General features: G+C 46.1%; 1 protein-coding gene across 4 annotated transcripts; it reads right to left on the bottom strand.

The window, feature by feature from the left end:
• Positions 1 to 13818: 13818 nt before the first annotated feature.
• Positions 13819 to 104895, bottom strand: SLC2A11 (solute carrier family 2 member 11). Of its 4 annotated transcripts, none has more exons than XM_075321547.1 (12): positions 104832 to 104895; positions 67228 to 67320; positions 56946 to 57106; positions 50164 to 50288; positions 49866 to 49995; positions 43101 to 43249; positions 42809 to 42996; positions 42594 to 42704; positions 39728 to 39829; positions 38160 to 38235; positions 37867 to 37994; positions 13819 to 15520 (listed from the first exon to the last, which is right to left on the bottom strand). In XM_075321547.1, exons 1-12 carry the CDS (start codon positions 104850 to 104852, stop codon positions 15320 to 15322), a joined length of 1485 nt encoding a protein of 494 aa, XP_075177662.1. In that variant the 5' UTR covers positions 104853 to 104895; the 3' UTR covers positions 13819 to 15319. The 4 variants fall into 4 exon arrangements, with proteins under 4 accessions (XP_075177662.1, XP_075177653.1, XP_075177671.1 ...); XM_075321538.1 differs by lacking the exon at positions 104832 to 104895 and adding an exon at positions 74234 to 74437; XM_075321556.1 differs by lacking the exon at positions 104832 to 104895 and adding an exon at positions 74036 to 74174.
• Between the last annotated feature and the right edge of the window lie 19944 nt (positions 104896 to 124839).

Raw genomic sequence — 124839 nt, 5'->3', positions numbered from 1 at the left:
CCGCATGTGCAGGTGATTGACTCAAGGCTACAACTTCTCACACTCAGGTTTTTACCAAATATTAATGTTGCATTTTGTAGTTATAGTGCCTTGCAAAAGTATTTGGCCCCCTTGAATTTTTCAACCTTTTCCCACATATCAGGCTTCAAACATAAAGATAAAATTTTAATGTTATGGTGAAGAACCAACAACAAGTGGGACACAATTGTGAAGTTGAATGAAATTTATTGCTTATTTTAAACTTTTTTAAAAAATAAATAACTGAAAAGTGGGGCGTGCAATATTATTCATCTTCTTTACTTTCAGTGCAGCAAACTCACTTCAGAAGTTCATTGAGGATCTCTGAATGATGCAATGTTGTCCTAAATGACTGATGATGATAAATATAAGCTACCTGTGTGTAATGAAGTCTCCGTATAAATGCACCTGCTCTGTGATAGTCTCAGTGTTCTGTTTAAAGAGCAGAGAGCATCATGAAGACCAAGGAACACAACATGTCTATGATACTGTTGTGGAGACGTTTAAAGCCGGATTTGGTTACAAAAAGATTTCCAAACCTTTAAACATCCCAAGGAGCACTGTGCAAGCGATCATATTGAAATGGAAGGGGTATCCTACCACTGCAAATCTACCAAGACCTGGCTGTCGATACAAACTTTCATCTCAAACAAGGAGAAGACTGATCAGAGATGCAGCCAAGAGGCCCATGATCACTCTGGATGAACAGCAGAGATCTACAGCTGAGGTGAGAGAGTCTGTCCAAAGGACAACAAATCAGTCGTGCACATATCTGGCCTTTATGGAAGAGTGGCAGGGAAAAAGGCATTTCTTAAAGATATCCATAAAAAGTGTTGTTTAAAGTTTGCCACAAGCCACCTGGGAGACACACCAAACATGTGGAAGAAGGTGCTCTGGTCAGATGAAACCAAAATCGAACTATTTGGGCGCAATGCCAAACGATATGTTTGGCGTAAAAGCAACACAGCTCATCACCCTGATGTTACGTCACCGCCGGAGTCTGCTCCAGCGACTTCTGCTCCGATCGCCAGGCGACGCCGTGTTCCTGCCGTGGATGGTGCTGGTGATGGGAGAGGAGTCGATGCCAGCGGTGGGCGCAGGCTCCGATCATCCACTGGGCTGGGTTAGCTTGGGATCTGCAGTACCGCTGGCTGACTGTGGGTGGCATGTGCCTTCCAGCTGAAGTTGCCAGCGTTCAGCTACAGAAAAAGGGAAGACACCACACCCTTCTTATTTCCCCTCCTGTCACATGACCACTGCCAGAGATAGTTCTGATTTTCCTGGCTCCTGTTACATCCTATTCTGTTTGGTTATTCCTGTGTGCTAACTTCTGCATGTTTTCTGAGTACTCTTCTGCCTGCTGTTTATGTACCTCGCTGCCCGATCCCGATTTGACCTCTGCTACGTTTGCGGACTAAGTCATTGCCTGCCGATTCTGTCCCTGTTCCGCAATTCCTGGTTTGACACTGCCTGACTACTACTCTCATCGGACTGTAGCCTTCCACAGGTAGTGATCTCCAGTTCCCTGTGTAATTCCAAATCCCTGTAGAGGTGTTAAAGGGTTTCAGGGTTCTGGGGATCCTGCTTGGTGAGTGGCTTCCCTCTAGCTTCCCCTTTACAGCCCATCTGAGTCTGTGGATCCAGGCAGGCGTTACACCTGAACACACCATCCCCACTGTCAATCATGATGGTGGCAGCATCATGGTTTGGGCCTGCTTTTTTTCAGAAGAGAAAGGGAAGATGGTTAAAATTCATGGGAAGATGTATGGAGCGAAATAGAGGACCATTCTTGGAAGAAAACCTGTTGGAATCTGCAAAAGACCTGAGATTGGCACGGTGATTTGTCTTCCAACAAAACAATGATCCCAAACATAAAGCAAAATCTACAATGGAATGGTTCACAAATAAACGTATCCAGGTGTTAGACTGACCAAGTCAAAGTCCAGACCTGAATCCAATCGAGAATCTGTGGAAAGAGCTGAAAACTGCTGTTCACAAACGCTCTCCATCCAACCTCACTCAGCTCGAGCTATTTGCAAATTTAGAATGGGCAAGAATTTCAGTCTCTCGATGTGCAAAACTGATAGACACATACCACAAGCAACTTGCAGCTGTAAATGCAGCAAAAGGTGGCGCTACAAAGTATCAACTTAAAAGAGAGGAATAATATTGCACAACCCACTTTTCAGTTATTTATTTTTTTTAAAAAGTTTAAAATAAGCAATAAATATTGTTCAACTTCACATTTGTGTCCCACTTGTTGTTGATTCTTCACATTACAATTTTTATCTTTATGTTTGAAACCTGAAATGTGTGAAAATGTTGAATAATTCAAGGGGGGCCGAATACTTTCGGAGGGCATGGTATATGGTGATTTTATATATATATATATATATATATATATATATATATATACATACATATACATATATATATATATACATACATACACACACACAAAGTACAGACCAAAAGTTTGAACACACCTCATTCAAAGAGTTTTCTTTATTTTCAGGACTCTGAAAATTGTAGATTCACATTGAAGGCATCAAGACTATGAATTAAAATATGTGGAATGAAATACTTAAAAAAGTGTGAAACATCTGAAAATATGTCTTATAGTCTAGGTTCTTCAAAGTAGCCACCTTTTGCTTTCATTACTACTTTGCACACTCTTGGCATTCTCTTGATGAGCTTCAAGAGGTAGTCACCGGAAATGGTTTTCCAACAGTCTTGAAGGAGTTCCCAGAGATGCTTAGCACTTGGTGGCCCTTTTGCCCTCACTCTGCGGTCCAGCTCACCCCAAATCATCTCGATTGGGTTCAGGTCTGGTGACTGTGGAGATCAGGTCATCTGGCGTAGCACCCCATCACTCTCCTTCTTAGTCAAATAGCCCTTACACAGCCTGGAGGTGTGTTTGGGGTCATTGTCCTGTTGAAAACTAAATTATGGTCCAACTAAACGCAAACCGGATGGAATAGCATGCCGCTGCAAGATGATGTGGTAGCCATGCTGGTTCAGTATGCCTTCAATTTTGAATAAATCCCCAACTTTGTCACCAGCAAACCACCCCCACACCGTCTCACCTTCTCCTCCATGCTTCACGGTGGGAACCAGCCATGTAGAGTCCATCCGTTCACCTTTTCTACAAAGACACGGTGGTTGGATCCAAAGATCTCAAATTTGGACTCATCAGACCAAAGCACAGATTTCCACTGGTCTAATGTCCATTCCTTGTGTTCTTTAGCCCAAACAAGTCTCTACTGCTTGTTGCCTGTCCTTAGCAGTGGTTTCCTAGCAGCTATTTTACCACGAAGGCCTGCTGCACAAAGTCTCCTCTGAACAGTTGTTCTAGAGATGAGTGAGAAGAGGTGTGTCCAAACTTTTGGTCTGTACTGTGATATATATATATATATATATATATATATATATAATCACCATATATCAATATTAGGTAGTGTTAGGACAATTTCTATGTTGTGTGAGACTGTGACCGGGGTTATCTATGACGGCCGGTATGTCTCGCCCCGGTTGTGCTCACTCCATGATAGGAAGTAAATCCACTACAGGGTTAATGCTGTTTCCCTACAGGCTTAAGGAAGGGTTAAATGGAAACAGGAATGAGGGCAGGTGTGCCGGGTGTGAGGGAGTGATCACATCTCCCTGAGTTCCCTGCCGGAAAGGCACATATGTACTATTGTGGACTTTTTCTTTGGATAATAAACCGTGTGCTGTGAACCTTGGTGCCTGGATCCCGTGTCTTCTGCAGTGCAGCCGACGACGCTACCTCACATATGGTGGAGAATGCGGGCATGACAGCCGGTGAGGGGTAGCTTCCATCCCTGGTGACCCAGTAGCACATGTCCTGGATTCGAGCGGCTATACTACAGCCCAAACCCGGTGACGCCATGGAGGACATACTAAAGCAGCTGGCTCAGGCTACTGCACAGCAACAACAGATGAATACACACCTGATCCGGACGTTGGATCATCAGCAGCAACAGCACCAGCAATCCTTGCAAATGCAGGAAAAAAAACCTCCAAGAACAGATGGATCAGGCCAATGCACGTCAGCAGCAATCCTTGCAATTGCAGGAAAAAAGGCACCAAGAACAGATGGTTCTCCTGGCCAAGTCGATCCGTGCCGGACCGGCAGCAACAACCCCGGGACCGGGTGACGACGGCAGCGTCCGGAAAGCGGTGAGACAAGCGTTGCAAAAGATGACCCCGGGTGATGATGTGGAAGCGTTCCTGGCGGTGTTTGAGCGGGTGGCCGAGCGGGAAAAGCTGCCGACCCCGCAGTGGGCTGAGGTATTGTCGCCCTATCTGACGGGGGAACCCCAAAAAGCGTACCTGGACCTCTGTACCGAGGACGCCATTGTCTATGTGACCCTGAAAGCCGAAATACTGGCTCGGTTGGGGGTGAATACCTATGTACGGGCTCAGCGGGTAAATCAGTGGTTCTATGAGGAAGCCAAACCCGTACGCTCCCAGGCCTATGACTTGTTGCATCTTGTAAAAAAGTGGTTGCAGCCTGACTCTCTGAGCCCGGCGCAAATGGTGGAAAGGGTAGTAGTGGATCGTTTTGTGCGCACTTTACCCGTCACCGTTCAACGGTGGGTCGGACAGGGTGACCCGAGTACCCTGGACCAATTAGTGTCCCTGGTAGAGCGGCATGTGGCTACGCAGGACTTGATACGGGACACTGAGACTTTGCGTACCGCCCGTCGGTCCGGCCCCTCCAAGCCTAGGGCCAAGGACCCACCGCTGACACCGGTGCGGGAGTCCGCTACCGTCCCGTCTGAGGCCGCAACCCCCGTCCCTGAGGTCCGGAAAACTATGTACCCTAAACGACAACTCGTCAAGGGGGTGTCCTTCCCTATTAGATGTTGGCGGTGCCAGCGGGTGGGACATATGGAAGCCCAGTGTCCACTCACCACGGAGCCCATGGATTGTGGGGTTACCCGGCGGGGTTCAATGTATGCTCAGGTGGTGTGTACCGCTGACTTGGTCTACCCAGAGACTGAGCCGCACTTGTGCCAAATACAGGTGAATGGATGTCCGGTTACAGGCTTGTTGGATTCCGGAAGCTTAGTGACCCTTGTGCGATCAACCCTAAGGGCTAAAGTAAAGGCCACAGGACGTACCGTGGGGGTGGTTTGCATACATGGGGACCGCCGAGACTATCCCACGGGGATGGTCACCATCACAGCACCTTGCGGTCAGGTGCAACATGAGGTGGGACTTATTAATACTCATCCCTATGATGTGATCCTAGGAAGGGATCTGCCCTATTTTTGGACTTTATGGAAGGGACCTCCTAAGTCCCCTCAGATATTGGTCAGTCCGGGACCTGAGCCCTACAATCCTGAATCCGGGACGCCTGCCGTAGGGGTCCCCATGATAGGGACAGGATGTGAACCTGATAGGACGCCCCTAGAGGTATTGGCAGGAGAGGCTGAGACGGTCGAGCCCATCCCGGAGTTGGAGGCGTCCCCGGATACGTTTGGGACAGCCCAAATCCAGGACCCTACATTAATACATGCCCGGAGTCGGGTGACAGTAGTTGACGGGGTGGCACAGCTGCCTGGTGCCCAGGTAAGATACCCCCATTTCGCTCTTAAGCAGGATTTACTCTACCGGGTAGATGAAATACGGGGCGTAGGGGTAGAGCAGTTGGTGGTGCCCCAGCCGTATCGCCGGCAGGTCCTCGACTTGGCTCATAAACACCTGATGAGTGGTCACCTAGGGGTCAAGAAAACGCAGGAGCGAATATTGCAAAGGTTCTATTGGCCCGGGGTCTTTGGGGAGGTAAAACGGTTCTGCGAAACCTGCCCGGAGTGTCAGCTTACCGCACCCCTGACCCACTTTCGCAGTCCGCTGGTACCGTTACCCATTATAGAAGTCCCTTTTGAACGAATAGGGATGGATCTGGTGGGGCCCCTCGTAAAGTCTGCTCGAGGGCACCAGCATATCCTAGTGATCGTTGACTATGCCACCCGGTATCCAGAGGCGATACCCCTCAGACATACTGCAGCAAAGCTTATAGCTCGGGAGTTGTTTGCTGTGTTCTGCCGGGTGGGGTTGCCCAAGGAGATCCTTACGGATCAGGGGACCCCATTCATGTCTAAAGTGACCAAAGAGCTATGCCGGCTACTCCAGATCAAGCAGTTGCGTACGTCTGTGTATCATCCTCAGACGGATGGTTTAGTGGAACGATTCAATAAAACCCTGAAAACCATGCTCAAAAGGGTGATTTCCAAAGACGGGAAAGACTGGGATATGATGCTTCCCTATTTGATGTTTGCCATACGAGAGGTGCCACAGGCATCCACGGGGTTTTCGCCTTTTGAATTGTTATACGGGCGACATCCCCGGGGATTGTTGGACCTGGCAAAAGAAACCTGGGAGCAGGAGCCCACCCCCCATAAAAGTGTGATGGAACACATTTTAGGAATGCAGAACCGCATAAGCGCGGTCATGCCAATTGTTAAGGAGCATTTACAGGAGGCTCAGGCCGCGCAAAGCGGCCGCTACAATAGACAAGCCACCGTGCGGACCTTTAAACCCGGGGATCGGGTGTTGGTATTGATCCCCACGGCGGAGAGTAAATTCCTGGCTCAGTGGCAAGGCCCCTACGAGATAAAGGAAAGAGTCGGGGTGGTCAACTATAAGGTATTGCAGCCCGGTAGGCGGAAACCTGAACAAATATACCATGTTAACCTATTAAAACCTTGGCAGGAACGGGAAAGCCTGATGGTTGATTTTCCCCCATCTCCCTCCTCTTCGGGTCGTTCAACCCCGGCTTCAGCGCCCTCCGGAGAGGACGAACCGGAAGTAAGGATTGGAGAAGCCCTCACCAAGCAACAGAGGCGAGAGGCCAGACGGCTGGTTTAGCAGAACCCCGATGTCTTCTCCGAATTGCCGGGTAGGACCAGTCTGATACGACATGACATTGTCACCGAGCCTCACCTGAAGGTACGCCTGAAGTCATACCGGGTGCCGGAGGCTCGAAGACAAGCCATAACAGAGGAAGTGAAGACAATGCTACGCCTGGGGGTCATCGAAAAATCCCGGAGTGAATGGGCTAGTCCTATTGTCCTAATACCAAAACCCGATGGTTCCTTAAGGTTCTGCAATGACTTTAGGAGATTGAACGAAATATCCAAGTTCGATCTCTACCCCATGCCCCGGGTGGATGAGCTGATTGATAGGCTGGGACAGGCGCGATATTTTACCACGCTCGACCTGACCAAGGGGTACTGGCAGGTGCCACTGACGGAGTCCGCCAAGGAGAAAACCGCTTTTGTTACGCCGGAGGGTCTCTTCCACTATGTTGTCTTGCCTTTTGGGTTACATGGCGCTCCGGCCACGTTCCAGAGGTTGATGGACTTAGTGCTGGAACCCCACCAGGCGTATGCATCAGCGTACCTTGATGACATCATTATTTACAGCTCCGATTGGCAGACCCACTTGGAACAGGTACAAGCGGTGGTGGACGCGCTTCGAACAGCCGGATTGACAGCCAATCCCAAGAAATGTGCGTTGGGACTCACGGAAGCCCGCTACTTGGGCTACGTAATAGGCCAAGGAGTGATTAAGCCCCAAGTTAACAAGGTTGAGGCGATCCAGAAGTGGCCTAGACCCCTGACCACGAAGCAGGTTAGGGCCTTCCTGGGTATCGTGGGGTACTACAGGAGGTTTGTAAAAGATTTTGCGGGACTATCAGCCCCCTTGACGGACCTTCTCAAAGGCAAGAAGTCCGTCATGGTGCGCTGGACTCCGCAGGCCGAGGACTCCTTCCGGGCCCTGAAGGGGGTCCTGTGCGGACAGCCCGTTCTTGTAAACCCTGATTTCCGGAAGGAGTTCATAGTACAGACTGACGCCTCGGAGGTCGGCCTGGGGGCAGTGCTGTCTCAGGTGGTTCAGGGGGAGGAACACCCCGTCACCTTCTTAAGTAGGAAGCTCACCCCTCCCGAGCGGAATTATAGCGTAGTGGAGAAGGAGTGCCTGGCGATTAAGTGGGCCTTGGAGTCCCTACGCTATTACCTGCTGGGACGGCAGTTTCGCTTGGTGACGGATCACTCTCCACTGGTCTGGATGAGGTCCGCCAAGGAACGGAATGCCCGGGTTACCCGGTGGTTCCTTTCTCTGCAGAACTTCCGGTTTACGGTTGAACACCGGGCCGGTAGGTTGCAGGGCAACGCCGATGCCTTGTCCCGCGGCCCGTGTTTGATGGCAGGAGTTCAACCCCGCTCGCTTGAACTGAGGGGGGGGTATGTGAGACTGTGACCGGGGTTATCTATGACGGCCGGTATGTCTCGCCCCGGTTGTGCTCACTCCATGATAGGAAGTAAATCCACTACAGGGTTAATGCTGCTTCCCTACAGGCTTAAGGAAGGGTTAAATGGAAACAGGAACGAGGGCAGGTGTGCCGGGTGTGAGGGAGTGATCACATCTCCCCGAGTTCCCTGCCGGAAAGGCACATATGTACTATTGTGGACTTTTTCTTTGGATAATAAACCGTGTGCTGTGAACCTTGGTGCCTGGATCCCGTGTCTTCTGCAGCGCAGCCGACGACGCTACCTCATAGTTGCTATGTTGTTCTATGGGCTGTTTTTTTCACTAATGTATTTTATATTAAGGATTGAATGACATTTGCAAGTAAACCCATATAAGACTCCATTTGATGCCTGCACAGTTATGCTCATTAAAGGCAATATGGTGGTAGACACTTAGAAATTATGAACTGTATCGAAAGAAAATCTCACCTATATTTGGCAGAACCTGGATGGATTTTGTCTTTTCAATTTTTCGATAAAGAAAGGGGCATTAGCACTTTCATATTTACAGTCGAATCCATGAGTTTACATACACTATATAAAACCAAACACATCTGCATGTTTTTCTCACTATCTTACATGAAATCAGAATAAACCATTCCAGCTTTAGGTCAATTAGGATTACCAAAATGATTAATATTTGCTAAATGCCAGAATAATGAGAGACAAAATTTTAAGGCATCTTTATTACTTTCTGCAGTCAAAAGTTTACATACACTAAGAGAACTATGCCTTTAAACAATATGGGACAGTCCATATCATGTCATGTCTTTTGAAGCTTCTGGTTTATTGGCAACATCTGAGTTAACTAGAGACACACCTATGGATGTATTTTAATGCAACACTTGAAACACACTGCTTCTTTGTGTAGCATCATGGGAAAGTCAAAAGAAATCAGCCAAGAAAGAGAATTGTGGATTTGCACAAGTCATTAATCCATGTGTGCAATTTTCAGATACCTGAAGGTGCTTCGTTCCTCTGTACAAACAATTATATGTAAGTACAAACGAGATGGAAATGTCCAGCCATCATACTGCTCATGAAGGTGATGGGTTCTATGTACCAGAGATGAATGTGCTTTAGTCAGACATGTGCATATCAACCCAAGAACAAAAGCAAGACCTTGTGAAGATGCTGGCGGAAGCTGGTAAGATTCTGACATTATCCACAGTGAAAGAAGTACTGTATCAACATGGGCTGAGAGGCCACTCTGCCAGGAAGAAGCCATTACTTCAAAAGTAACATAAAAAATCCAGATTAATGTTTGCAAATGCACACAAGAACAAAGACCTTAATTTTTGGAGACATGTCCTGTGGTCTGACGAAACTAAAATTTAACTGTTTGGCCATAATGACCATTGTTACGTTTGCAGGAAAAAGCGACAAGCTTTAAAGCCTAAGAACAGCATCACAACTGTGAAACACGGGGGCGGCAGCATCATGTTGAGGGGTTGTTTTGCTGCAGGAGGGACTGGTGCACTTCATAAAATAGATGGCATCATAAGGAAGGAAGGTTATGTGGTAATACTGAAGCAATATCTCCTGACATCAGCCAGGAACTTAAAGCTTGGGTGGAAATGGGTCTTCCAAATGGACAATGACCTGAAGCATACTGCCAAACTGGTTACAAAGTGGCTTAAGGATAACAAAGTCAATGTTTTGGAGTGGCCATCACAAAACCTTGATTTCAATCCTATTGATAATTTATGGGCAAAGCTAAAAAGTCTGGTGCGAGCAAGGCGACCTACAAACATGGTTCAGTTACACCAGTTCTGTCAGGAGGAATGGGCCCAAATTTCTACCAACTATTGTGAGAAGCTTGTGGAAGGAGATCCAAAACATTTGACCCAAGTCATACAGTTGAAGGGCCATGGTACCAAATACTAATGAAATGGATGGAAACTCTGAGTTTGCAGAAAGTAATAAAAATACCTTAAAATTCTCGCTCTCATTATTCTGGCATTTGGCAAATATAAATAACTTTGGTAATCATAATTGCTCAAAAACAGGAAAGATTTATTGTGACTTCATGTCAGATAGTGAGGAAAAACTTGCAGATGTGTCTTTATAAACAATGGTTGGAAACATCTGGTTTCAACTGTATTTGCTAACATTAACTGAAATACGTCTTTTCAGGCCTTGTTTGCATTATGGTGTGCACTTTTTGGGGGTTCTCCACTTTTCTCAACAGTGGTGTGGTTCTATCTGGTCCATTGTGACCAACAATATTATCACTGGTTTTTATGAATATTGATTTTGGTAATGCAACTTGAGTTTAAAATTTGTTTCTATAACATTGTCTTATTGATACTGCTGTTTTTTTTTTTTTAGGAATTTCCATTGGGTACAACACGGTTTGTTGAATTTACCTTTATCACCGCCATAACTCACCATTTATAGACATTAGTAGGTGACATTCTTTAAGGGTGCTTTACATGCTACCGATATATCGTCGGGGTCACGTCATTAGTGACGCACATCCGGCTCCAGTAGCGACATTGCAACGTGTGACACCAATGAGCGACGATCAACGATCGCAAAATCGTTCAAAAATAGTGATCGTTGACACGTCACTCATTTCCTTAATATTGCTGCTGCCACAGGTACGATGCTGTTCGTCGTTCCTGCGGCATCACACATCGCTATGTGTGACACCGCAGGAGCGACGAACATCTTCTTACCTGCCTCCACCGGCAATGCGGAAGGAAGGAGGTGGGCGGGATGTTACGTCCCGCTCATCTCCGCCCCTCCGCTTCTATTGGCCAGTCGCTTAGTGATGATGCAGTGACGTCGCTATGATGCCGAACGCACCTCCCCCTTGAGGGAGGGATTGTTCGGCAGTCACAGCAACGTCGCTGACCAGGTATGTGCGTGTGACGCTGCCGTAGCGATAATGTTCACTATGGCAGCGAGCACCAAATGTCGTACATACGACGGGGGCGGGTTCTATCGCGCTGGACATCGCTAGCAATCGCTAGGGATTAACAGATATTTAGGATAACAGGGTTTTAGATAGGATAAAACGACGTTGAGTGGGGGCATCACTTTTTGCGTTGCCTATTAGGGTACCAACCTTCGCGATCAGACAGTACCACTATTAGGGCTGTTGAGGGAATTTGTCTTTATCAGTGCATCTCTTCCCCCTGGAATAGTCACTTATTTGTAAGTGCACATTGGATTTCTGTGTGTATTATTAATTTTGCTCTAGTTTCTCATTTTAATACCAATACAACAATGATAATACCAATATTTGGGGGAATAATTGTCTCTAGCTAGCTTTTCTACTGACACATATGTATAGAAATAAACAAAAAGAAAGACTCACAATAAAATAAAAAATATTAAATGTATTTTTATTCGTAGGATTGTTTATAACCTTTAGGGGTCATGCAGCAGATTAAATAGATTTAAAGTGCAAAAATGGAATAGTGCTCTTTTTGGCATAGATTGCAAGTTATTCTCATACAGTACATTGATCTATCTAGAGACTAAGCCATAGTATAATTATCCATGCATAAGACCCAGGAGTGCATCATATATAATCCCGAAAGAGTTGTTTGCTATTTACTATATGTCTTGTCAATTTTTTTGTATTAATTATTTGACCCAAATATTTCCCAATGGCTTTAAGGTTGGAAATAAAAATAACTTTTGTCTAACCAAATGTTGAGCAGGCCATTACCATTCACAATTCCTCCATGTTCAGTAAAGTGCCAATAAGTTCAACATAGCAGGGTTAATACCCTAGACTCTTTATCTTTCCCAATTCTATATAACAATTTTTTTTTTACTTTAATAATATTAAATATAACCATAGAAAGGAGACATACGAATAATAACATATTTGACATAAAAATAACAGATGCAGAACAATTCATAAATACTTTACAATGACTGCATATATGTAATATACAGTGGGGAAAAATGTATTTAGTCAGCCACCAATTGTGCAAGATCTCCTACTTAAAAAGATGAGAGGCCTGTAATTGACATCATAGGTAGACCACAACTATAAGAGACAAAGCGAGAAAATAAATCCAGAAAATCATCTTCTCTGATTTGGCAAGATTGTTTTTGCAAATTATGGTGGAAAATAAGTATTTGGTCAATAACAAAAGTTTATCTCAATATTTTGTTATATATCATTTGTTGGCAATGACAGAGGTAAAACGTTTTCTGTAAGTATTCATAAGCTTGGCTCACACTGTTGGTGGTATGTTGGCCCATTCCTTCATTCAGATCTCCTCTAGAGCCGTGATGTTTTGGGCCTGTCGCTGGGCAACACGGACTTTCAACTCCGTCCAAAGGATTTCTATGGGGTTGAGATCTGGAGACTGGCTAGGCCACTCCAGGACCTTCATATGCTTCTTATGAAGCCACTCCTTCGTTGCAATGGCGGTGTGCTTGGGGTCATTATCATGCTGAAAGACCCAGCCACGTTTATTCTTCAATGCCCTTGCTGATGGAAGGAAGTTTACACTCAAAATCTCACGATACATGGCCCCATTCATTCTTTCATGTACACGGATCAGTCGTTCTGGTCACTTTGCAGAGAAGAAGCCCCAAAGCATGATGTTGCCACCCCCATTCTTCACAGTAGGTATGGTGTTCTTTGAATGCAACTCAGCATTCTGTCTCCTCCAAACACGACAAGTTTTGTTTCTAACAAACAGTTCTACTTTGGTTTCATCAGATCATATGACATTCTCCCAATGCTCTTCTCGATAATCTAAATGCTCTCTAGCAAACGTCAGACGGGCCCCGACATGTACTGACTTAAGCAGGGGAACAGTCTGGCACTGCAGAATCTGAGTCCCTGGTGGCGTAGTGTGTTACTGATGGTAGCCTTTGTTACAGTGGTCCCAGCTCTATGCAGGTCATTCACTAGGTCCCCTCGTGTAGTTCTGGGATTTTTGCTCATCGTTCTTGTGATCATTTTGACCCTAAGGGATAAGATCTTGCGTGGAGCCCCAGATCGAGGGAGATTATCAGTAGTCTTGTATATCTTTAATTTTCTTATTATTGCTCCCAGAGTTGATTTCATCACACCAAGCTGCTTGCCTATTGCAGATTCAGTCTTTCCAGCATGGCGCAGGGCTACAATTTTGTTTCTGGTGTCGTTCGACAGCTCTTTGGACTTCACTATAGTGGAGTTTGGAGTGTGACTGTTTGAGGTTGTGGACAGGTGTCTTTTATACTGATACCAAGTTCAAACAGGTGCCATTACTAGAGGTAATGAGTGGAGGACAGAAAGTCTTTTAAAGAAGAAGTTACAGATCTGTGAGAGCCAGACATCTTCCATGTTTTTAAGTGATTAAATACTTATTTTCCACCATAATTTGCAAAAAAATCTTGCCAAATCAGACAAGGTGATTTTCTCGATTTGTTTTCTCATATTGTCTCTCATAGTTGTGGTCTACTTATGATGTCAATTACAGGCCTCTCTCATCTTTTCAAGTTGGAGTACTTGTACAATTAGTGGCTGACTAAATACTTTTTTTCCCCACTGTAGCATCTCTACTTCTATCGCAAGGGACACTAATACCATGCTGCATTGGGAGAAAAAAAATGGTGTGATGTGTTCTCTACTCCATTAAAAGTGGTATAAAGCAATCATGGAACTAGTTTTAGTCTCCTTGGAATCAGCAGGAAGGCGTTGTTCACATTGTGTACACTCTATAGTATAGCCATACAGTGCATGTGACGCCAATAATTATCCCAATTACTACACTAGACAATGGCTTTTTGTATAAAGATCCGTTTACACAGACAAGCAGGCAGAACAAACTGATGGCCAATCGACAAATCTTTGTCGATTAGTGGTTGCTTAACAGCCTGTTTACACGGGCAGACCTCAGCAAACTCTGTGCACCAAGCGATCTGTAATAGATCGCTCAGTGCACACAGGCTGCCATAATTCTCAGCAGTGAGTCTGTTTACACAGGACAATGCAATGCCAAGAAAGATGATCTGCGCTGCGCAAAATATCATTTTACCTGATGAAGGAGTGTTTATTGGGTGATCCACAGCCTGCTTACAGAGAAAGACTATTGTAAAATGAGCATTCGTAAAGGGAATCTGTCACCAGGTTTTTGCCACTTAATCTGAGAGCAATATAACGTAGGGGCAGAGACCCTGATTCCAGTGATGTCATTTACTGGGTGTTTTGTGTAGTTTTGATAAAATCACTGTTTAATCGTCAGTAGATTATCATTAGAGGACTACTTGGTCTGTTGCTACGTAGTCCAGCATATTCATGAGCTCTGTATAACTGCTAGATCTGCAGCAGAGAAAACATTGAATTTATCAAAATTACAGCAAAAAGCTCAGTAAGTGACATATCGCTGGAATCAGGGTTTTTGTTCCTACATTTTGCTATTCTCAGATGGGATACCAAAACCTGGTGACAGATTTCCTTTAAGAAGGGCCATTCATGATTATCTTTCAGTGTAAATGCAGCTTTAGAAAAAACAATCTACAGACCCCCATACACATTAGATTAAGTCATCGGTGTCTGGCAGCAGCATAAGACCTGAGCATTCATGTTTTTGGGCGAGTAGGAAGAGGCAGCTGTTCTGATAGCCTGATAGCTATGTAAAGTGCATGGGCACTTTATTAGCCTCCGTTAGGATAATGGAGACTTCTAAGTAAGTATGTCTTTCCTGACTCATACACCAAAGATGCGTAATTGGTGAACAATTTCTGGCAGGTTTTGTATTCAAGTATTAGACATAGAGCTGATTTTTAGCAGCATTTTATGCAGAAACATCAGTGAGATCATTTCTTGGAGTGGATATTATTGCGACGGGCAGTTCTAACAGTGCAAACTGCAAGTACAGGCAGAATGGGAAGAAATCTCCTAATATCTTGATTTACTGCTCCGACTTGAAAAATCCAACTTTCTGGCAAGTAAAATGAGAACTACATCATTTCTGAGCACTCATTACATAATCCTTCTCTCACAGACTAGTGGATTTGATGTCCTGAGGTCCAATCCAGCCATTTTCCTCTCTGCGCGGTTTAGCTCTCCAAGTTTTAAATTCTTCAGTGATTTCTAAAACACTTTTTCCTTTGGTTTCTGGGAGGAAGAATCCAATATATAAAGTGGTGCTGACACAGACCACGAGAAATGGCATAAAGCAAAAATGACGAAGTCCTTGCTGAAACAGAAGAAAAACAGTATAAGAATATATTGTAGAAGTATAACAATTTACAAGCATAACCTGAAATGGAAAGCTAAAGTTATGGTAGAGCAGCCAAGATAAAGTCAAAGTATAATCACATATGCTTTCCAATACATGTAATAAAGGCTCGCCGAAGTACACAGGCTAAACATATACCAAAATTGCTAATTTGGGATGCTGGAGTAGTTCTCAAAAATTGGCAAAACCATGGGAAAAAATGCAAACCAAATTCTACAATTCAACATGTGAAGCAACCCTCAGTAGACATAAGCAGATCGATCTGAGGAGCATCGACTTTGAGTCGGATTGCCTGAAATTCACAGGTATCCTCAAATTCAAACACTCTTATTAAATTCACAACGATCACCAATAAAAATAATGCCCTGAACAATTTTGCACACTGCTGATGTGGTGCCCCTGAGGGTCCAGTCGCCACAGAGGTACTGCACCTCAGCCAGAGATGTGGTACCCCATTCCCTGGTGTGATACCAATGTGATATGACTGAAAGAATGTGTGATTAGATAGGAATCATAATCAAAAGATATAGTGATCCCAGATATTATTTGATCCATCAATAATTCAGTATCAAAGAGATGTCCTTTGGATAACCAATTTCACTATGATGACCAAGGAATAAATGTCAAACAGGTCTTGAAGCAGTTTCAAGATAATGAGGAAGTCACATTTACAGTTCCACTTACCGGAAACTTGTGGTTGGCTTAAAGACAGGTTTAAGGAAGCTTGCATATGAAATTTACGGCTCATTGCAATATTTTACTAACCCTATGGTCAACTGTGGTCAGCCAGTTGACCACTGACTAAATGTGCAGGAAATGTGCAGGAAGCTACTGGTGCCCACAGCAGTCTGTGGTCAAGTTACATGAACATGACTCAACTGTCACATGCTGCTGACCATTTAAACACAACCTACAAAGTTTTCCTATAAAATTACACCGGACTCGCTTAATGTGAAGGGAAAACCTTCCAGGACATTGAAGTGTACGCACTGCTCCTGTGATGCAAGATGCCATGTTTCCTTATCATTAAATCGAGTTCCCTCCGATGTGAAAGGATTGCTACAACAAACGGTAATGTTGATGCATATTTCTGTTATTGTATAAGGTTCTATGACTATAGTTCTAAATGCCTATGTACCATTAACTATTCATGTGCTATTAAAATAAATAGTATCTTGCTATAAAGAATATTAGTATTCGTGCCTGATTAGGATATCAGTGAGCGCTTCGTAAGTACGGGCTTTCAGCCCCCTTTTTAGTAGAATTTAGCAAGACATAAATTGGCGTAGTCGGCAGGATTACTTCTATAAGAAGTAATTAAACTAATTTTTGTAATTTGGAAATTAAAAACATATATTTGGCAAATTTCCAGATATTTTTTCAATCTTTTTGCATAGTGTCAAAATGTTCAGAAAACATAAGGATAATGTTAAGGAGGTTGTTGTGGAGATCCCGAGCTGGATTGAGGCTCCCTACAATCTTATAGCACATGAATTGGTCAATTGTGGATTGGCAGAACAATGGCAGAATAAGCTCAAGGGTTGTGAAGCTACTGATGTTGTTAATGTACTCAGTGGTGCCCCTGTGAAAACAGGTGATGTAGTGTCTTTAGCACGGCACAAACAATGGCAGGATAAGCTTAAGGGTAGTGAAGCTACTGATGTTGTGAATGTATTCGGTAGTGTCCCTGTGAAAGCAGGTGATGTAGTGTCTTTAGCACGGCACAAACAATGGCAGGATAAGCTTAAGGGTAGTGAAGATACTGATGTTGTGAATGTATTCGGTAGTGTCCCTGTGAAAGCAGGTGATGTAGTGTCTTTAGCACGGCACAAACAATGGCAGGATAAGCTTAAGGGTAGTGAAGCTACTGATGTTGTGAATGTATTCGGTAGTGTCCCTGTGAAAGCAGGTGATGTAGTGTCTTTAGCACGGCACAAACAATGGCAGGATAAGATTAAGGGTAGTGAAGCTACTGATGTTGTGAATGTATTCGGTAGTGTCCCTGTGAAAGCAGGTGATGTAGTGTCTTTAGCACGGCGCAAACAATGGCAGGATAAGCTTAAGGGTAGTGAAGCTACTGATGTGAATGTATTCGGTAGTGTCCCTGTGAAAGCAGGTGATGTAGTGTCTTTAGGACGGCGCATCTGGATTTTGGCAAGTGCATATAGTGTAATGCATGAGCGTAATCTAAAGATAGAGAAGAAAAGTTCCCAGATGGAACAAAAGATGATAGAATCAGGTTGCCTGAAAACAGTTCTGGAATGTAATACCAGACTATTGAAGGATAAATTGGAACATTATCAGAATGTGGCACAAAAAGCTGCCATAAAAATTGCTCAAAATAAGTACAAGAAAAGAAGAGGAAAGGTAAATAAAATCCAAATTGCTCAAAATAAGTACAAGAAAAGAAGAGGAAAGGTAAATAAAACCAAAGTACATAAAAGTATCGTCTCAGCTTCTATAAACTGGGATCCCGATACTTGGGATGGGGATGTGTGGGATTCATCTTCATCATCTGATGAGGAGGATTACCATAAAGGGAGCATTCAGGCTAACCCAGTAAGGAGGCGCCTAGAGAGGACAGAGAATGAGATCATCCGGGAACATGTCCGGGATGGTCAGGGGAATCTGCAATATGACGAAGATGGTAATGCCATCACAAATGAGAGAACGATTCCTCATGTAAAAAATCGAGTAACCATTGAAGATTACTCTCAGGGAGAAGTTGATAGCATTTTAACACAGTTTAGACAAAAACCAGGAGAAGGAGAAATTCCCTGGTTGGTCAGGGTGCATGATCTCGGAGGAGGTGGAGTGCACTTTGATGCCGGAGACGTGGCAAAATTTGTCACCATGTCTCGGGACCCAGTAATTCAGAGATCAATAAAAAATTATTTTGTTGATCATAATGAGCATGGTACTCAAAACTTAATCATGATCTTAGCCCATGCTTTTCTGGACAAATACCCATCAGAAGCAGACTTTCCTATCAATGATAAACCTTGGTATACCTTAAAAGATGGTATGGAAAGACTGAAGGAAGAAGCAATGAGGAATGCTCTTCCTCTTTTGGGAATGGATGATGATGATTATCTCCAGTACCCATTGACAGCCAGCATAAGAAATAGGCTGGTTAAACATGCTCCTCCAGCATATAAAACAGTTATTTTAACCTTAACTGTAGCGCTGACTGGAGAATCAATCGGTGTAGTTCTAGGGAAAATGAGGGAGTTACAGGATATGGGACAGTGGGATAAATCGTCCCCTGGAGGCCATGTTGGTAACAGTAAGCCAAACAATCCTGATTGTAAAGAGAAATCAGTAGGGGAGGCCCCATGGGTGTCTCGCAAAGACATGTTCCAGGCTTTGCTTAAAGCCGGGATCAATAAGGAAAGGATTGATGGAAAGGAGACAGGAGAATTATGGAAGTTGTACAAAGAGAAAGTTCTATCCGCAAAGAAAGTGACCACTACAAATGTGGAAGGGGGTTCAAAAACCCCCAAGGTAAAGAAACCAGAGGGAAAAGGGGAAAAAACCCCAAAGAATGTGTCTTGGGAAGATTTTCAGTCAGTTTATCCATGGGAAGAACTGGCTGCAGCCGTGGCCACAAAGGTCACGGAAGGAAGGGCTAATACACAGACTGAAGTCTGTGTAAATGAAAGTTCAGAAGGAAGTGATTTACCATAGGTAGCCAGCCAAGCCCCCCTATTGATAAAAAGGGACGAACGTCCCTACGTCAATCTTAGCATACACTGGAAAGGGGGAAATGTTCAAAGAGTCCCAGCTTTGATTGACACGGGGGCGGAGGCTACTTTAATTCATGGAAACCCAGAAAAAATAAAAGGACCTCGAGTAAAAATTGCTGGACTAGGTGGTCAAGTGATCACTGGGGTTCAGACACAGGTAGCTTTGAAGATAGGTAATTTACCTATCAAGCAGTATACGGTGCTGGTAGTTCCTATACCAGAATATATTTTGGGAATTGATATCCTAAAATGGATGAGTCTTAATCTAACCAAAGGAAAATTCTCCTTTGGGGTTATGTCTTGTCATAAGGAAATGCAGATTTCACATTATATCAATGATATAATGATACAAGGACAAGATGAGCAAAGTGTGAAAGATCAATTGACAAAACTGGTTGCTCATATGAGGAGTAAAGGATGGGAAATCAATGATGCCAAGGTTCAAGGACCGTCTCAGGTGGTAACATGTCTAGGGATTCAGTGGAACAAGGGGCACAGAGAGATCTTGCCCAATGCCAGACAGAAAATTATTAATTTTCCGGTCCCTAAATCCAAACAGGAGACTCAGTCTTATATTGGATTGTTTGATTTTTGGAGACAACATATCCCTCATTTGGGACAAATGTTGCCTCATTTGTACAAAGTAACGAGGAAAAAATATGAGTTCCACTGGGGAGAGGAACAGCAAAATGTGTTTGAGATGGTCAGGGAAGTGTGGCAAGACATTGAAGGGATTATTCAATCTACCAAGACCACTGTATTTCATGTTGATGCTCATGTCCCTACTAACTCACTTGAACGTTTGTTTAATTCAAAAGCAGATAAAGCAGCAACCATCAGACAAGTCAGTCCAACAGTTGACAAGGCAAGGTACAGCTGTTTGGGCACACCAGAAAGAGCGACACCTTATTCAGCAGGTTTAGACCTCAGTACATTGGAAACTGTCGTGGTACCCCCAGGTAAGGTAAAACCAATTTCAACAGGATTGGGTTGCCAGATACCAAAGGATCATTATGGTCAAATAGCCACTCGTTCTAGTTTAGTGTTAAAAGGAGCCATAGTGGTGGGAGGGGTAATAGAGGCAGATTATCAGGGAGAAATCAAGGTACTGATGCTAAATTTGGGAAATGACCAGAAGGTGGCTCAGATGTTGATAATTCCAATAAACTTGTCTGAAATAAGAGAAGGAACTGCCCCGGCAGAATTAACAATACGGGGTACTAAAGGTTTTGGATCCTCTAATATTACAAATGTAGGAGCAAAAATATGGATTCAAAACCTCCAAGGACCGCCCTCAGAGGCAGAGGTAATAGCGGTCGGAAAAGATCGTACTCTCCTGATAATGAGACCAGGAGTGGAGAATTGGGAATATGTCCCACAAGAAAAATGTTATTTACGAGAATAATAGTGTATCTTTATTTGCAGATGGTGTTGTAAATAAGCAGAATCCATGGTATCGGTTACTGGGAAGAGCTCGATAGTGATGAGATGGAGAAATTCCTGTGTTTGATGTTTGCCTCTTTGATCGTTGGATGGACAAGTCTACATCAGGAGAAACCTATGGCGAATAAATTTCTGATGCACCATCACATTTTCAACACACAGATTGCTGGATCTGTACACATTCTTCGCTTACAGCCACCAGTATCCCTTATCTGGATGTCCCGGTATCGATGGAGGAAATCTTAAAGTAGAAAAGTTGTTCTGATCATCTTGCTGATAAAGACACTCGAAGTGTTCGTCTATAGAATACTACAGTACCCATTTCCATAGTGGGATGGATCAATCTTCCATGGTGGCAAGGCAATTTGAATGCAACAGTCACCAATTTGCAATATCTGGCTTTTAAGGGAAGAATTTGGGTACTAAGAAATAAGACTGGACTGACTAACCTGGGATTCATCCCTATGGGGAATATAAAAATAAGTTTTGGGACAGCTATAAATACTGTAGATGCTTTTAAACCCAGCTTAGTGGAAAGGACAATTCATGATATGTTATGGCCTTATGCCAATATGTTCATAAATGGGACTAGTGAAACTTGTAGTAACATATCGGGAAATGTAATGTGTAATGATTCCTTTGAATATCGAGCAAATGCCAAAACACATGATATTCAAGGGAGCTTTTCAGATAATATTGCTTCTAGTTTTATAAAACTGTACAAAAGTAGTGAAAGTGATTATATTTGTGATTCAACGTTTATCTAAACAAACCAAGAAAACAAAATTTGTGGCAAACAATATTTCTTGGTCATGGTATGGTATATTCCGAGTGATCTTCTTCTAGTGGAATACTGATGATGGAAAATAATCCCTGGGATCAAGGACCGATTGTGATACCAATGTGATATGACTGAAAGAATGTGTGATTAGATAGGAATCATAATCAAAAGATATAGTGATCCCAGATATTATTTGATCCATCAATAATTCAGTATCAAAGAGATGTCCTTTGGATAACCAATTTCACTATGATGACCAAGGAATAAATGTCAAACAGGTCTTGAAGCAGTTTCAAGATAATGAGGAAGTCACATTTACAGTTCCACTTACCGGAAACTTGTGGTTGGCTTAAAGACAGGTTTAAGGAAGCTTGCATATGAAATTTACGGCTCATTGCAATATTTCACTAACCCTATGGTCAACTGTGGTCGGCCAGTTGACCACTGGCTAAATGTGCAGGAAATGTGCAGGAAGCTACTGGTGCCCACAGCAGTCTGTGGTCAAGTTACATGAACATGACTCAACTGTCACATGCTGCTGACCATTTAAACACAACCTACAAAGTTTTCCTATAAAATTACACCGGACTCGCTTAATGTGAAGGGAAAACCTTCCAGGACATTGAAGTGTACGCACTGCTCCTGTGATGCAAGATGCCATGTTTCCTTATCATTAAATCGAGTTCCCTCCGATGTGAAAGGATTGCTACAACAAACGGTAATGTTGATGCATATTTCTGTTATTGTATAAGGTTCTATGACTATAGTTCTAAATGCCTATGTACCATTAACTATTCATGTGCTATTAAAATAAATAGTATCTTTCTATAAAGAATATTAGTATTCGTGCCTGATTAGGATATCAGTGAGCGCTTCGTAAGTACGGGCTTTCAGCCCCCTTTTTAGTAGAATTTAGCAAGACAAGGAGGAGACAGTGGCAACAGTGTCCACATCTCCTATGGATCAGAGATCCAGAGCTACAGAGACCAGGGAACAGGTGAGAAAGAAGCTAAAGTTCACTCCAACACCAACGGAGGACAGACTTAGCAGCTACTTTGAGGGTCAAGATGACAGTTGGAGAGTTGGAAGCAGGTGGAAAATGGATCACACCTCTTACAATCCACCAAATTGTCCAGAGAGGCTAGAAAAATGTTATCCTAACCATAACAGTATGGAAAGGATAAACTACCTGTTATGAATCTGCAAGGAGATCCCAAAATACGATCCCAATGTGGATCCATTTACTTCATGCGATATCTTTGAGGGTCATTACAATACATATTCTGTGACCCCTGAATATGTTATGGAGTTAATCAAATTGTGGTTGCCTACACATCTAAAGCCTGCTTTACACGTTGCAATTAGTTGTACAATCGCATTTGCGATGTGACACGCCCAGGTTGCATATGGGATCTTATGAGATTGCACGTTGGTCGTTCATTTGCTGTCACACGAGCGTTAGTAGTCTATGTTAAATTGATCAATTTTATGTGCGATCCTTTAGATCATGTGTTCTGTGACGTATGCATTGGGCACCTTTTTTTTTTTTTTTATTTATTGACTTGACAAGCGTGTGTAATGTGTAGGGATGCGTTTTTACTATGTCATCTGCCATTCAGCTCTGCTACATGGCCGCTAACAGCAGACACAGACAGCCATGTAGCAGAGGTGAATGGCAGATGACAGCAGACACAGACAGAGCCGCACTGTCAGAATGAACTCGGGTGAACCTCACCCGACTTCATTGTCATGCTGCGGCTCTGTCTGTGTCGCGTCCTGATTAGCGGTCACCAGTGAAGACTCACCGGTGACCGCTAAACTCCTGAGTTTAGCAGCCCTCTCTCATATACTCACCGATCCCCGGCGCTGCACGGCATTCACACTGCTCCGGCGGCTTTTACTGTTTTGAAAAAGCCGGCCGCCCATTAAACAATCTCGTATTCCCTGCTTTCCCCGCCCACCGGCGCCTATGATTGGTTACAGTGAGACACGCCCCCACGCTGAGTGACAGGTGTCACACTGCACCCAATCACAGCAGCCAGTGGGCGTGTCTATACTGTGTAGTGAAATAAATAATTAAATAATTAAAAAAAACGGCGTGCGGTCCCCCCCAATTTTAAAACCAGCCAGATAAAGCCATACGGCTGAAGGCTGGTATTCTCAGGATGGGGAGCTCCACGTTATGGGGAGCCCCCCAGCCTAACAATATCAGCCAACAGCCGCCCAGAATTGCCGCATACATTAGATGCGACAGTTCTGGGACTGTACCCGGCTCTTCCCGATTTGCCCTGGTGCGTTGGCAAATCGGGGTAATAAGGAGTTGTTGGCAGCCCATAGCTGCCAATAAGTCCTAGATTAATCATGTTAAGCGTCTATGAGACACCCTCCATGATTAATCTGTAAATTACAGTAAATAAACACACACAACCGAAAAAATCCTTTATTAGAAATAAAAAACACAAACATATACCCTGGTTAACCACTTTAATCAGCCCAAAAAAGCCCTCCATGTCCGGCGTAATCCAGGATGCTCCAGCGTCGCTTCCAGCGCAGCTGCATGGAGGTGACCGGAGCAGCAGAAGACACATCCGCTCCTGTCACCTCCACGCAGCTAATGAAGACAGCCGCGCGATCGGCTGAGCTGTCACTGAGGTTACCCGCTGTCACTGGATCCAGCGGTGGATGCAGCTGTGGCCGCGGGTAACCTCAGTGACTGCTCAGCTGATCGCGCTACTCACCGCCGCTCCTCTCACCTCCACGCAGCAACTGAGGTGAGTAGCGCGATCAGCTGAGCAGTCACTGAGGTTACCCGCGGCCACCGCTGCATCCAGTGACAGCGGGTAACCTCAGTGACAGCTCAGCTGATCGCGCTATTGCCTTCATTAGATTGCCTTCATTAGCTGCGTGGAGGTGACAGGAGCGGCGGTGTATTCTGCAGCTCCGGTCACCTCCATGCAGCTGTTTTTAATTGCAATGAGATGACACACAGTTAGGGTCACAGAGCTAGGGACCCCAATATAGAGATATGCCTTGACGAGGCCTTGGGGCTCAGTTACATTGATCAATGCGATTGCTAAATATCTCCTTTTTCCTAATATTCATGGCAGGTATGCAATTCATTATTCACATGTTCAAATTAGCAAGTAGCATTTTTCACTGTATATTTCAATATTTTTCCATATGCTTGAGGCATTATACCATTATCTTAGTTTGATGTGCAGCCTTATTCTTATATATAGTATGTATTTTGGCTTGCACTCATATATATATATATATTAGTGCTCACTTCAGTTATCCTATTCAGTTATATGTAGTTTTTTTCTGAAAGTGAACACAGCTCCGCCCCTTTCGGCCATGTTTTTTCCATCTCCTATGTGGGAAAGTCCTTGGTTACCCCTCTCCACCAATAGCAGTTTTTAATTGCAATGAGATGACACACAGTTAGGGTCACAGAGCTAGGGACCCCAATATAGAGATATGCCTTGACGAGGCCTTGGGGCTCAGTTACATTGATCAATGCGATTGCTAAATATCTCCTTTTTCCTAATATTCATGGCAGGTATGCAATTCATTATTCACATGTTCAAATTAGCAAGTAGCATTTTTCACTGTATATTTCAATATTTTTCCATATGCTTGAGGCATTATACCATTATCTTAGTTTGATGTGCAGCCTTATTCTTATATATAGTATGTATTTTGGCTTGCACTCATATATATATATATATTAGTGCTCACTTCAGTTATCCTATTCAGTTATATGTAGTTTTTTTCTGAATGTGAACACAGCTCCGCCCCTTTCGGCCATGTTTTTTCCATCTCCTATGTGGGAAAGTCCTTGGTTACCCCTCTCCACCAATAGCAGTTTTTAATTGCAATGAGATGACACACAGTTAGGGTCACAGAGCTAGGGACCCCAATATAGAGATATGCCTTGACGAGGCCTTGGGGCTCAGTTACATTGATCAATGCGATTGCTAAATATCTCCTTTTTCCTAATATTCATGGCAGGTATGCAATTCATTATTCACATGTTCAAATTAGCAAGTAGCATTTTTCACTGTATATTTCAATATTTTTCCATATGCTTGAGGCATTATACCATTATCTAAGTTTGATGTGCAGCCTTATTCTTATATATAGTATGTATTTTTGGCTTGCACTCATATATATATATATTAGTGCTCACTTCAGTTATCCTATTCAGTTATATGTAGTTTTTTTCTGAATGTGAACACAGCTCCGCCCCTTTCGGCCATGTTTTTTCCATCTCCTATGTGGGAAAGTCCTTGGTTACCCCTCTCCACCCATAGCAGTTTTTAATTGCAATGAGATGACACACAGTTAGGGTCACAGAGCTAGGGACCCCAATATTGAGATATGCTTTGACGAGGCCTTGGGGCTCAGTTACATTGATCAATGCGATTGCTAAATATCTCCTTTTTCCTAATATTCATGGCAGGTATGCAATTCATTATTCACATGTTCAAATTAGCAAGTAGCATTTTTCACTGTATATTTCAATATTTTTCCATATGCTTGAGGCATTATACCATTATCTAAGTTTGATGTGCAGCCTTATTCTTATATATAGTATGTATTTTTGGCTTGCACTCATATATATATATATTAGTGCTCACTTCAGTTATCCTATTCAGTTATATGTAGTTTTTTTCTGAATGTGAACACAGCTCCGCCCCTTTCGGCCATGTTTTTTCCATCTCCTATGTGGGAAAGTCCTTGGTTACCCCTCTCCACCCATAGCAGTTTTTAATTGCAATGAGATGACACACAGTTAGGGTCACAGAGCTAGGGACCCCAATATAGAGATATGCCTTGACGAGGCCTTGGGGCTCAGTTACATTGATCAATGCGATTGCTAAATATCTCCTTTTTCCTAATATTCATGGCAGGTATGCAATTCATTATTCACATGTTCAAATTAGCAAGTAGCATTTTTCACTGTATATTTCAATATTTTTCCATATGCTTGAGGCATTATACCATTATCTAAGTTTGATGTGCAGCCTTATTCTTATATATAGTATGTATTTTTGGCTTGCACTCATATATATATATATTAGTGCTCACTTCAGTTATCCTATTCAGTTATATGTAGTTTTTTTCTGAATGTGAACACAGCTCCGCCCCTTTCGGCCATGTTTTTTCCATCTCCTATGTGGGAAAGTCCTTGGTTACCCCTCTCCACCCATAGCAGTTTTTAATTGCAATGAGATGACACACAGTTAGGGTCACAGAGCTAGGGACCCCAATATAGAGATATGCCTTGACGAGGCCTTGGGGCTCAGTTACATTGATCAATGCGATTGCTAAATATCTCCTTTTTCCTAATATTCATGGCAGGTATGCAATTCATTATTCACATGTTCAAATTAGCAAGTAGCATTTTTCACTGTATATTTCAATATTTTTCCATATGCTTGAGGCATTATACCATTATCTAAGTTTGATGTGCAGCCTTATTCTTATATATAGTATGTATTTTTGGCTTGCACTCATATATATATATATTAGTGCTCACTTCAGTTATCCTATTCAGTTAAAATTGGGGGGGACCGCACGCCGTTTTTTTAATTATTTATTTATTTCACTACACAGTATAGACACGCCCACCGGCTGCTGTGATTGGGTGCAGTGTAACACCTGTCACTCAGCGTGGGGGCGTGTCTCACTGTAACCAATCATAGGCGCCGGTGGGCGGGAAAAGCAGGGAATACGAGATTGTTTAATGGGCGGCCGGCTTTTTCATAACAGTAAAAGCCGCCGGAGCAGTGTGAATGCCGTGCAGCGCCGGTGATCGGGGATCGGTGAGTATATGAGAGAGGAGGATAGACTGACATGGACAGAGAGTGAGGGACAGAGATAGTGACAGACTGACAGAGATTAGTGAATGACAGACATTGTGAGGCGCTTCAGAACGCAGCTTTTCAGCTGCGCTCTGAAGCTGACCTTTTTTAAGCTGCGGTGCAGAGCGCACACCTGCGCACATAGCCTCAGACATCAAAATCGTATGAGGGATGTCACACGTTACAATTGACTAGGTTCGTGCAACAAAACGCTCAATTCTAGACAAAGATACGATGTGTTTGCGATCAACGGTTTTGCGTTCAATCCTGATCGCACGTAGATGTCACACGCAGATACCTCACGAACGATGCCGGATGTGCGTCACTTACAACTTGACCCCAACGACGGATTGTGAGATATATTGAAGCGTGTAAAGCGGGCTTTAGTCAGAGGTATGAGGCAATAGGGAGAACGCAACCTAGGAATGGGCAGATCCATGATGAGGAACAACGCCTTTCCTTAGTCATGAGACTGGCAATGGGCCACTGAGCGTTACTCTGGAAATCCTGACAAAGTTCAAGCCAACTATACATGATGAGTCATTGTCTCTGTGTAGTCTGTTTGAAGTTAAGTACAGGAAGGTAACAATGGATCAAGGTATCTATCTGTATTCCACAAGGCATGATCCACATGTTTGTGGAAAAATTCCCATATCTTGATACTGTAACTCGGCTGAGTGCAGCAAGGGAACCATCGCTCATTGATGCGGCCATGATGATTGAGCAGTGTCGACAAGATCTATTGCACAATGAGCAGTCCATTAAAGTTAGGAAGCATGTGCCCATACACGTTAAATTTTAAGATGAACATGTACAACATGCTAAAACTAAATCAACTGTTTTCCCCACGGCACCGCTATTTAAAAATACAGGGAGCATGCAATGATTCCTGTGTGTACAAGAGAGATTGTTCTCAATGGGTATGGAATTGTAACAACCCTGAAAAATCTGACAATAATAATGGTTTCAAGATGAAATCTAATTATTCCAGAACAGTGGGGGAATAGGCAGACAGGAATTGGGGACATTTACAAGGATGGCACCAAAACGTGTGGCCACTGTAAATGCCCCAGGTCATGGAACAGTAGGTGTGTAATTTACAGATTCCACAAAAAAAAGCCACAAGTGACAGTATGTACCTCACAGGTACCTACAGAGAGTCTTGTCAACATCAATTCACAAGTAGTTATCCCTCAAGATCTGGCGTCAGTATACTATGTCATACTGGATTCTTTTGGGAGACCCCACATAAAAGCCAGAATCAAATATTAGAAAACTCAAATTATGCTTGATACTGGTGCGCAAATCTCCATCACAAAAATCAAACATGATTTACAGTCCAGAGAGATCCTTTGTTTTTTGAAAGAGCCGAAGCTTGCAGGGGTCCGGACGTCTGCAGAAAATAATCACATTACTGCGGACATGCGGCACTTCAAGTCGCTCTTACGCTGGGTCACACAAGGGTACGAGTGGGTATGGGTGTGCCGGAGCAGTGACATATCACAGCACTGGCATTTATGCCCTACAAGCACATGTCCAGGGGGCATGTGCACATGGGAGCGCACCCCGCCAGGTATAAATATTCAGCGGTGGCTGCGCTAACAGTCACTCTTTCTGCAGCCCCTTCAGTCGCCCTCCTGCCCCTGCTCCTCATCTCTCTCAATCCTTTCAACCACCGCTTCTCAGCCCCTTCAGTCCCCCTTCTGCCTCTGATTTTCTTCTCTCACCCCCCCTTTCTTCTGCTGCTCAGCATCTGCAGCACCTGTAGTTCCCCTTCTGCCTCTGCTCCTCATCTCGTTCCTCCACCGCTGCTTCACCCACCAGCGTCAAGCAGCCTCACCATCAAAACAGTGATAAGTATCCACAACCTCCTATCGCCCTATTAAACCCTGCATTCCCAGCTACCCCTACATTAACCCCTTACTACCCCTACAATCCCAGATAGCCTTTATCCATTTTTGCCATTCACTACTATTAACCCCTTGTCTCCATTTGCCATCTGTACTGCTATTAACCCCTTGATCATATAGACAGTTAGTATTAGGTGGGTGAGCTGTAATTGTTGCTATTATTGTGTGTGTGTGTGTGTGTATCTGTTTAGGTAACGTGGGTGGGAAATATTAATGGTGTATTCATATTGTGTGCTATTATGGTGATTTTGTATAAGTGTGGTATGTAATAGAATATTAAGTGTAGACTTAATGAGGTAGTGTATGTAATATATATTGTTTATTAGTACACGGTTTTGTCCCAGTTTGTAATCTTTTATATATAAAAGGTTAAATAATGAGTGAAATTTCTGCACTTATAATAATCCCCAAAAGATAATGGTGTTCTTAGGTCACCTGATGCTTTAGTAATTGAGAAGCTGTATAAATTGCTTTAAAAGAAAATATATATATATATATATATATATTCCGTATAAATAATATATATATGCACATACCATTTCATCAAGATATACACATTCAACTTGGAAATAGAGAAGGGTGGGTTTCTGGATAGTCATAAAAAGACAGGGAACAGATAAATGCCCAATTAAAATAACATGCAGGCCTTGTGCCAATCATGGGGTGAATGCCAAGGATACAAATCAAAGACTCTGGAGCCGGAATGTGACTCTAAGAAAGTTTTATAGGATTCAACAGGGTTACCTCCAATCAGTCCTGTTCAGTGGATGCAGGATTCCAGCAGCATAATAATGAAACAAGGTATTGTGCGGGTCTATCTCCACACAATATGAGCTCCTCGTTCCACATCAAGCTGAAATGACTGATGAGTTACAAGCTAGTCTGCAGAGGTAGGATGGCTCCACAATGTGAAAACAGATGATGTATTCCCTCACTCATCAACAGATACCCGCTAGTGCACATCTGGAGACACCATCAATGGAGATTTCGAAAAAGGTTACCACTCCTCTTATTTCAACAAAAGCAACAAGCACTATGATAATGGGAACACTCCCAAAATCCACCCCATCTTCAGCTTCGGCAGTCTATTTTGGAGAAGGAGATGAATTTCTTCCCAGGGAACGATATACAATATGTACTATTCAATAATTACACCTATAAAGTGGGCTGACACCTGCAGATTGCCCTTACTTCAATGGACCATCAAAGAGTGATTCTATTCACCATATATAGGCACAAGATATAAGGCTATTATTGATGGTCTTTAGGATCAAAAATATTCCTACCGGAGAAGATATGGAGCAATATGGCTCATGCCTAGAAAACTATAAAGGACTAGATACTTTAAAAGGAATCAACCATCTGAATTTTGCCTGGCCTTTCTGTGACGCCCTGGCCGGGCCAGGTAGTCACAAATAGGGCCCCGCATTACACCCTTCCCTCACAAGTAACACACAGCCAACTTTAAAACCCTAGTCACCCCCTAAGGGCTTGATAGACACACCAGGGGGCGGAACCAGGCGGTTGGAAGACACCCACCTAGGAGTTTTAGAGTTCAGTTGTAGAGTTCAAGGAGAGTGGAGGTCAGGCCTGTGTCCCAGGCCTGAAGGAAAACTGACAGGTACCAGGGTAGGAGCCCTGGTGACTTTGGCTAGGAGGCAGACGGCGGTCTCCATCTGCAGGAGCCGGGAAGACGGCTCGGTGGAACCGAGGTGGACCGGCAGAGGGTAGTGGCCCACCGGTACCGACCTGGGGAACCGACTCGGAAACCGAAGCACACAGGGGGTACTCAGACCCTGAAGCTAGGTCCAGAAGCGACTGGAACTAGTTAATTAACTGATTGCAGCTAGGACTAGAGGTCCTGTCCCACCCAAAGTCCCGATTGAAGGCAACAGCCCACCGAGGGAGATAACAGGCCACCGCCAAGGCTCAGAGATCCCACGGGCCAGCGTCTGCGGGCAAGGGCTCCTTAGGCCACAACCAGCCAGGAGCGGACTCCTGAAGTTGCAAGCGCAGGCAGTCCACCATTCTAACACAGGTGCAGGAGAAAGACAGAGACCACCAGCCGGGTGAGGGAACCACCATCACCTTGGTTTACCAGGGACTCGTGTGTGTTTCTAATAGTGAGTACACCAGTATCCTGCGGTCGCCCATCTCCCTGCACCAACAATCCCCAACGGGATTCGAGCAGCTCGGCTGCTGAGAGCGAGGCGGTACATTTCTCCTCTTTGTCACTTTTCATTTATTTCCTGTATCATTGTGAAATATTTAATGAACTCTTCACTAAGATGCGGTCGAAGTCAGCGCCTGCGCATAGCTCTATCTCCAGCGCTATCTTATTGAAGATGTCTCCTCTTCCTTCCTACTTATCCGATGCTGTTGCCGAGGGCAGGGCATGCATCCTCATCTCTTCATACTGCACGCTTGCAGGAAATAAATGAAATGGCGGCAATGGGGGAGAAAGGCCAGGCAAAGAGAATGAGATGGAATAAGAATGCAGGACCAGACCGATATAGCCCCACCCCGATGCACATGCCAATCAAACGAGCAGTGCATTTCTGGGACTTGGATTAATGTTATTTCAGCAATCAAGCATGCAATCTGAAATAAAGGTATAATTGCATTCAGCCTCCTAGTACAAGTGTGGCACTGGCTTTACTTTATATAACAAAATTTTGCTGGTTTGTTCCCTTGAAGAGATGAAGTCCAACTTTGGAATGAAAGGAATAGAGTAAAGGTGGTGTCACACACAGCGACGACGACAACGACGTCGCTGCTACGTCACCATTTTCTGTGACGTTGCAGCGACGTCCCGTTGCTGTCGCTGTGTGTGACATCCAGCAACGAGCTGGCCCCTGCTGTGAGGTCGCCGGTCGTTGCTGAATGTCCTGCTTCATTTTTTCGTCGTCGCTCTCCCGCTGTGAAGCACACATCGCTGTGTGTGACAGCGAGAGAGCGACGAAATGAAGCGAGCAAAGAGCAGGAGCCGGCGTCTGGCAGCTGCAGAAAGCTGTAACCACTGTAAACATCGGGTAACCAAGGGAAGACCTTTCCCTGGTTACCCGATATTTACCTTCGTTACCAGCCTCCGCCGCTCTTGCTGCCAGTGCCGGCTCCTGCTCTGTGCACATGTAGCTGCAGTACGCATCGGGTAATTAACCCTATGTGTACTGTAGCTAGGAGAGCAAGGAGCCAGCGCTAAGCAGTGTGCGCGGCTCCCTGCTCTCTGCACTGTGACATGTAGCTGCAGTACACATCGGGTTAATTAACCCGATGTGTACTGTAGCTAGGAGAGCAAGGAGCCAGCGCTAAGCAGTGTGCGCGGCTCCCTGCTCTCTGCACATGTAGCAACGTTATGATCGCTGCTGCGTCTCTGTGTTTGACAGCTAAGCAGCGATCATAACAGCGACTTACAAGGTCGCTGTGACGTCACAGAAAATGGTGACGTAACAGCGATGTCGTTGTCGCTGTCGCTATGTGTGACACCAGCTTAACAGAGGTCTCCACCGCTATACTATCTACGAGATTAGACTCTCAGAACACTGATCTGTAGACAATCTCATATCAGTTACAATATCTTGCTGATTGTTGGATGATGCAGAAAATAGAGGTAGGTAAAATAAAATTGTCTGTGGTCTACCTGAAACGATTGGGCCAAATGACGTGAATAAAACACTTTTCCACATCTTCAAATCTCTATTAAATGTCCCACCAGACTCTCCTCTGGAACTTGACCATACTCACAGAGGTCTTGGACCCAAATCCCTGCATCCTGAGTACCCAAGATTTGTGATTTGCTGGGAACGTAGATATCAACAAAAGGATGCATTAATGCCTCAGACACGTACTGCAGTCAACATACAACATCAAGGGAAAAAAATGCAAATACTTCCATACCTCTTGAGATGGACCCCAAGAAAAAGAAAAGCACTGAAACCCCTTCTGGAAATATTACATCAACACAATATCTTCAACACCTGGGGTTTTCCTTTTCGTTTAAGGGTTCATCAATCAGTAAGAGTTCATGTCCTCAGCCACCCAAGAGGTACTGAGGTATTCACAGCAGCCCTTCATATTCCTCCTGACACAATACCAGATAGGCCCGCTCTACCTATGGGGCTTGAAGGGAAAGATCCATCCCGTCTTCTTACACAGGGACAGAAGGAACCCAGAATATGAAATGAAGGAATTAAAAGTAGCATGAGAAAATATTCAGGAGATCCCAATCCTGTCTGACTGTTTCTATACCTAGGTCAATCTAATATATAAAGCTCAGTGTATCTATGTATGTATGTATGTGTGTATGTATGTGTGTGTGTGTATGTATGTCCGCTAAAGGAATCTGCACCGTCACATTTACAATCATGAAATTTTTCACAGACGCCCCATGTGACCCAGGGAACGTCATAGACTATGTTTTGACGGGAAAAATTAACCCCGCGTTTTACAGTTAAGGCCGCTTTACACGCTGCAACATCGCTAAAGCGATCTCGTTGGGGGTCACGGAATTTGTGACGCACATCCGGTCGCTTTAGCGATGTCTTTGCGTGTGATGCTTTAAGCGATTTTGAATCGATACAAAAACGGTCAAAATCGCTCATCGGTGACATGTCCCCCTATTCTCGAATATCGCTGCTGCTCGGTGTACGAAGTAGTTCTTCGCTCCTGTGGCAGCACATATCGCTATGTGTGACACCGCAGGAACAAGGAACCTCACCTTACCTGCGGCCGGCCGCAATGAGGAAGGAAGGAGGTGGGCGGGATGTTACGTCCCGCTCATCTCCGCCCCTCCGCTTCTATTGGGCGGCGGTTCGGTGACGCTGCTGTGACGTCGCTGTGATGCTGAACGAACCGCCCCCCTTAGAAAGGAGGCGGTTCGCCGGTCACAGCGACATCGCAGAGCAGGTATGTGCGTGTGACGTTGCTGTAGTGATAATGTTCGCTACGGCAGCGATCACAGGATATCGCATGTACGATGGAGGCGGGTGCTTTCGCGCTCGACATCGCTAGCAATTGCTAGCGATGTCGTAGCGTGTAAACCGGCCTTTAATCTCAAATATCATGGCTCCATTAAACTGAATAGGTGGGAGCTGCAGGCTATTAATAGCAACTGTCAGTGGTTGCTATAGGAACAAAATAAACTGTTAGTGTAAGAAGCTTATGTGTGAGGTAATAAGATGTCGGTGGTGAGACAGAAAGAGACAGACAGAGACAGACGTGGAAAGAGACAGACAGACAGAGACAGACCTGGAAAGAGACAGCTGGGCAAAGAGACAGCCGGGCAAAGAGACAGATGGGCAAAGAGACAGATGGGCAAAGAGACAGAACGGAAAGAGACAGACGGGCAAAGAGACAGACGGGCAAAGAGACAGACGGGCAAAGAGACAGACGGGCAAAGAGAGAGACGAGGAAATAAACAGACGGAGAAAGAGACAGCTCTGGAAAGAAACAGACTGGGAAAGAGACAGCCGGGTAAAAAGATAGCCTGTCAAAGAGACAGATGGGTAAAGAGACAGACAAGCAAAGAGACAGACGGGCAAAGAGACAGACGGAAAAAGAGACAGCCCTGGAAAGAGACAGACGGGCAAAGAGACAGACCTGGAAAGAGACAGACCTGGAAAGAGACAGACCTGGAAAGAGACAGACCTGGAAAGAGACAGACCTGGAAAGAGACAGACGCCTCCTGATGAAGCCCAGGTGGTGAAACGCGTTGAGGCGCGGTGGGAGGGAGCCGCAATCCCTGCTGTAAGTTCTGTATGATCCACTTTGTTGATGTGCAAGCACTTCTGGATTTTGTGTGTGAGGTGTGTAGCTGCAATGTGCGGCGGGCGCCATGGCTGGTTTGTGAATTGTGGACTAACGATTAAATAGCACACACCTCTTTGCCCCTTATAGTGGGTGGGGGTATGTGACATCCACCTAGCTGTCCAACCGATTGATTATTTGTGAGTTGGGCTGGTCTGTACGTGCCCTCTGGCTCAGACGTATGAGCCAGGGATTGGGGTAATTTCTATCTCCCTGATACACTATCTTGGGAGGTACGGACTAGTTAAAATATAATATATGTCATAGGCCATGCCCCCATACATGTTCTGGTAGATTGTGATATAATGTGATATTTACCCTCTACATGTGGCATACCAGTTACATGGTGATGGAGGAGACCAAAAGACGCTGACAATTGTTTATTGTAATTAGCTTAATCCACTAGGGATAATCAAATATATAGACAGTGTCGATTTTTTGTCTCTTCCTGCCATTTTGTATGAAAATTACTAATAATGCTTTCACGCATACAGTGACCTTTTGATGCAGTATAACTATGTAGAAAAAATCCCTGATCACTAAGATTCTTTCTGTGTATGTGAGGGATTTTTGTCGGTTCCAACCCATCTTTTCCCCAATGATTGGGAGTCGCAGTTGTATTTCTTCTTGCCTTGCTGTGCCCTTTTGTCCATATATGTATTTTTAATAATTTTGTTATCAATAAAATGTATTTTTTAAGGAATATTAGCATCATATGTATTCTTCTTTAGGATATAAGTGGTTTCAAAGACAGACGGGGAAAGAGACAGACGTGGAAAGAGAGACACAGACAGACACACACACACAGAGACAGACAGAGAGATAGAGAGAGACAGACAGACACACAGATGTCAACAGATAGAAACAGACAGACAGAGACATAGACACAGACAGACAAAAAAAGGCACAGACAGAGAGACAGGTAGCGACACACAGACAGAGACTGGGAGAGAGAAAGAGAGACAGTTACTATCCCGGGCAACGCCCGGGCACTACAGCTAGTACTAGTATAAAAAAGCAGGACGGTTGGTGGTATATAATTATAATAATCTCTATTTCTATAGTGCCAACATATTCCGCAGTGCTCTAGAGGTTCAAATAGAAACAAACTTAAGTAACAGTTATAGAAGATATAATAATTAACGCAAAAGTAAAGACAGCCCTGCTAGTAAGAGCTTACAATCTACAATGGAGTCAGGTGTGGGGGGTTACACAAGGTTCAAGTGTTTATTTACAAGGAGAATTAATGTTCTGATATTAGGGAGTGTGATAGGCCACCCTAAAAAGATGTGTTTTTAAGGAGTGTCTGAAGCTGAGTAGGTTTTGGATTGTCCTAGTTTCTTGGGGTAGAGAAAGTCGTTTGTGGAGCTTAGAGAAAGGGTAGGGTGATAGACAGAGATGAGGGTGGAGATGTAGGGGAGTACTATGTTGTGAAGAGCTTTGTGGGTGAGAACATGCAATTTAAATTGTATACTACAATATATGGGCAGCCAGTACAATGACTGGCACAGAGTGGAAGTGTCCGAATAGCGATTAACCAGAAAGGTGACCCTGGCTGCAGCATTAAGGATGGACTGGAGAGGGGAAATACTAGTGAGGGGGAGGCCAATTAATAGAGAATTACAGTAAGGCTATGTGCGCACGTTGCGTACTAGCCCTGCAGAAATTTCTGCAGCGATCTGAAGAGCACACATGCGCTTCAAATCGCTGCAGAAAATGTCCGTAGAGAAAAAAAAAAAAAAAAGCCGATTCCATGCGCTCTGCCTGAGCTCCTGCCATAGACAGAGCAGGAGCTGTCGGCAAAGCGCACGGAAGAAGTGACATGTCACTTCTTAGAACGCAGCGCTTCGGGCAGCAGCCGAAGCGCTGCGCTCTAAGACGCCACGTGCGCACGGCCCCTGCACAATCTCCATAGATTGTGCAGGGGACGCAGGGCGCATGCAGTTACGCTGCGCTACAAAGCGCAGCGTAACTGCATGTATTTACGCAACGTGCGCACATAGCCTAATAAAGGCGGGAATGGATTAGGGCCACAGTGAGGGGTTTTTTTTGTTTGTTTCCATGGTAAGAAAGGGGCGGGTTTTAGAGATGTTCTTCAGGTGTAGGCGACTTTAGGACTGAGGAGGGAGTGAAAGGTGCCAAAGAGCTTTTTTAGATTGTTGGAAAGTGAGGAGATCTGGGTGGTGAAGTAGGTCTGTTTGGCGAGGTGAAGGGCAGAGTTATAGGTTCTTAACATGAATTTGTAGTGGATAAAGTTTTCTGCTGTGCGAGTTTTCCTCCATAAGCGTTCAGGACTCCTAGAGCATCGCTGGTGAAATCGAGTTTGGGATGTGAGGGCTGTTTTACTCCGTGTTTGGAGGTTCTGAGGGTGCGGGGCGCTACTTGGTCTAGGGTGCTTCTGAGAGTTTCATTGTCGTGATTACAGCCAGATCAGCACAGGAATGAGAGGAGATAGGGGACAGTGATGAATGTAGAGAGTCTGTAAGTGTATGAGGGTCAATGGCCTGTAGATTTCTGAATGTGTGATAGGTGGGAGCGTGCTGGATACCTGTTTTAGCAAAATATTTGTGTGTATAGAATTGGATACAGTTTACACTTATGCTGATGTTTCATGCATTATCTGGGCCCTTTGTGGTCTATAGTTTAATTATAATTACTTGTCTACCTTTATTACTGTATTAAAAATTCAAAAAAGCTTGATAAATTATAAGTAAAACTTATTTGAATTAAAAGAAGTCAAGATTGCACTCACCACAATGAAAGGAAAGGCTAAACCCACCACAAATAGTATCAGCCACATGAGGGAGCCACAAATCATGTAGGCAGCAGGACGGGCCATCTGGTCAAATATCTCAGCCGGCATTAAACCAGTAACTCCAGCTATTAGTTTATTGAGGAAAAGGAAAAATGCATCATCAATGTAATTCAATAGCAATATTCAATAAATAACACTAAATACATTCAAGTAAAGGAGATCTATAGGTTCTATGCTTAAATATATGCCTTCTAGGACATATTATGTAAGTACAGTAGTATTAGGCTTACCTGGACCAATTCCAAAGCTCAGAATATAGGCAAAAATGCAGACCATGCTGAGATATGGCATCCATACAATGTGTCCCTAGTAAACAGGAAACATTTGTTTAGGCTAAGTGAGATTTAATATTCAGTAGAAGAACACAGGTTCAATGAACATCACTATAATTTAGCCTGTTTAGACAGGCTGACCCTGCTTATGATATGCATAGAACTATCAGTAATAGATGGTTCTATGCGCATAGGCTGTCATTGTTCTTGGCAGCACTTGTTTACATAGGATGATGTGCTGCCGAGACCAATTTAAATAATGACATGATGGGGGCGTTCTTAGGAATTATTGGGCAGCATAAATGCACCTTTACTAAACTCTTCTACATTTTGATACAAGTGGCTTATACATGTGGTTCAGAGCCTAACAGTCTACATAGTTTTTTATACTGATATACATCATCATATAATCTAACGTATGCCAGAGCTCAGTATACCCAACCTAGCCTATCCTTAAAGAGAGTATTATATAGTAGTAAATCATATTTTCCAATAACAAAGTCTAAAGGAACAAATAATAATGGCACAAGGATATTTGTGATTATCTTACACTTAAAGGCAAATACAGATACAGTATCATGTTAAAATGATTTTATTCTTAAGGTGGTGTCACACATAGCAACGCAGCAGCGATCACGATCAGCGATCTGACCTTATCAGGATCGCTGCTGCGTCGTTACATGGTCGCTGGTGAGCTGTCAAACAGGCAGATCTCACCAGCGACCAGTGACCAGCCCCCAGCTAGCAGCGATGCGTGGAAGCGTAACTAAGGTAAATATCGGGTAACCAAGGAAAGCACTTCTCTTGGTTACCCGATATTTACCTTAGTTACTAGCGTCCGCCGCTCTCACGCTGCCAGTGCCGGCTCCCTGTTCCCTGCACTCCTAGCCAGAGTACACATCGGGTTAATTATCCGATGTGTACTCCAGCTACGTGTGCAGGGAGCAGGCACTGGCAGCGTGAGAGCACACCGCTTAGCGCTGGCCCCTAGGACTCCTAGCCAGAGTACACATCGGGTTAATTACCCGATGTGTACTCCAGCTATGTATGCAGGAAGCCGGCACTGACAGCGTGAGAGCAGCGGTGCTAGTAACTAATGTAAATATCGGGTAACCAAGGAAAGGGCTTCTTGGTTACCCGATGTTTACCGTGGTTACAGCTTACCGCAGGCTGCCAGACGCCGGCTCCTGCTCCCTGCTCGCTTCATTTCGTCGCTCTCTTGCTATCACACACAGCGATGTGTGCTTCACAGCGGGAGAGCAACGTCCAAAAAATGAAGCAGGACATTCAGCAACGACCGGCGACCTCACAGCAGGGGCCAGGTCGTTGCTGGATGTCACACACAGCAACAGCGACGGGACGTCGCTGCTACGTCACAGAAAATGGTGACTTAGCAGCGACGTCGTTGTCGCTATGTGTGACACCACCTTTAGTTACGAGAATAATTGTAACAAATATAATAGTTTTACATGAAACTTATAGAATTTGACCCAATTGTAAAAAAAAAAAATACAAAAAGCTTGTACCTGCTGAGATAAGGCCACCATGAAAACTACTGCCCACACAGACATCAAACCGTAACCCCCCATCACCAGTACGCGGCGTCCAACGCGATCGATGACTAAAGTCTGAAAGATAAAATTGTGCATTGATTGTGCTGGGTTGGGTTGTGCATTGGTCCTTGGAAGACAATTTTTAGAACTCATGCCTCCCACAAAAAAAGGTTAAAGCATGTGGATATGTTTGGGAGCAACTGTATCTTATTTATTGCTGGCTGCACAATGTGTTAACTAATTCATTCTAATGGGAAAGTTTATAAGGCTGGGTTCATATGACTGCACTAAGCCCTATGTGCTACCTGTTGACATGCTCTGACCAGTCTAGTGAACTAAGCAATTTTATTTTTAAATGGACCATTGATTTGTATGAAAATTCACTTGTGTGCACTTGGCCATGGGTAATTATTAGGTCACTGTACATGGTGCATAAGGACAGCATACTGAATGAATACACACTCGTCTGAACAGGCCATAATTCCTGTCTCCCATCTTCTGAGCTCCCCTCAATTCAGTTATGACCACATGAGAGCTGAATTTCAAAGATGACCTAGCTGCTCTTCTCACATGTTTGGTTAAGTACTTTTATTTCCCCAAATATAACAATCGTAAGACCTTTTTTTTTTTTTTAGAAATCTGCATTGTACTTTCCACTTATATTACTTCTGAAAATATACGATTTAGACCAGAATCACACAGCACCTTTGGTAGCACAAGGGCATAGCAATGTTGATCTGATACACCATATCTAATGAATATCAATATTGTCACCAAAAATCCAAACTTGCTGGATGTTTGGACCGAGGTCTCAAGTTGCACGCGACTCGGCCATTGCAGTCTGTAATATGTCACATGCGGCTGTGACTTGCTTTCCACTTTTCTACAGATTGGTTGTTTTCTTTTAAATTGAATCTGTCACCATTTTTTGTTATCCTTTCTGAAAGCAGACTGATGAAGAAGTAGAGACCCTGAGTCCAGCGATGTACGATGTTTTTCCAAAAATAAGACCTCCCTGAAAAATAAGCCCTAGCAGGAATTTTCAGCCTTTTTGGAGCAAGGCTTAAATATAAGTCGCACCCCAAAAATAAGCCCTAAGCGGGCTTTACACGCAACGACATCGCTAATGAGATGTCGTTGGGGTCACGGAATTCGTGACGCACATCCAGCCTCATTAGCGACATTGTTGCAAGTGAAACGCAGGAACGACCGTTAATGATCAAAATTACTTACCAAATCGTTGATTGTTGACCAGTCATTCCTATCCCGATTGTCATTGCTGTTGCAGGACGCAGGTTGTTCGTCGTTCCTGCGGCAGCACACATCGCTATGTGTGACACCGCAGGAACGAGGAACAACACCGTTCCTGCGGCCGCCCGCAATGAGGAAGGAAGGAGATGAGTGGGATGTTCGTCCTGCTGATCTCTGCTCCTCCGCTTCTATTGGGCGGCCGCTTAGTGACGCCACTGTGACGCCGAACAAACTGCCCCCTTAGAAAGGAGGCGGTTCACCGGCCACAGTGACGTCGCTAGGCAGTTAAGTATGTGTGATGGGTGTAAGCGATGTTGTGCACCACGGGCAGCGATTTGCCCGTGACGCACAACCAACGGGGGCGGGTGCTTTCACCAGTGACATTGCTAGCGATATCGCTGTGTGTAAAGCGGGCTCTAGTCTCAGTTCAATAATGAAGTGTCCATGCAGATAAAAAAAAGTTAAAGAATACTGCAGGACACTTCATTATAGAAAGCAAAAAGAGAAGAAAGAAGACAGAAGACTCTGCGATCATACTCACCAGATGCCGAACGGGAGGACCTGCAGGAAAACGCACACCCACACACATCAGATCACACATCCACACGCATCAGATCGCACACCTACACACATCAGATTGCTCACTCCCATCAGATCGAATACCAACACACGTCAATCACACCCACACACATCAGATCGCACACACAATCAGAGCACACACACACAAACATCAGATCGCACACACAATCACACATCAGATCGCTCACGTAATCACACATCAGATGACAAACACACACACACTCACCACACCCAGCAATACCGATTGCTTCTGTCCGGCAGAGAATCCTAGGATGCAGTGCGGTGGAACACATCGTTGCGTTCCACCGCCGAGTACTCCATGCATTACACTGCACTGGGTCCCATCTAAACCTGCTGGCTGGAAGCAATCGGTAACGCCAGATGTGGTGAGTGAGTGTGTGTGTGCAATCTGATGTATGTTTGTGTGATCTGATTATTGTGTGTGCGATCTGATGTGTGCATGAGTATGAGTCTGTGTGAGTGTGTTGACCAGTAGAAGAAGGCGAGCAGCATACCTGCTGGGAGCGCCCGCCAAGGATCGCAGGGAGACCTGGGAGCCACGCAGACGTCCGGTGTCTGGTAGGTATGAATGAGTCTCCTGGGACGGGGGGGGGGGGGAAATGCTATTTTTTGGGGGGCAAACCTACCCCAAACTGTGTTTCCCTAAAAATAAGACCTTCCCGAAAATAAGCACTAGGGCTTTTTTGGGGGCAAAAAAAAGTATAAGACAGTGACTTATTTTTGGAAAAACATGTTATCACTTACTCTGCTGGTTGCTGCAGTTATAACCTTTTGTCTGCTGCCGATCTACCAGTTCTCTGAATGCTGAGCTCTGTATAGCCCCACCTACTCCACTGATTGGCAGCGTTATGTGTACACTCTGCATAAGCAGAACGCTGTCAATCAGTGGTAGAGGCGGGGTTATACAGAGCTCATGAATATGGAAGACTACATGACAGCAGGTTTAATAGATCTCTAGTGATAATAACCTGCTGATGCGACTACTCACACAAGTGATGGAAGTGAGAAGCTCACAACTTCCTGTGCCAATCACAATATACTGAATCTTCTCTGAGGAGATCCCGGCTTCTTGAAATACATAGGATGCATAGAAATACATCTAGGGACACAAATAACAGTGATGATAATGTGGTGAAAGATTAAATTGAAGACTGAGAGGGTTGAATGCCTACAAGTAGAAAAGGCAAGTGATGATGGTCTCACCGAATCATTGCCACAGAGTTGCATAGCACTGCTGAGAACCACTATAGTAAGAAGCTGCCGTCTCAGGGATGGCTCCCGTATCAGCTCACAGAGGCTCTTTGGTTTCTGTCCTTGAATAGCTGTCTGCTCCGCCATCATCTCCTCCACCTCACTACTTAAATCACAGTTTCCCCGAAGCCGACGTAAAGCTGGACACAATGATTCAGCAAACAGGATACCAGTTATGAGACCTTACAAGAATGCACATGCTACAACTGTATAGATTTTCACTAGTAATTGAGAAAATTCTTACCAACTATACAGGAATCTTTGTCCTTCAGATCTATTAACAAATATCGAGGGCTTTCAGGCACCCAGGGAAGGACAATCAGCTGTATGATACCTGGAACCGCATTACTGGCAAGAAGCAGAGGCCATACCTCCTCACTGCCCAATATCTCCCTACAATTAGATACAGAATTTATAGAAACATATATACATGCGGGACTTATTGCTTCTTTTATAGCAGTCAGATATACCATCACAGTTATCTCATGTGTATGGCCAGCTAGAACTATAATGAAACTGTTTATTCTGTAATCTGTCCTAATTATCAATATAACAGTGTATAAGTATCCCTCTTAAACGCTCTGCAGCTCACACAGCGTCTACTGTGTGGAGCAGTGGCAGATTTCCCACTGTACACTGCTCAACATAAATCAGTACATCCCCTTGGAAAAGATTTCAATCAATATCTCACTGAATACAAAAACAATTTTCACAATTTTTACAAGTTCGAGTCACATAGAACCTTTTTTTAACCCATAACATGAAAGGTTAATAATATAACTTCAATTACACAATCTTCAGTTTTACTCTAATTAGTTGATGCAAAAATTAAACAGTGTCGGGGATCTACATTTAATTGATGAGATCAATCACTGACATACTGCTCTATAGTGAAAGAGAAAATGCTCTATGCACTTGGTAGACGTGCACTTCTCCAACATGACAATAATCAAAAACATAATCAAAAACAACTCCTAGTTCAAGTCAACTACATGAGGAAAGAGTCGTTTTTGACTTTGACAAATGTTTAACTTTTGAAACGCGTTGACAATAAACCACTCAATTATCCTGCAGGCCTGGACTCTATTTGCAGTCAGCAGCGCAGAACCGTCCTTTCCATGTGCTCATCATTCCTAATCCTTTAGGACACTGCAGCAGCTATTTTATGTGACTATCGTGGTTGTGGCTGACACAACCATATCAGGTGAGCATATTACCTTTCTACCTACATGGTAATACTTGAAAAAAACTCTACTGTGCTTCACCCTTTTATCTAGTAATGATCAAAATCAAACATCTGTTTAATCTGGGAAGAACAGGGTAAGGCTAGGTTCACAAACTGCGTTTTTTTGACGCTGCATTTTTGTGCGTTTTTTGCGGCAAAAACGCACAAAAACGCACCCACGGCAAAAAACGCGTGCGTTTTTACCGCGTTTTGGTGCGTTTTTTGCTGCGTTTTTGCTCACTGTGTTTTTCATGCGTTTTTTATCAGTGAACAAAAAAAAAAAAGAAAAAAGGTCTGATGTCATTTCCTTCTTCAATATGTTCTTCATTCTCCACTAGTGTATGCAGAAGAGCAGACAGCTGCAGAACTTCAAGGCTCAGCATGCTCCATCTAGGACTGTATGCTGGAGGGAGAGGCAGGGGGAGCAGAACTACAAGGCTCAGCATACTCCATCCAATAGTGTATGCAGGAGAGCAGACAGCAGCTGCCAAACTACAAGGCTCAGCATACTTCATCCAGGACTGTATGCAGGATTTCTTTGCCCTCAAAAAAATGGCGTGGGCTTCGCCATATTTTTGTATGCTAGCCGGGTACAGCAGGTAGCTATGGGCTGCCCCCAACCCCCAGCTGCCTATTTGTACCCGGCTGGGAACCAAAAATACAGGGAAGCCCTTTTTTTTTTAATTATTTCATGAATTTCCTGAAATAATTAAAAAAAAAAACGACGTGGGCTTCGCCCAATTTTTTAGTCCAGGCCAGGTACAACTAGGCAGCTGGGGATTGGATCCGCAATGCAGGGTGCCCAAGCTTTCTGGGCACCCCGACTGCGAATTGCAGTTCGCAGCCACCCCAGAAAATGGCGCTTTCATAGAAGCGCCATCTTCTGGCACTGTATCCAACTCTTCCAGCTGCCCTGATGCCAGGTGGCTCGCTGGGTAATAATTGGGTTAGGGCTAGCTGTGTATTATCAGCTAGCCCTAAGCCCGAAATTCATGGTGTCACGCCAATATTAGACATGGCCACCATGGATTTCTAGTAAAGATAAAAAAAAACACAACACAGAAAAATATTTTTATTAGAAATTAAACACAACACAATTAGTGACTCCATCTTTATTGAAATAAAGAACCCCCCTCCGCAGTAATCCTGGGTCAAGGGTCCCGCACCGTCCAATCCGGAACCAATATCATCTGATCGGTTTGCTGGAAGGCAAAGCGATCAGATGATGTGTCAGGTTCAAGGGCCTGAATCACATGACACAGCAGCTGATTGTATAAAAGCAGTTTATACAATTAGCTGATGCATCAGTGCAAAAAAAAAAACTACTCACTTCTGTGCAGCGTCGGACTGGCTACCGGAGGAAACTCCAGTAATGCCAGGCCTGGATTCAGGTAGTTTCATAGTTTTTAAGGTTGAAGGGAGACTCTAAGTCCATCTAGTTCAACCCGTAGCCTAACATGTTGATCCAGAGGAAGGAAAAAAAACCCCAATGTGTCAAATAAGCTCCAATGGGGAAAAAAAATCCTTCCTGACTCCACATACGGCAATCAGACTAGTTCCCTGGATCAACACCCTGTCATACAATCTAATATACATAACTGGTAATATTATATTTTTCAAGAAAGGCGTCCAGGCTCTGCTTAAATGTTAGTAGTGAATCACTCATTACAACATCATGAGGCAGAGAGTTCCATAGTCTCACTGCTCGTACAGTAAAGAATGCACTGCACTGCACTCCGGAGCTCTCACCTGAGCTCCAGCGTGCAGACGAGACTGTACAGCGAGCGCCGAGTGACTGATTCCCCGGCACTTGCAGTCAGTTCATGACAGCTGCAGACAGGCCGGGGTGATCTCTGGTGCTGTCACCTGAACTCCGGAGATCGCCTGTGTGCAGCTGTCATGAACTGACTGCAAGTGCCAGGGAATCAGTTACTCGGCACTCGCTGCACAGTCTAGGCTGATGCATTAGTGCAAAAAAAAACAAAACAAAAAAATGAAATTAAAGAAAAACCAACTATAAGCGTCCGTGATGGCTCCCGTCAGACCGCTGCAGGAGCTGCCGGTAATCAGCTGATGAAGTCTCCTGACGCATCAGCTGATAGTCGGCCGGGCGGTAAAATCCAGCGTCACCGCGAGACTTACGATCAGCTGATGCGTCAGGTGACCGCATCAGGTGATCAGCGCCAGGTCCTGCAGCCATCGGACGTGCCCGGGAGCCGGCACACAGCCGGAGTGGGGGCGGCGGTATCGGGAAGAGGAGCTGGGAGCGGACATGGCATCGGGAGTCTGCAGACAGGTGAGTATGACATTTTTCTACTGTTCACTTTTGATTTAGCAGCCGCTTCCACCTCCTGCATGGGAGTGGACATGGCACCGGGCGGGAAATGGAAGCAGCGGTGGTGGTGCCGGGAGGATTCACGCTTCTGTGTTTACAAACAGAAGGAATCCTCTTCCTGTATATGTCACTTTACTACCCACCCCTTGCGCTTATAGCTGCGTTTTTAGTCATAGAAACGCACTAAAACGCAGCTATATTTGCAATTAGCGTTTTTCATTGCGTTTTTGAACATCTCATTGAACTCAATAAGTGGAAAACGCAGTGAAAAACGCAAAAATAATTGACATGCCGCATTTTTGTGGGCACCACAAAAACGCAGCTAAAAAAAACGCTGTGTGCAGACAGCAAAAATGAAAACCCATAGACTTTGCTGGGGAAGCAAAGTCATGCGGTTTTCTGAGCAAAAACGCACCCGAAAACCGAGCAAAAACCCCGTGAAAAACGCACTGTGTCAACTTACCCTAAAAGTGATTCAGTGGCCAAGTACAGTATGTCTCCTGATCTGAACCCAATCAAGGAATTATGAAAAGACAAGTTGTCATCACTCTTGATCCAGCATCTAGGCTCTAAAAGGGGGTATTTTTGAAGAATGGAAAAAGATAGCTCTTGCAATATGTCACCAACTTGTTCATTCCATGCCTAGAAGACTTGGTGCTTTAAAAATCATGGAGATCACAGGAAATACTAGATGTAGTAGTTTTTGATGTGGGGCGTATTCATTTTTGCATCAACAAATTGTAGTATAATGGAAGATTTTGTGATGAAAGTTATTAATCTCACTTTCCTGTGAGATTTTGTTTTATGAAACTTAACATTATGAAAATCTTGTAAATTGTTCTTCTGTTCAGTGAGATATTTACTAAAATCTTACTTTTCAAAGGGGTGTACACATTTATGCTGAGTACTGTACCTTGAGAAAGCAACTTATGGCCTAATATAATGTGAGCCAGCTTTTCTGATTTCAGGTCACGTGGGTCAGAAGTGGACCGGCGAAAATTCACTTGCACACCATTACACAGATATCTAAGAGTGATTACAGAATTACAGAGGGGTCTTCTACTTTAAAGAAGCACTCCCATGAAGAATTTCTCTTACTAAATCTATATGGGGTGCCTTGTGTGTGTATTAATATACTCACCTACCTCAGTCTTTAGAGCAAGGCCTAAATCTGTGTTTGGTGTGCATTGAGTGTATTCATATACTCACCTATCTCTGACTTCTTCAGGATCCAGCCTCATTCTGCTCATCTTCTCAATGACGTCAAGACTCTGCAGGCTCTCAGAATGACACTGCGCTCTGCGTGACCCGGAAGTGACTTTTACAATGTAAATGTGGCACCCCAGGGTTCAGTTGCCACAAATATACCTGTACCTGGGGCAGGGAAGGATTTCCACATCAGGTAATCCCACATACAACACTTCCACTCCAAGCCTGGAGGGGGAGCTCTATAAGCCGAGCTCAGGTGAGGTCCCCTTTAAATCCAGGTTTGGAGGCGGAGTTAGAGAGACAGTTGACAGTTGGTGAAAAGGAGACTGTGTGAGCAGAGAGTGAGGGAAGACATCAAAATGGAGAGGGCAGTGCTTAGCCCGTACGAGTAACTGTGTGACCGCCTGAGGTATCAGGAGTGAGGCAAAAGAGGAGTGACCGGGGAGATGGAGCCAGATCGGTTCATCCCCAAGGAACAGCGCTGATTATCGGACACCGGCGTCCGAGTTTGTGAGGGATCTAATCTACTCAGCAATAAAGACCGGACGCCAGGGAGACTCCAGATCTCCTGGCCGCAGCAGCACCTGAAGGCAAAGCCGCTACACAGAGCTTAGGGACCGCAGTGAGTACAGCAGTGCCCCTTAGAGAAGCTCCCGCCGCCTGCCATATAGGTGAAGACAGTGAGAGAGGAACAAGGTATAGCTACAGACAGCCTAGGACCAAGGAGAGACACAGCGCAGCAGGGAGGCCACACAACTAACCTGGTGCAGAGATCCTGAACTGTTCCCAGATACCCAAAAACTGTCACATCAGAAACTGAACCCATTTTTATTAACACCTGCAAGTAAAACCTGGTCAGAGTTAATGAACCAGCCATGAGCCATAGGCTGCTGCATTAAAGTGACAGTTGAAAAGGCTGTGAAGAAAAACCGCCATATCTGTGTACTACTAAAACTGCCCTGGGGATCCTGCTTCACCTACGGGAAGCGTAAACAACTGGCTGCCTAACAATCACCCCAGAGGTCTGACCTGCACCCCCAGTAACCATACTGGAACCGTAGGTGGCGTCACGAAATACTTTTATTTTTTTTAATTTTTTTTCTTTATTATTTTTTTTATTTTATTTTTTTTTTATTTTTATTATTTACTGACTTTCAGCGACCACCAGGGCCACGGAACCGGGCACAGGCCCCCGTGACATAATCCCATTAACCAACACCCGGAACCGAGTACCCCACGGCCCTGGGGCGGGTCATAAGTTTGTGGAACGAGGAGCAGAACAAGGCTCCATAGGCTTTAATTATAAAAGAGACTTTTGGCTCACGCATAGAGGGTAGAGGGTAGAGTGAGCCGGCTAGTCTGAAGTGCAGTGATGTTACTGAGAAGAGTAACAGAATAGCGCTGACTTGTGGAGAAGGTGGAATTATAATAATACATACACACTACACTACATAAAAATATTTATTAAAAAAAAAAATCATGGGAGGTCTTCTTTAAAGGAGTCATAAAATAAAGCAAAACCGCTCCAAAACTTATTAAAAGATACCAAAAATCCAGATAATATTTTATACATTCACTTGAAGCCTTCAATTCATGTTGCTCTGTACAATGGAGCCATTTAGATAAGTGAGGTGTATGGTGACTTAATGGGTTGAAAAATATATTACATTTAAAGCAGACCTTTTACCTGCTCAAAAAATATTAAATACCTTGTAAAACCCCTGAGCTCTGCTGACACTTACACTTCTTTTGTGTTTTGACCTGGATCATTGCATTGCAGATATTCCCATGACTTTCTTTTGCAGCGCAGTATGTGAAATTTTTGTTTGTTGTGTAACTGAGGTTTTTCCTGAGCCCTCTTTGGGGGTGTGCGCTTTCACCCCTTGAAGGTGTGCGCTTTCACCCCTCCCTCCCCGGCGCTGTCATTCACAGCTTGGCATCGTCTGAGACTGTTTGATCAGCTGCCAATCTTGGAGGGATGGGTGAAAGTGCATGCCCTTAGATAAAAAGGTTAAAAAAACCTCCCAATTGGACCGCACAGCAGAGATATTACACTACAAAAGCAAAAAATGTGAAAATCTATGCAATGAAGTAACAGTACAAAATAGAAAAAAGGGCAGAATCAGGGGAATTGTCTGATTTTTACCAGGTATTTACCGTAACTCAAGTTTTTTGAACAAGTGACAGGTTCTCTTTAGATCAATATGAAAAAAAACATTTTTCATTTTCCATATCTTTACCTGAGTCCTACCACTTGCCCCATAAGTAGCCCGATAGCAGTACTGACTGCACACGATAGAGTTCCTGTGCCACGTAGTTTTTTGGGGGAACTTTCTCCAAGATACATTGGTTGAATATTCATGCTGACCCCTTGAGAAAAGTAAAAGTGTTATTAAAGAGTGATAGATCTTCCAAAGACAGGGTAGGGGAATTGACTGGAGTGCACCACTAATCAAAATGATCAAGGTGGGTGCTCCCAAGATCTTCCAAAGAGACATGCATTCTTGTTATTGTGCCTTTATTTTTCTCAGTTTTCACCTGAATTCACACCCGCTAAGATTCTCCCCAAAATGATCATTTCAAAGGACTTGGCATAGCGGCTGAACCCACAAAGGATTGCAGAGAGTATTATAAATACATTATTACAGAGCAGAGACTTCTTCCTGCAAAAACAAGAAAATGATTTTACTACAACTTCTAAAGATGAAAATAGATACACACATTCATTCATAATAAAAATACAAATCAGAGGCAAAAAAGCATATCATTTTCAAATCAAATTATTATAGCAAACAAATAGTACGTTTAGACAATCTTCTGCCCCAGTTGTGGTTTGTTAAAAAAATGTATTAAAAAATAAGAACCCGCAGTGTACTCACCTTCCCCAGGTCCACAGGCGAGCCTCTCCTGCTGCTCTCAATGTGGCTACACCGACAGCGAGGCAGCCAATCAGTGAGTTCATTGGATTTGAAAGGGGCGTGACACATACCCGGCAAAGCTGCTGAGCTTCTCTAGTTGGCTGCTGCATCACAGCCAGTGCCGGACACTGGGAGCAATGGCAGACATTCTCCCATGGGCACGGGGAACGTGTTAGTACAGCGCATTTGTCATTGTATAACAAACTGCAGGCGGGGTAGAACATTGTATGAAAGTGGACAACATCTTCAAATATGCAGGAATTTTTTTTTGTGTTTTTATTTTATTATTCTTCTAGAGTGCATTAAAAACGACTATAAGCGATATTAAACCAAATATTTTAGTGGCTTGAAAAATGTTACAACTTTGAAAAAATAAATTTGGTTTGTCACCATTTGTTTGAAACTCACAACTATTTATTTTTCCGTCAATAGAGTCAGGTAAGGGCTTGATTTTTGCATACCAAGCTGTAGTTTTTTGCTCCGCAGCATCACAAAAAATGACAATTCTGACATTTAATATTTTTTAACACTTTTTTTTGGCTTTTAACTTTATATTAAGGAATATTATTAACCTGCAATCATCTGTACTATACATTGAACTATATGACGATTGGTAAATGGGCTTGGTTTATTGTAAAAGAGAGGTGGCTTAAGATGTGACCCTGTATGCCAAAATATTAATGCTCATTTGAAGCACAAAGTAAGTTCACTAATAGGGGAGTAGTGTAAGCTTGGCCCTAAATCTATAGATGCACCGAATCGGCATAAGCCACTGTGATGAATGTGCTGCATTCTAGTCCGGGTTTAGGTCTCATTTAAAAGTCCATATATTTTCTTGTACATTAAAACAACAGACCAGTTTTCTTTAGATTTTGATCAGGGTTCGGTCACTTTTTACCAAGTGTTTCATCAGTTTTTTGTTTGCAAAAAAAAATTAAACATTTTTCAAACCAATAAACAGTACAAAAAAACGGACACAGAATGATTTCACATGAATGTCCTCTATGTGCTGTCTTCTTTTTTTTACCAGGGCCCATTGGTTTTAGTGGGCAAGTTTAACCAATGATTAGATATAAACGGACATATCTCAAGTTTCTATTTTTGAAGATACAGTTAAGTTGTGTTTCTTATATCTGTTATCACCTTTCTCTCCACTTGTCTATTTTTTATTATATTAATAATACATTAATTAATATTATTTTATTATATTTTTTTCTAACACATTACCTGTAGGGAAATCTGTTAAAGACACCTTAAATTATTATTAAGAGTGGCGATTCTCAAGTTGAATGTCTGTGAGTTGCTGTTCTCAGAGGTTGGAACTTGTCACATCAGGTATGTGTGGACATTGTGGAGTAGACACCTGGTTTGTGAAGTAATGTTCTGCTGCTTCTCCATTAGGTATTTGTGCACCCACTTGTGGAGACTTATGAGACTCTGGGCGGCGCAAAGGTGGAAAATAGAATTGAGCGAGCACCTTACTCTTCGTACTTGCTATACTCATGAGTACTATCTAATACTCGAGTATTCATTCCAAATAGCATGTGCAATGCAAGTCAATGGGGAAAACTCGCAATGTAGCGAGTAATCTGAATTCCACACTATTTGCTACTCGCACGAATAGTACGGCATTCAGGTTACTCGTTACATTGCGAGTTTTTCCCCATTGACTTGCATTGCACACACTATTCGGAATGAATACTCGAGTATTAGACACAAAAAAGAGGGGAGCCAGCACTGCTTATGAGTGGCATGCAACAATCAGAAGGTAAAAAGTGTAATATTCACAAATTCATTCCTACTGTGACAATTCAATGAGATTTTTGGCAAATAATTGATCAATGATTTGAGCCCCCCTGCCCCGTCACGGCAAATCTCTATAAGGGGGGTCCCTACACTATATTTATAATTTATATACGTGCCATAAGGTCTCGTGTAATGCGCAGGACCGTATAAGAACATCACCTACCTGAGAAGTGTCAGAACCGCTCCCATGCTGCAAGGGCTGACAACTGCGAGTAAAAGGGCAGTCCAGGTGCCAGTGTGTGTGGCAGAACCACACACACCAGCACAATGTCAGAACTGGCCCCCACAGTGCCAGATCAGCAAACATGGATGAAGGGTGGAACAGCCCCAGGCAGGTGGTGCTTAAGTAATAATGCCTATGGAACAGGAGGCGGTGGCTGTATGTGAACAGGCACCAACATAAATTTTGATGGCAACAGAAGGAATTTGCAAACCACACTGGGCGTGCACGGCAAGGTGGCGGTCAACCACAGACCAGCTAAACGCAAAAAACGCATCCATGTTTGCTGGTCTGGCACTGTGAGGGCCAGTCCTGACATTGTGCTGGTGTGTGTGGTTCTGCCACACACACTGGCACCTGGGCTGCCTTTATTCGCTGTTGTCAGTCCTGGCAGCATGGGAGCGGTTCAGACATGTCTCGGGTAAGTGGTGTTTTCATATGGTCCTGCTCATTATATGAGACCTTATGGTACATAATAATTTATAATATAGCGTTAGGGACCCCCCTTTAGAGATTTGCCGTGACGCGGCAGGGGGGCTCAAATCATTGATCAATCATTTGCAAAAAATCTCATTGAATTGTTACAGTAGGAATGAATTTGTGAATATTACACTTTTTATTTCTTCATTGTTGCATGCCATTTATAAGCAGTGCTGGCTCCCCTCCTTTTTTCGAGTATTAGACAGTACTCATGAGTATAGCAAGTACAAATAGTTAGGCTCTCACTCAACTCTAGTGTAAAAGTCTAAAACAACATGTTTCAAACTGAAATTGAGCCCTTTCTATAGACAATATGGTAGACCAATGGCCATGTAGTTTGGGGAAGGACTTGGCTTGAACATGAAATTCATTGGCATGAAATTTGTTCAAGTGTATTGGAAAGTGCAGCAGACTGTGATTTCCTATGCAGAAAGCCACTGCAAAACATGGATCCCTATATAGATGCACCCCATGGCATCCATCTAGTTTATGTATGCTCCCCAGCTGAAGATGCATGTCTGTCCCCTTTTATCCAACAAGAGGCTTTTTTAGCTTGGTCTTTTGACACAATTTCTCAGGATTCAGACTTACTTGCATCTGCATTATTGTTCTTCACTAAAGCTTATATAAGAGTACTACATCCAAATACAAGTAGTAAGATGAGCCCCCTCCATGCCCTTGCTATATTAACCCGTGTGTTTTACATTATTGTGTTTCTCCTCTTCCCTCTGATTTAGGCCCTACATCAATTTATAGAGAAACAGGAGAGTCTAAGAAACTCATGTCAACACTTAATGCTCTCAGAAGATGAAATAATTTGTTACATGGATTAAGTAAATCTATGAGAAAGAAAACTACACAAGGTCATTGAGCTAAAAGCAAAAAAGCCATTTTAGTATATTTTGTCAATATTGCTATATCATTGCTTTAAAGGGGTTCCCATTAGCTAAAGTGTCCCTAATAAAATGTTTTTATGTTTATTTGTTTTTAAATAAAACTAAAGAACTTGGGGCATCTTGCAGTTGCCTAACACAACCACGAGAAATATACGACAGTCAGGAGATGGAAATTTAGGCTACATTATGGTATACACTGTGTGCAGAATTATTAGGGAAGTTGTATTTTAGAGGATTTTTTTTATTATTGATCAACAACTATGTTCTCAATCAACCCAAAAGACTCAAATATCAAAGCTTAATATTTTTGGAAGTTGGAGTGGGTTTTTTTTAGATTTGGCTATCTTAGGAGGATATCTGTTTGTGCAGGTACCGTAACTATTAGGGCTTATGCGCACGTTGTGTAATAGCATACATTTACGCTACGTATTGCACTGCAGTGTAAATGCATGCATCCTGCGTCCCCTGCACAATCTATGAAGATTGTGCATGAGACGTGCGCACAATGCTTTTAAAAACGCAGTGATTTGGGTGCTAAAATTTTGACCCAAATCCGTGCGTTCCTAAAAGCAGCATGTCAATTATTTCTGCATTCTGGACTGCATCCAGAATGCAGAAATAATTGACATGCTGCTTTTAGGAACCCACTCTGTCTATGGTGGGGGCAGCATCTCGAGTGCATGAAATCAGCTTTTTTTACAATAAAAACTGCATTCATTATGCAGTCTTTCTGCAGCGATTTGACGCGCACATGTGCTGTCAAATCGCTGCAGAAGATTAGGCAGTTACGTGCGCATGAGCCCTTACAGTGCAGAATTATTAGGCAACTTAATTAAAACCAAATATATTCCCATCTCACATGTTTATTTTCCCCAGGTAAACCAATATATCTGCTCAAAATATAGAAATAAACATTTCTGACATGCAAAAACAAAACCCCCAAAAATTAGTGACCAATATAGCCCCCTTTCTTTATGATGACACTCAATAGCCTACCATCCATAGATTCTGTCAGTTGCTTGATCTGTTTACGATCAACATTGAATGCAGCAGTCACCACAGCCTCCAGACACTGTTCTAAGAGGTGTACTGTTTTCCCTCTCTGTAGATCTTACATTGTATGAGGGACCACAGGTTCTCTATGGGGTACAGATCAGACGACCAAGGGGGCCATGTCACTATATTTTCATCTTTGAGACCTTTACTGGCCAGCCACGCTGTGGAGTAGTTGGATGCATGTGATGGAGCATTGCCCTGCATGAAAATCATGTTTTTCTTGAACTGTACCGACTTCTTCCTGTACCACTGCTTGAAGAAGTTGTCTTCCAGAAACTGGCAGTAGGTCTGGGAGTTGAGTCACGCCATCATCAACCCGAAAAGGTCCCACAAGTTCATCTTTAATGATACCAGCCCATACCAGTACCCCACCTCCACCTCTGCCCATCAAGAGTCACTCTCTTTTCATCAGTCCATAAAACCTTTGAAAAATCAGTCTTAAGACATTTCTTGGCCCAGTCTTGATGTTTTATCTTATTTTTCTTGTTCAAAGGTGGTCGTTTTTCAGCCTTCCTTACCTTGGCCATGTCCCTGAGTATGGCACACCTTGTGCTTTTTAATACTCAAGTAACGTTGCAGCTCTGAAATATGGCCAAACTGGTGGCAAATGGCATCTTGGCAGCTTCACGCTTGATTTTCCTCAATTCATGCACAGTTATTTTGCGCCCTTTTTGCCCAACACGCTTCTTGCGACCCTGTTGGCTATTTGCCATGAAACGCTTGATTGTTCGGTGATCATGCCTTGGCAGCTTGGCAATTTCAAGACTGCTGCATCCCTCTGCAAGACATCTCACAATTTTGGACTTTTCTGAGCCCGTCAAATCTCTCTTCTGACCCATTTTGCCAAAGGAAAGGAAGTTGCCTAATAATTAAGCACACCTTATATGGGGTGTTGATGTCATTACACCACACCCCTCCTCATTACAGAGATGCACATCACCTGATTTACTTAATTGTTAGTTGGCTCTCAGGCCTATACAGCTTGGAGTAGGACAACATGTATAAAAGTATCATGTTATCAAAATACTCATTTGCGTAATAATTCTGCACGCAGTGTAATTTGACAGGCTCACTTGGCTACAGCCTGTCCAAGCTCCTCAAGTTTCACATAATGTTACCAAAGATGGCCAACTGTTGCCCTGTGCCATTTTATGGAAGTGATTTCCCAACCACATGCCATCCTATTTCTGGTCTAAGGCTGATGCCACACGGGGATTAGTGTGTGTCCTCGCATGACACTTGGCTCACGTTCGCAGCACAGCAGGACCCAAGTGTCATGCAACTGAGGTCCGATCATGCGATCAGACCACAGCTGTAGAGGGGAGGGTCGGCGCTGCGGAGGGGAGGGATTTATCTCCCTATCTCCTCCGTTGCTGGCTGATGCGAGAATCGCACTGCACTTGCGTTACATCGCTGTAATGCGAGTACGATACGATGTTTCTCTCGCCCCCATAGACTTGAATGGCTGCGAGTGAAACAGGATCACATTCCACCCACAGCATGCTGCGACTGTTTTCTCAGTCCAATTAGAGAAAAAAATCGTTCATGGGAGCGGCCCCACAGAGTAATATTGGTCCGAGTGGAATGCGATTTTTTTATCACATTCCACTCGCTCCGTATTACTCACCATGTGTGCTGACCTTAACTCTAAACAGTCTGCGCTCCACTGTGCCTTTATAAGAAAAGCTCTGCCTCAAATTGCCCACGCTCGCCGTCTTGAAGATATCTATGGGTTTCATGAAAATAATTGAAGTTCTGTGAAGTCTATGAACACAAACAAGCAGAAGTAACAAAGAGTTTGCACTTTATTGACATTTTCCCAGGGGTTAAAGGAATTTGTGTACCCGATAAAATGGCACGATATTGCATATCTAACAGGCTTGGCATATTTACGTCATCACCCAATATAAAAGGTGAGCACAAAAATGAATTTTAGTACATTACCTTCCTAGTCTGATAGCCATCGGACCGGCCAGCAGCGCCCCCATGAAGCCACCAAGAGGGAACACAGAGACTATAATGGACCAGATGAGTGTGATTACCCAACTATCCAGCTCTGAGCCGTACCGCTCTAGCCACGTCTCGTTCACAAATCTTTGGATATGCTGCAAAGGAAAATGACAGACAGATGTGACACTTTATGATGTAAGCTACAGGGAGCAATCCAAAAGTAATTCCATTGCTGCACAATATAATTTAGTGTTGATTATGAAATAAATATATTTTTTCCATTTATTTCTCTACTTTTAACCCCTTCAAAATTGGGCAATTTTTCATATTTGAGTGTTTTTTCTTCCTCTTCCTCCAAGAGCCATCAGTTAATTTTTCCAATGACGTAACAATATGAGGGCTTCTTTCAGTGGGATGAGTTGTAGTTTTTAATAACTCCAATAATTTTACTATAAAATGTATAAAATGTACGGAAAAACAGTAAAATAAATCCCAGTGTGATGAAATAGTGAAAAAAATGAAATTCCACCATAGTTTTTTGGGTTTCGTTTTTACGGTGTTTATTATATATTAAATATAACTAGTTACAATGATTGAAGAGTTGATATTTTTTTAAGTTTATAAAGAAAAAAATTGCCTTTTGTCGCCATTTTCTGAGACATGTAATATTTTTACTTGTCTGTGGATGGAGCTATGTCAGGGCATGAAGTTTTGCATTCTGGGTCCATACAATGTGTTGATCCATTTTAGGGTATGTGCGCACTAGGCGTTTTTTTTCACGCTGCGTTTTTATGTGCGTTTTTGTCTCAAAAACCGCACCCGCGGCTAAAAAACGCGACAAAAACGCATGCGTTTTTACCGCGATTTGGTGCGTTTTTTGCTGCGTTTTTGCTCGCTGCGTTATTAATCAGTGCACAATGCCATTAAAGATTGTTGATGAAAAAAAAAAAAAAAGGTCTGATGTCATTTCCTTCTTCAAAATGTTCATTGTATGCAGGAGAGCAGACAGCTGCAGAACTAGTGTATGCAGGAGAACAGACAGCAGCTGCAGAACTACAAGGCTCAGCATCCTCCATTCACTAGTGTATGCAGGAGAGCAGACAGCAGCTGCAGAACTACAAGGCTCAGCATCCTCCATCCAGGACTGTATGCAGGAGTTTTTTGCCCAAAAAGAAAAAAAAAATGACATGGGCTTTGCTATATTTTTGTATGCTAGCCAGGTACAGCAGGCAGGTACAGGCTGCCCCCAACCCCCAGCTGCCTATTTGTACCCGGCTGGGAATCAAAAATATAGGGAAGCCCTTTTTTTTTTTTTTTTTTTAATTTCATGAATTTCAAGAAATAATTAAAAAAAAAATGACATAGGCTTCACCCAATTTTTGAGTCCAGCCAGGTACAACTAGGCAGCTGGGGATTGGAATCCGCAGTGCAGAGTGCCCATGCTTTCTGGGCACCCCCACTGCGAATTGCAGTCCGCAGCCACCCCAGAAAATGGCGCTTTCATAGAAGCGCCATCTTCTGGCGCTGTATCCAACTCTTCCAGCTGCCCTGATGCCGGGTGGCTCACTGGGTAATAATGAAGTTAGGGCTAGCTGTATATTATCAGCTGGCCCTAAGCCCGAAATTCATGGTGTCACGCCAATATTAGACATGGCCACCATGAATTTCTAGTAATGATAAAAAAAAAACACAACACAGAAAAATATTTTTATTAGAAATAAAACACAACACAATTAGTGACTCCATCTTTATTGAAATAAAGAACCCCCCTCCGCAGTAATCCTGGGTCAAGGGTCCCGCGCCGTCCAATCCGGATCCAATATCATCTGATCGGTTTGATGGAAGGCAAAGCGATCAGATGATGTGTCAGGTTCTAGGGGCTGAAGCACATCACACATCAGCTGATTGTATAAAAGCCGATTATACAATCAGCTGAAGCATCAGAGCAAAAAAAAATAAATAAATACTCACGTCTGTGCTGATTACCGGCAGCTCCTGCAGCGATCGGATGAGAGTCTGATCCTGTCCCATCGCTGCAGGAGCTGCCGGTAATCAGCTGATGAAGTCTCCTGACGGCAGGATCAGCTGATAGCCGGCCGGGCGCGAAAAAGCCGGCGACACCGCGAGAATTACGATCAGCTGATGCATCAGGTGACTGCATCAGGTGATCCACCGCCAGGTCCTGCAAGCTTCGTACGTGCCCCGGGGAGACTGCACACAGCCAGAGCGGTGGTACCGGGAGGAAATGGGAGCGGGCAAGGCACCGGGACCCTGCAGACAGGTGAGTATATATGACTTTTTTTTCTACTGTTCACTTTTGTTTTCGCCGCTGCCTCCACCTCCCGCCCAGACATGGCGCCGCACGGAGCTGACATGGCACCGGGCGGGTTGTGGACGCAGCGGTGACTGTACCGGGAGGATTCATGCTTCTGTGTTTACCAACAGAAGGAATCCTCTTCCTGTACACGTCACTTTACTGCCCACCCCTTGCATTTATAGCTGCGTTTTTAGTCATAGACACGCAGCTATATGCGTTTTCTTTGTCGCTCCATTGGGAGACCCAGACAATTGGGGTGTATAGGCTATGCCTCCGGAGGCCGCACAAAGTATTATACTAAAAGTGTAAAGCCCCTCCCCTTCTGCCTATACACCCCCCGTGCTCCCACGGGCTCCTCAGTTTTTTGCTTTGTGCGAAGGAGGCAGACATGCACGCAAGCTCCACAGCTTAGTCAGCAGCAGCTGCTGACTATGTCGGATGGAAGAAAAGAGGGCCCTTAACAGGGCCCCCAGCATGCTCCCTTCTCACCCCACTCTTGTCGGCGGTGTTGTTAAGGTTGAGGTATCCATTGCGGGTACGGAGGCTGGAGCCCACATGCTGTTTTCCTTCCCCATCCCCCTTAGGGCTCTGGGTGAAGTGGGATCCTAATCGGTCTTCAGGCACTGAGACCGTGCTCCATCCACAGCTCCTGGGGACTCTGCTGGATAGGAGCCGAGTATCGTTCAGGGACATGGCCCTGCTACTTTGAGGTACTCTGTGTCCCCGTGGGGACCGCGCACAGCAACACTCCAGCATTGCTGGGTGTGCTAGTGCACCGGGGACCGCGGCGCTGACCGCGTTTGTGCCATTACACACTGCAGCGTCGCTGAGTGTGTTAGTGTATGGGGACTGCCGCGCTGACCGCCGCTGCCATTGTTATCACTGCGGCGCGGCTGGGACTGTTAGTGCGCCGGGGACTTCCGCGCCGACCGCGCTTATACGGCGGCCGCGCTTATAACTCGAGTCCCCGGCTTTTGCGGCCTAGTCTCTTTTTCTTCCCGCCCCCAGCCCTGCCAGTCAGGGGAAGGGCGGGACGCTGTACAGACGGCAGCACTGAGGGCTGGAGCATGCTTTGCATACTCCACCCCCCTCACTGTGCACAGTGGGGCACCAGTTCCCGCACTTTCTGGGTCACGCCCACGGCTCCCTCCTCTCCTCAGGACGCCGGCAGCCATTCCTGTCAGCTCCTCTGACGCTGCAGAGGGGAGACAAGCTCTGGGGGACCCAGGCAGGGATTCTGGTGGCCACACAACTGCTTTAAGCGGGCGGTAAGCAGCACCTGAGGTGCTGGCCCCACTTGTGCAGAAGTGTAATTATAGATTATATGTTTATAGGCTATACTTTACACTGTATGGTGCACGGTTGATTTCTGGCTATATACCCTATTGTGTTGCTCAGGGGAGACAACAGCATGGCGCCCACAAGAGGCAGGGGTGCCAAAACACAGGCTTACTATGCTACCTGCGCCGCATGCACGACCTCGCTACCGGCAGGTTCCACTGACCCTCATTGTGTGCACTGCTCGGCCCCTGTGGCACTTGCTCAGCCGGAGCCTCTGCTAAGGGGGGGCCCAGGGGGAACCACCAGCTAACACTGTCCAGGTGACAGGGACGGAGTTTGCAGTTTTTACTGACAGACTTTCTGAGACTATGGCTAAGATTCTAGAAGCTTTGCAGTCCAGACCGGTATCTCAGACCATGGGCACTGTGGAATCATTGCCCCCTGGTTCCCCTCAGTTGGAACAACAATGTTGCCCCGGGGTGTCTCATAGATCCCAGGGTGAGGTCTCTGACACGGACCGCAGCCCCAGACCGCCTAAGCGAGCTCGCTGGGAAATCCCCTCGACCTCATCACATTGTTCAGGGTCTCAGAGGGAGGACTCTCTGTATGATGAAGTGGAGGTAGCTGATCAGGATTCTGATCCTGAGGCCGCTCTCAACCTTGATACTCCTGATGGTGACGCCATAGTGAATGATCTTATCGCGTCCATACATCAAATGTTGGATATTTCTCCCTCGGCTCCTCCAGTGGAGGAGTCAGCCTCTCAGCAGGAGAAATTCCGTTTCAGGTTCCCCAAGCGTACAACGAGTATGTTTCTGGATCACTCCGACTTCAGAGAGGCAGTCCAGAAACACCGAGTTTGTCCAGATAAGCGTTTTTCCAAGCGCCTTAAGGATACACGTTATCCCTTCCCCCCTGACGTGGTCAAGGGCTGGACTCAGTGTCCTAAGGTGGATCCTCCAATCTCCAGACTGGCGGCTAGATCCATAGTTGCAGTTGAAGATGGGGCTTCGCTCAAGGATGCCACTGACAGACAGATGGAGCTCTGGTTGAAATCCATCTATGAAGCTATCGGCGCGTCTTTTGCTCCAGCATTCGCAGCCGTATGGGCACTCCAAGCTATTGCAGTGGGTCAAGCGCAAATTGACGCACTCACACGTACGTCTGCGCCGCAAGTGGCGTCCATAACTTCTCAAACGTCGGCATTTGCGTCCTACGCTATTAATGCTGTCCTGGACTCTGCGAGCCGTACGGCGGTTGCAGCCGACAATTCGGTGGCAATACGCAGGGCCTTGTGGCTATGGGAATGGAAGGCAGATTCGGCTTCCAAAAAGTGCTTAACCGGTTTGCCATTTTCTGGCGACCGTTTGTTTGGTGAGAGGCTGGATGAAATCATCAAACAATCCAAGGGAAAGGAAACATCCTTACCCCAGGCCAAACCAAAATTACCCCAACAGAGGAGGGGACAGTCGAGGTTTCGGTCCTTTCGGGTTGCGGGCAGGTCCCAATTCTCCTCGTACAAAAGGCCTCAGAAGGATCAGAGGAACTCCGATCCATGGCGGTCTAAGTCACGCCCTAAAAAGACCGCCGGAGGTGCCGCTACCAAGGCGGCTTCCTCATGACTTACGGCCTCCTCACACCGCATCCTCGGTCGGTGGCAGGCTCTCCCGCTTTTCCGACATTTGGCTGCCACAGGTAAAAGACCGTTGGGTGAGAGACATTCTGTCTCACGGTTACAGGATAGAGTTCAGCTCTCGTCCTCCGACTCGATTTTTCAGAACATCTCCGCCTCCCGAGCGAGCCGATGCTCTTCTGCAGGCGCTGGGCACTCTGAAGACAGAAGGAGTGGTGGTCCCTGTTCCTCTTCAGCAACAGGGTCACGGTTTTTACTCCAACCTGTTTGTGGTTCCAAAGAAGGACGGGTCTTTCCGTCCTGTCCTGGACCTAAAACTGCTCAACAAACACGTAAAGGCCAGGCGGTTCCGGATGGAATCCCTCCGCTCCGTCATCGCCTCAATGTCCCAAGGAGATTTCCTTGCATCGATCGATATCAAAGATGCTTATCTCCACGTACCGATTGCTCCAGAGCATCAGCGCTTCCTGCGCTTCGCCACAGGAGACGAACACCTTCAGTTCGTGGCACTGCCGTTCGGCCTGGCGACAGCCCCACGGGTTTTCACCAAGGTCATGGCTGCAGTAGTTGCAGTCCTCCACTCTCAGGGTCACTCGGTGATCCCTTACTTAGACGATCTGCTGGTCAAGGCTCCCTCTCAAGAGGCATGCCAGCACAGCCTCACCGCTACTCTGGAGACTCTCCAGAGTTTCGGGTGGATCATCAATTTTCCAAAGTCAAATCTGTCACCGGCCCAATCGCTGACATATCTTGGCATGGAGTTTCATACCCTCTCAGCGATAGTGAAGCTTCCGCTGAACAAGCAGCGTTCACTACAGACGGGGGTGCAATCTCTCCTTCAAGGTCAGTCACACCCCTTGAGGCGCCTCATGCACTTCCTGGGGAAGATGGTGGCAGCAATGGAGGCAGTCCCTTTCGCGCAGTTTCACCTGCATCCTCTTCAATGGGACATCCTACGCAAATGGGACAGGAAGCCGACGTCCCTCGACAGGAACGTCTCCCTCTCTCAGGCAACCGAAGCTTCCCTTCGGTGGTGGCTTCATCCCACTTCATTATCGAAGGGGAAATCCTTCCTACCCCCATCCTGGGCGGTGGTCACGACGGACGCGAGTCTGTCAGGGTGGGGAGCAGTTTTTCTCCACCACAGGGCTCAGGGTACGTGGACTCGGCAGGAGTCCTCACTTCAGATCAATGTTCTGGAGATCAGGGCAGTTTATCTAGCCCTAAAAGCGTTCCAGCAGTGGCTGGAAGGCAAGCAGATCCGAATTCAGTCGGACAACTCCACAGCAGTGGCTTACATCAACCACCAAGGAGGAACACGCAGTCGGCAAGCCTTCCAGGAAGTCCGGCGGATTTTGATGTGGGTGGAAGCCACGGCCTCCACCATCTCCGCAGTTCACATCCCGGGCGTGGAAAACTGGGAAGCAGATTTTCTCAGTCGCCAGGGCATGGACGCAGGGGAATGGTCCCTTCACCCGGACGTGTTTCAGGAGATCTGTTGCCGCTGGGGGATGCCGGACGTCGACCTAATGGCGTCCCGGCACAACAACAAGGTCACGGCATTCATGGCACGTTCTCACGATCACAGAGCTCTGGCGGCAGACGCCTTAGTTCAGGATTGATCGCAGTTTCAACTCCCTTATGTGTTTCCTCCGCTGGCACTGTTGCCCAGAGTGTTACGCAAGATCAGGGCCGACTGCCGCCGCGCCATCCTCGTCGCTCCAGACTGGCCGAGGAGGTCGTGGTACCCGGATCTGTGGCATCTCACGGTCGGCCAACCGTGGGCACTACCAGACCGACCAGACTTGCTGTCTCAAGGGCCGTTTTTCCATCTGAATTCTGCGGCCCTCAACCTGACTGTGTGGCCATTGAGTCCTGGATCTTAGCGTCTTCAGGATTATCTCAAGAGGTCATTGCCACTATGAGACAGGCTAGGAAACCAACGTCCGCCAAGATCTACCACAGGACGTGGAAAATATTCCTGTCATGGTGCTCTGATCAGGGTTTTTCTCCCTGGCCATTTGCCTTGCCCACTTTTCTGTCCTTTCTTCAGTCCGGATTGGAAAAGGGTTTGTCGCTTGGCTCCCTTAAGGGACAAGTCTCTGCGCTCTCTGTGTTTTTTCAGAAGCGCTTGGCCAGACTTCCACAGGTACGCACGTTCCTGCAGGGGGTTTGTCACATCGTCCCTCCTTACAAACGTCCGTTGGAACCCTGGGATCTGAACAGGGTGCTGATGGTTCTTCAGAAACCACCGTTCGAGCCAATGAGGGATATTTCTCTCGCACGCCTTTCGCAGAAAGTGGTTTTCCTAGTAGCAGTCACTTCACTTCGGAGAGTGTCTGAGCTAGCAGCATTGTCATGCAAAGCCCCTTTCCTGGTGTTTCACCAGGACAAGGTGGTTCTGCGTCCGGTTCCGAAATTTCTACCTAAGGTGGTATCCCCTTTTCATCTCAATCAGGATATCTCCTTACCCTCTTTTTGCCCTCATCCAATTCACCAATGTGAAAAGGATTTGCACTTGTTAGATCTGGTGAGAGCACTCAGACTCTACATTTCTCGTACGGCGCCCCTGCGCCGCTCGGATGCACTCTTTGTCCTTGTCGCTGGCCAGCGTAAAGGGTCACAGGCTTCCAAATCAACCCTGGCTCGGTGGATCAAGGAACCAATTCTCGAAGCTTACCGTTCTGCTGGGCTTCCGGTTCCCTCAGGGCTGAAGGCCCATTCTACCAGAGCCGTGGGTGCGTCCTGGGCTTTGAGGCACCAGGCTACGGCTCAGCAGGTGTGTCAGGTGGCTACCTGGTCGAGCCTGCACACTTTCACGAAACACTATCAGGTGCATACCTATGCTTCGGCGGATGCCAGCCTAGGTAGGCGAGTCCTTCAGGCGGCGGTTGCCCACCTGTAGGACGGAGCCATTACGGCTCTATTATGAGGTATTATTTACCCACCCAGGGACTGCTTTTGGACGTCCCAATTGTCTGGGTCTCCCAATGGAGCGACAAAGAAGAAGGGAATTTTGTTTACTTACCGTAAATTCCTTTTCTTCTAGCTCCAATTGGGAGACCCAGCACCCGCCCCTGTTTTTTTGTGTACACATGTTGTTCATGTTGAATGGTTTCAGTTCTCCGATATTCCTTCGGATTGAATTTACTTTAAACCAGTTTATAATTTTTTTCCTCCTTCTTGCTTTTGCACCAAAACTGAGGAGCCCGTGGGAGCACGGGGGGTGTATAGGCAGAAGGGGAGGGGCTTTACACTTTTAGTGTAATACTTTGTGCGGCCTCCGGAGGCATAGCCTATACACCCCAATTGTCTGGGTCTCCCAATTGGAGCTAGAAGAAAAGGAATTTACGGTAAGTAAACAAAATTCCCTTCTTTCATTGCGTTGTTGAACATCTCATTGAACTCAATGGGTGAAAAACGCAGTGAAAAACGCAGAAATAATTGACATGCTGCATTTTTGTGGTCACCACAAAAACGCAGCTACAAAAAAACGCTGTGTGCGGACAGCACTTCTGAAAACCCATAGACATTGCTGGGGAAGCAATGTCACTACGTTTTCAGCACAAAAACGCGGTAAAAACGCCGCTAAAAACGCAGCAAAAACGCCTAGTGCGCACAAGGCCTTACTGAATATTTTTAGGGAGGTGTGGTGACAAAAAACAATTCTGGTGTTTTGAGGTTTTTCTCTCTATACTGCGTTTACTATACAGGTTAACTAATGTTGTATTTTGCTAGACCAGACTTTTCTTGATGCGGCAATACCAGATTTGGGGTTTTTTTGTTATTTTATTTTTAATGGGAGAAAAAGAGGATAAGTTGAATTTTTATAACTCATTTTTTTTAGACATATCTTTACAATTTTTGGGGGGTTCAATTCTTTTACTCTCCTGAACACACGAACCTGCAAGTGAATGATTGTTCATCTTATATACTGCCATATGAAGGTATGACAAATTGTTGTCTCCTTCTGTGACTTCACAGAAAGCACAAGATGGCAGTGACGGAGGCCATCAGCAGGACACGGGCTGCCAATATAACCCATCAGTACCTTGCAATTGTGTCTCAGAGGGCGGTGAGCACATAAGCAATGACATAATTTAAATAGGGGCAGCATGGGGGCTCAATGGTTAGCACTGGCCAACATCTAAAAGGGTTTGTTGTTCTTTTGCGTGTGATTCTTCCGGATACCTCCCACATTCTAAAGACATACTGCTAGGGAACTTAGATTGTGAGCCCCAATGGGGACAGTGATAACAAACCATATAAAGTGCTGCAGAATAACATGGTGCTATGTAAGCAAAGCATAATAAATAAATTGTGCTATCAGTGGTTGGCAACAGCATCTAAATGGTTTGCAGCAGCAATCAGAGCTCAGCTCCAGTTGCAGCTGTTAGAGACAGTAATATGTAATATAGCCACTGCCAGCCACATATGGAGTGAGCTCGGCTCCTGAGCTGTCCACACTTTGCCACACCAGTACAGGATGCACAGTTACAACCATATGCGTGAAGGGGTTAAAAAGGGTACTCTGAAAGATAAAAAAACAAAAAAATAAAATTGGCCCTGCCCTCATAAACTATAAAGATGCACAATGCTGTTCCATATCCTCACAATACCTGTAATTCAGTGTGACGCTGGAGCTGCTCTTCGCTGTTCCCCCTCCTTAATTATGAGGCTGGCTGTTACTAGGCAGCATGGAGCAGGCCCCCTGATGTGTAACGTAACATCTTAGAAGGGAGGGGAAGTAGCAAGGAGCAGCTCCAGCGTCACACTGAATTACAGGTATTGTGAGGATATGGAACAGCATTGTGCATCTTTATAGTTTGTGTGTGAGGATATGGAACAGCACTGTGCAGCTCATCTTTATAGTTTATGAGGCCAGGGACAGTAGTAGAGATTGTATGTCCCTGGAGTACCTCTTTAAGAGGTTTTGTATATTTAGGTGCACTTAGATATGGATAAAATAATGATAAAAAGAGAAATCCAATAATTTTGTAAGCTAAAAAAATATGTAGGAAAAAAGGTCCATGCAGCATACGTACAGTTGTAGGTGCATTGATGATAGTGAGGTTGTAGCCGTACTGGAAAGTGCCTCCAATACCCGCTGCACACATAGTAAGAAGCAGCACCCATCCCTGAAACACAAAAAATGACATTAGTGACAATAAAGTAACACAAAGGAAACACAACTTACTAAATATGTCAGGTAATAAATTATTGAATGTTCTCAGTGAGAGGAACAAAATTATAATCTTGAGATACCTTTTAATGGCTAACTAAAATAAAATAGTGATGTTACAAAGCAAGCTTTCGAGACATCTCAGTTCCCTTCATCGGGCACAGTATGACAAAAAATATCTGAACAAACACAAATATATGAACAAACAGAGCAGAGGGATGGCTAATAAAAGACATTTAAATAAACACTGAGCTTAGAAAGTGAATCCTTAATTAGCTTTGATTAGTGGTGTGAGAGTTTTATTGTCCCAATATCCATGTAGGATCAGAGGCATGGTGCCCTAGCAGTCTCTGGAATAGACTCCTCAGATTTTGTAATGGGCCATAAATCCTCCTGACAGGTTGAGTCCTGTGTCCACAGAGTTAAACATTGTAATGAATTTGTATTCCCAGACCCTGCGATGGCTCTGTGATCTGAAGTTGCCTTTTAATATTACAACTTTCATATGGTTTATGTTGTGTCCTGAAGCCCAGAAATGTTTGGCCACAGGTAAATGGATTTTTTTGTCTGTAATTGTGTGGCGGTGAGATCTCATCCTTGCTCTCTCAGTCTCTGTCCTGTTTCTCCAACATAGAGGCCCCAAATAGGACATATAGTGCACAGGATTAAGTACACCGCGTTGGAAGAGGAGCATGTGAATGTCCCAGGAATCTTATAGTCCTTCTTTGTGTTAGGGATCTGTATCCGGCCTTTGGTCTCTACATGAGTGCAGGTTTTGCAGCTCTTTACATTGCAAGGATAAGTTCCTCTTGGTGTGTCTGAGGGCATAGAACTTCGGATCATGATGCTCCTTAAATTCTGAGGTTGCCTGTAGCATAGCAATGGAGGATCTTTATATATTGTTTTTAACCACTTATCCTTGTGTAGAATGTGGTGAAGTTTCTTGGCCGTTCTTCTCAGTACCTCGAGCTGTGGGTTGTATGTCACTACCAGAGGTACTCAACTATTTTCCTCTTTTTGTTTGTATTGAAGCAGTTCCCTTTTAGGGGTCCTTGTTGCTCTAATGATCTGGTCATCTACTGAGGTGGGCTGGTAGCCTTGGTTTAGAAATGTCTTCTTAAGATGGGTTAAGTGTTCATCCCTGTCTGCAGGGCTGGAACAGATACGATTATATCTGAGGGCCTGGCTGTAGACAATGGACTTTTTAATATGTTTGGGGTGAAAGCTGTCCCGTCTGAGGTATGTGGGATGGTCAATAGGTTTCCGATACACCGATGTCTGGATTGAGCCATTTTCAATTTTTATGGTTGTATCCAGGAAGTTGATTTCTGTTTTTTCAGGTAATAAAGTGTTAGGTGCCTGTCAACTACTACAAAAGCCATAAATGTTTCATAATGACCCCACTCATCAAAGTCAGTGCTCAGGAAGGTCGGCCATGGTGGCAGATACCATTACTATTTTGTAAAGAAAGGATTGGCGAGCTGACCGACAGAGGCAAAGTGGATATGCTTGGTCCCGGGAAACGCACAGATCAGCCAGAACAGCTCCAATATGGCCAAACCGAAAACAAATCCAGAGCTTGAAACTTTTCCAGGTCCTTGTAATATTCATATTGATTGAATATTTTAAAACTCCATATTAATACAGAAAAGTCCATGTCAGTAACATCCTACACTTTTCAGCCGCTGGCATTACTCATTGTGTGAACTGGCGTCTCAGCTTGTACCATCAGGCTGATCAGTGATTCTCTCGTATGCTAATTACATACAATGATAATCACAGTGTTACGTTAGTCACTAGGCCCAGGGCCGTTGTTGTTTTTCCTACTGTTTTTCCTACTGTGTCTATGTTGTTTAAACATGTTTCTTTCTTCAGGCACTCGAGGTGTTAATGTCAGTTTCTGATGCAGCAGCAGATTTCCTTATGCAGCTCAGCTGTTCCGCTGATTTCCACTTCCAAACTGCATAAAACCCTCCTTCCCCCCCTAGCAGGGGGTGTCGGTTATCCATCACCATTCTGTAGCTTGGCCCGGAGGTGGACGGATGCATTGCTGCTGCTGCTTTTCCCTGGTGATGGGTTGATTGCAACTAATCCCTGGTGTAGTTACTTTCCCTTATTCCCTGCTGGGTCCTGTTCACCTCCGTATGTTCTCCCTAGTTGTTTGTTTGTGGGTGTCTATATGTGGTGTTGCCCCCTGTCTGTGGTTTCTTGTTGGTGGGGGTTTTGGGGGTCTCTTTACCGGTCTGTCCTTGTTTGTGTGGAGGGGACACTACCATGAGGGCCAGGACAGGAGATAGGGAAAGGCTGGGGGCTCAGACGTCGCTAACCTTAAGCGTAATTCTGGGTTGAGGGTCAGCCTAGGACCCCCTGTAGGTTGAGGATAAGCGGCAGTACCCCCCCAGTCCAGTCATTCTCCCATCCGGTCATGCTCCGGCGTGACACTTGGACAGGAGATGGACTTCCTTTGATGCCCTCCGTGTGCTGTCTGTGATTTTCACGGAGTCAAAGGCTATGTGTCCATGGGACAACGTACCCGTGGACTTTGCCGCAGGTTTGTCCGCAGGTTTACTGCAGCTGCTTCCTGGAATCCGCAGCTATCCATTTCTGCTGTATTTCTGTTGAGTTACTGAGGTAAACCTGCAGAAACAGTACCGATTTCGTGCAGAATTCCTGCGGAATTTCCGCCCTGTATCTCCATAGTGGAGGAGTGGGAATTCCGCAGATATTTCCATTGAATAATGGACATCCGCAGCATATTCCGCAGCCGCACATACTGCAGCATTGATACAGCACTCCCCAAATCCCATAGGATAACATGGGGAGTGCCTGTACTTGCGCAAACCTGCGAATTTATCTAGAAAATCCAGATAAATCCGCAGGTTTTGCGCGGTAAAATCCGCAGGTACGTTGTCTCGTGGACACATAGCCTAAAGCGGGCTTTACACACTGTGATATCGATCCCGATATCGCTAGTGTGGGTACCCGCCCCCATCTGTTGTGCGACACGGGCAAATCGCTGCACGTGCCGCACAACATCGCCCAGACCCGTCATACGTACTTACCTGCCCGGCGACGTCGCTGTGACCGGCGAACCGCCTCCTTTCTAAGGGGGCGGTCCGTGCGGCGTCACAGCGACGTCACTGAGCGGCCGCCCAATAGAAGCGGAGGGGCGGAGATGAGCGGGACGTAACATCCCGCCCACCTCCTTCCTTCCGCATTGTGGCCGGGAGGCAGGTAAGGAAAGCTTCCTCGTTCCTGCGGTGTCACACGGAGCGATGTGTGCTGCCGCAGGAACGAGGAACAACCTCGTTACTGCTGCAGTAACGATTTTTGAGAATGGACCCCCATGTCACCGATGAGCGATTTTGCACTTTTTGCAACGATGCAAAATCGCTCATAGGTGTCACACGCAACGGCATCGCTAATGCGGCCGGATGTGCGTCACCAATTCCGTGACCCCAACGAGTTTGCATTAGCGATGTCGTAGCGTGTAAAGCCCCCTTAAGGCTACATTCACACAACCGTTCAGTTTTTGTGGTCCACAAAAAATGGTCCCGTTTTTCCACGGATGCATCCGTGTGGCATCCGTGTGACAACCGCATCTGTTCTGTATACGGTCCGTGTGACTTTCATTTTTTGTGGACCACAAAAAAACAGAAGGAGAGTTACATACACTCCAGGGTATCTGTCCAGATGCTGGTCCCCAAATAAGGTCTACGGGGAACAGAATCTGGGGCAAAGAGGTAGGAGCAAGCGCTACATACTCACCGGCGCGGCTGTCACACTGCTCCCACATCAGCTTTTTTTTCTTCCCGAGCCTGCCGCTCATTTCATATTCACTGCTTCCCTGCTCACCGGCGTCACCGTTCATTGGTCAGACACGCCCCCACGCTGAGTGACAGCTGTCTGACTGCAACCAATCACAGCCGCTAGTGGGCGGGTCTATGTCGTACAGAACAATAAATAATTAAAAAAAAAAAACGGCGTGCGGTCCCCCCCAATTTTGATACCAGCCATGATAAAGCCTCACGGCTGTTGGCAGGTATTCTCAGGCTGGGGAGACCCACGTTATTGGAAGCCCCCCAAACCTAAAAATATCAGCCAGCAGCCAGCCGAAATTGCCACATCCATTATATGCGACAGTCCCGGGACTTTACCCGGCTCATCCCGAATGCCCTGGTGCGGTAGCAAGAGGGGTAATATATGGGGTTGATACCAGCTGTGTAATGTCACCTGACATCAAGCCCTGGAGTCAGTGATGTCATGGCGTCTGTCGTATACCCAACATTATTAACCCGGTCAGTAATAAAAAAAAAAATAGACGACAAATTTCAACCCAGGTCACCGCAGGGAATGACGAGTGCTGACTTCGCGAGTGACCTGTGACGTCACAGCTAGTCACAGTCTCGGGCCGCCTGCGAGACTTGATGTGAGAACGCGGAGGGCATGGAAGTCAGTGACGAGCTGCGGTGGAGTTGGGCCATATGCGCGTCTCCGTCCCCTGGTGCTGGTGCCTCCTCTTTCAGCCATCTTCGTCCTCCTTCTGAAGCCTGTGTGCATGATGCATCCTACATCATACACACTCACCGGTCCCGCACAGGCGCACTATAATACTTTCATCTGCCCTGCTCAGGGCAGATCAAAGTGCACCTGCACAGGACCTCAATGCCGGCGAGTAAGGATGACGTAGGACGTGTCATGCACCCTGGCTTCAGAAGAAGGACGACAAAGATGACCGAAAGAGGAGGCGCCGGCACCGGAGAACGAAGACGACCATATGACCCAACTCCACCGCACAGACCGTTTAGGTGAGTATTATAAAGTGATTTTTACGTTCTATACTGCGGCCTGGGCTCTTATATACAGAATGTTAGAACAAATTTCAAACACCAAGAGCAAAACATTGACAATGCAGTAACATGACAAAAATCTACATAATTATATGCTAAATAGTTGCAAGTCAAATATATGTACGGGATAGCCAAGATGATTATCTATAAAATGAAGGTCGTCTCACACTCAAAAATGTAGTGGATGGTGAGACATGGAGCTGGAAATTCAAAAGTTCAAACAATTGCTAGCCCTTTTGCTTCTTACTGTATCACCAAAACTACCATCCGTACATGAATACATTTCCAAGACCAACATCAGTACACAAATACATCATCAAGGCCACCATCTGTACATGAATGCATCACTAATAACATCATCAGTACGTGAATATGTCACCAAAACCACTATTACTAGATGAATCTATCACCAGGAATACCATTGGTTCATAAATACATCACCAAGATCACTATCAGTACATAAATACATCACCAGACCCACCATGAATAAATCACCAGAAACACCATCAGTATAATGTACATCAATTGTAATATTAGGTCAAACCCATATACATTTTTATCGCATGAACTGACAACTCCCAGTATGTTCTTAACAATGGCAACCTGAGGGCGCCCCCTATTGGCTGCGCCTGGTGCAAAGGCCCCGAATGCCCCACCCCAGATACGCCCCTTTCTTATGGCAACATCTGACATTTTCTCCACGGAGGAGAGGTACTGGGTGCAGTGTTCATTATTATCCTGCGGCTTTAGCGCCAACTAATAGTAGCCTAAGTTTTACACAGCTGTGGTGGTTCTGCATCAATGCAATGTTCATATGGAAGGGGTGTTCTGGGAATACGTTATTTCCCCACTGGCCCACACTTGATTAAAGGGAATCTCTCATTAGGGTTTTTTGTACCTTATCAAGGGCAGAGACCCTGACTCCAGCAATATAGGACTTAAGGGGGCTTTACACGCTACGACATCGCTAATGCAAAGTCGTTGGGGTCACGGAATTGGTGACGCACATCCGGCCGCATTAGCGATGCCGTTGCGTGTGACACCTATGAGCGATTTTGCATCGTTGCAAAAACGTGCAAAATCGCTCATCGGTGACATGGGGGTCCATTCTCAAATATCGTTACTGCAGCAGTAACGAGGTTGTTCCTCGTTCCTGCGGAAGCACACATCGCTCCGTGTGGCACCGCAGGAACGAGGAAGCTCTCCTTACCTGCCTCCCGGCCGCTATGTGGAAGGAAGGACGTGGGCGGGATGTTACGTCCCGCTCATCTCCGCCCCTCCGCTTCTATTGGGCGGCCGCTCAGTGACGTCGCTGTGACGCCGCACGGACTGCCCCCTTAGAAAGGAGGCGGTTCGCCGGTCACAGCGACGTCGCCGGGCAGGTAAGTACGTGTGACGGGTCTGGGCGATGTTGTGCGGCACGGGCAGCGATTTGCCCGTGTCGCACAACAGATGGGGGCGGGTGCCCACACTAGCGATATCGGGACCGATATCGCAGTGTGTAAAGCCCGCTTAAGTGCTAGATCGCTGGATTCAAGGTCTCCATCTCCATCATGCTGCTCTCTGATTATGTTACAAAATTCTGTTAAGAGATTCCCTTTAAAAGATTAATAGGAGACGTTACTCACCTTCCCCTGGAGGAGAGCTATATGCACTCCTAAACTACAAGGTGACCGCTGCAGCCAATCACTGAGCTCAGCGGCTCTTCAGACTGCCTGCAGTGGTCACATCTGCTGTAGTTCTGTATTTGCAGTATCAATCAGTGGAGCAGCAGTGTACAGGCAGCTAATCCCAGAAAACCATGGCAAAGCCTTGGAATACCTCACAGCTCTACAGAACGGAAAGACCACAGTACAGCCATCAGGGTGAGAAAGGAGGCCGCACACTGACAGCAGCCACTCCGGGCTCCACAGGGTTAATACATGGCCGTTCTGCTCTGCTGCACCACGGCCGCCCTGAGTGGGGAGGACACGGATGTCACCACGCACGACGTCCACACCGCCTCCCCGGCCAGCTTACCGGTGTCCGCGCATTGCCGGGAGGCACAGTCTCCTCCTCGTCTTCCCCTTCTTCATCCATGATCGCGGACGGGAGGGCTGAGCGGCTCCCGGGAGCCAAGGAGCTGCCAACCGGCGGTATCACCGTGCTGAGGAGTCACTGGCACAGGGCACAGGATGACTGGCAAGACGAGGAGTGACCTCGGCTGCTCTGGCACTGGGTGATCTCCAGCACTGCTCATAGGCATAGTGTGGATACGGCCTGTGGGCCTGCACCGGAGCTCCCCGCACACAGCACCGCATGGCATACATGTTATATACTGTACGTGTAATATATGGAGACGGGACTATGTATGTGTGTAATATATGGAGACAGCGCTGTGTATGGGTGTAATATATGGAGACAGCACTGTGTATGGGTGTAATATATGGAGACGGCGCTGTGTATGGGTGTAATATATGGAGACGGGACTATGTATGTGTGTAATATATGGAGACAGCGCTGTGTATGGGTGTAATATATGGAGACAGCACTGTGTATGGGTGTAATATATGGAGACGGCGCTGTGTATGGGTGTAATATATGGAGACGGGACTATGTATGGGTGTAATATATGGAGACAGCGCTGTGTATGTGTGTAATATATGGAGACAGCGCTGTGTATGTGTGTAATATATGGAGACAGCGCTGTGTATGGGTGTAATATATGGAGACAGCACTGTGTATGGGTGTAATATATGGAGACGGGACTATGTATGGGTGTAATATATGGAGACAGCGCTGTGTATGGGTGTAATATATGGAGACAGCACTGTGTATGGGTGTAATATATGGAGACGGGACTATGTATGGGTGTAATATATGGAGACAGCGCTGTGTATGTGTGTAATATATGGAGACAGCGCTGTGTATGTGTGTAATATATGGAGACAGCGCTGTGTATGGGTGTAATATATGGAGACAGCACTGTGTATGGGTGTAATATATGGAGACGGGACTATGTATGTGTGTAATATATGGAGACAGCGCTGTGTATGGGTGTAATATATGGAGACAGCACTGTGTATGGGTGTAATATATGGAGACGGCGCTGTGTATGGGTGTAATATATGGAGACGGGACTATGTATGTGTGTAATATATGGAGACAGCGCTGTGTATGGGTGTAATATATGGAGACAGCACTGTGTATGGGTGTAATATATGGAGACGGCGCTGTGTATGGGTGTAATATATGGAGACGGGACTATGTATGGGTGTAATATATGGAGACAGCGCTGTGTATGTGTGTAATATATGGAGACAGCGCTGTGTATGTGTGTAATATATGGAGACAGCGCTGTGTATGGGTGTAATATATGGAGACAGCACTGTGTATGGGTGTAATATATGGAGACGGGACTATGTATGGGTGTAATATATGGAGACAGCGCTGTGTATGGGTGTAATATATGGAGACAGCACTGTGTATGGGTGTAATATATGGAGACGGGACTATGTATGGGTGTAATATATGGAGACAGCGCTGTGTATGTGTGTAATATATGGAGACAGCGCTGTGTATGTGTGTAATATATGGAGACAGCGCTGTGTATGGGTGTAATATATGGAGACAGCACTGTGTATGGGTGTAATATATGGAGACGGGACTATGTATGTGTGTAATATATGGAGACAGCGCTGTGTATGGGTGTAATATATGGAGACAGCACTGTGTATGGGTGTAATATATGGAGACGGCGCTGTGTATGGGTGTAATATATGGAGACGGGACTATGTATGTGTGTAATATATGGAGACAGCGCTGTGTATGGGTGTAATATATGGAGACAGCACTGTGTATGGGTGTAATATATGGAGACGGCGCTGTGTATGGGTGTAATATATGGAGACGGGACTATGTATGGGTGTAATATATGGAGACAGCGCTGTGTATGTGTGTAATATATGGAGACAGCGCTGTGTATGTGTGTAATATATGGAGACAGCGCTGTGTATGGGTGTAATATATGGAGACAGCACTGTGTATGGGTGTAATATATGGAGACGGGACTATGTATGGGTGTAATATATGGAGACAGCGCTGTGTATGGGTGTAATATATGGAGACAGCACTGTGTATGGGTGTAATATATGGAGACGGGACTATGTATGGGTGTAATATATGGAGACAGCGCTGTGTATGTGTGTAATATATGGAGACAGCGCTGTGTATGTGTGTAATATATGGAGACAGCGCTGTGTATGGGTGTAATATATGGAGACAGCACTGTGTATGGGTGTAATATATGGAGACGGGACTATGTATGTGTGTAATATATGGAGACAGCGCTGTGTATGGGTGTAATATATGGAGACAGCACTGTGTATGGGTGTAATATATGGAGACGGCGCTGTGTATGGGTGTAATATATGGAGACGGGACTATGTATGGGTGTAATATATGGAGACAGCGCTGTGTATGTGTGTAATATATGGAGACAGCGCTGTGTATGTGTGTAATATATGGAGACAGCGCTGTGTATGGGTGTAATATATGGAGACAGCACTGTGTATGGGTGTAATATATGGAGACGGGACTATGTATGGGTGTAATATATGGAGACAGCGCTGTGTATGTGTGTAATATATGGAGACAGCGCTGTGTATGTGTGTAATATATGGAGACAGCGCTGTGTATGGGTGTAATATATGGAGACAGGACAGTGTATGGGTGTAATATATGGAGACAGGACGGTGTATGGGTGTAATATATGGAGACAGCGCTGTGTGTGTGTAATATATGGAGATGGGACTATGTATGGGTGTAATATATGGAAACAGGACGGTGTATGTGTGTAATATATGGAAACAGCGCTGTGTATGGGTGTAATATATGGAAACAGCTCTGTATGGGTGTAATATATGGAGACAGTGCTGTGTACGTGTGTAATATATGGAGACAGCGCTGTGTACGTGTGTAATATATGGAGACAGCGCTGTGTACGTGTGTAATATATGGAAACAGGACGGTGTATGTGTGTAAAGATATGGAGACAGCGCTGTTTATGGGTGTAATATATGGAGACAGCGCTGTGTATGGGTGTAATATATGGAGACAGCGCTGTGTATGGGTGTAATATATGGAGACAGGACGGTGTATGGGTGTAATATATGGAGACAGCGCTGTGTATGGGTGTAATATATGGAGACAGCGCTGTGTATGTGTGTAATATATGGAGACAGCACTGTGTATGGGTGTAATATATGGAGACAGCGCTGTGTATGGGTGTAATATATGGAGACAGCGCTGTGCATGGGTGTAATATATGGAGACAGCGCTGTGTATGGGTGTAATATATGGAGACAGCGCTGTGCATGGGTGTAATATATGGAGACAGGACGGTGTATGGGTGTAATATATGGAGACAGCGCTGTGTATGGGTGTAATATATGGAGACGGCGCTGTGTATGGGTGTAATATATGGAGACGGGACTATGTATGGGTGTAATATATGGAAACAGGACGGTGTATGTGTGTAATATATGGAGACAGTGCTGTGTATGGGTGTAATATATGGAGACAGCGCTGTGTATGGGTGTAATATATGGAAACAGAGCTCTGTATGGGTGTAATATATGGAGACAGTGCTGTGTATGTGTGTAATATATGGAGACAGGACTGTGTATGTGTGTAATATATGGAGACAGTGCTGTGTATGTGTGTAATATATGGAGACAGCGCTGTGTATGGGTGTAATATATGGAGACAGGACGGTGTATGTGTGTAATATATGGAGACAGCGCTGTGTATGTGTGTAAAGATATGGAGACAGCACCTTGTATGGGTGTAATATATGGAGACAGCACTGTGTATGGGTGTAATATATGGAGACGGCGCTGTGTATGGTTGTAATATATGGAGATGGGACTATGTATGGGTGTAATATATGGAAACGGGACGGTGTATGTGTGTAATATATGGAGACAGCGCTGTGTATGTGTGTAATAAATGGAGACAGCGCTGTGTATGGGTGTAATATATGGAGACAGCGCTGTGTATGGGTGTAATATATGGAGACAGCGCTGTGTATGGGTGTAATATATGGAGACAGCGCTGTGTATGTGTGTAAAGATATGGAGACAGCGCTGCGTATGGGTGTAATATATGGAGACAGCGCTGTGTATGTGTGTAATATATGGAGACAGCGCTGTGTGTATGTGTGTAATATACGGAGACAGCGCTGTGTATGGGTGTAATATATGGAGACGGCGCTGTGTATGGGTGTAATATATGGAGATGGGACTATGTATGGGTGTAATATATGGAAACAGGACGGTGTATGTGTGTAATATATGGAGACAGCGCTGTGTATGGGTGTAATATATGGAAACAGCTCTGTATGGGTGTAATATATGGAGACAGTGCTGTGTACGTGTGTAATATATGGAGACAGCGCTGTGTACGTGTGTAATATATGGAGACAGCGCTGTGTACGTGTGTAATATATGGAAACAGGACGGTGTATGTGTGTAAAGATATGGAGACAGCGCTGTGTATGGGTGTAATATATGGAGACAGCGCTGTGTATGGGTGTAATATATGGAGACAGCGCTGTGTATGGGTGTAATATATGGAGACAGGACGGTGTATGGGTGTAATATATGGAGACAGCGCTGTGTATGGGTGTAATATATGGAGACAGGACGGTGTATGGGTGTAAAGATATGGAGACAGCGCTGTGTATGGGTGTAATATATGGAGACAGCGCTGTGTATGGGTGTAATATATGGAGACAGCGCTGTGTATGGGTGTAATATATGGAGACAGCGCTGTGCATGGGTGTAATATATGGAGACAGGACGGTGTATGGGTGTAATATATGGAGACAGCGCTGTGTATGGGTGTAATATATGGAGACGGCGCTGTGTATGGGTGTAATATATGGAGACGGGACTATGTATGGGTGTAATATATGGAAACAGGACGGTGTATGTGTGTAATATATGGAGACAGCGCTGTGTATGGGTGTAATATATGGAAACAGAGCTCTGTATGGGTGTAATATATGGAGACAGTGCTGTGTATGTGTGTAATATATGGAGACAGGACTGTGTATGTGTGTAATATATGGAGACAGCGCTGTGTATGGGTGTAATATATGGAGACAAGACGGTGTATGTGTGTAATATATGGAGACAGCGCTGTGTATGTGTGTAAAGATATGGAGACAGCACTGTGTATGGGTGTAATATATGGAGACAGCACTGTGTATGGGTGTAATATATGGAGACGGCGCTGTGTATGGGTGTAATATATGGAGATGGGACTATGTATGGGTGTAATATATGGAAACAGGATGGTGTATGTGTGTAATATATGGAGACAGTGCTGTGTATGTGTGTAATATATGGAGACAGCGCTGTGTATGGGTGTAATATATGGAGACAAGACGGTGTATGTGTGTAATATATGGAGACAGCGCTGTGTATGTGTGTAAAGATATGGAGACAGCACTGTGTATGGGTGTAATATATGGAGACAGCACTGTGTATGGGTGTAATATATGGAGACGGCGCTGTGTATGGGTGTAATATATGGAGATGGGACTATGTATGGGTGTAATATATGGAAACAGGACGGTGTATGTGTGTAATATATGGAGACAGCGCTGTGTATGGGTGTAATATATGGAGACAGCGCTGTGTATGGGTGTAATATATGGAGACAGCGCTGTGTAATGGGTGTAATATATGGAGACAGGACTGTGTATGGGTGTAATATATGGAGACAGCGCTGTGTATGGGTGTAATATATGGAGACAGCGCTGTGTGTGTGTGTGATATATGGAGACAGGACTGTGTATGTGTGTAATATATGGAGACAGTGCTGTGTGTGTGTGTGTAATATATGGAAACAGGACGGTGTATGTGTGCAATATATGGCGACAGCGCTGTGTATGGGTGTAATATATGGAGACAGTGCTGTGTACGTGTGTAATATATGGAAACAGGATGGTGTATGTGTGTAATATATGGAGACAGCGCTGTGTATGGGTGTAATATATGGAGACAGCGCTGTGTATGGGTGTAATATATGGAGATAGCGCTGTGTATGGGTGTAATATATGGAGACAGCGCTGTGTATGGGTGTAATATATGGAGACAGCGCTGTGTGTGTGTGATATATGGAAACAGGACGGTGTATGTGTGTAATATATGGAGACAGCGCTGTGTATGGGTGTAATAAATGGAGACAGCGCTGTGTGTGTGTGATATATGGAAACAGGACGGTGTATGTGTGTAATATATGGAGACAGCGCTGTGTATGGGTGTAATATATGGAGACAGCGCTGTGTATGGGTGTAAGATATGGAGACAGCGCTGTGTATGGGTGTAAGATATGGAGACAGCGCTGTGTATGTGTGTAATATATGGAGACAGCGCTGTGTATGGGTGTAATATATGGAGACAGCGCTGTGTATGGGTGTAAGATATGGAGACAGCGCTGTGTATGGGTGTAAGATATGGAGACAGCGCTGTGTATGGGTGTAATATATGGAGACAGCGCTGTGTATGGGTGTAATATATGGAGACAGCGCTGTGTAATATATGGAGACAGCGCTGTGTATGTGTGTAAAGATATGGAGACAGCGCTGTGTATGCGTGTAATATATGGAGACAGCGCTGTGTATGGGTGTAATATATGGAGACGGCGCTGTGTATGGGTGTAATATATGGAAACAGGACGGTGTATGTGTGTAATATATGGAGACAGCGCTGTGTATGTGTGTAATATATGGAGACAGCACTGTGTATGGGTGTAATATATGGAAACAGAGCTCTGTATGTGTGTAATATATGGAGACAGCGCTGTGTATGGGTGTAATATATGGAGACAGCGCTGTGTATGGGTGTAATATATGGAGACAGCGCTGTGTATGGGTGTAATATATGGAGACAGCGCTGTGTATGGGTGTAATATGGAGACAGCGCTGTGTATGGGTGTAATATATGGAGACAGCGCTGTGTATGGAGGTAATATATGGAGACAGCACTGTGTATGGAGGTAATATATGGAGACAGCGCTATGTATGTGTGTAATATATGGAGACAGCACTGTGTACGTGTGTAATATATGGAGACAGCGCTGTGTATGTGTGTAATATATGGAGACCGCTGTGTATGGGTGTAATATATGGAGACAGCGCTGTGTGTGTGTGATATATGGAGACAGGACTGTGTATGTGTGTAATATATGGAGACAGTGCTGTGTATGTGTGTAATATATGGAAACAGGACGGTGTATGTGTGTAATATATGGAGACAGCGCTGTGTATGGGTGTAATATATGGAAACAGGACGGTGTATGTGTGTAATATATGGAGACAGCGCTGTGTATGGGTGTAATATATGGAAACAGAGCTCTATATGTGTGTAATATATGGAGACAGCGCTGTGTATGGGTGTAATATATGGAGACAGCGCTGTGTATGGGTGTAATATATGGAAACAGCGCTGTGTATGGGTGTAATATATGGAGACAGCGCTGTGTATGGGTGTAATATATGGAGACAGCGCTGTGTATGGGTGTAATATATGGAGACAGCGCTGTGTATGGGTGTAATTTATGGAGACAGCGCTATGTATGTGTGTAATATATGGAGACAGCGCTGTGTACGTGTGTAATATATGGAGACAGCGCTGTGTACGTGTGTAATATATGGAGACAGCGCTGTGTATGTGTGTAATCTATGGAGACAGCGCTGTGTATGTGTGTAATATATGGAGACAGCGCTGTGTACGTGTGTAATATATGGAAACAGGATGGTGTATGTGTGTAATATATGGAGACAGCGCTGTGTATGGAGGTAATATATGGAGACAGCACTGTGTATGGGTGTAATATATGGAGACAGCGCTGTGTATGGGTGTAATATATGGAGACAGCGCTATGTATGTGTGTAATATATGGAGACAGCGCTGTGTACGTGTGTAATATATGGAGACAGCGCTGTGTATGTGTGTAATATATGGAGACAGCGCTGTGTATGTGTGTAATATATGGAGACAGCGCTGTGTATGTGTAATATATGGAGAGAGCGCTGTGTACGTGTGTAATATATGGAAACAGGATGGTGTATGTGTGTAATATATGGAGACAGCGCTGTGTATGGGTGTAATATATGGAGACAGCGCTGTGTATGGGTGTAATATATGGAGACAGCGCTGTGTATGGGTGTAATATATGGAGACAGCGCTGTGTATGGGTGTAATATATGGAGACAGCGCTGTGTATGGGTGTAATATATGGAGACAGCGCTGTGTATGGGTGTAATATATGGAGACAGCGCTGTGTATGGGTGTAATATATGGAGACAGCGCTGTGTATGGAGGTAATATATGGAGACAGCGCTGTGTATGGGTGTAATATATGGAGACAGCGCTGTGTATGGGTGTAATATATGGAGACAGCGCTGTGTACGTGTGTAATATATGGAGACAGCGCTGTGTATGTGTGTAATATATGGAGACAGCGCTGTGTATGTGTGTAATATATGGAGACAGCGCTGTGTATGTGTGTAATATATGGAGACAGCGCTGTGTACGTGTGTAATATATGGAAACAGGATGGTGTATGTGTGTAATATATGGAGACAGCGCTGTGTATGGGTGTAATATATGGAGACAGCGCTGTGTATGGGTGTAATATATGGAGACAGCGCTGTGTATGGGTGTAATATATGGAGACAGCGCTGTGTATGGGTGTAATATATGGAGACAGCGCTGTGTGTGTGTGATATATGGAGACAGCGCTGTGTATGGGTGTAATATATGGAGACAGCGCTGTGTATGGGTGCAATATATGGAGACAGCGCTGTGTAGGTGTAATATATGGAAACAGGACGGTGCATGTGTGTAATATATGGAGACAGCGCTGTGTACGTGTGTAATATATGGAAACAGGATGGTGTATGTGTGTAATATATGGAGACAGCGCTGTGTATGTGTGTAATATATGGAGACAGCGCTGTGTATGGGTGTAATATATGGAGACAGCGCTGTGTATGGGTGTAATATATGGAGTCAGCGCTGTGTATGGGTGTAATATATGGAGACAGCGCTGTGTATGGATGTAATATATGGAGACAGCGCTGTGTATGGGTGTAATATATGGAGACAGCGCTGTGTATGGGTGTAATTTATGGAGACAGCGCTGTGTATGGGTGTAATATATGGAGACAGCGCTGTGTATGGGTGTAATATATGGAGACAGCGCTGTGTATGGGTGTAATATATGGAGACAGCGCTGTGTATGGAGGTAATATATGGAGACAGCACTGTGTATGGAGGTAATATATGGAGACAGCGCTGTGTATGGGTGTAATATATGGAGACAGCGCTATGTATGTGTGTAATATATGGAGACAGCGCTGTGTACGTGTGTAATATATGGAGACAGCGCTGTGTATGGAGGTAATATATGGAGACAGCGCTGTGTATGTGTGTAATATATGGAGACAGCGCTGTGTATGGGTGTAATATATGGAGACAGCGCTGTGTGTGTGTGATATATGGAGACAGGACTGTGTATGTGTGTAATATATGGAGACAATGCTGTGTATGTGTGTAATATATGGAAACAGGACGGTGTATGTGTGTAATATATGGAGACAGCGCTGTGTATGGGTGTAATATATGGAGACAGCGCTGTGTATGGGTGTAATATATGGAGACAGCGCTGTGTATGGGTGTAATATATGGAGACAGCGCTGTGTATGGGTGTAATATATGGAGACAGCGCTGTGTATGGGTGTAATATATGGAGACAGCGCTGTGTATGGGTGTAATATATGGAGACAGCGCTGTGTATGGGTGTAATATATGGAGACAGCGCTGTGTATGGGTGTAATATATGGAGACAGCGCTGTGTATGGGTGCAATATATGGAGACAGCGCTGTGTATGGGTGCAATATATGGAGACAGCGCTGTGTAGGTGTAATATATGGAAACAGGACGGTGCATGTGTGTAATATATGGAGACAGCGCTGTGTACGTGTGTAATATATGGAAACAGGATGGTGTATGTGTGTAAGATATGGAGACAGCGCTGTGTATGGGTGTAATATATGGAGACAGCGCTGTGTATGGGTGTAATATATGGAGACAGCGCTGTGTATGGGTGTAATATATGAAGACAGCACTGTGTATGGGTGTAATATATGGAGACAGCGCTGTGTATAGGTGTAATATATGGAGACAGCACTGTGTATGGGTGTAATATATGGAGACAGCGCTGTGTATGGGTGTAATATATGGAGACAGCGCTGTGTATGGGTGTAATATATGGAGACAGCGTTGTGTATGGGTGTGTGATATATGGAGACAGGACTGTGTGTGTAATATATGGAGACAGCGCTGTGTATGTGTGTAATATATGGAGACAGCGCTGTGTATGGGTGTAATATATGGAGACGGTGCTATGTATGGGTGTAATATATGGAGACAGGACTCAGGATAAGTACTACACCCTAATGGAGGTGCAATACCCTGTGGCGCCTGAAGCCTCAGGGGCGCCACACTTGGGTTCGGCATATTGCGGATCGGATAGACAGATTGCTGGGTAGAGCTGGGGAAAACCCAGTGGTCATGGTGCACATTGGTACTAATAAAAAAAAAAAGGGGGGGGGGAAGGTCCTTAAAATTGAGTACAGGGAACTAGGGTAGCAGCTGAAGTCCAGGACCTCCAAGGTGGTGTTTTCAGAAATACTACCGGTGCCACGAGCGTCAGTAGAAAGACAGCGGGAGCTTAGGAAGATAAATACGTGGCTTAGAAATTGGTGCAGGAAGGAAGGGTTTGGTTCATGGAGAACTGGGCGACTTCTCAGTCGGCTACAGGCTCTACAATAGGGACAGGCTGCACCTCAATGGGGGGGGTGCAGCTGTGCTGGGGGAGATTTTAAACTAGGGTCTGGGGGGTAGTGGAGCAAACAAGGGGATATTTAAGGCAGATAGAGACAATTGGGGTCATTGAAGATTTAGGGGGGCTAGGACATGCAAGGAAAGTAGGGAGGCTAGGAGTAAGGAATGCGTTAATAGTATTAAATGTCTACTGGCAAATGCAAGAAGTCTTGCATACAAAATGAATGAATTGGAGACTCTTATGTCAACCATAGATTATAATGTGGTGGGCTTTACGGAAATCTGACTGGATGAGAGCCATGACTGGGTGACAAATGTAGAGGGTTATACTACATTCAGGACGGACAGGAAAGAGAAGAAAGGTGGAGGGGTGTGTATATTTATCAAATCTAATCTAAGACCTGTGTTCAATGATGACATTTGGGTGAGTCACAACAATTTAGAGTCAGTATGGGAAAATGTACATGGGGAGGGGACTGATGGAAAGCTGCTAATTGGAGTTTGCTATAAAGGAGGCTTTACACGCAACGACATCGCTAATGAGATGTCGTTAGGGTCACGGAATTCGTGACGCACATCCAGCCTCGTTAGCGACGTTGTTGCGTGTGAAACGCACAAACGACCGCTAACGGTCAAAATTACTCACCAAATATTGTTGATGGTGCAGGATGCAGGTTGTTCGTCATTCCTGAGGCAGCACACATCACCCCAGGAACGAGGAACACCACCGTACCTGCGTCCTCCGGCAACGAGGTGGGCGTCACTTTCTTTCGGCTGCTCTCCGCCCCTCCGCTTCTATTGGACGGCTGCCGTGTGACGCCGCACAAACCACCCCCTTAGAAAGAAGGCGGTGCGCCGGCCACAGCGACGTCGCTAGCCAGGTAAGTATAGTGTGACGGGTCCTAGCGATGTGCGCCACGGGTAGCGATTTGCCCGTGACACACAACCAACGGGGGTGGGTGCTTTCACCAGCGGCATCGCTAGCGATGTCACTGTGTGTAAAGTCGCCTTAAGCCTCCTAACATACCTGAACAGGTAGAGGGTGAAATGCTGGAACAAATTGAAAAGGCAGCTAATAATAATAATCGGGTTCTTATTATGGGGGATTTCAACTATCCAGACATATAGTGGGACATAGAATCTTCTGGTTGTGCTAAAAGCTGTAAGTTCTTATCTACAATTCAAGACCATTTCCTCTCTCAGATGGTAGATGAACCGACCAGGGGAGCTAATTTGCTAGATCTGGTCCTGTCAAATAGACCGGATACAATTTCAGATCTACAGGTCCGGGAGCACTTGGGCACCAGCGATCATAATATGGTAAGCTTCAAAGTAATATTCAATAGAACATTTCAAAGGGGAAATGCTAAAATCTGGAATTTTAGGAAAGCTGATTTCAACAAATTAAGGGAAAAGCTTAATTGTGTAGATTAGGACAATATCATGGTAACTGGGGATACTGAACATAAATGGGGTAAGTTTAAGGATATACTGCTAGAGTCCTGTAAAAAACATATACCCTCTGGTAATAAAATGTCCAGGAATAAAAAGAAACCACTATGGATAAGTAAGACTGTACAAAGTATAATAAAACAAAGGGCGTTTCAAATCTTTAAGGCTGAGAATATCAATAGGAAATGTAAAAAAGAAATCAAGGAAGCGTGTGTTATCCGTGAGAATTGGTGCTGATCTTCGGTCTCTGGCCCTGCCGACTCCCCGCTGCTGCTGCTTCCGCCCGCAGTGGAGTGAATATGCAATGAGCATAATGAGCGGGGCTCGGAAGCAAGTGCCAGCAGCGGCAGAGACGTGTGTTTTCTCCGGTGTGTGTCACATGGATCACATCCGTGCAGTCCGTGTGACACTCGTGATGCCAGAGAAAAACTGACATGTCTACGTATGGAGCACACGTATGCTCCACACGTACACATGGTTCATGGCAAAACACGCACATTGATTTTAATGGGTCTACGTGTGCCCGTTTCTCCGGCACGTGAGGAAATGGACCAAACACGTACCGGAGACACGGATGTGTGAATGAGGTCTTAGGGTGTATAAAAAGAGAGATTAGATCTCGTGATCCCTACGTATTGTTACCCTTCTATACATCATTTGTAAGGCCACATCTAGAATATGGGATCCAGTTTTGGGCTCCACATGTTAAAGAGGACATTCAGAAGTTAAAGGTGCTTTACACGAGCCGATCTATCGTGCGATAGATCGTCGGGGTCACGTTTTTTGTAACGCACATCCGGCATCGCTTGCGACGTCGGGCTGTGTGACACCTCCGAGCGACGCAGTATCGCTCACAAATTGTGAGTCGTGTACTCGTCGCTCGGTTTCATAATCTCGTTTAATTAAAATAGCGCCGGTTGCTCATCGTTTCCGGGGTAGCACACGCCGCTCCGTGTGACACCCCGGGAACGATGAACAGCAGCTTAACACCGTCCCACAGCACCCGCTGGCTATGCGGAAGGAAGGAGGTGGGCGGGATGTTTACGTCCCGATCATCTCCACCCTTCCGCTTCTATTGGCCGGCGGCTGTGTGACGTCGCTGTGACGCCGAACGTCCCTCCCACTTCAGGAAGTGGACGTTCGTCGCCCACAGCGAGGTCGCTCAGCAGGTAAGTGTGTGTGACGGAGGTTAAACAAGTTTGTGTGCCACGGGCAGCGATTTGCCCGTGACGCAAAAACGACGGGGGCGGGTACGATCGATTGTGAAACCGCACAATCGGTCGTCCCGTGTAAAGCAGGAGTAAGAGTCAGTTCAAAGGCAGCTAACTAGACTACTACAAGGAATGGAAGGCATCCCATATGATGACAGGTTGAAAAAGTTAGATTTGTTTAGCTTAGAAAAAAAGACGTCTCAAAGGAGATCTCATTTATATGTATAAGTACATGTGTGGTCAATATAAAAGAACTGGCACATGTCTTATTCCTTCCAAAGACAATACTAAGGACCAGGGGGCACTCACTGCGAGTGGAAGAAAAGAGATTAGAATATTATATAAGACCAAATGAAAAAATGATTTTAAACTCAGAGATGTTGGCGCCTGCTGAAAAGTCTGTACAGTAAATACACTCAATACTTGGTCAGGGCTCCTTTTGCATGAATTACTGCTTTAATGCGGCGTGGCATGGAGGTGATCAGCCTGTGGCACTGCTGAGGTGTTATAGGAGCCCAGGTTGCTTTGATAGCACCCTTCAGTTTGTCTGCATTGTTGGGTCTGGTGTCTCATCTTCCTTTTGACAATACCCCATAAATTCTCTATGGGATTTAGGTCAGGCGAGTTTGCTGGCCAAACAAGCACAGTGTTAAGCGGGCTTTACATGCTACAATATATCTTACGATGTGTCGGCGGGGTCACGTCGTAAGTGACGCACATCCGGCATCGTAAGTTATATTGTAGCGTGTGACAGCTACGTGCGATTGCGATTGAACGTTAAAACGTTCATCGCATGCACGTCGTTCAATTCCTAAAAATTTAACATGAGGTTGTTCAATGTTCCTGAGGTAGCACACATCGCAGTGTGTGGCACCCCGGGAACGATGAACAGATCTTACCTGCGTCCTGCGGTTCCCGCCGGCAATGCGGAAGGAAGGAGGTGGGCAGGATGTTTACGTCCCGCTTATCTCTGCCCCTCCGCTTCTATTGGCTGGCTGCCGTGTGACGTCGATGTGACGCCGAACGTCCCTCCCACTCCAGGAAGTGGACGTTCGCCGCCCACATCGAGGTCGTATGGACGGGTAAGTACGTGTGACAACAAATAATCGTTTGTGCAACACGTTCAACAAATTGAACGTGCCGCACATACGATGGGGGCGGGTACGATCGCATACGATATAATATGCTTAATCGTAACGTGTAAAGCAGGCTTTACTGTGGTTATTAAACCAGGTATTGGTGCTTTTGGCAGTGTGGACAGGTGCCAAGTGCTGCTGGAAAATGAAATTTCCATCTCTAAAAAGCTTGTCGGCAGAGGGAAGCATGAAGTGCTCTAAAATTTCCTGCTAGACGGCTGCGCTGACTTTGTTCTTGATAAAACACAGTGGACCTACACCAGCAGATGACATGGCTCCCCAAACCATCACTGATTGTGGAAACTTCACACTAGACCTCAAGCAGCTTGGATTGTGACCTCTCCACTCTTCCTCCAGACTCTGGGACCTTCATTTCCAAATGAAATGCAAAATTTACTTTCATCTGAAAACTGAACAACAGTCCAGTTCTTTTTCTCCTTGGGCCAGGTAAGACACTTTCAGAGTTGTCTATTGGTCATGAGTGACTTGACACAAGAAATGCGACAGTTGTAACCCATGTCCTGGATACATATGTCTGTGGTGGCTCTTGAAGCACTGACTCCAGCAGCAGTCCACTCCTTGTGAATCTCCTATTACTCACAGGAAGTTGGGCTGTAGTGTGTACATCGCCCAGGCCAACGGACAGACACTCTACAATGCAAGGCCCAACAGAAAGGGGCCTGGCCACTGTACAAACAAAAAAAAAAAGAGGTTTTTGTTAGTATTTATGGCCATAAAACGTAAGCCTACACCCTCGTCATGGGACCTCATGTTTGTAGGTCCCTACACTAAATATAAAAATAGCAACAAAAAGAGGATAATATCCTCCAAAAATTAAGTATTACAGCAAGTTGGGCTGCAGTGTGTACATCGCCCAGGCCAAAAACTAATGCTCTACCAGGATACAGCTAAACCCCCACTAAAGTGGAAGCATCACAGGTGCAGGAGAAGCAAATCACACACACACCTCCATGGAATGGAGGGGAGGCGAATGCTAGATGATAAAACTGCACACTAGTGGCTTGCATAGAGCGCCGTTCACACATGCAGATAACACAGTCACAAACCCACAGCCTATTAGGTGACGCCCATACTATTAGATCAGGCGGGCTGCCAAGCCGTACCCCACCTATGTATCACGCACGGACACAGAAAGGGGCCTGGCTGTATCCTGTACAAACAAAAAAATATGAGGTTTTTGTTGGTATTTATGGCCATAAAACGTAAGCCTACAACCCTCGTCACAGGACCTCATGCTTGTATGTCCCTACACTAAATATAAAAACTTGAAATAGATCCCTCTGTGTGTAATGACTCTATATAATATATGCATTTCCCTTTTTTATTGAATTACTGAAATAAATTAACTTTTTTATGATATTCTAATTTTTGAGATGCACTTGTACACGTTGTTCAAAATGTTAAAAGCTGCATTACCATCTGTAAAAAACAGACAGAAGCTTGACCAATGTTATTCAATGCAACAGTGCAGATGAGCAATTTTTCTGACTGACTGAATCTGCATGTGAAAAAAAAAATCACAGGATGCTTTAGTTTCTTCCTTGTATCAGATTAGACTCACCTATTCAAGTCTATGAGCACGCTCAAAAAATCGGATGTCATACTGAGACAAAGCATGGCATCCGTTTTTACCAATACATTGTTCAGTTCTGTAACATTGGAAACTGACTAGTCCTGGAAATTACGAATAGCTGCTGTAAAAAAACGCACACCATACGGGTGACAAGTGAGACAAACATTGTCAGTTTTCTGGATGAAACTGATGATTTAGGTGATGTGCCCACATGGCTTTTTTGTGTTTTTTTTATGCCTTTTTTTCATGTTTTTTTAATCAATAAAAGCAAGGAAAAAGCATCCCACCAAAGAGAATCGTGACTTGCTGTGCACACGTTGCTTCTTTTTTTCTGTGCAGATTTTGTTGGGGAAAAAAGAAGCAGCATGTCCATTGTTTCTGCATTTATTTTCTGCGTTTCTATAATCCCCGGCAATGCTTTAGCACTACAGTGGATTATATCGCAGCACTTTGCCTCACACACCATGCATTGAGCATGGTGTATGAAGCTCTCCGTAGCTGAGTAACCTAGAGTTGTCATAGTGACGACCCAAGGTTACTATGGCAGCGATCGGGTCCCTGTGATCGCATCCCAGGGAACCGATCGCCAGGGAGAGGTAAGCGATTCCTCTCCCTGCCTCCTGAATGCTGCGATTGCACTGATCACAGCATTCATGGGGGTTAAACTGCCGGGAGCGTCACAGGCACTTTTCCGAGCAGAGAGCACTGGGTTCCAGCTGTAACATTAGCCTGGACCGGCAGTAATCGCGGGGGTGCAGCGCAGGAACCCCCGCGGTTGCCATGATTTAAAAAAGCAGGAAAAATGCATATGAAAAAACGCGCAAACGCAAAAGAAATTGCACATTTTTCTGCTGCATTTTTCCTGCCAAAACATGCTTTGTTATGTGCACATAAAAAAGCAACCTGGGCACATAGCCTTATTTCTTTTTATATGGTCATGTGAACTTATCCTAGGGGTATGTAAACATAACTTGTGATGAGCAAACCCGTGGAGGTTTGTGTTCACTGGATTTAAATGGGATCTGAATTTTTGTGCTGTAAAGGCTAGGGGGCTGCCAAAGGAAACAAAATAGGGGTAAGAGCAGGACAATTACCCGGCAAACAAATGTGGATAGGGAAATGACTTAAAGGGGTTTTGTCACCATAGCAATCATGGATCAATAGGAACTAAATTAATAAAATGAAAATTTTGAGTACAGCCACAGAGCCTGGTGAAGAGAGCCCATACCGAGCCTATTTTATAAGTATGCAGAGAGTAGTAACCTAACACTGTCCCTCACTTGAGCCGCGTTCTATCCCTACACGGTATACAGGCTGGGTCACATGGTACACCGGCCAATCACAGCCATGTCAATACTTGGCATGGTTGTGATGGCTGCGTAAAGTCCCACAGTGATTGTGTTGCAGCCTTTCAACAATCTAGTCAGAATCCAATTAGCACCTGAACTCAACCATGGACCTTCCGTGATAAATCCTTATTTGAATTTGAGCACATGACACAAGATGTCCAGTACAAACCTCAAACTTTACAGTTCGGGTTCGGTCATCTGTCGCGGGTGGAGGAGGGGACGCTGCGCTCTCCCACTGCTCGGGTCCGGCCGCTGCTGCTGCGGCTGCTGCTGCTCGGTGGTGGCTCGAGTGGTGGGCCGGATCCCGGGGACTCGAGCTGCGCTCCTCGCCCATGAGTGAAAAGGGTGGGGATTGGATTGTGGGGATTTGGTTATTGTCCGTGACGCCACCCACGGTTGTGGTGATATTGGTGACACCACCGCTGCTCTGGACGGGGATCCCGGGAGCGATGACTGGGAGCAGCCTGGATGTTAGTTCTCCCCTCCGTGGGTAGGGGGTTGGTTGTCCCGGGGCCCGGTGATGGGGTAGGGATGGATGGCAGGCTGGTTACGGGGCCTGGCGAGGTGTAGGGTCGCAGGGGCAGCACTGTGCCGCACGGCACGGTGGTACTCACTCAGCCAATGATGAGGACACAGTTCTCGGTAAAACACACGGCTGGATGGACGGGTCCCACAGACGGCTGCGGTGTTTCTCCTCCCGGCAGGTTGATGGTGACTGCCTTTCCCTGCACCTGTGTAACGTGTACGGTTCCAATGGGTTCCCACCGGTAACCCGCTCCCCACTTGGATGGGTGCTGAAGGAGCCCCTTTTGCCCGCAGGCTCTGGCCCTGGGAACTTTAGCCTTTGCGGTGACTGTTTCCCTCTCTCGGTTGGACTGTTGCCTTCTGACGGGACTTGGCTGCTGGGAAACCCAGGAGGTTCCCTTCGCTAACGGATTTGGCAAATTCACGGCGACTCCTAGCCTTGCCGGGGTCCGTAAGCCCCTGCCGGATGGTGCTGGCTTCTCTTTGCGTACCGGTCCGGTACCGCCGAGCCACCGCCCGTCCACGGTCCTTACGGTTAGCTCCAATAGGTTACTCCTGCAGACGGTCACCACCGTCTGCCAACCTTGCTGATCCGTCCGGGCCACACACCCGGACCAACTTCTGTCTGCTCAACTGCTACTTCCCTCCTTCCACTTTCACTTCCAACACTCAACTCCTTACTTTTCCCGCCTCCAGGACTGTGAACTCCTCGGTGGGCGGGGCCAACCGCCTGGCCCACCCCCCTGGTGTGGACATCAGCCCCTGGAGGAAGGCAACAAGGGTTTTTGTCTGACTTCGGTGTGCCTGACCGGCAGTGTGGGGTGTGTTGGTGTTGTGCTTGTGACGTCCTGGCTTGTCCAGGGCGCCACACATCCATACGCATAATGTCTGTTTTTCAGAGCTGACGAATGTGTCTGTGTGAAGGCATTTCGGGAAAACGATAGTGGACTTTTTCCTGAAGCGGCTTCACCGGTGGATTTCCTGTCGGTTTGCGGTAGCTCCAGATATCCAGAAAACGTAGCCGATTTTCATCTCACTTGTCATCCGTGCACAAGGTGTATTTTTACAGCTGCAATTATTATTTCCCAGACCATACCTGTTTTCAAGACTTGCAATATATCCGAAAAAAAAATGATGTTACACAGAGGCATCCAATTCCTTTTTTTTTTTTTTTGTGCACCCATAGACTTCAATGGATGAGTCTCATCTGACACACTGAAGAAACTAGTGCATGCTAGAATTTTTTTTAGATGAAGATTTCATCAGTGAAAAAAAATTGCTCATCTGTACTGACCCATTGAATAACATTGGTCATGCTACTGGCCATTTTTTTTTTACGGACAGCACTTAGACCAAAAATACGGGTCTTGTGAATGAACTCTAATTCGATCATTGAAAATGCTACTTTACTTTTAACTGTTTCAAGGTTTCTGGAACCTGATGCGGTTAAAAGACTGAACAACGGGTACATGTTTTTTTTACGTTTATTTTTGCTATTTCGTGTTTTGTTATGTCAGATTTGCAGCTCTTTTTCAGGCGGATTTGAGGCAGAATCAGCCTGAAAAAGTTGTATGCACATAACCTTAGGGTATTTTCATATTGAGATTTTAGATGAGAATATAGAAGCGGATTAGCTCACAAATCCGCATCAGAGAGTATTCAAAGAGGATTTGAGGTGTTTTTTTTATGAATAAACATTAAAAATTTCATGTAAAAAAAAAAAAAATGTGTGAACATACCCTTAAAATTGATGATGAATTATGCTGTGTTCACACTCAGCTTTAATGGGTTTTTTATTCCTGCAGCCAAAACCTGTTGTTTTGGCAGTAAAAATGCTGCACTCAAAAATGCCTGTTTTGCTCCGTTTTGTTGCTTTTTTGGGGTATGGATTAGAAGTGTGCTTTGTCTATAATACATATTTAATCAAGTTAGTTTTATAAGTCACCTAAAATACTGCAAAAAAGTTTTTTCTATTTTTTTTAATTTCTGAATGCTTTCTACAAGAAAAAAAACAAAACACTGAATGGATTGACATGCGGCAGATGTCAAATACGCTGCATTGATCAAACTGTGTCAATAAAATAAAACCCAGTGTGTGCATGAGATTTCTGAAATCTTATAGCTTTCGCTGGTAGTCTAAAAAGTAGCTTCTAATTGGCATAAAAAACAGCAGTAAAAAACTCTGCATGTGAAAATAGCCTTTAAAGGAACCTGTCAGCAGATTTGGGGCCTATAAGCTGTGGCCACCACCAGTGGGCTCTTATGTACAGCATGTTAGAATGCTGTATATAAGAGCCCAGGCCGCTGTATAGAACGTAAAAAACACTTCATAATACTTACCTAAACGGTCGGTGCGGAGCAGATGGGTAAAATGGGTGTCTCCGTTCTCCGGGTGCGGCGCCTCCTCTTTTGGCCATCTTTGTCGTCCTTCTTCTGAAGCTAGTGTGGCTGATGCATCTGACATCATCCACAATAGTCAGCGTTCTGCTCAGGACCCCAGTGTTGGCCTGTGTGCATGACGTAGGACGTGTCATCCACACTAGATTCAGAAGATGGAGGACAAAGATGGCCGAAAGAGGAGGCACCAGTACCAGAGAACGGAAACGCCCATCCGACCCATCTGGTTCGCACCAACCGATTATATAAGTATTATAAAGTCATTTTTACGTTATACATAGTGACCTGGGCTCTTATATACAGCATGTTAGAATGCAGTATATAAGAGCCCGGGGGTGGTGGCCGCAGCTTATAGGCCCCACATCTGGTGACAGGTTTTCTTTAATGGTTTCAAAGCATTTTTGTCTATCAGTGTAAGGCTATGTGCGCACGTTGCATAATTCCATGCATTTACGCTGCCTAGTACTGCAGCATAAATGCATGCGTCCTGCGTCCCCTGCACAATCTATGTAGATTGTGCATAATCCGTGCGCACAATGCTTTTTTGAACGCATCGTTTTGAGAGTCAAAAATTTAACAAAATCTCTGCGTTCAAAAATGCAGCATGTCACTTCTTTCGTGCGCTTTGGATGCAGCTCCCACTCTGTCTATGGGAGAGGCAGCATCCCGAACGCATGAAATCAGCATCTATTGCAGACACACTGCATCCATTACGCAGTGTTTCTGCAGCAATTTGAAGCGCACATGCTCTGCCAAATTGCTGCAGAATTTGCAGCATGGACACGACGCAACGTGCGCACATAGCCTTACAGTCAGTAGCATTGCCTTATTGGTTAAATGTCAATGGCAGAACTGGATTCCTTTGTTAAGTCCCAGGCTGCTGCTGTAGCTCATCAACACTCTCCCATCACCTCAAACTAATGGGCTGAAAAGGCCTCTTTACACGCTGCGATCTCGCTAGCGAGATCGCTAGCGTGCGTACCCGCCCCCGTCGTTTGTGCGTAACGGGAAAATCGCTGCCTGTGGCGCACAACATCTCTAGGACCCGTCACACTACTTACCTGCCTAGCGTTGTCACTGTGACAGGCGAACCGCCTCCTTTCTAAGGGGGAGGTGCGTTCGGCATCACAGCGACGTTACTAAGTAGGCGCCCAATCGAAGCGGAGGGGCAGAGATGAGCGTCCATAACATCCCGCCCACCTCCTTCCTCATTGCGGGCAGCCGCAGGTAAGGTGAGCCGGTCTCTGCCGTAATGGACGGTTGCGAGCACACGAGTAGCAGGAACCGACATATCTCTTGACGTGGCTGGCTAAGTGTGGCCACCAATACCACCTCTCCAGTAACTCTCGTGTCCGCCTAATACCAAAATGCCCACCCACCTTTGAGGTGTGGGCCCACGACAGTATATCATTCTATCGATCAGGCGGCACAAAGGTCTTGCCGGTGGGATTTGGTCTAACGTCACAGGGGAGAGCGTATGAAAAACCCTGGAGGGAAGGATAAGACGAGGTTCGTCAATCTCTTCCTGGGTAGAAACCATAGAGCGAGACAGAGCGTCTGCCTTGTTATTCTTACTCCCAGACAGATAGTTGATGGAGAAGTGAAAGCGGGAGAAAAACAAGGACCAGCGGGCTTGGCGAGGATTCAGACGCTGAGCGGTTTGTAAGTACGTCAGATTCTTATGGTCTGTATAGACCTGGAAAGGATGTTTCGCTCCTTCCAGAAAGTGACGCTACTCCTCCAAGGCTAATCTCAGGGCGAGCAGTTCCCTATCCCCAATGGTATAGTTTCTCTCTGCCGGTGAAAAGGTTTTAGCAAAGAAGAAACACAGCCTTTTTCTACCTGCACCGTTCTTTTGATACAAGACCGCACCAGCACCCACTGTAGAGGCATCAACCTCCAAGAGGAAGGGCTTATTCTCATCGGGTCTTTGAAGAACGGGAGCAGTTGAAAAGTGTCTTTTTACTGCCTCAAAAGCCTGGGATGTTTCAGTAGACCAGACTTTTGGATTAGCACCTTTCTTAGTCAAGGCCACCAAAGGGGCCACCAAAGTAGAGAAATGGGGTATGAACTGCCTGTAATAATTTATGAATCCTAAGAAGCGTTGCACCGCCTTCAAGGAATGAGGTTCGGACCATTCCAGGACAGCAGAGAGCTTCGCAGAATCCATAGCCACACCCTCTTGTGAGATAATGTAGCCCAAAAAAGGCAAGGATGACTGCTCGAATACACATTTTTCGAGTTTAGCAAACAAAGAGTGCTCCCTTAAACGGGAAAGGACACGAACGACATCCTGACGATGAGTCTCCAGATCAGGAGAAAAAATCAGGATGTCGTCCAGATACACCACGACGGAGGATAACAGTAAATCCCTGAACACATCGTTTACGAAGTCCTGAAATACTGCGGGTGCATTACATAAACCAAAAGGCATGACGAGGTATTCATAGTGACCATCTCGGGTGTTAAAAGCGGTCTTCCATTCGTCACCCTCTCAAATTCGTACCAAGTTATACGCACCCCGCAGATCCAACTTCGTAAAAACCTGAGCTCCCCTCAGTCTGTCAAAGAGCTCCGAAATTAAAGGTAACGGGTATTTGTTCTTTATTGTGATTGCGTTGAGACCCCTGTAATCTATGCAGGGACGCAAATCACCCTCTTTCTTCCGAACAAAGAAAAACCCAGCTCCCGCGGGAAAGACAGACTTACGAATGAACCCCTTCATTCGTAAGATCAGAAAGTCTTTCCTGATCCCAGCTCTGTTCATCTTGGATCATTTTTAAAAAACACAGCAAGCAAGGGTTACTCCAAGCGGAGTCTCCCTTCTTTCAAAAAATTGGGCCACGCAGACACCTTATCAGTGGCAGCACTTGTGCCCTAGTTGCAAACAGGATGTTTTGATTTGCATCAAGCACATTCAAAAATACGCTATTCTTAACCGTCCCCAGGATGACACCGGGGTAGGTAGCAAAGTCTTTCCTGATCCCAGCTCTGTTCATCTTGGATCATTTTTAAAAAACACAGCAAGCAAGGGTTACTCCAAGCGGAGTCTCCCTTTTTTCAAAAAATTGGGCCACACAGACACCTTATCAGTGGCAGCACTTGTGCCCTAGTTGCAAACAGGATGTTTTGATTTGCATCAAGCACATTCAAAAATACGCTATTCTTAACCGTCCCCAGGATGACACCGGGGTAGGTAGCAAAGTCTTTCCTGATCCCAGCTCTGTTCATCTTGGATCATTTTTAAAAAACACAGCAAGCAAGGGTTACTCCAAGCGGAGTCTCCCTTTTTTCAAAAAATTGGGCCACACAGACACCTTATCAGTGGCAGCACTTGTGCCCTAGTTGCAAACAGGATGTTTTGATTTGCATCAAGCACATTCCAAATCCACAAGCATTTACTCTCCCCAGGATGACACAGGGGTAGTAAATTCCTGGTGGATCCATGACTTGTTCATTTTGATGAACGTTAGTCTGTCCACATTGTCACTGGACAGACGCGTGCGCTTATCTGTTAGCACACACCCAGCAGCACTGAAGACACGTTCAGAGACAACGCTGGCAGCTGGACACGACAAAATCTCCAAGGCGTAACTGGAGAGCTCTGGCCATTTTTCTAGATTTGAAGCCCAAAAGGAGCAAGGCTCCATTTGCAAAGTCATGGCATCGATGTTCATTTGGAGATACTCCTGTATCATCCTCTCCAGCCGTTGACTATGTGTCAGACTTGTTGTCTCTGGTGGCCTTGCAAAGGAGGGTCTAAAAAAATTATGAAAAGATTCCATAAAATTGCTGTTACCAGCACCAGATACAGTCCTACTGGTACGGGTAGACTGTTGAAAATGACGAGACCGTCCCATGTTTGTCAAGTTACAACTGGGAGAATCACTCCCTGCACCTGCACGGTTGTTTGGTGGAAAAGCCGAGCTAAGATCGAGTAACAGCTTCTGCTGATACTCCTGCATACGTGCGTCCCTTTCTATGGCTGGAATTATGTCACAAAATTTGGACTTGTACCGGGGATCTAATATTGTGGCAATCCACTAGTCATCATCACTTCTAATTTTGACAATACGAGGGTCATGTTGGAGGTAGTGCAACAAGAAGGCACTCATGTGTCTTGCGCAGCCATGCGGACCAAGTCTACACTGTGTTTGTGGCATAGAGGTGCTACCCGTTCTTTCTTCCTCTGACATCTCCCCCCAACCTCTTTCAACTGAAATTTGACCAAGGTCTCCCTCATCTGCTGAGTCTTCCATGTCCATGGACAGTTCGTCCTCCATTTCTTCATGTTCTCCTGCACCTTCCTCAACATTTCGCCTGCTACTATGCGCCCTTGTTGATCCCTGTCCCCCATGGTCCCATGCCTGCTGCGTTGGTGATGATCAACGTGTGGACCTTGGTGATGTTGTTGTCCCTTGCGCATATGAATCCTCCTGTAGTTCCTCCCCTTCCTGTTGTCCCACCCCCTGACTCCGAATAGTGTTTAGCGTGTGCTCCAGCATGTAAATGACTGGAATTGTCATGCTGATAATGGCATTGTCAGCGCTAAACATATTCGTCGCCATGTCGAAACTGTGCAGAAGGGTGCATAGGTCCTTGATCTGAGACCACTCCATCAGGGTGATCTGCCCCACCTCTGCATCTCGTTGGCCCAGGCTATACGTCATGACGTATTGCACCAGGGCTCGGCGGTGCTGCCACAGTCGATGTAACATGTGGAGAGTCGAATTCCAGCGTGTCGCCACATCGCATTTCAGGCGATGAACCGGCAGGCCGAAAGACTTCTGGAGAGATGCAAGTCGCTCAGCTGCGGCGGTTGAACGGCGGAAGTGAGCAGACAGTTTTCGTGCCCTGGTCAGAAGGCAATCTAGGCCGGGATAGTGTGTTAAGAATTGCTGGACGACAAGGTTCAACACGTGAGCCATACAAGGCACGTGTGTCACCTTGCCCAGGCGAAGGGCCGCACCCAGGTTTGCAGCATTGTCGCACACGGCCTTACCAGGCTGCAGGTTGAGTGGAGACAACCATTTATTAAACTCTGACCGCAGAGCTGACCACAATTCCTCAGCTGTGTGACTCCTATTCCCAAGACATGTCAAGCTAAAGACCGCCTGATGCCGTTGCGCTCTGCTGCCAGCATAGTAATGAGGGGTGCGTGATTCCTTCTGCGCAGTGAGAACGCTGGTGGCCTGACCAGGCAGGCTTGGGGCGGAGGTGGAGGACCCAGATGAGGTGGAGGAGGCAGAAGCAGTGGCGAAACTTGGACAGACAGAGGATTGACACACAAGTCGTGGGGACGGCAAGACTTGTGCAGCAGACCCTTCACCATCTATCACCATAGTTACCCAGTGTCCAGTCAGCGACATGTAACGTCCCTGTCCATGCTCACTGGTCCAAGTATCGGTGGTGAAATGCACCCGTTCACACACAGAGTTTCTCAAGGAAGCGGTGATGTTGTGTGCGACATGCTGGTGTAGCGTGGGCACACCTTTCTTAGAGAAGTAGTGGCGACTAGGCACCTGGTACTGGGGCACAGCGACAGACATAAGGTCTCTAAAATCCTGTGTGTCCACTAGGCGGAAAGGCAGCATTTCGGTAGCCAAGAGCTTACAGAGGGATAGAGTCAACCTCTTAGCTTTGTCATGGGTCGCAGGAAATAGCCTTTTATTTGACCACATCTGAGGGACAGAGATCTGGCTGCTGTGTGTAGACGGTGGGGGTTGACAGTAGGTGGGATCTAGAACTTAATCATCAATTGTTGTGTTTGCACTCCCCTCCCCCTCAGACCGAGCCTCTTCTTGCCCTGACCGAATATTTAAGTTGTCATCCCAATCGGGTATCTGCGTCTCATCTTCATCAGTATGTTCCTCATTGTCTATAACCACAGGTGTTACAGTTTGTGACAAAGGGTCAACATTATGCTCAGAAACTTGGTCCTCACGGCCTGAATCAGAGTCACAAAGGTTCTGGGCATCACTGCAGACCATTTCCTGGTCTGTACTCACTGTAGCTTGGGAGCAGACCTCTGATTCCCAGGCTATAGTGTGACTGAACAGCTCTGCAGACTCAGCCATCTCAGTTCCACCATACTGTGCAGGGCTGATGGAGACTTCAGAGCTGGGAGAAAGCAAGTTTGATTGGGATGACAACTCAGAGGACTGGTGTTTTTTGGATGCGGTACTTGAAGTGGCTGAGAGGGCACTTGTTGGACCACTTGAGATCCATTCAAGCATTTTCCTTTTTTGGCCATCATCTACCTTTGTTCCTGTTGTTCGTGGCGGTAAAAAAGGGAGCACATCGGATTGTCCACGGTAAGTAGTAGACATCTTACTTTTGCTGGTAGATGGTCTATCTTCAGCAGATGATAATGGAGCTTTGCCACCTTCCCCACGGACAAACCCTTTTTTTCCTTTTCCAGCACGCCTCTTCCCCTTTCCACCAGCATCTGTCATTTTGCCACTCATGTTGATTGCAACAAGATTGTGCACTGAAAATGTGGTAGTAAAAATTGAGAGGTGGTGTAGATTGCAGCGGTGGTCTAGCTTTATTAACAGCAGAATAATAAAGAATAAATATCCCTGACAATGCAACTACGGCCCTTAAACTGGCAGCATAAATTGCTAGTATAATGGCTTAGTAACTATCAGTTTGAGTGTGCAATGCAGGCAGACGTGCTGCAAATATCTGTGCACTACTGGGACTATACAGAAGTCCAACAGCCACGTTTAGGATGCCACTAGGTTCACTCAGTGTTTGCTAGTATAATGGCTTAGTAACAATGAGTTTGAGTGTGCAATGCAGGCAGACGTGCTGCAAATATCTTTGCACTAGTGGGACAATACAGAGGTCCAACAGCCACGTTTAGGATGACACTAGGTACACTCAGTGTTTGCTAGTATAGTGGCTTAGTTATAATGAGTTGGAGTGTGCAGAGGACAGGAGGGTACAGTGGCAGGGTTGTGGGTCTCTGGGTAGAGGAAAGGAAGCCTGCCTTTCTATTCCCTCCTAATGGGGAAATACAGCGAGGAAATCCCTGACCTTAGCTACACAGACGCTGTCATCTTGTGTAGCTGTTAACCCCTTCAGCCCCCGGGCACTTTCCGTTTTTGCGTTTTTGTTTTTTGCTCCCCTTCTTCCGAGAGGCGTAACTTTTTTATTTTTCCATCAATCTTGCCATATGAGGGCTTGTTTTTTGCGGGACGAGTTGTACTTTTAAATGAAACCATAAGTTTTACCATATAGTGTACTGGAAAATTGCAAAAAAATTCCAAGTGCGGAAAAATTGCAAAAAAAGTGGGATTGTACAATAGTTTTTGGGATATTTTATTCACCGTGTTCACTATATGGTAAAACTGATGTGTGGGTATGATGCCTCAGGCCGGTGCGAGTTTGTAGACACCAAACATGTATAGGTTTACTTGTATCTAAGGGGTTAAAAAAAATTCACAAGCTTGTCCGAAAAACGTGGCGCACGTTTTGCGCCATTTTCCAAAACCCGTAGCGTTCTTATTTTTCAGGATCTTAGGCTCATTGATGGCTTATTTTTTGCGTCTTGACCTGACGTTCTTAACGGTACCATTTTTGCACAGATGCTACGTTTTGATCGCCTGTTATTGCATTTTGCGCAAAATTTGCGGCGACCAAAAAACGTAATTTTGGCGTTTGGAATTTTTTTGCCGCTACGCCGTTTACTGATCAGATTCATTGATTTTATATTTTGATAGATCGGGCATTTCTGAACGCGGTGATACCAAATATGTGTGTATTTTTTATTTTTTTAACCCTTTAATTTTCAATGGGGTGAAAGGGGGGTGATTTGAACTTTTAGGTTTTTTTATTTTTTTTTTATTTTTTAAAACTTTTTTTTTTTCTTTTTTTTTTTATTTTACTAGTCCCCCTAGGGGGCTATTGCGATCAGCAATCCGATCGCTTTGCACAATCTGCAGATCTCAGCTACAGAGCTGAGAACTGCAGATTTGCTGCTTCACTTTCAATGCCGGCTGTATTCCGGCATTGAGAGGAAGTGACTCATGTTAGCCACAGGCGTCATCACATGACCCTGTGCTACCATGGCAACCGCCGAAAGTCACGTGATCATGTCACGTGACTTCCGGCGGGGGCGGGGTAAGTCACTGTAATGGCGGCGCCCATATACATATCGCTGCCAAGACTTTGGCAGCGAAATGTAAGGGGTTAATGGCCGCGGGTGGAAGCGATTCCACCCGCGGCTAGCAGGCACACATATCAGCTGTTGATAACAGCTGATATGTGCGCCGATCGCCGCCGCCCGCCGGCGACAGGGGGCGGGGCTTACCGGAACACGATCCATGACGTATCTAGTACGTCATGGGTCGTTAAGGGGTTAAACTCTGTTTTCAGGACCTGTCACCTATGGCTCTGACCCTGCCGGTACGAGCCCTTAAAAGGACTGATAGAAAGTGCTCTCCCTAAGCTGTCCAGCGCTGTGTATGGAGCGCATAGAGCAGTATCGGCGATAGGACTCAGGACGGAGCTGCGTCAGTGATGTCTGACACCAAGGACGCAGAAGGCAGATAATGGCGTGCTGGAGGAAAATGTCCAGTTTTATAATGCAGGGACATGTGACATGGACATCCTATCACACATGCCGTTGCTTCTCTGGCTAAAAGTCCACTTAGCTGTGTGTGTGTCTGGGATTGGCTGACATGCTGGCCCTCCCCACTACACGCGCGCGCTTAGGGAAGGAAGACAAGGGAAAAAAAAAAAAGGCGATCGCCATTATCCATACAGCAGTGATCTGCAGGCGCTGTTCCCGCACACTATACACTGAAATTTCATAATAGTGTGAGTCACAGAGTGACTTACACTATTACAGCGGAAAGCCAGCTAGGAATTAGCTGTTTTTTTGCTGCTAGAACCGTTCTCGAACGTATCTAGAACTATCGAGCTTTTGCAAAAAAGCTCGAGTTCTAGTTCGATCTAGAACAGCCCCCAAAATCACTCGAGCCGCGAACTGGAGAACCACGAACCTAGAACCGCGCTCAACTCTAGTCCTGAACCCTCAGTTCTACTGATCTAAACTTCCAGCAGCATTTGGGTCTATCGGACTGTATTTCGTAGCAGTAGAGCAATAGATGTCTCCAGGTTTTCAGCAGGAATACAGGCAGTTAAACCAAGATATAATACTGTATGCCCATCTGATTGAGGTGAACTGTAGAAAAGAGGTAGAAAAATGAAATGTTTGGTCAGTAGTGATGAGGGACCACTACCATGCTCTGGTCCCCGGTGGTCATAACGAGCAGTGGGATACTCAGATGGGCGCGAATCAGGTACCTAAGTATACAGTAATGAAGTCAATGGCTAATTCGAACATTTTCCCGGAAGATTTCCCCCATTGACTTGCATTTTGCTTTGGTACTTGAGTCATGCCCATCTGAGCTTCCAACTGTCCTTAACGAGTACCGAGCCCTCAAGCATGGTAGTGGTCGCTCATCACTAGTGCTCAGTTATAGTCTTGTGGTCTATTAGTCAAGTCAGGATAACTCAAGTCAATTGCAGTGCATACAGCAAATACTAACCTATGCTGAAACTGAAAAATACAGTAGCTAAAAACAGTACAGGCGGCACAAACTAATTAGTGAGTTCAAACCTGCCAAGGACAAGAAGGAGGTCATCAATTAAATGAGGCACAAAATTAGACACAAACTAGCAATACATGTCAAATATTAAGTAAACGATGAACAGATATTCACAGAAGTAACACCAAGGTAGAGGGTATAAACCCCTACAACTGGCCAGAACAGCTGTGCAGATTATCAGGCGCTATATACAAATGCCATCAGCTATGACATAAAACAGGGCAATGGCCGCCAAGATCTGGAATTGCTGCCTTGTGGCTAGGTAAATTTATCAATAAGAATCATCAATAGAAGCATCACATAAGATTTGTACTTTTTTTTAAACAATACTGTGTTTGACGTATCTCAAGAACAGGCAGATGTCATAATATACAAGTATGAGATTCCAATCAGTGTATAAATGGATAATTCACATATGCCCCCAGGAACTTACCAATCTCTGCTTCTCTTCCATGCTCGCTTATAAGATATTAATTCCAGTCTTTTTCTCTGTTAAATATTAAGAAATAAAACATTTCTAGACCTCTCCCTTACAGGAATGTCAGTTTAGTTATCCATTATGGGTTGATATAAAGCAGTCAGATCCAAGAATATCAAGCAATCCAGCATCTTACGTCAGGAAGCTGTCTAATGAAAATATGTCCGATTCCACCAGCCATCCTCATTATTGTGTTTTAGAGGAATTGTGACCTATGGAGAAACATTTTCAGACTGGTGAAACCCGTTTTTAATTTACATTTTGTGTACACGCTGGAAGATGTTCCCACCGAGGATACTATCTGCAAGGAGTTTGTATGTTCTCCCCGTGTTTGTGTGGGTTTCCTCCGGGTACTCCGGTTTCCTCCCACACTCCAAAGACATACTGATATGGACTTTAGATTGTGAGCCCCAATGGGAACAGTGTTGCCAATGTATGTAAAGCGCTGTGGAATTAATAGCGCTATATAAATGAATAAATATTATTTTTAATTATTATTATCCTATGCAATTTTATGTCCTATTGTTTTGTACATTGTCATTGGATGCATTCAATAAATGATTATAGAACTTGATCAGAACTTGGATATCCATGACTTATCTTTAGGATAAGAAATCAGTGTAAGATTGGTCAGGGTCTAAAACCCCGCACCCCCATGAATCAAGTTTGCAGTTCCCATGGATGTACACTGTGTTCAGTGCCAGGACATCACAGCTCCGTACACTTTGTGTCTTCGGTACAGCAGTTCAGCTCCTAATGAAGTGACTATCCAAGCTGTAGTACCCATGAATGGTCATTATAAAGTGTACAGAGCTGTGAGGTCCTGGTTCCATGCACTTTTTACTCCTAGCCACCATGAAAGCTGCAAACAATTGATCCATGTAGGTGAGGGAGGGGGTTGGTGTTGGACACCAGTAATCCAGTATTGATGACCTATCCCAAGGGTAGGGCTTCAAATTTTATCTCCTGTAAAACCCCTTTAAAGCACCACTACAGCGTTGTGTCACTTTTCCCCCCGCGGAGTGGTGCCTTAAATGTAAGTCCCCTGACCCCTGTCTTATTCTCACCTGGTGCCACCTTCATCTTTTTCCAGAGTCATTCTGGTCAATCTCCTATGATTTGTGACCTGTCGTAGCTCCAGTGCTTCACGGAGCGCGCCAAAGGTCACAATTCCATACAATTCTGAAACCCTCGTTTTGGCCTCATTGATGCTCTCATAGAGATGCATTGAGACCTTATGGCGTAACTTCTGACTTTCGGTCAGTCACACGTTATGGGTACAAGATGGCACCGCAGCGGCATCAAAAAGTGAAGAAGCCGCCAGAAAGTGAATTAATGACAGGGGTTGGGGACTTGCATTTAAAGTGCCCCTCCAGCTCTGTAATAAAATCATGCTGTAGTGTTGCGTTAAGAAGAAAATATGCTGATTAGATGGACGCGTGCAAGTTCTGGTTCCCCAGGTGCGGGCACACTGTATTTAAAAGTTCAGTTTGGGACCCGGACTTGACCCCAAACCACAAATTAGTTAATGGAGAGCCGAACTTCTGTGCTGTAAAATGGCTGTAAAATGGTTGTGGTAAGGGCTAGGGGGCTGCAAAAGGAAGCAAAATGGGGGAAATTGCCCTGCAAAATGTGTGGATAGGGAATAATTTAAAAAAAAAATTACTTGGGATCCTACCAATTTTTCATAAACCAGCGCAGGTAAAGCAGACAGGGGCTGGAATTTTAAGGCTGGGAAGGCCCATGGATTGGGCCCTTCCCAGTCTAAAAATAGCAGCCTGCAGCCACCTCAGAACTGGCGCAGCTATTAGATGTGCCAATTCTGGTGCATTGCCTGGCTCTTCTTGGTTGCTGTGGTGCAGTGGCAAACAGAGTAATACTTTTGAGGTTAATCTCAGCTGTGAATGAACAGCTGACATCAAGCCCAGGGGTTATTAATGTAAGGGGGCCTATCAGCTACCCCCATTACTAACCTGGTAAGTATAGAGTTAAAAAAAAAAACAGGAAAAAAAAAATCTAATTTATTGAAAAAAAAAAAAATCCTCACCTTTCTAATGTAATCCAATTGGTGAATAAACACTCCTGCACACTCCCTTATTCACTAATTTAGTAATTAAAAAGTCCTGGAAGTTCCTACGAAACCTAATGGAGTCACATCCCACTACACCCATCGATTCCTATGGAGCTTTGTTCTGAGGACATGATAGGCGTCTATCAGACACTCCTATTAGTAACCTGGTATGTATAGAGTTAAAAAAAACACACATAGGAAAAATAAAGTTTATTTGAATAAACACTTCTCCACAGGCACTCATTCACCAATTTATTGAATTAAAAAAAAATCCTTGACAGTCTGACATAATCCAATTGGTGAATAAACACTCTACCCACACTCCATCGTTCACCAATTTATTAAAAAGAAATCCTGGAATATCCAATGTAGTCCAATGAAGCTTTGTTCTGAGAACGTTCTCAGAACAAAGCTCCATAGGTCACTCCCAGTCAGCTGCAGCCCTGAATTTCTCACATGTAGTGAGGTCACTGAGTTATTGACGTTACCGCTCATGATAAATTTTGGGCTGCCGCTGACCTGACCAGCAGTGGCATATGGAGTCTTGCTCTGAGAACATTCTCAGAACAAGGCTCTATAGGAATCGATGGGTGTCATGCAACATTAATAATTAATAAATTGGTGAACAAGGGCGTGTGGGGAAGTGTTTATTTAAATAACCTTTTTTCTCCCTGTGTGTTTTTTTTAACTTTATACTTACTGGGAGAGCAATGTGGGGGTCTGATAGCTGCATCTCCAATACTAACACATGGGCTTGATGTCAGTGGTAAATTCACAGTTGACATCAACCCCAAAAGTATTACCCCGATTGCCACCACACCAGGGCAATTTTGACGCACTGGGCAAAGAGCCAGAATTTGCACATCTAATAGATACGCCACTTCTTGGGCGGCAGTGGGCTCCTATTTTTAAGCTGTGTGGGGTTTCAGCTCGTGTAGGCGTAGGCAGGGACGCAGTGGGAGACGTAGACAGGTTGTCAGTCCAAAAAAAACAATGTTTTATTCACACCAATATTAAACAAACATAAACAGTCAGCAGAAGATAAACAAAGAGAAAAAGAAAAGTCAGCTTGGAAATCAGCTCAGAGAAAGTCCAGGACCTACCGGTCCACATAAAGCAAGATGCAGTATCCAAGTTTCCAGCAAATACAGATCTCCAGCACCTCTCCAGCCCTACCACCCACACACATATAGAATCTGGCTGCTTTTAACCTGTGCTAATTGCGCACCTGCGTTACCACAGAACCTGGCCTAGCAGGGAAAAATCCAGCCATGGTTAACCCGTTCCCTGCTGCTCACCAGTGCCCAGACCACATGCTGGAAGAGAAATAGCTCCCATCCATCACTATTCCTTTTACTGTGTCACAGATGGGAGGGGCCAAATAACCATGGGCCTTGCCAACCTGATAATTCCAGATCCCAGCTGTCTGCTTTATCTTAACTGGTCAACAAAAAGTAGTGCGGTGCCAAAAGGTAAATCAGACATCTGAGGGTTGCAGCCCGCAGTTGTCTGCTTTCCTGCGCTGGTTATCAAATTTTTTTTTATTGTTCAAAGCAGTGGACAGGCAACTTGCTCATGTAAAAAAGCTTGCTGATTGCCTGTTTGCCTGTGCTGAAGCCTTTGAACAAACTTTAGTAGCATACAATCAGTACCAAAACTTGGATACATTTTTTTTTTATTTTTTTTTTAAGTTCACGTTCGAGTCTCAAATATCACTGCATTGAGAAAACACGTGATAGTGCTCCGCAGTGCTGGATGTTGATCTCCCTAAGGTCAACCATCCTTACCTATATAGTCTTCTACTAGGCATTGCTCCCACAAGCCAGTCTCCTACTCCACACTGATGAGGGGCAAATACCCCGAAACAGCTGTCTGTGGATGGATACCATGTTTTGGCATAGGTGGTTTCCGTGACTGGAGACTGCCCTTCACGTGGTTGTTCCTTCCCGGTGAAAGACCTGTCTAGTTACCTGCCAGCGTTGAGAAACATGTGATGGTGTCTCCGCGGCTTCCTTGTTTTGCATATTTCCCAGGGGGCATTGCTCTAGAATCACTGCGTTGAGAAAACACTTGATGGTGCTCCGCAGTGCTGGATGTTGATCTCCCTAAGGTCAACCATCCTTACCTAACGAGTCTCAAACCCAGACACCTGTTGTCCAGTATGAACCCTGAACATTACAATTTTGGTTCGCTCATTCTTAATGCTGATGTATTTCACTGGAAACACTTTTGATCTAGCCCATTACTAGCTATAACTTGTGTATGTGGGGAACATTTCTGGTGCATACATTGGGCATTGTGTAATCAAAGCAGATTGCCGAAATATTATACTATTACCTTTCTTCATTATTATGCTTTTTTTAATTATTCTAAAACAGTTGTCAAACCATGAGCATGTCCTACATGTGATAGAATTATCATCAGGATATAAATATGGACAAAAAAGCAGTCCATAAAATCCGATCAGGAAGAACAAAGCACTCTTGTAAGATAAAACAGCAACAGCCTGCAAGAGACTAGTGGGAGTAGAGAAGTGATAGCACAGAGAAGAGAAGAGAAATGAGAAATGGATAGCCTGGGGAAATCCAAGCCATTGTAGAAGAAACAGTGATGTAAAATAAATATCATGAATATTATTTTCCATTGGAGCATTGCCTGTAAGTCTTCATAACCCAAGTCCATAGTGGAAAAGTTGCTCACTAGCAGTGCTGAATCCATTACACCACGGCCTCTTATAGTGTACAGTATATTCGTGGACCATACACATTTCCAGGGTTATACCGTAAGTGAAGACAAAAGCGGTCCTGAGCAACAATTAGATAATTGATGAAAGGAGTAAAAAGAAAACTTGCAGAATCATTTATTCAATGCGTTTTATCGCATAATACTGCAGGTATGTGAGATAAGACACACTTCATCAGGTCAACGCTGTTTCGCTTGAACACACACTTTCTGAAGGAGTCTCTTTATGCACTATCTGGATGTATCTCTGTGACGCCCTGGGCAAGCCAGGGGTCACAGGTCATCACACCACCACACCCTACATCCCAGTTAGGAACACCAAAGCTAACCAGAAATCCTTGTTGCCTTCCTCCAGAGGCTGATGTTCACACCAGGGGGTGGGCCAGGCGGTTGGCTCCGCCCACCGAGGAGGACACAGCTCTGGAGGCGGGAGAAACCAGGCAGTCCAGTGAGGGACATGAAGGAGTAAACAACGGAGTTTAGCCCAGCCAGGGCTGAGTGAGGAGTAAACAAGTAGAAGTGAAGGAAGTAAAGTGGTAAAGGAGGAAAGCAAGAGTAGTGACAGAAAGAAAGCCTGAAGTAGTCCAGCTGTGTGCAGGACAGGGTCAGCAAGGTCAGCAACGACGGTGACTGTCCAGAGGGGTGACTGTTCGGGAGTTCCTGGAAGGACCGCGGACGGGTAGTGACCCGGCGGTCTGGAGCAGCGTGCAAATGACAGTCAGCACCAGGGCAGGGGCCTCTCGGACCCCGGCAAGGCTAGGAGTCACCATAATTTGCCGAATCCGTCAGTGAAGGGGACATAGATCCCCCAACAACCAAGTCCCGATTGAAGGCAACAGTCCAACCAGTAAAGAGGAACACCGCCACCGCCAAGGCACCAGTTCCTCAGGGCCAGCGTCTGCGGGCAAAGTAGAGCTCCTCCGGTCCAGCTTGAAGCCGGGGAGCGGGTTACCGGTGGGGACCCATCGCTACCAACTTAGAAACATCAGGTGCAGGTCAGAGGGACATCACCGTTACCTACTGGGAGAGCAGGTGCAGCCATCCGTGGGAACCGTCTTTCCAGCCGTGTGGTTTACTGTAAAACTGTGTCAGCGTCTCGGGCTGAGTGAGTGCCACAGTGCCGCAGGGCACAGCGCTGCCCCTGCGTCCCTGCGCCCACCAGGCCCTGCATCTCCCATCTCATCACCGGGCCCCGGGATCACCAACCCCTACCCACGGAGGGGCAACACAACACCTGGCTGCTCCGCATCACCATCCCCGGGATCCCCATATTGAGCAGCGGTGGTGAAATCACCACAACCGTGGGTGGCGTCACGGACAGTAAACTATTCCCACACCCAACAACCCCCTTTCACTCATGGGCGAGGAGTGCCGCTCGAGAACCCCCGGGATCCAGCCCACAGCTCGAGCCACCACTGAGCAGCAGCCGCCGGACCCGAGCAGAAGGGGTGAGCGTAGTGTGCTGACACCCTCCTCCCCGCCCGCGACAACTTGGTGTCACGAACAGGATCTTACCGCTCTGCCATTTGGTAGAGGTGCGCCTTGTTACCGCCGGAGGTATCCGGCTGAAAAATTTCAGAAGTCGCCATCTTTGGCGCGAAAAGTTCCCGCTCGAGCGTCTTCTCGAGTAGTAGAGGCGCGAAGGCCAAAACCCCGCCCCGAGAGAGGAGGGGCCGGAAATAGCTAAGGGGGGGTTTGCGATGGCGGCTGGCTGCATGTAGCTGCAGCTATAAAAGCAGGGACGCCAGGACTCTGCAGACATACCGTTCCTGGAAGAAGAAGTCACCATGTGGATGCCGTCCCGCGACACCGTAGCCCCAGCGCCTGGAACCGCGGCGTGGGTGGAAATCCGGACCGCGCAGCTCTACCAACGGCTGCAGGTCAGGATGCAGCTCCTCATGGAGGAGTGGGAGACCGACATGGCGGACGTTATAGCCACCGTGCGGAGACGTGAGGAGGAAGCGGAGAAAGGGAGGGTGAGTGACCCACGTCCCGATGCCCTGGAAGGGCCGGTCATCGCGGCTGCGGGGCCCGGTCCAAGCCCTCTCCCCCCGTTGCCTCCCTCGCCACCCGTCTCGGGGGCCGTGACCCCGCCACTAGGCCTGCTACCACCGCAACCGGTAGCAATACCCAGTGTCCCCGCCCAGGCGGACCGACCTGTAGCCGGAGCCCGTAGTAGACTGGAGGTGTTACCATGGAAGGTCCCGAAGGCTGAACCGGAGGCATCCCCTGAAAAATCCCCCGAGCCGGAGCCGATGACCCGCTCCGAGCCGAAGGCCCAGCAGCGGAAAGCCCCTATGCCCATCCCCCACACCTCGGCTGAGGTAGCGCCGGGTTGTTGCTGTAAGGCAGCGCCCAAGGCCAAGACACCGCGGGACACGCCGCCCAGATTCCTGACAGTGGGCAACGTTCAGAATGTCCCGCGGGGCCCGACCCGTGCGCCGGAGCTCACAGCAGCGCCGTATTGGGATAGGGAGCCGGTACCGCTGGGCCTGGAGATTGGAGAGAGGGAGAGGAAGAAGGCCGAGGTGGTGGCCCGAGCTATCAAGGAGAAGGAGAATCTCCGCCAGGCCACGTTCCGTGTCCGGGGCCCGCTGTACGAGGGGCAGGTGAGGTGGTTTGATGTCCGCCGGGGCTACGGGTTTATCTATGAACCGGGCCTGGAGGCCGAAGTGTTTGTAGCCCGGCGGGATGTGAATGCCCACCTGCCTGAAGAGCATCCAGGCCGCAACCTGATGCCGGGCGATATCGTGCAATACACCCGGCACTGTGGGGAGCGGGGGTGGTTCGCGCTGGACGCTAAGTTAAGGGGCAGCCAAGAGTCCCGAGTGAGCGCCGCGCCCCCTCCCTTGGAAGGAGCGCCTGAGCCTGAAAGTCTGGAGTAGGGCAGCGGAGCGCCGCGTTCCAGTCCCCGTTGGGACCACCATTGTGCTTGAAAGTTTAAAAGTTTGAAAGTTTTGAAAAATGATAAGTGAAATTATACCGAGTACTTCACCAGATTGTCTGCTTGATTTGCAACCGGCCGGAGCCGGCACCGTTGTCCCCGTGGGGACCGTTTAAAAAGTTTGCATGAGGAACTGCTCATGGACAAGCCCGTGAACTTGCAGGGCAACCACAAACGTTAGTGGCTTGTAAATAAGTTGTTTACCGTTACCGTTTTCCGCAATGCCGCCTCCGGAGAGGCAGGTTGGAGGGAGGGCCCTCAGCGGAGCAGGCTGGGGCCCAGCCACCAAAGGAACCGGTGGCTACCCTCTGGAGGGGAAGGACAGATCCCGCTCGGGTACCGTGTGCTGGACTGTGGGTCAAGGGGTGCTGCCTGGGCTTTAGGGGCAGCATCAGGGCCAGGTTGCTTGGGTGGGAGAGAGCGGAAACCGTAACTGTAAACCGTTTGCAACGTTAAAGTAAAAGTGCCTCCCGTTATGGGAAGATTCCTTAAAAATGTATATATGTTACCGTTTACCATGTTATATTTTGCAGAAAAATAAAACCGGTGTTGGACGGGCAGCCCGCGGACGGTCTGCATTTTGCTAAGGGGGAATGTGACGCCCTGGGCAAGCCAGGGGTCACAGGTCATCACACCACTACACCCTACATCCCAGTTAGGAACACCAAAGCTAACCAGAAATCCTTGTTGCCTTCCTCCAGAGGCTGATGTTCACACCAGGGGGTGGGCCAGGCGGTTGGCTCCGCCCACCGAGGAGGACACAGCTCTGGAGGCGGGAGAAACCAGGCAGTCCAGTGAGGGACATGAAGGCGTAAACAACGGCGTTTAGCCCAGGCAGGGCTGAGTGAGGAGTAAACAAGTAGAAGTGAAGGAAGTAAAGTGGTAAAGGAGGAAAGCAAGAGTGGTGACAGAAAGAAAGCCTGAAGTAGTCCAGCTGTGTGCAGGACAGGGTCAGCAAGGTCAGCAACGACGGTGACTGTCCAGAGGGGTGACTGTTCGGGAGTTCCTGGAAGGACCTCGGACGGGTAGTGACCCAACGGTCTGGAGCAGCGTGCAAAGGACAGTCAGCACCAGGGCAGGGGCCTCTCGGACCCCGGCAAGGCTAGGAGTCGCCATAATTTGCCGAATCCGTCAGTGAAGGGGACGTAGATCCCCCAACAACCAAGTCCCGATTGAAGGCAACAGTCCAACCAGTAAAGAGGAACACCGCCACCGCCAAGGCACCAGTTCCTCAGGGCCAGCGTCTGCGGGCAAAGTAGAGCTCCTCCGGTCCAGCTTGAAGCCGGGGAGCGGGTTACCAGTGGGGACCCATCGCTACCAACTTAGAAACATCAGGTGCAGGTCAGAGGGACATCACCGTTACCTACTGGGAGAGCAAGTGCAGCCGTCCGTGGGAACCGTCTTTCCAGCCATGTGGTTTACCGTAAAACTGTGTCAACGTCTCAGGCTGAGTGAGTACCAAAGTGCCGCAAGGCACAGCGCTGCCCCCGCGTCCCTGCGCCCACCAGGCCCTGCATCTCCCATCTCATCACCGGGCCCCGGGATCACCAACCCCTACCCACGGAGGGGCAACACAACACCTGGCTGCTCCGCATCACCATCCCCGGGATCCCCATATTGAGCAGCGGTGGTGAAATCACCACAACCGTGGGTGGCGTCACGGACAATAAACTATTCCCACACCCAACAACCCCTTTTGACTCACGGGCGAGGAGTGCCGCTCGAGAACCCCCGGGATCCGGCCCACAGCTCGAGCCACCACTGAGCAGCAGCCGCCGGACCCAAGCAGAAGGGGTGAGCGTAGTGTGCTGACACCCTCCTCCCCGCCCGCGACATCTCCTTAGCGAGAACCAGTACTCCTTCCCCTGGTTGCATAGAAGGAATCTCATCTAGTCAACCAGTACCCTACTCTGTACTGATGAGAGGGGTCCAACCTCAAAAACAGTTGTCTACAAATGGGTGTCAGTTTTTCAAATTTGAGATGTTTTCTTCCTTTTGGAAAAGAGCTAATCTAATATATAAAGCTGAATGTGTGTGTGTATGTGTGTATGTCCGGGATTGGCATCTGCACCGTCGCAGCTACAGCCACAAAATTTTGCACACTTACACGTCTGGACCCCGAGAGCGTCATAGGCTATGTTTTGAGGGGAAATTTTAACCCCGCGCTTTACAGTTATTCGCCAAAAAACCTACCTCCATTAAAGTGAATGGAGCTGGGAGCCACAGTGCAGCCAGAACTTCAGAACAATGCGCAGCCACGCCCTTATATGGAATGTTGGCGTGTCACAATGCAGCCAAGAAAAGAGACAGACACAGACAGGGGAAGAGACAGACACAAAGAGACAGACACAGACAAAGAGGCAGACTGACAGGGAAAGAGACAGACAGGGAAAGAGAGAGAAAGAGACAGACAGGGTAAGAGACAGACAAAGAGACAGACACAGGGAAAGAGAGGGAAAGAGACAGACAGGGAAAGAGACAGACAGGGAAAGAGAGGGAAAGAGACAGATAGATAGATAGATAGACAGGGAAAGAGATAGATAGACAGGGAAAGAGATTGAGACAGACGGAGAAAGAGACAGTCAGAGACGACAGGGAAAGAAACAGACAGACAAAGAGAGAGAGACAGAGAGATATATACAGAGGGGGAGAAAGACATTATAATTACATTTCTATCTATTTGTTTTGTGGTTTTTGTGTGCAGAATACATTTTTGTTAATACATTCTATTTTGTTAACAGCAGTTATTAACCCGGGCTAAGTAACAGACATAGACAGGGTAAGAGACAGACACACAGAGACAGACACAGACAAAGAGACAGAGACAGACACAGGGAAACAGACAGACAGGGAAAGAAAGGGAAAGAGACAGACAGGGTAAGAGACAGACAAAGACAGGTAAAGAGACAGACAAAGAGACAGACACAGGGAAAGAGACAGAGGGAAAGAGACAGACAGGGAAAGAGAGGGAAAGAGACAGACAGGGAAAGTGACAGAAAGAGACAGACAGGGAAAGAGATAGATAGACATACAGACAGGGAAAGAGAGAGACAGTTACTATCCCGGGCGTAAATACATTCTATTTATACATTCTATCCTGGGAATGTTAATACATTCTATTTTGTTAACAACAGTTATTAACCCGGGCGAAGCCGGTTAGTACAGCTAGTTTATACATAAAAAGATAATTCAATGTCCTTGATTCATCAAAGCTTTTATACCAGAAAACGCAACGCAAAGCTCTGGAAATATTTTGCAACGTTTGGGGTTTTCTCACCATTTTTGCCCTACTCTGACACAAAATGGAGTAGGGCTTGATGATGCCCACTCTTCAAGTTTATGATGAGTGGTGGCATTCCTTACGCTACAAATCTTACCTCCAAATCTTCATCCAGTCACAACTTGGCTGATTCATTATGAGTCATATACCTCTAAATTAATCAGGCACTCTGCACTATTTGCTGTCCACTCTGCCCTCTTATCAAAACCCACATGAAAAATGACGGTCTTGATAAATCGGGGCTAATTTCTAAAATATTATCCCTATGTCCTAGATGGTCTAAAGATTGAGAAAGATTTGTTGCTCCACACCTAATGTCACATTGGTTTGGTAAGTATGCCTGGGCAACCCCTGCAATACAACAAATATTTTTTTTAAAACAATTGACCTGCTGTTTTTAACTCTTTTGTCTGGTTAAGCAAACCCATTTGCAAATACTTTATTGAGAGAATTCCCACTTTATAAGATGAGATCCCTATTATGGCCACTCATGTATTACCAAAAATAGAAAGCTGCACCAAATATTTTCAGTACTGGATTACTGGATGACCTGACCATGGCACCATTTATTTCAGTGGACCCTATCTTTAGGGTTCTTTAGGGAATTGAACAATTGCTGTCAGGTACCATCACAGGCACACAGCTGATCAGAAGTGGATTAAGCAGGACCATGAGTGATCATATAATAATCAAGGGCCCTGTCATGTAATGACTACTGGGGTTCCGCCACGAATAAGGGAACTCCCAGAGAGCACCGCAACAATGGTACAAAAGGAACACGATACAACGGTGGGCCCTGGAACTAGGGAGAATGGAGCAGGATCACCCGCTGCACTCACCTGTGGTTGTTCCCTGCGCTCCCTAACGTTCTATGCAGGTTCTATCACCCTGTCACCAATCATGTGCCTAGGCCCTCACTTGTCCTGAGCTCACCCCAACTAGTGAGAAGGTTGGTGAGAGCACTAGTCATACCACTGCAATAATCCAACAGAAGGGTAGGAAGACAAACAGGGGGAAATCGACACAAAAAAACCCCACTCCAAGCAGCTTCAATGCAGCTAACACCATAGCTGGAATTGTCACGAAACTTCAGCTTTTTCTAGAGCCTGGCTCCTTCCAAAGCAAAGCAAAATCCAGCTGACTTTAAAAATATTTTCTTTAAGTTTATTCCTTCAATAAAAAAAACTGTGTTCGCATACGGTGGCAGACAAAAATAGTGAAAAAACAACGCGTTTCGATGCAGGCAGCCTTTTCCAAAAACTTTTAAACTTTTTCTACTATATGAATGCACTTTTTTTATTGATGGAATAAGTCAGATGTTAATCGTTCCTTGCTCTGGGCACACTGACAGCCATTGGTATTAAGTGAGCTGGTTTTTCTCTTTTTTTCATCCTTCCATCGTGAACAGCTTAGACATGAGAATCTATAACCGACATCAGATGTTAAGACACATGACTATTTAAAGCGAAGGGGAGTGGTCACAAAGAGCTGCACCTGGGATTAAGGCTTCAAAGGATAGCCAGATTTCAAAGAGTATTTAAGGCCTACAGCACCAAAGGAAAGAAATTACATTTTAACATAAGATGCAGACCTGCGCACAATAAGGCGGTGTGACCTTCTGGTCCCAGACTCGCCAGAGATCGCCTCCAAGCGGGGCACACCCATGACATGACCCTTCTAAAAAAAACTATTATTCAAAGCCAAAAACCTATTAAAGAAAATACCCTCTATTTTTTTGCTTCTATTTAATTGAAATATCTATTGTATATTATATAAAGAGTGAGTCATTTAATGTGAGCTCCATGTTTGCTGGATCGTGTATGGTAAAACCCCAGGCTTTCGTGTTTTGGTGGATATAGAGTATACATTTGACTCTCATGTTAGTCTATCATAGTATCATAAAGCAGCGTAAGGCACTATCTCATTGTTGTCCTCACTTCACTGTGCTGAGTAATGTAGTGTGTTCCATTGTGACCTCCTATGACTCTATGTGTTCGTCTGTGATTGTCACCGACTTGTCCTCACAATGAACCTTGGATTTCAGTGCTGAGAATTTAACAAGCTTCTGTTTCACTAGTACTCATGCATATGTATATGTAATTATATGACCCCAGACTTTAAGTAGTAAATGTAATTTAAGCAGACAGGAGGACATTGGTTCAGCACTGTTACACCCTCAATTGTCAGTAATTTAGGGCGAACAAATATTGTTTCCTGTGTTTGTTATTCAGAATAAATGGAGCTTAAAATAAATGTGTGTAGTGTAATGAGATAGGGCTACGAACTTTATACACAAGAGGGTAGAGTGCTTGATTTCACACACTAAGCAAAGTCCATAGTCAATCAGCATGACATTTTTATTTTCTTATGTCTTGGTTCTTGCAACATATCCATTAAGACGTTATTTCTTTGATGTGTTGACTGGCTTGGTTACAGTGCATCAAGTAGTTATTACTGTTGTAAACATACAATTTTAGTGTAGCTTTATTTTTCAGGTTACAGATAGAAATAATTTACATAAAAAGTTGAGAAACTATTATTCACTTATGTACTTGTGAAGATACAACATATAGTATAATCAGCTCACTGTTATGACAACACTACCAGTCACACAGGGATGAATAAACCAGTAGCAGTGTAAACTCTGAAATCCACTGGTCCCTATTCAGGCTAGGAGAATCCCCAAATATGACCCTGATTTGTCTCTGCCTGACCGGGGTAGTTGCCACCCTAAGAGTACACAATGATACTCTCACACAACATCGGCTGCCCCTTAGGTCGGGGCCACACGGGGGACTACTGCAATCCTCGCATGACACTCGGCTCAGGCTGGCAGCACACCGGGAGCTGATTGTCATGCGAGTGTCACTGCGAGTGAGGTCCGATCATGCAATCGGACCACAGCTGCGGGGGGCGGGCCAGCTCTGAGGAGGGGCGGGCCAGCACGGAGGAGGGGAGGGCCGGTGCTGTGGGGGGGAGGGATTTATCTCCCTCTCTCGTCCGTTGCCGGTTATTGCCATTCTCGCTCTGCACTCGTGGTACACTGCGAGTGCAGTGCGATTTTTCTCTCGCCCCATACACTTGAATGGGTGCGAGAGAAACAAGGATCGCATTGCACGTGCAGCATGCTGCGACTATTTTCTCGGTCCGATTAGGGCTGAGAAAATAATCGCGCATGGGTGCTAGCACATAGGCTAATATTGGTCTGAGTGGAATGCGATGTTTTATCGCATTCCTCTCACTCCGATTTTCATGCCGTGTCTCTTAGGCCTTAGTGTCCTTAACTGCACCTTCAACTATAAACAAAGTGTAACAGACAACAACAATAACCATAAATAAAGTGCACACAAGCAGAAGGGGAGACACAGGGCTAAGAATGTGTAAACACAGTCGTACAGGAAAGATGGAGAAAAGTGGAAAAAAAAAAAAATACTTACGGAATACATGAAAAAAAAATTGTAACCATTACAGAATGGGAGAATGATGGAAAGGGAAACTCACAAACAAAACCGTAGGGAAAAGCAATAGAGATAATTCAGCAACAATATCCTTAACTAAAGAGCTGGGAATCCAAACATCCATCTATCTTGGAATAGATCCAGCAATGAAGGCATGTGGGTGGTGAGTCTAAGTAGCTCCTCCAAAGACGTGATAGGGCAAACAAAATGAGGAAGGGAAAACACCTGAATAGAAGTGAAACAGACAAGCAAGGAAAAGGAAAGGAAAGATGAGAATTGTTAGCTATTGGACAAAGACAAAAGAGGCTGTGGTCCAACAGAGTGGGAAACCAACCACACAACCAGTGGTCAATGGATCGAGAATTGGAGATGAGCCATGACACTCACAATGTTTAAGGTCCTGAGCTCAAACCTCTCAACTATCCCACATTTTTCAGTAATATTAGTGAGTAATTTAATCTTGAAAAGGTAATGCTCATTAAACCTCTAGAGCATACCTTACAGGATTTTCTTTACTAAGTTGTTAGGAAAATATATGTTAATGCATTAATCTTATTTTAAACATTTAGGATGATAAACATGCCATTCTCCTCCCACAAGTAGCCACTACCTCTCCACTGCGTTCAGTTCAGTATGCCAGGCACTAGAAAACAGGGATTACCAAATATTCATTCTCGTAATACAAAACCAAAGAAATGAGCTGAAGCATGAGTTGATATATGTGCAATGTGTACGAGTACATTCACATTGTGATCACTTCACAGACAAAACCTAGGAAAAAAAACAAAATTAACATGCATATACTCTACAGTAAGTAAATACGGTAGTAAAAGTACAAGTTAAAAACATAGGGAACTTGACTTAAAAAACGTAAAACCTACGACGATAAGGTGTATCCAGTCAGGACAGTCCTAACCTCTAGTATACCTTACCATGTGTCAACCAACCTCAATATAGATGGAGGCAGAACAAATTTATTTTTGAAGTTTTAGTTTCAAGTGAATGAGGGTGGATGCTTCACTGACTAGCTCTGCTGTGCTTTCCGCCTACTACTGGTCTCCATTCGTTAATTGACAGGTCACTCTTCCCTCAGTGACCTGTCTCCACTGTGGAGGCACTATAATTGCCTGGATTTGATTACTCAATAGATGTAATGCCTGCCCAGTGAGCTCCTGATGACATTGCAAGATCAGTGTACTGGCTCCTGGAAAGTCATTAATGTCGCGGGCGGAGGAGGGGACGCTGCGCTCACCCACTGCTCGGGTCCGGCTGCTGCTGCTCGGTGGTGGCTCGAGCAGTGGGCCGGATCTCGGGGACTCGAGCGGCGCTCCTCGCCCGTGAGTGAAAGGGAGTGGTTTGGTTTAGGGATATTGTCCGTGACGCCACCCACGGTTGTGGTGAGGTTGTGACACCACTGCTGCTCTGGACGGGGATCCCGGGAGCGATGACAGGGAGCAGCTTGGATGTTGTTTCTCCCCTCCGTGGGTAGGGGGGTTGGTTGTCCCGGGGCCCGGTGAGGGGTAGGGATGGATGGCAGGCGAGTCGCGGGGGCAGCGCTATGCCGCACGGCACGTTGGTACTCACTCAGCCAATGATGAATGCAAAGTCTCTGGTAAAACAAACGGCTGGATGGACGGGTCCCACAGACGGCTGCGGTAGCTCTCCCGGTAGGTTGATGGTGACTGCCTTTCCCTGCACCTGTGTTGTGTTTACTGTTCCAATGGCTTCCCACCGGTAACCCGCTCCCCAGCTTGGATGGATGCTGAGGGAGCCCCTTTTGCCCGCAGGCTCTGGCCCTGGGAACTGTAGCCTTGGCGGTGACTGTGTTTCCCTTTACGGTGTGAGCTGTTGCCTTCAATCGGGTCTTGACTGCTGGGAAACCCCAGAGGTTCCCTTCGCTAATGGATTTGACCAGTTTTACGGCAACTCCTAGCCTGGTCGGGGTCCGTAAGCCCTGCCGAATGGTGCTGGCTTCTCTTTGCTCCTCGATCCGGTACCGTCGGGCCACCGCCCGTCCCCGGTCCTTACGGTTCGCTCCAATCAGCCTCTCCTGCAGACGGTCACCACCATCTGCCAACCTTGCTGTTCCTTCCGGGCCACACACCCGGACGCCTTCAGTCTCCTCTGCTACTACTTCACTCCTCAAACTCAAAACTCTAAACTAAACTCTTTTCCCGCCTCCAGGACTGTGAACTCATCGGTGGGCGGGGCCAACCGCCTGGCCCACCCCTTGGTGTGGACATCAGCCCCTGGAGGGAGGCAACAAGGATTTGTGTTTGACTTCGGTGTGCCTAGCCGGGGTGTGGGGTGTGTTGTTGTAGTACCTGTGACGTCCTGGCTTGTCCAGGGCGCCACATTCCCCCTAAGTAAAATGCAGACCGTCCACGGGCTGCCCGTCCATCACCGGTTTTATTTTTGTTTCTGTAGAAAAGGGGTAAAAACATGTAAAATATATAAAACATTGGAACATAAGCATTTTCATGAATCTTCCCATAACGGGAGGTACGGTACTTAAACGTTGCAAATGGTAACGGCTTCCGCTCTTCTCCCACCCAAACAACCTGGCCCTGATGCTGCCCCTAAGAAGTGGGCAGCACCCCTTGACCCCAGTCCATCACCAGGCTGTCCGAGTGGGTTCTGTCTCTTTCAGGGGACCCACGTCCATGGGGGACCCCTGAACCCCCGGAGGATCGCCACCGGTTATGGTAGTGGCGGGCCTGGGCCATCACTTTCCTCCAGGCCCATCCTCCCAAATCTGCCTCTCCGAAGGCGGTCACGGTATCAAGCCAACCACATTTTTATTTACATTCCACTAAGTTTGTGGTTGCCCTGCAAGTTCTCGGGCTTGTCCGTAAGCAGTTCCTTACGCAAGGATTAAAGATAGTCCCTATGGGGACAACAGTTGCCGGCAACGGCCGGTTCAATCAAAACCTCAATCAGGTTACTTCTTCGGTTGATTCACTTGTCATTTAAAACTTTCAAACTGTACTGGTGGTCCCAACGGGGACAACTTGCAGTGGAGCTCCGCTGCCATCACTGCTCACCTTCCGCTGAAGTGGCCTCATCCTCTGCCACTAACATATCGAACATGCAGTGACAGGCCTGTTGAGAGAGGGGTGCCTGGTATCCATTTCCACCAGTGCGCGGGCTATAGAAAACCATCGGACCTCCTTCGTAGCGGAGACACTCACTCGCCCTCTCGAACTCAGAGGTGGGGTCGGCGCCGGGGCCGGAGTCATTTTCAACTGTCTCTGCGCCGGGCGGTTTGCTGCCAGCTGCCGCAGTCTCCAGGCCTCCGACATCCAGCACGTCAAATTCTACTGCGGTAACACGGGGTAGCAGGTCAGGTTGGTCAATACTGAAGCGCCCCATGAGTAATGGCAGGGACGATACGAGGTCCGAGATTGGGCCAGGCCCCCCAGCCGCAGTGGCCGGTCCTGGTAGGACATGGGGACGTGGCTCACCCGTCGGCTCCGTCACATCTGCTCCCATCCCATACATCGGGGCAGTCGCAACCAGCATTTCTACTTCGTTGGTCCACTGCTCCATCATGAGGTATATCTGATTCTGTTGGCGTTGCTTGAATTCAACTACTCTGGCCTTCATCCATGCCACGGTCCCGGGCTCGGGCACGGAGTCTGGCGCAATCACTGCTGGGGCCTCTGACACATTTTCGTTAAGGGGCCATGGCCTCGGCGGCTCCTGGGGAAGCGGTTCGGGGCGGCCCCGGGCGTCAGCAGGCGGCCGGTCCGCTTGGGCGGACGGGCAGGGTACCGCTACCGTTTGGGCAGGTAGCGGGCCTAGTGGCGGGGCGGCAGCGGCTAACGCGGCTAGCGGGGAAGGCAGCAGGGTGAGCGGGTGCAGGCCGGGCCCCTCAGCCCCAGTGGCCGATCTCTCGGGAATACAGGGGCGTGGGTCTCTTACCCGCTCTTCCAGATCTTCCTCCACCTCGCATCTCCGCATAGCAGCCACCACGTTCACCATGTCGGCCTCCCACTCCTCCAGGAGGAGCTGCATGCGGGCCTGCAGACGGTTACTTAGCGGGGCGGTCCGGTCCTCCACTCACGCCGCTGTGCCTTGCGCGGGGGCTTCGCTGTTGTTAGTTGGACTGTGCATCTCGGCAATGATGTTTTCCAGGAACCCAGTATGGTTGCAGAGTCCTGGCATCCCTGCTTCCACAGCCGCTGTTCACATGCGGCCAGATGCCATCCGTCCCCCTTAGTCTTTTTCCGGCTCCTCCTCTACAGGGGCGGGGTTTCAGCTTTCGCGCCTCCACTACTCGGGAAGACGCTCGAGCGGGGACTTTTCGCGCCCAAAATGGCAGCTTCTCAAAATTTTCGGCCAGACACCTCCGGCGGTCACAAGGCGCACCTCTACCAGACGGCAGAGCGGTAAGATCCTGTTCGTGACGCCAAGTTGTCGCGGGCGGAGGAGGGGACGCTGCGCTCACCTACTGCTCGGGTCCGGCTGCTGCTGCTGCTCGGTGGTGGCTCGAGCGGTGGACCGGATCTCGGGGACTCGAGCGGCGCTCCTCGCCTGTGAGTGAAAGGGGGTGGTTTGGTTTAGGGATATTGTCCGTGACGCCACCCACGGTTGTGGTGAGGTTGTGACACCACCACTGCTCTGGACGGGGATCCCGGGAGCGATGACAGGGAGCAGCTTGGATGTTGTTTCTCCCCTCCGTGGGTAGAGGGGTTGGTTGTCCCGGGGCCCGGTGAGGGGTAGGGATGGATGGCAGGCAGGTTACGGGGCCTGGTGAGGTGCAGGGTCGCGGGGGCAGCGCTGTGCCGCACGGCACGGTGGTACTCACTCAGCCAATGATGAATGCAAAGTCTCTGGTAAAACAAACGGCTGGATGGACCGGTCCCACAGACGGCTGCAGTAGCTCTCCCGGTAGGTTGATGGTGACTGCCTTTCCCTGCACCTGTGTTGTGTTTACGGTTCCAATGGCTACCCACCGGTAACCCGCTCCCCAGCTTGGATGGATGCTGAGGGAGCCCCTTTTGCCCGCAGGCTCTGGCCCTGGGAACTGTAGCCTTGGCGGTGACTGTGTTTCCCTTTACGGTGTGAGCTGTTGCCTTCAATCGGGTCTTGACTGCTGGGAAACCCCGGAGGTTCCCTTCGCTAACGGATTTGACCAGTTTTACGGCGACTCCTAGCCTGGTCGGGGTCCGTAAGCCCTGCCGAATGGTGCTGGCTTCTCTTTGCTCCCCGATCCGGTACCGTCGGGCCACCGCCCGTCCCCGGTCCTTACGGTTCGCTCCAATCAGCCTCTCCTGCAGACGGTCACCACCGTCTGCCAACCTTGCTGTTCCGTCCGGGCCACACACCCGGACGCCTTCAGTCTCCTCTACTACTGCTTCACTCCTCAAACTCAAAACTCTAAACTAAACTCTTTTCCCGCCTCCAGGACTGTGAACTCCTTGGTGGGTGGGGCCAACTGCCTGGCCCACCCCCTGGTGTGGACA

This window comes from Anomaloglossus baeobatrachus, chromosome 1 (assembly GCF_048569485.1).
Source record: "Anomaloglossus baeobatrachus isolate aAnoBae1 chromosome 1, aAnoBae1.hap1, whole genome shotgun sequence".
Lineage (NCBI taxonomy): Eukaryota > Metazoa > Chordata > Amphibia > Anura > Aromobatidae > Anomaloglossus > Anomaloglossus baeobatrachus.
The sequence above is the reverse complement of the archived record's forward strand: the minus strand, read 5'-3'. Positions and strand labels throughout refer to the sequence as shown.

Excerpts from the sequence above, each read along its gene's own strand:
- SLC2A11 (XM_075321538.1), bottom strand. The coding sequence starts at position 74,293 with ATGGATGAAGAAGGGGAAGACGAGGAGGAGACTGTGCCTCCCGGCAAT. Across the intron at positions 57,107-67,227 it reads TCATCAATGCACCTACAACT|CATATCCAAAGATTTGTGAA; the intron begins GTACGTATGCTG and ends TTTCCTTTGCAG. Across the intron at positions 37,995-38,159 it reads GAGCTTTGGAATTGGTCCAG|CTGGAGTTACTGGTTTAATG; the intron begins GTAAGCCTAATA and ends ATAAACTAATAG.